This window comes from Mytilus galloprovincialis, chromosome 13 (assembly GCF_965363235.1).
Source record: "Mytilus galloprovincialis chromosome 13, xbMytGall1.hap1.1, whole genome shotgun sequence".
NCBI lineage: Eukaryota > Metazoa > Mollusca > Bivalvia > Mytilida > Mytilidae > Mytilus > Mytilus galloprovincialis.
In genome coordinates this window covers 34581779-34725957 of record NC_134850.1, presented here as the reverse complement: position 1 = coordinate 34725957, position 144179 = coordinate 34581779, and the positions used below count along the sequence as shown (strand labels likewise).

Here is a 144179-nt window from a genome sequence, read left to right as displayed (position 1 = left end):
GTGTCGTCTCTGTAACAAACAGAATCCAGTAATTGAGAAATTAAAAAAAAATTATTTTCAACCTATTTAAAGAGAGGCAAAAATACCAATGGGATATTCAAACTGATAAGCCGAAAATAAACTGACAATGCCGTGGCAAAAAAGTAAAACAAATAGACGTTAAGAGAAACAACAAAACACAAAACAAGATTTGGGTCCTTTTATAGCCGACTATGCTGTATGGGCTTTGCTCATAGTTGAAGGTTGTACGATGACCTATAGTTGTTATGTTAATCTCTTTCGGAGAGTTGTCTCATTGGCAATCATACCACATCCTATTTTTATATATTCTTTTATAATATATTATGTACGTTATTTGTTCACCAAGTTATTTCAACAAAAACTAATACACATACCCACAATTTTGCGATTAATTTTGAGTAAACATAATGATATGCGTAATGCAAATTAAAAGGTTTTGTGACTTTTCTGTTTATAGATGACAAACATTTTCATCAGCAATCCGGAATAAAAATGGGTTACGAAACACACGGTGGAGATGACGTTGCTATCTTTGCACGTGGTCCAATGTCACATTTGTTTCAGGGTGTTCATGAGCAGCATTATATTGCGCATGTCATGGCATTTGCTTCCTGTGTTGGCGAATATGCTAATGAGAATGATTGTGCAGCAGCAATTGTTAATCAACCAAAACAGAATCCAGTTAACACAAATGTATCTAACAGTGGGGAGCAAAATTCTCAATATAGATTTTTGTTGTTGTTATTAGTTTTTATAACTGTCTTTCCAATAGTATACTAGTATACAGTTATTTTTTGTTTTGTTATGTTTTTTCTTTGCTTTCGGTAGAAGTATTAAATGCATGGATGAATTTAAAATAAAAAGAAGTTAGCCTTTATTCTCCTCAACACCTGTTCATGTTCATATTTAACTCACCAAACATACATGATTTATAATGTTAGATACCAGACGTGTATTTTGTCTAAACAAGATTCACCATTGTGCTTTGACTGAAACAATTGGATATCCAAAATTAAATACGAAGTTGAATAACATTGAAACTTTTAAATATCATCCTCGATGTACGGTTCTGTGTATTACTAAAGATAACTCAAACATGCACACCAAATTTGAAAGGGATTTTGTAACTGGTATAAAATACTTTTTAAAAATAACAGTAATTCATGTAAAAATAAGAATGCAAGCTTACTAGTTTATGTGTATCAAAGCTTTTTAATGTCATTTGATAAAGTGTTCAAAATAAAGATGGTTTGATTTTTTAGTAAATACACGCTCTGATAAGATACCTGTGATATCAAAACAATACCGAACTCTAAGTAAAATTCAAAACGAAAAGTCCCTAATCAAATGACAAAAGCAAAAGCAAACACATCAATCAAATTGATAACAAACTGTCTTATTTCTGACTTGGATAAGGCATTTTCTTATGTAGAAAATGGTTGATTAGACCTGGATGCATACAGAGCAAACATCTCACTTGTATGACATTCACAAAAAGATCCTTATTTTGACAACGATGTATATTCAAAACATAACCATTCAATTAAACTAACCAACGTTTTAATCTATATAAAAACGATCAATAATTTCTGTTGAATGGTTTTACACTAATATTTTTGGGGACCCGCAAAGTTTTCTGTTCGACGTAAACCAAAACGTGTTGAAACCCGTACTTTGACTATAATGGTTTACTTTTACAAATTATGACATGGATGGAGAGTTGCCTCATTAGCACATCTTATTATACATAATATAACAGGTAAACATGTCAAAAATAGGGGTACAGCAGTCAGCATTGTGTTATAATCTTAATCAATATTTCACAAGTGTTGAAATGTTACACAAAAATTAACACAATAAAAACCCAACCAAATATGTCAACAAGAAACACCAAAAAGGCATATAAACGATGCACATTAGTAAACACGAAAGACAAAAAGTACAAAATTTACTATCGCACAAATTGTATAAGTACATCAGATAGATAGTTCCAAAAACAAACTATAAACCGTTAAAGTAATATTGACAAAGACAAACGAAAGAATGCAATAATACGTTATTTAAATGATAAACAACGTCAGTGCCTAGTATCTGTACATCAAAATCGTAGTGTATTATTTAAGAACTTGATATGCAAACTTCATCTACAAGGTTTTGGTATTTTCCGTTGTATTTTTTTTTAGAAAAAGGACGAGACATTCTTTGACATACCCTATTTCATTGACTTTTGGCTCAGACACTGGTGACGTAAAAGCAACTGCAAGCTCATGAATAACGAATTATTTGGTAAAAGTATATCCCAAATGCAGGTGAAGTTGGTATACTGCTATCTAATTGGGGGAAATTGATAATTTCAAAACTAAAATCATCTCGTGTGTCATAGATTCTGGTACTGCGATGACCGTTAATGAAAAATTTGAGGTATTATAGTCTCGAAATGCGACAGATGAAGCTATGAAAATATAGCAATTTAGAGATTCGTCGGAGTCAATTATTCACAACAGTCAATATGGCTTGTTGTAGCTACATGACTTCCTCACATGTTTTGTTCGAATAGTTTGGGTGCATTACTGCCAGAAAAGAGTTAAAATGACAAAATCACTGACCTCTGAAGAAAATTTAGAACGGATTTTCCGTAATCAAATGGCAAAATCAAACGCGCAAACAATCAAACAAATAGATAACTGTCATATTTCATGACTTGGTACAGACATTTTCGTATATAGAAATTGTGGATTTAACAGTGGTTTTAAAGCTAGCTAATCCTGTCGTTTGTATGAGAGTCGCGTACGATTTCATTATATTGACAACGATGTGTGTCCAAAACAAACAGACATTATAGGTAAATTGTAGGTACAGCAGTCAACGTTGTGTTATAATCTTAATCACTATAAAAGAAACAAATATATAACTTAAAGAATATTAATAAGGCATACTGTAAAGCACATTCAGCAAAAAATATAAAAAATACAATAGCACAATAACGGTATATATAATTACAGCGACACGTCAAATGGATATCATTAAAAACAGGCTAAATGGTGTTAGTAATACTCAAAAAGACAAAGAAAGAAAACCATAAGACATTATGAATATGACAAACGCCGTCAGTACCCAGAATCTATACTCCAAGACAATTGTGTATTATTTGAGAAGTTGATACGGAATATTTATCAACAAGGTCTTAGTACCTTCCGATGAACCTTTTTTGAAAAAAACCGTTGAGATGTTCTTTGACATACCCCTGGTTCATCAACTTTTTGTTCAGACACTGTTGACGTATTACAAAATCTGAGTAGCAAATCGAAGCTTTTGAATACCGAATAAGTTGGAAAATGCATATTCAATATGCAGGTGAATCTGATATATTGCTACTAAGATGGCGGAAATGGATAGTTTCAAAATCAAAATCTCGTATGTCATAGTTTTTCTGGTAGTGAGATGACCGTGTTTGTTAAATTCGAGGTATAAGTCTAAAATGTGGCAGATAAAGCCGTGTCTGTTATTTCTTTAATCTATAGTTCTGGAGGAAATATTAATGGAAACGTTTGGATTGATAATGGAAAGATCATCATCTTTATATCTGAAAGGGAAATTAAAAGACCTGTTTTTTTATGTTCTTGTTTTTGAGAAGTGTCTGAAATATATATGATATATAAGGCATGAAGATGTTATTGTTACAGATCAGCTAAAATAATTTTTCGAAAAAACTAAGGATTTTCTTACCCCAGGAGTAGATTACCTTAGCCATATTTGGCACAACTTTTTTGGAATTTTGGATCCTCAATGCTCTTCAACTTTGTATTTATTTGGCTTTTTAACTATTTTGATCTGAGCGTCACTGATGAGTCTTATGTAGACGAAACGCGCGTCTGGCGTATAAAATTATAATCCTGGTACTTTTGATAACTATTTACACCACTGGGTCGATGCCACTGCTGGTGGACGTTTCGTCCCCCTGGTTCATCAACTTTTTGTTCAGACACTGTTGACGTATTACAAAATCTGAGTAGCAAATCGAAGCTTTTGAATACCGAATAAGTTGGAAAATGCATATTCAATATGCAGGTGAATCTGATATATTGCTACTAAGATGGCGGAAATGGATAGTTTCAAAATCAAAATCTCGTATGTCATAGTTTTTCTGGTAGTGAGATGACCGTGTTTGTTAAATTCGAGGTATAAGTCTAAAATGTGGCAGATAAAGCCGTGTCTGTTATTTCTTTAATCTATAGTTCTGGAGGAAATATTAATGGAAACGTTTGGATTGATAATGGAAAGATCATCATCTTTATATCTGAAAGGGAAATTAAAAGACCTGTTTTTTTATGTTCTTGTTTTTGAGAAGTGTCTGAAATATATATGATATATAAGGCATGAAGATGTTATTGTTACAGATCAGCTAAAATAATTTTTCGAAAAAACTAAGGATTTTCTTACCCCAGGAGTAGATTACCTTAGCCATATTTGGCACAACTTTTTTGGAATTTTGGATCCTCAATGCTCTTCAACTTTGTATTTATTTGGCTTTTTAACTATTTTGATCTGAGCGTCACTGATGAGTCTTATGTAGACGAAACGCGCGTCTGGCGTATAAAATTATAATCCTGGTACTTTTGATAACTATTTACACCACTGGGTCGATGCCACTGCTGGTGGACGTTTCGTCCCCGAGGGTATCACCAGCCCAGTAGTCAGCACTTCGGTGTTGACATGAATAACAATTATATAGTAATTTTTATAAATTTTCTGTTTTCAAAACTTTGAATTTTTCGAAAAAACTAAGGATTTTCTTACCCCAGGAGTAGATTACCTTAGCCATATTTGGCACAACTTTTTTGGAATTTTGGATCCTCAATGCTCTTCAACTTTGTATTTATTTGGCTTTTTAACTATTTTGATCTGAGCGTCACTGATGAGTCTTATGTAGACGAAACGCGCGTCTGGCGTATAAAATTATAATCCTGGTACTTTTGATAACTATTTACACCACTGGGTCGATGCCACTGCTGGTGGACGTTTCGTCCCCGAGGGTATCACCAGCCCAGTAGTCAGCACTTCGGTGTTGACATGAATAACAATTATATAGTAATTTTTATAAATTTTCTGTTTTCAAAACTTTGAATTTTTCGAAAAAACTAAGGATTTTCTTACCCCAGGAGTAGATTACCTTAGCCATATTTGGCACAACTTTTTTGGAATTTTGGATCCTCAATGCTCTTCAACTTTGTATTTATTTGGCTTTTTAACTATTTTGATCTGAGCGTCACTGATGAGTCTTATGTAGACGAAACGCGCGTCTGGCGTATAAAATTATAATCCTGGTACTTTTGATAACTATTATCTATAGTAAACATCTTCATGCCTTATATATCATGTACTGCAGTACGCCGCTAGATTAAAACTGACGAGGAAAGGTAACACACGGCCAGCGAAAGCTCTTTTTAGTAAGAGCCCAGGTGGTCGTGTGGTCTAGCGGGACGGCTGCAGTGCAGGCGATTTGGTGTCACGATATCACAGTAGCATGGGTTCGAATCCCGGCGAAGGAAGAACCAAAAATTTGCGAAAGCAAATTTACAGATCTAACATTGTTGGGTTGATGTTTAGACGAGTTGTATATACATTATGTACACAGCCATGTATCACCATCATTGATGGCGATCCGATGGATACATCTGTTGTAGAGTTGTCACTGACTCAGACGTATATATAAATATATATATATATATGTATAAATACGTCTGAACCAGTGACAACTCTACACTAGATTTATACATCGGATCACCAGTATTGGTGGTGATAAATGGCTGTGTACATTCTGTATATACAACTCGTCTAAACATCAACCCAACAATACTAGATCTGTAAATTTGCTTTTGCAATTTTTTTGTTCTTCCCTCGCCGGGATTCGAACCCATGCTACTGAGATATCGTGACACCAAATCGCCTCCACTGTAACCGGCGCGCTAGACCACACGACCACCTGGGCTTCATAAAAATGAAGCTTTCGGTGGCCGGGTGTTACCTTTCAACACCAGTTTTAATCTAGCGTCGTACTACAGTACATGATATATAAGGCAAGACGATGTTATTTTTACAGATCAGCTAAATTGTTTATAGTAAAGGATCCTACAAATTAATGTAAGATACAGTCACAGAAATAATTATATTTATAAGTACGTCTGAACCAGTGACAACTCGATCGATCTGCAAACAGATTTATCTATCGGATCACCAGCAGTGATTGTGATACATGGCTGTGTACATTCTGCATATACAACTCGTCTTAACATCAACCCAACAATGTTAGATCTGTAAATTTGCTTTCGCAAATATTTTGTTCTTCCCTCGCCGGGATTCGAACCCATGCAACTGAGATATCGTGAAACCAAATCGCCTGCACTGTAATCGGCGCGCTAGACCACATACACATAAGACAATGTGGTATTAGTGCCAATGAGACAACTCCAAGTCACAATTTAAAAGTGAACCATTATAGGTCAAAGAACGGACTTCATCATGGAGCATAGGCTCACACTGAACAGCAAGCTTTAAAGGGCCCTAAAAATGACATGATTTACCTTTTGTTCACAATTAACAAAATATGACGTATGGTATCCCATAGTAATAAATGAATACCGTATACTACTATTTTCATGTTGAAAAGAATTGTGGATTATTACTTTAAGACGATTTTTCAATTTCAAATGGGGAAAGGTATTAAAATTCAAAATTTTAGAAAAAAGATCGTGTTAATTTAACGGCAGACATACATAAATATTAAATATTAAAGACAAAGGAATAACCATTTGATCTTTCGATCAAGACGTCATTTATTCAAAGTATCATACTAAAGCTTTTGTTTTTTTAGCGGCACTATACCACCACTAGTTGTAACCTATTTAATAACATGTACACAAGTATTACTATTGTAACGAGAATAATTACATTTTTACATTGCTTTTCAAATACCTTACAGATTTAATTGCTCATTGTTCCTAATTGATGTAGTCCAGTAGTTCTTTTTAATTTGTTTATATCGGTTTGATGGGGTTTTCATAATAGAGAATATAACGTAAAAAGAGTAAACAAGAACAGAATAGAAAATAAAATACTTGGGTGATGAAAGATAAAGAATGAAGTATAATGTGAAAAATTATATAAAGAATAGAGAAAATGGTCTAACAAATTTTAGAAAATTACGAACCTCCATCCAGACCCTAGTATGTATTGAGGAGGCTGTAATTCGGTGTTTGTCGTTTGTTGATGTGTTACATATTTGTTTTTCGTTCCTTTTTATGTACATAGATAACTTAAAAGTTATTAGTTTTGCCCATTGTTGAAAGCCATACGATGACCTATAGTTGTTAATTTCTGTGTCATTTGGTCTCTTATGGCGAGTTGACTCATTGGCAATCATAACACAACTTTTTTTATTTATATTAAACATCTTTACGTCCCATTTTCTCTCCAAATACACTTCTCCCTCTCCCCTCAAAGACACTTTTGAGGTCTTGGTGCCCTAATGGTCTAAGTAGTTACTACTGTAATTACTAGCCAGTCAACATTGAGGTTGTGAGTTCGAACCCTGCTCCTGCGGGTGCACTCGAATCTTAATTGACAAAAATTGTCTGTTTCACTATCGAAGGTCGGTGGTTTTCTCCGGGCACTCCGGCTTCCTACACCAATAAAAACTGGCCGCCACGGAAAAGCTCAAAAGCGGTGCTTAAAAAATCAAATCAAATCAAATCACCTGAGATCACTATCTGCTTTAATAAAGTTTCAAAACTTTGTATTGCTCAGTCTTTATTTTGTACATATATATTATATGGTTATGTGGACTTGATTGTCTTTCATAATTTTTTATTCCTTGTCATGAAATTGTGGGTCTGTTTTTGACCTTTGAACTTTCTTTTTGCCTTTAGTATCTTCTCAATCTGCCCCTTTTTGTATAACACCGTTATTTAATTCCTAAATCCATCAAAAATAAATTACAGTAATAAAGCAAATACAAAAACGAAAGAAAACACAAATGACAAAATATTAAACAAAATATGTTACTAGCTATTGGCTTAACATACTTAGTAAAAGCTTCATTCATATTGATCATATTGTTGATGGACAATTATCTTAGCTTTCCTCTTAGGTGTTATATTTAAGGTTAAACACAGGAAATGTGATTCTCTCATAAACACGTTTTTTTCTATAAATATAGTATGGCAGATAGATAATTTCATCTCTATAAACATTTCACTTAATTTTCACAATTATTATTTTATTGGACCACGTCTAGACTGATTAAGTGGTATCATCTTAATACTGTCATGAAGCAATTAACCGGTTTAAAAATAAACATGCTGTTTACATTTGTTTATTCATTTACTCAATATTTTATCCGTTTTTTCTTTATATTTTGGAATTCTATGCGACGAGGTTTAGCCAGCTATAAAAGAGGGACGAAAGATACCAGAGGGAAAGTCAAACTCATAAATCGAAAATAAACTGACAACTCCATGGCTAAAAATGAAAAGGACAAACAGACAAACAATAGTACACATGACACAACATAGAAAACAAAAGTCATATAAAATTCACCATTTCTGACATAAGGAAATGCCTGTAACAAGTCAGGAATATGACAGTTGTTATCTATTAATCTGATGTGTTTGAGCTTTGATTTTGACATTTGATCAGAGACTTTCCAGATCGAATTTTCCTCGGAGTTCGATATACTATTATTTTCCTTTTTGGTATGAGAGTTTAGATTGATTGATTACTGTTCGCTTAACGCCCACTGGTTGGAGATTAAAATAAACTATCCATACAAAGGAAACACAGCACAGAGCTGAAGGACACTTACTTCAAATTCAATTTGGAAAACGTACCAAAAGTAACTGGAACCGCTAAAAGATTTACCCAAATTTAAAAGTAAAAAAAATCTGCAATTGGCAAATGCTGAAATATAATAGGATGATTGTTGTTTCCATAATTATGCTCACACATACGTTTTGTACCTACACGTGTTAGATATGCTGTAGGTACAAATGGCTTAAACGACCTCTCAATTCCGATACGGTGCATATTGTTGGGGTCTAACCTTGTAGATACAATGTATAACCATGATAACTGATCAAGAGGTAACTCCCTACATTTTCGTATTTTTACATAATATTTATGTCAGTCTCTCTTCAATTCATGAGTTGTTTTTTAATTTCTACGGTTGGTATCTTTTGTCTCTATTTTGTACGTTATTCTTACTATAAATATACACAGAACATAAATCAGGCTATTAGTTTTCTCGTTTGAATAGTTTTACAATTGTAATTTCGGCACCTTTTCATAGTTTTCTATGTGGCATTGGCTTTGGTCATTGTTGAAAGGCCAGTGAATGACCTATAGTTGCTAACCTTTTGCTAAAGTTTTACATCATTTGGTCTTAAGTAAAGAGTTCAACTTATCTCATTGACATTCATACCACACCTTCTGCTTTTTGTATTATACTTTGAACCGCTTACTGAAATGTAGCAATTACATTAATGCATCCATGTTATTCCTTTTTTTCTAATATGATCATCTCCACGAAATAGTCAGTTCTTTATAAAAAGAGACTTGATTAAAAGCTTTCGATTAGACGCATTTAACTTAACAAAAAAGGAGAATAACTTGATACCAAAACTGTCAATTAACGTTAACACGCTTTCATAGATGATGGACTGTCTTGCTATTTTAGACATCATTGTAAATGAGAGCCATTTACCACATTACTTTTACTGCACTTCTGAAGTACAGTTAATTTTTTGTGCCGTTTTAGAATGTAATGCATTCTGGGTAATACGTTTAAAAGCGTACACTTAAACGTATTAATTGATTAAAAACGGCCAATTTAATGGCAATTCAGCCAATGACGTAACGCTATTTTCGTTTTTGTAAACGCACAATGTGAATTCCCATAGTCCTTTAGATTGTGAAAAAGCGAATTAGTTCATACATGTAGTATATCTAGTATGAAATGTCAAGGCCTAGCTAATATCTCATTTATTAGGATTATTCACATTGTTGGAAAGATTTAAGTTTTTCCACTGAAATAGTACATTATTCAGTACACACGTACTTTTTGCGGACCGTTAGCTAATACATGTACGCATGGAAAAATACAGGAACATATATATGTTGTGTACAAGATGTAAGTTTGTTCAAATTATAATTTGTACAGGGTTTTTGTACAAGCTATAAGTTTTTTGACACCTACCTTCTTGCCATAGGTGATACAGGTTTAACTTATAAAATGTACCATTGTAATGTTGTAAATTAAAAAAAAAATATACGTCAACATAACATTTAGTGCTATTCTCCTTGCCTTCAAACTGGAAATGAGGATACCTGAATGGTTTAAATTCTAATTTTATTTTTTTCCTTATACCATATTCATATCTATACAAAATCTTTGTGAGGTCTTATAATGTTTTTGTATCAATGCTCAGTATTAGACTGTATCATGAAGTTGTGAAAAATTTACAGAAATATGCAGAGCAAAAGACTGTGTGCTTGCATCATCTATTTTTGTTTAGCAGGTCATAACACACTGATAACTTGTACAAAAATTCTGTACAAATTATAATTTTACAACATTACAACTTGTACACAACATACATATAAAATGTTAAGGCAAGGGACGGGCAATTTATTTGTATTCTTCGCATACAGATCTCAAGTACAGTTCGTTTATACATGTAGCAGTTAGAAAATACATGTACATATGTGAAATGTCAAAACAAAGGAAGGACAATTATTAGTTTCCCCAAATCATGGTTAATCCACATTTTTTTTCCCCAAAGGAAATGCCTGTTCTAATTCAAGAATATGACGGTTGTTTTCCATTCGTTAGATGTGTTAGAGTTTTTAATTTTGCCATTTTATTAAAGACTTTCCGTTTTGAATTTCGCTTGGAGATTGGTATATTTTAGTTACTTTTCACATCGTTGAAAATTATGTGATTATATATAAAACAGCGATAGTTTTTAAAAGATATAATATGAAAATATTATTTATCCGTGCAGTGATGTTTAGCCTTGAAAACGTATACTTATCTGTGATTGTCTTTGATTTAAAATATTTATTCCACAATAATTGTTTTCTTTAAAAAAAAAAGTATATTATCCAGAGTTAACAAAAACCCACATAAATTGAATTTCAAATCAAATATGCAATTTTGGATTTCGATCTAGGAAATAACAAGAGTTATATACAAACTACTTTTAAAAAATTCCTGCAAGCGAAACTACTATGATGGCAGCATTTGTCTTTTCCATGAATGGCTTTATTGGAAAAAAACTTCAAAATCGATTACAACTATTTGGTCATTTCAACATATATATATAACACTATCTTTGAGATAAATACTAAAAAATGTCTAGACAATAAAAAAAAATAAAAAAACCAAACAGCAAATAACAACAAACAACAAATAACAACAAACAGCAATAAACAACAATACTAATAATAGTAATAAAAAAACATAAAATAGACACAACAAAAAACAACAAATAGAAAAACAAAAAATCAATAATATTTGTTTTTATTAACACGATGATACAGAAGACGCTGTTTGTCAACACACTGTGCACGGCAACGATACACTCTAAACCACAAAAACAAAAAACTAAGCGGTTTTATATTTATATATTTTAAGTATAAACTAACTGTTACAGTTTAAATTTCTTCTCTCTATTTCGTTTAAATATCTGTCTAAATTGTTGTTTTCTCTCTCTTTCATTAGATATCGTTACAATAGCTGTCTAAATTGTTCAGTATCTTCTCTCTCTTTCATTAGATATTTGTCTAAATTGATGTAAACATAAATCTCCGTTAAAAACAAATTCATTAAAGGACATTTATGTCACGAAATCATTTACATCAGTCAGGAAAAAATCCAGAGACAATTTTATTGACAGAAAGAGTCTTTATTGAGATTGATCAAATGTCTAAGCACTAGTAATATAGCTATACATTTTCTTCATAATTCCTTCAATATTTTTTCAACAACACGATTTGAAGCAATAAACGACACTTGTTTTGTCTGAGAACGTCACTTTGTTCTGAAAAAGATACATTTTCTTGGTCAAGTTGGAATTTGTTCTGAAAGTTGTATACGTATTGATGGAAATTATATTCCCAGTGATTACAACAGCTTGTGATCTGCTTTCCAATACATTGTGTTTCACAATTGAATGAAAAATATTAAAAGATCGTTTGGAAAACAAATTGATAGTTGCAATTCTAGGTAGGAACAGTTCCTGACAGAATTACGTTAATTTTAACACGATTATGCACACACCTTCACAAGAGAAGAATTATACAACCACGAAGAAATACTCTGTTATTCTGAATTAAAACTGTGAATACCAAGGTATTATGAAGTATTCAATTGCGACAACAACCTAACGATTCTGTTCATTGTTAAAGACCGTACTGTGACCTATTGTTGTAACCTTCTATACCTTTTGGACCCCGGTGGACAATTTTTCTCATTGGCAAGAATACCACATCTTCTTATATCTTTAAAAACAAATAATTATAAATGACATTTAAATCAAAATTGAAAATGGAAATCGGAAATGTGTCAAAACGACAACAACCCGACCAAAAAGCCGAAAACAGCCAAAGGCCACCAATAGGTCTTCAACACAACAACAACAAAAAAACCGCACCCAGAGGCGGACTTCAGCTGGCACCAAAACAAAATGTGAATTAGTTCAGTAAAAATGGACGTCATAATTAACTCCGAAACATAAAAAACCCATTTAATTTACATCTATTACAATGACAGAATTGTTGATATTGAGTACTGTTAGCACAATTGATTAGAGAACAAGCATTTAACTTGCTGGGGGATATGGTTTTCTCTCTAAAAATATTCCGAGACGTAACTTTATTTAGAATTTATGATAGTTCTTATTGGTTAATTTGACAATAAAGATAGAAAGCAAGACAGAATGAAGAAAAAACTATAAGACAAATCGATATCTTCTCCAAAAGCAAATTATAAAATATGATTATATGTTGAGTCTGTCACTTCATCTGAGCATTCAGCTATTAGACTTTATTTTTTCATTAAATTTTAAACAGACCGTTTGTCCTTGAGTTGGTCTTAATGGTAATAATGCATCTGTAAGTGGTATGTAATTTCTTACTAATATAGATATAGTTTACTAAACGCTGTCAGGGTTAACGGCTTTACATAGTTATTTTGTGCCAGATTTGGACTATTGCTGGCTGTTATTAAATATTGTATCACGGTGACCGTCTTTTCAAGGAGGATATGAGTGTTCATCTCAAATAAATATTCCGTATCCCACATTGCCTTTTTATTTCATTTACACATTATTAAGATATTTCATTTGTTTGTATCAACTTAGAAACTACAACATAAACAGTGTTTCCAAAAGGTTTTGATATTAGTTTCCGTGAAATTGTGTGTGAACTTGAAATACATGTAGGAGAGAATTTTCTTGCCAAAGGCCAAATTTTAACTAATCTTTTTTCAAAATATAATTTTTCTGTTAAAATTAATGTTAGTCCTGTATTATCAATAATTATTACAGGAACTACAAGGAGAACTACATTGCTCATTGTTGAAGGCCGTACAGTGACCAATAGTTGTTAATTTCTGTGCCATTTTGGTCTCTTGTGGAGAGTTGTCTCATTGGCAATCAGACCACATCTTCTTTATTATACAAATATGAGATGTCAAAATTGAAAGTGGAGGTGAAATCTAGGAAATAGAAAAAATATCTGTAAACATATGACATAGTTATAAAAGTTGATAAATAAAACGGAAGTAACTTACTCTTCATTCCAGATAGTTTTTCGATTGTTAATTTCAATGGTTGTGTAACATGTGAAGCATATCTGCTAACCCTTCCGAAATATCTGAGATCACTCCCGTATTTCGGTAGGGGTTAGAGTTGCTGTTTTGCTGTTTTGTGATTTTTGTAATTTTTGTAATGAAATTCTCATATAACATCAATTTATGAGTCTGAATATCCAATTGAAATATGCCGCCTCTATTTTATTGAGATAATTAAATGTCAGCGGCGTTTCCATACTGCCTGTACAATTTATTAAGGCAATAATAAATTATAAAAACAAAAACAAAAACAAAACAACAAGGTCACAAGTCACAATAAATTTAATAAACTCTCTATTGCACTTTAACCGTGCAGAAGAATCATTAAACACTCCTTCAATAAAAAGTATTTTCGAGATCATTACTCAATTTTGTAATAATTATCAAATTTCCAATTTTAATGTTTTGATTGATTTATTAAGTCACTGTAACATGTCAAGATAACTAATTGTTATTTCAAACTGAGCCATGTAGACTGAGTGCGCTCTCTCTGAAAATCAATTATAACATTTTTAGACTTCCGTCTTTTAAAAGTGCAAAATAATTTCTTAAGTGTCCGCCTAAATTCTCCGCTCATAGAGCAATAAAGAATAAAATTTATAGCATTGTTTATAAGAGCTAAAATATCCATCGCATCTCCGAGAGGAATGTACACGTTGTCGAAAAATCCCTTTAAAACTACACTGAGTATAATCAATATTCCTTGAGGAAACTCTGTCAGTAGGAAAAGAACAATGACTGTCAACAACATAGTTGTTGTTTTCGATGTGTCTCTTGGTTTGTTGGAAAACACCCCGCGTTTCACTTTGCGGGAAACTGCAAGCAATCGGCGATTTACTGTTTTAAGCAACATGGATCCATATATAATCATTAAAATACAAGGAAAGATTTTTGCGAGTGAACTATACAACATAAGATTCATCATAACCACTGCTCGGACATGAGGTGTCCCTAATTCGAGATCGCGTAAAATAAACATGGTCGTGTTTTGATATCTAACCAATTTATTTGACATGTAATTCGGAATCATCAATATCACAGACGCAATAATTATCACAAACACAACTAACCTTGCTCTGATAAGACGGCGCATGCGTGTTAACGACCCTTTTGCGGGCGAATGAATATGGCGGTATCGAAATATAGCCATTGAAACTCCTAGCCATATCGATATAGTATGAGCAGTTGCCGAGAAATTGACATGAAAGATCAAAAACATCATCCATCCATACGAGTTTTTCTCTTCTGATATATACCCAGACGGATACTGACAATAGAAATGAAGCGCGAACGGGACATACGAACACATTGTCAGAATGTCAAACACGGCCATTGACGTTAGAATGAAGTTGATTGGTGTTTGCATGTGCTTCCGGGTCAGCACAGTTATGTTTATGACATTGGTTGGAATCCCGAAGAAGCATACGAATAGACTAAGATAACCATGTACTCCCATGTACTTTAGACTTATCGATTGGAGAGCGGGGTTCCAAAAGGGTTCTTCGTTGTGTTGAAAGTATAAATGCTTGAAATGCGATGTGTTGAAAATACTAGTTGTTAATTCCATTATCAGTGTGCTGTTATACGTTAGTAAAAAATTCATTTCTCCACTTCAATTGTATCACTGTTAAACAAAAAGGAGGTATGTCCTTCTGCTTGAAATTATTCTCAAAGACAGATACACGCAGCTACCATCAAATTTGTCGTGAATAAAATAATGGTTAGACCTATAACTTCAATCTGGTTTGAATATCTTGAAAACTTCTCACTGAAAATAATAAAAATAAAATTGTCCTCAGAAAAATAATATGTCAGTACTATTTCATTCCATCTGATAAAATGACCACCACAGATGATTTACATCTTCTTTTATGTTAACACTTTCAAGTATACTCATGTATATATTTGATTAAAAACGACGGGAAAAGGAAAATTGATGATGTCACCCGAAGGTGTGAATATGTTATAAATGTGTCAGAACCTAAGAATGGATTAATATTAGATCGTTCTCTTCTTGAATATGCATGGAACATATGACCCTCAACATTCAACAAACAACAATAATTAATCAGAGATATAACATTGAGTCTAATTGAGTACATTGTCATTGAAACATTGAGTCTAATTGAGTATATTGTCATTGAAACATTGAGTCAAATTGAGTACATTGTCATTGAAACATTGAGTCAAATTGAGTACATTGTCATTGAAACATTGAGACTAATTGAGTACATTGTCATTGAAACATTGAGTCTAATTGAGTATATTGTCATTGAAACATTGAGTCAAATTGAGTACATTGTCATTGAAACATTGAGTCAAATTGAGTACATTGTCATTGAAACATTGAGACTAATTGAGTACATTGTCATTGAAACATTGAGTCTAATTGAGTACATTGTCATTGAAACATTGAGTCTAATTGAGTACATTGTCATTGAAACATTGAGTTTAATTGAGTATATTGTCATTGAAACATTGAGTCTAATTAAGTACATTGTTATTGAAACTATAACAGAATATACATCCAGAAACAAATTTTACACCTTTTCTTCACTTTCTAACTTTACAAATGGAGCCAAAACTAAATACCATTCTGGAACTCCTGACTTCATCCCATTTTTGACGGGTTCATTAGTGTTTTGTTGCTTGTCATTTTCAAGGGTTTTTCCTTTTGCACAGTCATGGTGTTGTTCTGAGGCAGTTCCAGGTATTTGAAAGGGTGCGTTACTCCACAAAAGGGTACATATAGTATATGATATTTATTTTCCGGACAAAATAATGTAAAAAAAAAATTTAGTCAAAGGGGGAGTATGTCTTCTATGCCCCCTGAATACGACACTGTTGTCTTTTTTTTTTTTTTATCAAACTTATGACTGACTAAGCGGTTTTGCCTTTGCTCATTGTTGAAGGCCGTACGGTGACCTATAGTTGATAAGTCGGTGTCATTTGGTATCTTGTGGAGAGTTTTCTCATTGCCAATCATACCACATCTTCTTTTTTATATTATGAATTGTGTTTGCCATTTTGTTATCTTTACTTCCTTTTTTATATTTCACATCCGTTATCATTGTGACTTTTTCTTGACCTATTTCTAAATGTACATGCTCTTCCCACATTTAATTGTGCCATTTCTTGGAAATAACGAAAACAACTTATTCTACAATCAAAATAATTTACTTTCAAAATTGAGGTTACTTACTAATTCTTCAATTTTCTAATGAAATATTCATTTAGTTTAGAAAACTCTTCAATGTTCAACTCTTTCCAATTATCATGTACAAATGTCACTTCATTTTCATCGCCAATTTTATTGAAATTGTCACTTTTATTGGGAAAAATTCTTCTAAATGAAAATATAAAATCACTCAAGGGGAAACTTCATTACAATATTCATCAGGCAGCAAGTTCTTAAAGGATTGTTGAGTCCGTTCTTTATCAAGAATGATCGATTCTACTGGAATGAGCTTTTTCAGTATTTCAGGAAAAAATTATTATGACAAATAATGACATTCATTGATAAATAATATTATTGAGGGAAAATATATTATCTTCAAGTTTACAAATTTTGAACGATTTCGTCTCGAAATCACGTGGGTAAACTATATGTTACTTATGAAAATAATGCCCGGCGGTAATCGAAATAAGACCTTGTTTCTTATGACATTTAGAAAAGCCTCTTTAACAGTTTTTCTAGCCGCAAAATATTCCTTTTTTCTTTTGAAAGAATATGATACAATTACTGTCTTTTGATGAGGTAAATATGGGGTTTTATTGACTTATGAAAAAATGATATTCACTGAGGCCGACGGCCGAAGTGAATATCAGTTTTTCAAAAGTCAATTAAACCCCATATTTACCGAAACAAAAGACAGTTATTGCTTTATTCCATATTCCGAGAGAAGAAAATGTATTTAATGACAAACATATACCAAAACAAATTGTACATGAAACATTTTACCATTACGTTGCATGTAAAAGCGCGTTACGTTTAGCGCGGTGAATAACACTTTCTCAGGTGAATATGCTTTTTTTTTTTTTTTTATTAAAAATCCACTTCATATAGAGAAACCTACTAAAATAATACCAATTTGGAATAATTAATTTTATCTAACACCTTTGCTTATTTTCAAAATAATATAAAATCTCGAAATCAACTTCTCCCTTTATTAAAGTCTTCAAAGAAGGGATTAATCAAGGATAAGAAATCGCACAAGAAGCGCACATAAAGGACGATTTGAATAATATCGAATCATTGGACAAGTATCTGCAATAACAAACACATATAAGCAAACCCTCCTCTAAAAAAATAAAAAGTAAAATATCAATAAACAACAACACACAAAAAACAGTAACACACATAAACAAAGCAATTGTAGTTCATATATTATATTAAAAAAAAGAAAACAAGAATGTGCCCATAGTGCACGGATGTCCCACTCACACTATCGTTCAGTTTGGGTAAAAACTGTAATTCGGCATTAAAATTTAAAAGATCATAATATCGTATGGAACATACATTGTATGTACTAAGTTTCAAGTTGATTGGACTTCATCGAATACAACTTTGACCCAAAATTTTATTCCGAAGCGGGACAGACGAACGAACGGACGGACGAACGGACGCACAGACCGAAAAATATTATGCTCCTAGGTTGGGCACAGAAAAGCAATGAGGTTACCTATAACACAATTTTGAGAAGCCCACCTATCAAAGAGAATTATTACATGTACGTGATCTGTAAGACATTTGATATGGTATGATATAAAATGATAATACATAATGTGTTGAGGCATTTTTTTCATGTGGCTTCAGCTTACAGATAATCTAAGCTGGACTACGTGAGTACTTTTTATTAAGGCCAAGGGGCGGTCAATTCCATGTACATGTACTTAAAATTTAGCATTGCACAATTCAATTCGTGAATTTCTCATAGATATAAGAAGAAATGTTATGCGTGCCAATGAGACAAATCTCCACCCAGGTCACAATTTTTAAACGAAAAACATTATAATTCAACACAGAGCCTTTGCTCACATCGAACAACAAGCTATAAAGGGCCACAAGTGTAAATCCATTCAAATTGGAAAACCAACGGTCAGACTGTTTGTGACTTCTTTAACTTAATCCGTTGGATTTGTAATAATTGATACGTTTTGCATAACTTTCAACCTCTGAAATTTTCAAAAAGGAAGATTTCCCAATCAACTGTAATGACCCCTCAGCTATATGAAAGGGAGATTTTGAGCAAACTACATTTGCAAGCTAGGTGTTTGTGTGCTCTTGCAAATTTAATCAGGCAAGCTGTTTCCAACCGAATCTTCACTTTGTTGTTATGTTTTGCTGCAACACCAGTGGGTGGTTGAGTGCTAACAAAAAAATAAACATATAATGTGCCGGTCCCAAGTCAGTAGCTTGCTACGGAGTGGTTATCATTGGTTCCTGTCTGTCATATTTGTTTGTCTTTTATTGTTTAATTATTAATATGCAGACCGTTGTTTATTTTGCGTTGGATTGATTGAGTTGTTTCATATTTTGTTATATAGATAAAGGCAGATGTGGTGTGAGTGCCAATGAGACAACTCTCCATCCAAATAACAATTTAAAAAAGTAAACCATTATAGGTTAAAGTACGGCCTTCAACACGGAGCCTTGGCTCACACCGAACAACAAGCTATATATTTTTTTCAAAAAAAAAAATGTAACAGACAGTAGTAGTGGATAACTATGTTTTCGAACTAATTAGTAAAAATACAAATTTGAAAAGTAAGTAAACTATACTGAACTGAAAATTGTGTTACCTCAATTGCTGAAAAGGTTACTTTTCTTATATTCTTGATTGACCAGATATCCACAGCTGTATAATTATCAAATGAACAGATTTTATTGACTGAGCTAAGTGAATTACTCTTTCGCGGATTAACATTGACGTAAACAGTGTAATATTTCCTTAACCAATAAATTTCATAACTGCATCAAGTCAAGTATCAACCAGACAATGTATTAAAGTCAGTTATCGTCTTACAAATCATTTGCAAGCGTCCTTTACTTGCCATCATCAAGAATTCATTTAAATGTACTTTAGGGTTACGTTTTGTTTAGAGTTATTATTTGGTTTTGTTTTATGTTAGATTAAGGGCTAGTGTAAGGGTAAATTAAGATTTTGTGATAGGGGTAGTTTATATGAAAAAAGAAGATGTAGTGTAATTGGCATGACAACTCTCCACAAGAGACCAAATGACACAGAAATTAACAACTATGGGTCACGAGACGGCCAACAACAACGAGCAAAGGCCATACCACATAATCAGCTATCAAAGGTTCCGAAATGACAATTGTAAAACAATTAAAACGAGAAAAACCTACGGCCTACTTTATCTACAAAATCATGAACGAAAAACAAATATGCAACACAGAAACAAACGACAACCACTTAATTACAGGCTCCTGACTTTGGACAGACACATACATAATGTAGTGGTGCTAAACATGTTGGCGGGTGCCCAAAACTTTCCTTAACCTGAGACAGTGGTGTAACAGAAGTGTGTTTGCGTCATTTCTTCTCCAACCTGGGATATTGGTGCAACGACACTACAAAAGATCAAACCATACAAAACAAGAAACGAAAATTGAAAAAACAATAATTAGGACCAGCAACAAAATTGCATTGGCTTAAATCATCATATGGGTACACATAGAAATACATCTAACAAAAACACAGAGTTGACGTGGACGGGTACTTGTACATCCCAACATCAGAAAGACACTAAGTACATATCTAGGAGTACTCGCAGTTACCGGAAGCTTGTTCAGAGTTAATAAGAAACTGAAAAAAAATCAACCATCTAAGCCTTAATTAACAACCAGTACCTACTCAACATCCATAAGCGCTACAGACGTCACAAACAGTCAGAGAAAAACATGACCTTGTGCAATCCGACAATTTGATGTACATCAAATTATACGTGGTTAGTACAATTGTAGTCTGGTTCCCGGCCGTTATTGAAATTCTTGACAATACCACGTCGCATTGGAATTGAAATATTTCCTCTAATTTTCGGGAGCCCAATCATGCACAGGTCAAGTGTTCTAATTAGTTCACCTACACTTAAACTAGTCTGTCAACCATGAGGATGCGATTTTGAGCTGCGCAATGGGAGCGCCGGATGTATGAACAAATAAAACTGCACGCGACGATTTAACGATGATAAATGAAATGGGGTTACTATCAATCCTTAATTTCTGTTTTCTTTTGTTTAAGGCTATTTCTTTTATATAGTGTTGTCAAATCGTACACTTTTGCCTAACCGGTTAACTTGCACGGAAGGACAGATGGCCAACAGGAAAGGTCAATTTTATGTAGATCATACTAACGAGTATTTCATATTATCGCCTTTTGAGATAATAAACCATAATCTATAATCCGGACACATTACTCACGCATTAAATCGATTTCGAAAAGAGATCGTGAAATGAATCATGATATCTTGTTATATTAAAGAGCATATCATATTGTTTTATTTTAGATAAGCTTAGTCTGGTCCTATTTATTGACGAATATAGCTGGTCCTATTTAGTGACCAATACAAACTATGATACAATTAGGTTCAAGGTAAATGCACAACAAGAACATGACGGTTCAATGTTGGTCTTTTTCTTTTTTGTCATGGCTTTGTTAGTTGTTTTTTTTTATCTATGAGTTTGAATGTCCCTCTCAGGGGCGGATGCAGGAATTTTCGAAAGGGGGGTGCTAACCCAGGGCAAAGGGGGGGAGGGGGTGCAGGGGGGTGCAAAACATATGTCCCGATACAAATGCATTGATCGGCAAAAATAAAGGGGGGTGCGCACCCCCGGAACCCCGCCCCCCCCTGGATCCGCCACTGCCTCTCGTATCGATTTTTCACCTCTCTTTTAAACAAGATTTTTCTTAGTTTTCTACTTGAAAATCGCTTGTGTTTTTTGTTGTTGTTCTTAAACGATTCTTTTAGATACAAGATTATTTTACAAAGAAAAAGAAATTATTCCATAATGACTCATTATTCCATGATAAATAAAGCCGATTTGTAAATAGTAATAATTATCACATAATTCATTACAATAACATTAATCTAATTAAAACGAGTTGTTGTTTTTAAACGAAAATAACACTTAATAAAAATCGTGCGTCAGAATCACTTTTCTGTATTATGATACTGCATTAAAAACGCTAAAATCCAAAATTTAAAGCCAGGGATTTATAAATAACTTTCAAAGCTATTCCATGTTTACAATTATGATCAACAAACTCAACATAAATAGCAGCCTTAAAAGTGTACACCAGACAAAAGATCCAGCAGTGACGCTAGAACAAAAATTGTTAAAAAGGCCAAAAAAGTACGAACAAAAAGTGACCTACAAGAAAAATCCAGGTTCTTTTTAGGTGCATGAAAACATTTCTTGCAAGACTAGAGGAAAATTTTCGCATTACACATACATGTATTGCAAGAATTTTTACAGAATAGGATGAACCATTGTATAGTATTGGTATGGTGTGTGTATATGCAGCCATAAACTAAAGCTGTTGACAAAGTTATCTGTAAAGCTGTGTATTGAAAGGCTTTGTCATCGCAATTATGGTACATAATGACTATCAGTTCACAACATAACACTATGGTATATATGTCTAATAAATACTCGTCACTATGCAAACAGTTCTACATTACTTATTATAACATATTTTTTCTGTGAAACACGAATATCACCGATGGATAATAGAGTTTTGTATGAAACAAGTTTATAATGTTCTTATGCAATCAAATCCTGTCAACACGTCCGGCCTTGGTCTTTTTAGAGTCGTGGTTCCACCAGTTTTCGGTTTAACGTAGATGTGTGTCTGCTCAATGGAATGAAATTTGAACATAGGTAAACTACATGTACTACTGCCTCATATCTATTAATCATAACCTGGCAAACGAAAAATTTAAGAAAAAAAAAAAATTATATAAAAAATATGGAGCTTTAGCGGAACTTGTTGTGGACTTTAACGATGTTTTTTAAGACTTCAACGGAAATCATTTTGTGGGTTTCAGCGGCGTTGTGTACTTTAACGGAAATTTGTTGTAGAACAATTCTTGTAACTATAGTCTTTAATGGATTGCAGTTTAAATTTCCAAACATTCACCCGATTCACGAATCATTAAAAATCTATGCCTTAAATGTCCAATCAATATTTGCCAATGAACATTTACCAACGCATATTTAACCATTCATATAGTTAAGTTTGATCTTTCAAAGTATATTCATGTAGATGATTTAAAGAATACAATAACAATCGTATTTAGTATTACATGTATAACATATGATATATTACATATGACATATAGCATCTATAATAGCAAAAAACATGATTTAAACCGAACGAAAAAGTTTAAACAGATTAACTATTCAATATACTTTACATAAACTAGTGGGTAAAATGATCTTAGGAGCTAGAATATTGACATACATTGATGTAAATTAAATTAAAAAAAACCATATCAGGTCTGATCATCGCACCTTAATAGCACTATTCCGGGTTTGCACTCTAAATGGCAGATACCGACCGTTTAATATGAAAACAGGAAACAACTTATAAGGAGTATACTTCTTGCACGAAGTTGACAATAAAAAATGTTTTCTAAACGTAATTATTATCGGATTAACCAGCACTAAATGACAATGGCCTGTCGTATGGTAGTTGAACATATCTTCACTATTATCATTGATTCAATGTTAACCATTAGAGATGTCATCTAAACGTATTTTTGACCAAATTAACGTCATCACTAATATATTCAGAATACAGCGTTATCGTTAATTGTCTTTAATTCGATCTACAACAATAGTTACTACGTTATTATTTTTGTTTGTAAATACAATTGTTGTTGTTGCAACATGATTCTGACTTTGTCAATTATAGTTTGAACTTTTCAACGCAGACGTGGTTAGAAAGATACAGCGATTTTAAGAGTACATCATTGCACAATGAGACTACATCCGACCGACATGAGTAACACAAGAGATATCTGGAGGTCAATATGTGGTCTGAATAAATAGAAAGTTGTAAATACAATTGGTCAAGGTCTAAATCGAGTCGAAAAAAACAAATGTGAATGATTAACAAGATTTACCATCGACATCAAACTAGGAAAAACAGTAAAATAAAAGAATGACGCATTTTAAACTATAGGTAGTTGAAATAGACACGACGAAAAATTATTAAACGCCCCTTTCATTAAAGTTTGAATCAGTGGTTTTTCAAAGTGTACGTGGAACAAAGAAAAAAAAAAACAAACCCGGGAACAATAATTCAAATACCCTCTTTTTTGTGCTTCTTTGTTAAATATTTGTTTGTTTTTGTTCCGATTAAGATTGTAAAACGGTGAGGATTGCTGTACCCATATTTTACCTATTATGCCTGTTTTGTTCACGCATCGTTATAAATATAATAGGATTTGGTGCGAGAGGTCTTGCGATATAAAATCATGTTCAATCGAACATTTTCTACATTTGAAAATTCCTGTACCAAGTCAGCAATATGACAGTTTACGTACATTCGTTTTTGATATGGTTTGTCATTTGATTTTGCCATTTGATTACGGACTTTCCGATTAAATTTTCCTCGGAGTTCAGTGTTTTTGTGATTTTACTTTACACTAGATCGTACAAAAAATATATATCGGAATGCTCTCAATTACTGATGGCAAACTCAATTACTTACCGTGGATATGAAATCATGCCCCTCTTACACTCTGATATTCGGATGGCTTCAATTTAGTACAGCATTGCCATATACAGTAAAAGAGAACACCGTTGTTTACAATTGCCCCAAAACAAACTTGTTTAAAATTTCATGTAGAAAGACGTAAATAACATGATAGTAAGTTTGGCTTTAAACTATTATTCATAAGCTCGAAACAGATAACAATTGTTCGTTTAAGCGGAAACAAACGAATTGAATGAACAACAACGGTATAATTTAGATATGTATCAATTGCTATATTAAGTCATAAAGGAATGCTAAGAAGACAAGTTCTTTACTTGTTATCTTAATAACAAACATTATTGTAAAATTCTGTGTTTTAAAATCTACTTCTCTTGATTTTACCAATCGTTTTAGTAGTTTGAATTACAGTACAATGTATTCCCAACGATTTAACTTCCGAGTATATCTTAGACCATTTAAAAAACACGCTACCACGAAACCTTCTTATTTTTTGTGTTTATAATAATTATATAATACATGATCAAAAACCTCTCAGAAGCGGATATCCCCAAACCCCCGCCCCCCCCAAAAAAAAAATAAGTATAAAAAACAATAAAATTAAAGGGGTCGTTGGATAATGAGTTTTGATACATTTGTCCTGATTTTATTTAGTGGCACAGGATGCTATATATTTCTATAATCACGTGATTTTTACACTAAGAAATAAAATTAAACGCTCTAGATATGTATATATCATGTAAAATTATTTGGCTTGCTGAGTACGGATAAAACACCCATTTGAATAATTGCTATACACACATTAGACGGACTTACTTTCGTGAGAAAAACGATTAAAGCAGTACAAAAGAAAAACTGCAACACTTAGGTGTAACACCACCAAATCATACATGTATTACGTCACATCAAGTGGCATAGTTCGTCACATCTGATTGCATAATGCGTCACGTCCGGTTACATACAAAAAGGGTCGAAAATAGATATTCCCATATACCTTACGTGTTTCAAAACACCACTGTTTTTGTTTCGTTTTTTTTTTATTTAATGTTTCTATAGAAAATTTTAGAAACTTAGGTTACATCATTGTTACTAAAGCATATACATTTAAACTTAGGTTACATCTTGGTTACTGAAGCATATATGTAGAAACTTAAGGTTACATCATAGTTACTAAAGCATGTGTACAGGGGGAAAATGATTGAAAATATTATTGGTCAACTTCCAGTGATGATTATTTTATATATGAAATCAAATATAATGTGCATTTAGTCTGTGGTATAAAAAAAAACTATTTTTGTTTTTGTTTTTAAAAGTGCAAATTTAACAAAGGCTTATAGGGCAATAGTAGTATTACACCTTTATGTTGACTTTAGATTTATTTTAGAGATAAACTGTGAATGTGATCACCTTTTCTGTTAAAAAAGCTGTTAACAGTGTCATAATATTTTGACCTAATTTTAATTTTATATAGATGTTGAACACAGAAACCAGACACAGAACGTGTTCGTTCTGCGCATTGCGTCTTAGGCGAGAGAAAAATGTAAAAAACAGAAGACAAAACTTTGAAAACTTTGAAAGATTAACAAATTTTGTTATTTCTGGATTTTGTTTTTATTTTTTTCGAAATTTATTATTCTTATAATAATAATTTAAATCAAAATTATGAGCTTACCTGCTTTCGAATGCATGTATACAACAACATGTAAAAAATCATCCGCCACTAATAGTAGTATATAATCATCCACTAAAATGCTTCCAATTAAGTGCAGGAAATTTTCAAGCAGTAATTAGTGGAGGTTTAGTATACAAAAATCCAGCTCGACAAAACTTGTTAAACGATCAGTAACCCTACAGACTCGATCAATGTGAATGAATAGCATGTCAGAATCAGTGCTGTGGAGAAAATACTATCATATCGGACAAAAATAGTGGTGATAATACTCCGAGAACTACTAGTAATAAACAAAGCGGGCATATACGATATATTAAGTTTTTTTTCATGTAGGAGCAAGCTTAGAAATGCTAGTATTAACACAAATAATATGTGCTAGGGTTATGAAATTCAGATTGTTCCCTTGTTAGCAAAATACCCGAAATATCTACTTTACGGCCATCACTTGGAAGAACCTCAGGTTATCGATAAATGCAACTGGGTACTTTGTAGAAAAATTGGTTAATCGCTAGCCAGATGAATCAGATGCTATCATATAATAAACAATTATCACATACAAAAATGTAATCAGTAATTACTCATATGATTGTAATCTGAAGGTAATCATAATTCTGAGTTGGCATTGTATACGGTTATATTTTGTAAAAAGCATAATGTAATAGATTACAACTGCATGATTACGAAAATTGAATACCATTACCCCCAGTCCTGCTCAGGAAACTACCATATATTTGGTGTAGAGGCTATTGGTGGTGTTTTAAATAATAATAAAAAAAAAAAAAAAAAAAAATGGACAATCGGCTTTTTTTTTAGGCTGGTCAGGTATAGACGAAATTTATTCAAATAATCACTTCACACATCAGAAAATTGAATTGCGTAAACAAAATCTTAATAAAGCATTTCAAAAATGAAATCTGAAATAATAAAGGTATAACATATATCTTGACTTCAAATTCTATTTTTGGAGATCAAACTGTGATGGTAATCAACTTTTCTGTGAAAACAAACTATTAATGGTGTCATGATATTTTGACCTATATTCGTTTTTATATGTTTGTTAAAAACAAAAATCAAACTAAGCACGTGTTTGTTCTGAGAATTTCGTCATTAGCTGAGAAGAAATATAAACAATGGAAAAAATGGAAATAACAAATATCATAATTTTTAAACTGTGCGAGACAAACAAGTGTTGTTATTTCACGATTTGTTTTTTTTTCGAAATCTTTAAAATTGTATATAATATTAATTAAATAATGATTAACAACATACCTTGGTTTAAATTCATGTATGATATTACAACGGATTAAACACCACCCGCTATTAACAGTAGTGTATAATCACTCATTAAAATGCCTCCAATTAAGTTCAGGAAATTTTCAAGCAGTAATTGGTGGAGGTTTAGTATACAAAAATCCAGCTTGACAAAACTTGTTAAACGACCAGTAACCCTACAGACTCGATCAATGTGAATGAACAGCATGTCAGAATCAGTGCTTTGGAGAAAACAAACTATCCTATCGGACAAAAATAGTGCTGATAATACTCCGAGATCTACTAGTAATTAACAAAGCGGGCATATACGATGTAGGAGCACAAGCTTAAAAATGCTTTTATAAGAACATTAATGTTGTCTATTAATATGCTGTGTATTAATAATTATGTTTTGTGTCGCTTAAAACGAAGGTCGCACAAATAATTCAATGTGTTGTTTCGTCGATGTACGATAGTTTCTAATGTAAATTTTTCTAGTTAGTCTTATGGAAATTTTTGGAGAGGTAAAGGGGATCTGCATCTTTCGTTATACGGGCCAATTAGTCTTTTGTTAGTTTTGTATCTTTGTCAAGAATGTACACATGGTGCAGGAACATTTTTTTTTAGAAACCTAATTTTGATTTGTTTTTTACCTATTTGTAAAGGAAACTGAAATATTTCATCTCTCTTTTCGGTAACATCTTTGTTAAAGTAATTTAAAATCAAACAATTTAAAGGGGCACTAGCTGTCAAACTCGTGGTCACCGATTTTACTCAAATTCTCATATTTGATTTACAATAATGTAAAACATTTATCCTAACTACCAAAAGTCTAAAATAAACAGTTTACAGAGCATTGGGTAGATAATATGAAGATTCGTTTCGTGTGTATTTTAGTCCAGACGCCATCTAATTAACTATCGATTTGATCTCAGATGACCATATAAGCGATGTAAACATAAAAAAAGATATGAATAAATTAAACCAACACGTGCAATAGGATTTTTTTTAGGTCTGTTTGAGTTTATTATATAGATTAAAAATACATGTTTCTCATTGTTTTTAACCGTATAAGAGTGATTTTATATGGATCGAATCAGTAATCAAATGATTTACCGTACTTTCACTTTCATTGTTGACATTCTTTACCTTTAAATAACCAGTACACGTACAATGCATGCGTTGTCAATCTCTAGCAAGGGGTTAAATTGAAGTTCACATGAATACGGATTTAATGAGGTCGACTAATTTACTTGCAAGTGAATGAGTAATTATCAATGTTTCTTCGCTTAATTTGACAAAATTGAAACATTTTGGATGCTAAAAGCGAATTATTATTTCACTATTTCACTTTCATTATTGCATTGTATTGATTAAAAAAAAAAAAAAAAAACTTACTTTAGTTTTTTATATATCTCGTAGCTAGTGCCCCTTTAATTAAACACACCCCATAGCCCCTACATCAGATGAATCATTGTTGTATGAGCAGGCAAGGTGGTAATCAGCTGTAATCGTTATATTTTGCAAAATAATAAGTAACTTTTCAATAGAAAAAAATAAACGTATACAATGCAAACCCAGAAAAATCATGATTTCTTTTCGATTAAAAATCATATGATTACTTATTGCTATCGTATAGTTTGTGTGTGTTGCATGTCGTTCGTTTTTTTGTTCAATTTAGTGTTTCTATTGCTTCGTTGTCAAAATGTACCAGAACATTGTATTGTTTATTTACGTATTTCTTCGTCCTGAATATTATTGCATTTGTACAGTATTCCTGTCATCTAATAGTGTCATTTTAGTGTTGAATTTAACATTGCCATAAAAGTGTGAGGTTTGGCTAGCCACAAAACCAGGTCGCACCCACCATTTTTTTTTAAAATGTCCTGTACCAAGTCAGGAAAATTGTCATTGTTACAATGTATATTATAGTTCTTTTCTGCGTGTGTTTGCATTTTAGTGTTGTGATTCTGTTGTGTCGTTGTTCTCCTCTTATATTTGATGTATTTCCCTCAGTTTTAGTTTTTAACCCGGATTTGTGTTTTTTTAATCGATTTATGAATTTCGAACAGAAGTATACTACTGTTGCTTTTATTTACTGATTACAAATTTTGTATATGAAAATGGTTTTTGATATATTGTACAAGAATCGACATGAAGCCATTTTCATACATTTTACCTAACTGCATTCATCGATAAATCAAAGTTGTTCCAGCAGCTGAATTGTATAGTTATAATTTTGTAGCATTAGACTAACAACAAAGTAGGAGTTTAAATCTTGTAGTTTACTAGGGTTGAAATCTGTATGTCATTATACCAGGACATATTATTCTTACTTTGTTCGAGTTAAACAGTTGTCTTGAATACTTAGGCAAAATGGAAACGTTTGTCATAGGATGGCGCGAGTTAAATGGACTTGGGTACGGATTCGAGGAAATAGGCTAACATGGAGACAGGTACGTTTTACCGATGAATCGAAATTGAACTTGAAATCTAACGACGGCACAGCCAGATTTATCAGAGGCGCAATGAACAATTTTTTGATGCGTGCGTACAGGAAACAGATCGGTTGTCGGTGGCGGAATTATGATATAGAAACGCACAGCCGATCTCACAATTATTGATGGTAACCTAAATGCATCAAGGAATAGGGACGAAGTTCTGGCTCAAGTCGTTCTCCTGTTTCTACGAAGACATCGTTTTAACCACGATTTTTAGCAGAACAACGATGAACTTTTTGGAGAATAATCACATTGGTGTGTTGCCATGTCTAACAATGTTTCCAGTTTATCGCAATCGAAAATATTTAGGACGAACGTTGACGATGTATCAGAAATAGCACAGATCCATCTGAAAGCCGACCCCGTCTCCGAATAGCACTTTTCAGATACAGTCGAGTCTGCCTCATATCTTGACTTACATGTAGAAATTGACAATGAGGGTCGATTGAAAACAAAACTTTACGACAAAATAGATGAGTTCAGCTTTCCAATTGTGAACTTTCCATTTCTAAGCATCAACATTCCAGCAGCACCTGCATACTGTGTATATATCCCTCAATTGATACGTCAAGCAAAAAGCAAACCCGAAACACAAATAATCAAAGATTTTCAATAGAAAAAAATGAGTTTTCAATACTGTTAACTTATTTTCGTGTTCACCAGTAGTCAGCCCTTCGGTGTTGACCTGAATATCAATTATATAGTCTTCTTTTTTTTTTTATAAATTTCCTGTAACAAAACTTTGAATTTTTCGAGAAAAAAAAAGAAGTATTTTTCTTATCCCAGGAATAGAAAACCTTAGCTTAATTTGGCACAACTTTTTTGAATTTTGGGTCCTCTTCAACTTTGTTATTGTTTGGCTTTATAACTATTTTGATCTGAGCGTAATTGATGAGTCTTATGTAGACGAAACGCATAGTATTACATTATTATCCTGGTACCTTTGTTAACAATTAGGACTTTCTAGTGCACTTCGTAGACGTTACTTTCTCGATATTTAAATTTACTTTATGTTGTTAAACAAGAAAAATTGAAAATGGCGAAAATGAGTGCGTTTACAGTATACCAAATATGCGCCGATTTGCAAAGTATGTTTCTAGATGAATTAAAAATGGAATTCAAAATCATAAATACGCACCGTTCCTAAATATCAAGCGGTTGTGTTTCCTAGTTTTATGTTTATAGATTCTGTGTTCGATATTTTCATTTAATTATGTATTAATAATAGAAATGTGGCCACCAATTTTGCACAGACCTTAAGATACTTTATATTGCAAATTATTGGTTAGATTATTATTTTATTCTTTATCGTTTATAACTTTTCTTATTGTAACACCATATCTTTCGTTCGTTCTCCTCTTTTTTTTTTATACTTCAACAACTGAGGATTGACACATATCAGGGTCAACTGTTTTGTAGCATTATCTGGAAAATCGGTTTAACCAATTTTTAAAAGAGAGACGAAAGATACCAGAGGGGCAGTCAAACTCATAAATGGAAAATAAACTGACAACGTCACGGCTAAAAATGAAAAGGACAAAAAGACAAACAATAGTACACACGACACAACAAAGAAAACTAAAGAATAAACAACACTAACCCCACCAAAAACTAGTGGTGATCTCAGGTGCTCCGGAAGGGTAAGCAGATCCTGTTCCACATGTGGCACCCATTGTGGTGCTTATGACATATCAAATCCGGTAAATAGTCTAATTCAGTAGGTCACATTAATGAAAGGGGAGGGGATTGTAGTTACGACGTATATGCTGCAATTAATTTTCTAAAATTTTGACAATGAATATACCATGTTGTATTTTTATGCAATTCTTTTTCAATATTTATTTTGAAATATAATTGGTAAATGTCACATGAAATCGTCAAAAATCAAATGCATCATTCTTATTTAAAAAAAAAACCCACAAAAATCTTGCTTGAGTTCTAGATACAATTTTGTAACTATTATCTAATTCTGTGTATCGTCTAGCTCTTATGCAAACCGCCGTAATGTCCGAACAAAAACCACAATAATGATATAATCATATTAATGGACAATTCGAGTACAAGGACAATTTATTAGTCGAGTTTCTTGACCTGATTAACACAGATAAGTAATTCCTGTTTCAGAATACTAATGACATAGGGGGAAAACATCTAATCAATGTTGGATGAGTATGTACTGCGGGAAAGTAAAAGTTCAAGTCTACGCAGCTTTGGCTGCTATATCCTTATTAAACATATAATGTCTGTTTTGGATTGTTCACCAATTTTGTCAATGAAAGGGAAATATAAACAATTGTCGAACAAGTGGGATGTCAAGCTATAAGGCAGCTTTGAAACAAGGTTGAACCCATCATTTTCTTCAGAAAACCAAGGCATGAATACAACAGTTTCATTTTATGTGCTGATGGTTGATAAAGTCTAAAGTTAGATTTTCAGTTTGTATAGACACCCCCTTTAAACTACGTTTACTTACGGTTTTGTGTTATACCTTTTGAATATTTCCTTACAATAAAAAGATTTATACGTTTACTGAAACGATTTTTAAATAAAGTAACTGATCACAAAGTTCATTTTATATTAATTCAACAAGTGTTTCATGTGCCACATAACCATGTTTAACCTACCATTTTTCTTAAAATGTCCTGTATCAAGTCATAGTTCGTTTCTGTGTATAATAAAATTAACGGTACCAATTTTCTTGCACCAGATGCGCATTTCGACAATACATGTATCTTCAGTGATGCTCGTGGCTAAAATATTTGAACTCCAAAGCTTATATAAAAGATGAAGAGCTATAATCCAAAAGGTTCAAAAAGAATAGCCAAATCTGTGGAAGGAATTAGAGCTTTGCATGAGGGAGATACATTCCTTAATTTATAATAATTTCTATCAGTTTGTAACAGCAAATTTTAATAACACAAAAAATCCGTATTTTCATGCCAGTACCGAAGTACTGGCTACTGGGCTGGTGATACCCTCGGGGACTATTAGTCCACCAGCAGAGGCATCGACCCAGTGGTAGTAATAAAATTAACGGTACCAATTTTCTTGCACCAGATGCGCATTTCGACAATACATGTCTCTTCAGTGATGCTCTTGGCCACAATATTTGAACTCCAAAGCTTATATAAAAGATGAAGAGCTATAATCCAAAAGGTTCAAAAAGTATATCCAAATCCGTGGAAGGAATCAGAGCTTTGCATGAGGGAGATACATTCTCAGCCTTTTAAAATTGTTAAACGATGATGACTGATGTACCCATATTTTGACTATTATATTTATTGTGTCTGTTTATTTAACGCATCAATGTAAAAATATCGGAAATTGAGGAGACTGTCATTAAAGTGAGAGGGTTAGCGCTATAGAACCAGGTTTAATCCACCATTTTCTACATTTGAAAATGCCTGCACCAAGTCAGGAATATGACAGTTTTTGTCCATTCGTTTTTGATGCGTTTTGTTATTTGATTTTGCCATGTGATTATGGACTTTCCCAATTGATCTTCCTCTAAGTTCAGTAATTTTATGATTTTACTTTTTCCTTAATTTATAATAATTTTCTATCATTTTGTAACAGCAAATTTTAATAACACAAACAATCCGTATTTTCATGCCAGTACCGAAGTACTGGCTACTGGGCTGGTGATACCTTCGGGGACTAATAGTCCACCAGCAGAGGCATCGACCCAGTGGTAGTAATAAAATTAATGGTACCAATTTTCTTGCACCAGATGCGCATTTCGACAATACTAGTACATGTCTCTTCAGTGATGCTCTTGGCCAAAATATTTGAACTCAAAAGCTTATATAAAAGATGAAGAGCTATAATAATCCAAAAGGTTCAAAAAGTATATCCAAATCCGTGGAAGGAATCAGAGCTTTGCATGAGGGAGATACATTCCTTAATTTATAATAATTTCTATCATTTTGTAACAGCAAATTTTAATAACACAAAAACTCCGTATTTTCATGCCAGTACCGAAGTACTGGCTACTGGGCTGGTTATACCCTCGGGGACTAATAGTCCACCAGCAGAGGCATCGACCCAGTGGTCGTAATAAAATTAACGGTACCAATTTTCTTGCACCAGATGCGCATTTCGACTATACATGTCTCTTCAGTGATGCTCTTGGCCAAAATATTTGAACTCCAAAGCTTATATAAAAGATGAAGAGCTATAATCCAAAAGGTTCAAAAACTATAGCCAAATCCGTGGAAGGAATCAGAGCTTTGCATGAGGGAGATACATTTCTTAATTTATTATAATTTCTATCATTTTGTAACAGCAAATTTTAATAACACAAACAATCCGTATTTTCATGCCAGTACCGTAGTACTGGCTACTGGGCTGGTGATACCCTCGGGGACTAATAGTCCACCAGCAGAGGCATCGACCCAGTGGTAGTAATAAAATCAACGGTACCAATTTTCTTGCACCCGATGCGCATTTCGACTATACATGTCTCTTCAGTGATGCTCGTGGCCAAAATATTTGAACTCCAAAGCTTATATAAAAGATGAAGAGCTATAATCCAAAAGGTTCAAAAAGTATAGCCAAATCCGTGGAAGGAATCAGAGCTTTGCATGAGGGAGATACATTCCTTAATTTATAATAATTTCTATCATTTTGTAACAGCAAATTTTAATAACACAAACAATCCGTGTTTTCATGCCAGTACCGAAGTACTGGCTACTGGGCTGGTGATACCTTCGGTGACTAATAGTCCACCAGCAGAGGCATCGACCCAGTGGTAGTAATAAAATTAACGGTACCAATTTTCTTGCACCAGATGCGCATTTCGACTATACATGTCTCTTCAGTGATGCTCGTGGCCAAAATATTTGAACTCCAAAGCTTATATAAAAGACGAGGAGCTATAATCCAAAAGGTTCAAAAAGTATAGCCAAATCCGTGGAAGGAATCAGAACTTTGCATGAGGGAGATACATTCCTTAATTTATAATAATTTCTATCATTTTGTAACAGCAAATTTTAATAACACAAAAAATCCGTATTTTCATGACAGTACCGAAGTACTGGCTACTGGGCTGGTGATAACCACGGGGACTAATAGTCCACCAGCAGAGGCATCGACCCAGTGGTAGTAATAAAATTAACGGTACCAATTTTCTTGCACCAGATGCGCATTTCGACTATACATGTCTCTTCAGTGATGCTCGTGGCCAAAATATTTGAACTCCAAAGCTTATATAAAAGATGAAGAGCTATAATCCAAAAGGTTCAAAAAGTATAGCCAAATCCGTGGAAGGAATCAGAACTTGCATGAGGGAGATACATTCCTTAATTTATAATAATTTCTATCATTTTGTAACAGCAAATTTTAATAACACAAAAAATCCGTATTTTCATCATGCCGGTACCGAAGTACTGGCTACGGGGCTGGTGATACCCTCGATGACTAATAGTCCACCAGCAGAGGCATCGACCAAGTGGTAGTCATAAAATTAACGGTACCAATTTTCTTGCACCAGATGCGCATTTCGACAATACATGTCTCTTCAGAGATGCTCGTGGCCAAAATATTTGAACTCCAAAGCTTATATAAAAGATGAAGAGCTATAATTTAAAAAGTTCAAAAAGTATAGCCAAATCCGTGGAAGGAATCAGAGCTTTGCATGAGGGAGAATGATTCCTTAATTTATAATAATTTCTATTATTTTGTGGCAGCAAATTTTAATAACACAAAAAAATCCGTATTTTTGTTCGGTACTGGCTACTGGGCTGGTGATGCCCTGTGTATGTTGTATTATCGTTTGTTTTGTGTTGCACTTCGTTGTTACGTTGTTGTGTTCTTATATATGGTTGATGTTTTTCCATCGGTTTTAGTTTGTAACCCGAATTCGTTTTCTGTGAATCGATTTATGACTTTCGAACAGCGGTATACTACTGTTGCCTTTATTTAATAACATATGTACTTTCTTGATAAGTCTAAGTTCTTGTAACAATTCTGCAATTGTTATATGCCAACCTTAAGAAATAAAAAAACTGGCACGAACTTTAACAGATTTTACAGCTGATAAAGAAACTGTAAGGGAAATATGTACACTTTCTTTGATATGCTAAATAGATTTTTTTGACACCCATCTTTTACGAAATAGTGTCATTCATAAAACAAACAAGTAAGATGATTGTCACTCAAGTTTTGTTTTGACTTTATATAGTTCTGACAGTATTTTTGTGATATAATGTACATGTTTTTGGGCTATTCATCATTTAAGGTAATATCAATTGCCTATTCTTTGGTTGAAACAAGACAGTTACTGTATTCGTTATCAAAATTTGCCTTGTGCATGATCGTGTAATTCTGTAAAAAAAACCAACATCGTATTCTTCAGTTCACTACAAGATCTGGAAAGCGATGGATCCGATCTAGTTCGTATAAATCATAATCCTCGATTTGAAGCCTAGCAGCATCTCATATTATAGACGTTTGAAGCTGGTGCGCAGAAGCCACATGCCGTTTGATATGATTATTTTAGTCAATCGAGGTATTTATAACGTCTTGAAGGCTTCTGAAGTTGTAACACATACACGATAGATACATGCAGTAACCAAAATCTAATTTCAAAATTATCTTGTCTGCAACTGAACATGATCTAATTTATTTATAACCATACTGTAAAACATCTTCAAATTCAGGGAAATGCCTGTACAAATGTATCAATTTATAATAGTCCTTGAAAGAGAGTCACTTGATAGCTATAGACTATCGTCCTACACTTTCTTACCATGAGTAGCTAAAAAGGCATGGATCGTGTTAAATTTCTAGGTTCAAATTATGCACACGAAATACGAGCTATATATAAAAAGAACATTTGGTATGATTGCTAATTTATAATTTGTTTTACGTTGTAAAAGGCACTAAAACTGCTTATATTCATTGAAATAATGGCGTTAAATTACAACTGGAAATTCTCAGTTTACATTAGTTTTAATCTTATATTTTCCTCAACTAGCGTTTTTTAACCACACGCTTTTAACATTCCACTTTTTAATAACAATTTAAATTTTCAAAGCAAATAAAGTTCTATGATCCATAAAAAATGTCACTAATTTGTAAAATAAATATTTACTTCCAAAGCACCTGACATCACACCAAGTTCTTGATAGGATTTGCTTCTAAGTCTTTAGTTTAGAGCATCTGAGATCACACCAAGTTCTTGATGGGATTTGTTTCTCAATCTTTAGTTAACACATCTGAGATCACACCAATTTATTGAAGGGGTTTGTTTATCGGTCTTAGTTAACACATCTGAGATCACACCAATTTATTGAAGGGGTTTGTTTATCGGTCTTAAGTCCAGAGCGTATGCGATCACATCAAGTACTTGATTAGGTTTGTTTCTCAATTTTTAGTTCAGTGAAAATGAAATTACACCAAGTCCTTGATGGTGGTTTTTTTCAGTGTTTTGGTAAGGACATGTGTGATCACACCAATACCTTGATGGGTTTTGCTTTTAAGTCTTTAATTAAAACATTTGAGACAGATCATACCAATATATTGATGGGATTTGTTTTTCTGTCGATATTTCAGAGCATATGAGATCACACCAAGTTCTTGATGGTTTTCCTTTTTTAGTTTTTAGATCAGTGAATGTGAAATCACACCACGTGCTTGAAGGGGTTTGTTTTTTTAGTCTTTAGTTCAGAACATCTGAGATCACACCAAATTCTAGATGGCAATATATTCCAGTTTTTAGTTCAGAGCACTTGCGATTACACCACGTTCTTGGTCGGATTTGTTGCTCAAACATTAGTTTAAAGCATCTGAGAGCAAACCAAGATCTTGTAGGGATTGTTGTTCTCATTTAAGTGTAGAACATCTAAAATCACACAAAATTCGGGATGTTTTTTTTTCGCAGTCTTAAGTTTAGAACATTCGAGCATTTTGAGGTCACATCTATTTATTGGATTTTTTGTCCAGTTTTTAGTTAAGAGCATCAGCGATCACAAAGTTTGTGATAGGGTTTGTTGCTCAGTCTTGTCTTTAGTTTTATTTGTAGTGTTCTAATGACTAAATAGTCATTTTCCTCGTCTTACCGTAACTCTATAACACTATTTGAACCTAACATTTACATTTTGATGTCTACAATGACGTTATTATCATTTGTTTCTTTTTACATTCTATATATATATCTTATCTTCTTATATTACACGGTTTGTTTTGTAATTATCACTATACATGTTGATGACGTTCAAGCATTTTGTTTAATGTTAGTGTGATTTTCCTGATTAAGGGTAAATGGATAAAGATAAGGGTAATTCATGGATTATTGCATGCTACTCGTTATCTACATCTACATCTACATCGTCTAAACATTTTTTATGTCTTTAGTTATAAGCCTTCAATGTCCAATTGGTATGTTCAAACTATTTTGTCTTCTTTAAACAAATATCGAATAGCGGGGCGGGTTATTTTCGCGGGATGTGAATGTTGCTTATTTTCCCAGATTTTACAAAATCGCCAAAATCAATTCCGCCAATGTAAAAGTGTACATGCGAAGGTAATTATAAAAGTTTTGAATCCGCCAAAATATTTCGTATACCTTATTGAAGAAAATTCGCGAAATTTTTCACCTGCAAAAATCACCCGCTATACGGTACCTTTTAATTGACAGTTCGGATTTGTTAATCGCATGAAGACAGGACGTCTACATTGACGTTATTAACACTTTCTTTTAACTCTACGGTTACTGAATTCTCGTACATACCATCATTTGTTTTAAATACCAACTTGAAGATACATGATTATGACGTTCAATTAATTTTTTTAAGTATTAGTGTGATTCCAGTTTTGACCGAACTTTTATCGAGAATCAAGATAATATTTTATTGATATTGAACTAGTTATCGACCTTTCTATTAACCAGCCATACAAAATAGGGCACGCTCTTGTAGCATGAGATTTTAACGTTTTTCATGAAATATAAGATGTTAATCCACGTTAAGCAAATGAGTGATTCAACTCATCCCCTTTGTTAAAAAACTAAGAAAAAATAGAAATCTTCTCGCTTCATTGAGCGCCACAATATTGTCTTCTTAATTCTGATATATTGAGTACTATACTACATATTTTTGAAAATTTCTGTAACAACTTTTTAATTATTGTTTTTATTGCTTTATTTGTCTTCAAAATTTTTCACGTATTTTACATGTTTAATCATAACCTTTTCGAAAAATAATGCTTATATATGTTTTTGGGGTCATGATTATCATTGTTTCGTTATTAAAATTATAATAGATAACATAAAGCTGAGAGGATTAGATAGCAGATTGTTACCCCGAGAAAATAATCAAATGAGCCGAAACAAAGGTTGACAATGTCTTTTCAAAGTGTAACAATATCCTCTATTACCCTTTCAGGCATTTTCTAAAGTCAGGCATTTTGGAAAATGTCTGAAAATTTTAGGCATCTTCTAAAATGCCTGGAATATTAAGTCATTATACATAATGATTATTTTTTTTAGGCATTTTGCAAAATGCCTGGAAAAATTGAAAGGCACTTTACAAAATGCCTGAAATTGTTTTAAAGAATAAAATGTTAAAGAAAAAATTGAAAGTTTTGAACATCCGAGCAGTATTATTTGTGATAATTACTGAATTAAAAAAGAAGAGTTGAAATAATCAAGAATAAATTTTAATCAATTATTCCAAAAACTCCAACAAACAATTATTCATTAATTCTCCAAATGTTTGGATGACAGAACTGATATACAATGTTTGTCCTGTTTATTTGTAAATACATTGTTTGTCGTAAAATCTGGTTTTAGCACTTCAACCAAAGTTTGAGAAAACTGAATCATAAAATATTTCTATTTCATATGAATAATACTGATATGTGTTATAATTTATATAAAATAAGGTTATCAATCGTAAGAAGTGTTCAGAAGACATACTATACTGATCGCAATAATAAACGCAAATATAAATTGACTTTTTATAATAAAATGTTGGTTTAGAATTTTGAAAAGTTTCTGAGAACGTTATAATCGGCTTAATAACAAACACATGTAAATGCCTTTGAAGCTAGGAACAACGGGCAAGTTAGTTATCATAATCACTTGGCGTCTAAGGTCCAAACATCCGTTTGTAGATACTGCCATTTTATTTAGTGTATGCTTATATCAATTAGTCGAGTCCGTTCTTTTGCAGAGGTCGTTTTGCTAAGTTCACATTATTTTATCATTGCTTTGTTAGTTTCTCGTCGACTTATACAGACGCCTTAGAATCTTCGGCCTTTTTTCAAACTAGAGGAGGGGCGAAATATACCAGAGGGACAGTTAAACTCGAAAATAAACTGACAACGCCATGGCTAAAAAGGAAAAAGACAAACAGACAAACAATACCCATTGGTGGATTTCGGCTGTTGTCCGCTCTATGGTCGGGTTGTTGCACATTCCCCATTTCCTTTCTCAATTTTAATAGTACAAATGATACAACATAGAAAACTAAAGCATACGCAACACGAACTCCACCATAACCTGGGGGTGATCTTCGGTGCTCCGGATGGTAAGCAGGTCCTGCTCCACATGTGGCACCTTCGTGTTGCTCATGTTAAAACAAATCTGGTAAATGGTATAATTCGATAGGTCACGTTCATGAAAGGGTAGGGGATTTTAGTTACGACGTAAGGAACATATCCGTTATCATCTGTGAAACGGTTATTCCATAACTGTCAACCAACGCGTGTTGGCGTCCGTAAAATTTACGAAGGAATGATTCAACTTCACTATTTGGAACTCTTGGTTTGATAGCTTCCTTGTGAGCAGCAACCCTCTATCAAGCAAACCATGATAGGAAATACAAGCACGGGAATTTCATATCAATTGGGAAATATATACTCCGTATGCAGGTGCCGCAAGGATGTTGCTACTGAGAAATTGAAAGTTCACAATTGAAAAGCTGAAATCATCTCTTTTGTCGTGAAGTTTTGTTTTCCACCGACCCTCATTGTGAATTTCTAGATGTAAGTCAAGATATGAGGCCGACTTAACTGTATCTGTAGTATCCTTTATCTCTAGTTCGATGAGAAAGATGCAGTCAACATACATATACATGGATCTACAATCTGTCGATACCTGTAACTTGGCATTGCACAAGGTCATGTTTGTTGTTGTTGTTTATGACGACGTCTTTACACTAAATCCATTGGATGTTGGATGTGTACGGATTAATAGTTTAGTCTTAGATGCATGATTTTTTTATTAGTTTTTAGTGGCTTTGAAATAGCTGTCAGATAACTGCAAGTACTCTCAAATCTGTTCATTGTGTCTTTTTGTGTCGGGATGTATAAGTACCCGACCACGTCCACTTGTATTTGCGTCCGTCATATGAGTTAAGCCGTTTTCAACTGATTTTTATAGTTCGTTCTTATGTTGTACTGTTATACCATTGTCCCAGGTTTGGGGAAGAGTTGGGATCCCGCTAACATATTTAACCCCGCAACATTATTTATGTATATGCCTGTCCCAAGTCAGGAGCCTGTAATTCAGTGGTTGTCGTTTGTTTATGTGGTACATATTTGTTTTTCGTTAATTTTTTTATATATAAATTAGACCGTTAGTTTTCTCGTTTGAATTGTTTTACATTGTCTTATCAGTGCCTTTTATAGCTGACTATGCGGTATGGGCTTTGCTCATTTTTGAAGGCCGTACGGTGACCCATAGTTGTTAATGTCTGTGTCATTTTGGTCTCTTGTGGACAGTTGTCTCATTGCCAATCCTACCAAATCTTCTTTTTTTATATTGTCACAAAACTTTGAATTATTTAGTGAGAGAACATATGATATCATCTTTATAGCGGAAAGTAAAGTTAAAGAATATTGCTAACTTTTTCTCCCTAAGAAGATCCTGTATGAAGTCAGTCTCATAATGATAAAGAAACAATTCGACAAGAAGAGGGGCACAATTGGTTTCATTTGGTATGACGAAAGTCTGTTGAAAAACACGTCCTCAGAACGTAACAAATATGTTGTCTATCAAGAAATCAAGCATCTTGATAATGTCAGTTTCAGAGAATTTTGGGTTTGAATCAGAGTGATCATCTACCAAGTAGGATTTATCCCTCCCCAAGACATGATAAATGTATCTACATTGGCCATTCTTTTGTATGAAACAAAGCAATACCAACTGTTTCAATTTAATACTTTAACTTACGTTTTTGAAAACTGTAAGAATGTTTTGTCGACCTCTATAAGGCAACACGTATACACTGCTTTATTTAGCAATATTAAATTTCCATTTGAATCCCATATTTAAACCTTTTCAGATTACGACGTTTTAAATTATGATTTATTGTTATATAAATACATGTAAATGACACCAACATGTTATATTTTGTAGCGTACGTGGTATTACAGTTTTTTCTACAATTGTCATCAACAATCACGAGCATGTCGTTTCTATATTGAAAGATGTCTATCGACGTCACTGTTATTGTGTCCTCATATGACTTACATTTAATCGGTAAACATTTGTACTTGTAACCAAATATTACACTTATTAAAATGCACGTTACGCTAGTTAAGGATTGCATTCATTTAAGAATTGAATGCTTCTTTTTGTAAATTTATTGGGGTGTAAAAGCGTTGACCGAAGTACATTTTGTATGAAGCGCGGAAGCGCTTCATTCTAAAAATGTACGCACGGTCAACGCTATTACAACCCTATAAAGTTACAAAAAGAAGCATTCAATACTTATAATTACATTTTTTTTAGCTATGATCATGAAAACACGAATTTTATATATTTTATTATTTAATTCACCTGTGCACTTTATTGTTGGAGCATGTGTTATTATGAGTGAAAAGTTGTATTGAGCAATGCAACTGCTTACATAATAACACGTGATGTGCAGTTAGTCAATCAGAATAAAATATTATAATGAAACATACATCTAATGTAATTATTTGCAGTTGAAACTTAAAAAGAAAAAAATGATAACTAGTTATTTTGTTGTGTCATTGAGTTCCACAATAGTTGATTTATATTGCAAATACCCTATAAGATGATTGACTTATTGAACATATATTTGTGTATTGTAATTATTGCAAACAGTACATACACTTTTGTTTTTATAGGTTTTGTACAAAAAGTTTTGTGAACTGATGTCTTTTCGTCATCTTACACTGTTTTACCATAGTTTTATTAATTTCTCTTCGACTTATCAATTTTCATTTTCTTAGAATCTTCAACTCCTTTCAAAATATGTAGACTTTAATTTACAATTTGGGAAATTGTTAGAATGTTTTTTCGACTTATTTTTACACAAAACGTATTCAATGCCTAGAAAAGCAATATCTTTTCTTCAATTGAATTCTATATTTGAACAACCTTTATAGATTACGAGATTTCAAAGTTTGCTCAAGTGTTATATAAATACATGTCATTTGCTGATATGTTATATATTTGTTTTTCCTTCATTTATTTTGTACACAAATTAAGCTGTTAGTTTTCTCTTCAGAATTGTGTCACAGTTGACATTTTGGGCCTTTCGTATGCGGTATGGGCTTTGCTCATTGTTGAAGGCCGTGACTATAGCTATTAATTTCTGTGACATGTGGTCTCTTTTGGAAAGTCGTCTCATTGGCAATCATGCCCTAGTTTCTCTTTTATATTGGTCAAACATTATTATCATTCCAACTGAAATTTGTAGAAAGCAGAAATTTTAAGGTACATGAGTGTAGTGGTCAATACTCTGAAACAGTACATGTCAAAGCTATAAAAATAAAACTTTGCCTGTATAGTATGATTCATGAAAATAAAATGATTTGGTTTCAAAATACCTGGTCAAACATTTCTATCAATGGAATCAGAAAAACAGTTTTTAAAGAAAATAAGGGGCAGTACAAATTGAACTTTTGACCAATACATGTTACAATCATAATTTTAAAATTTGACTAGTTTTTATTTGTCCATGATGTCGTTGATCATCTCAACGAGATTGGTTATCGCGCTTGAGCCGGTGCGATTAAGTTTAGATGACCAATGCTAATCTGTTAATCACTATTTCACCTGTCTTTCATGTCAATTTCGTTAGCAACGCCACGTGCCTCCTTAGTTTCTAGCGACAATTTTCCATCTCAAACGAGTAGCATGATTTCAAAAAATTATCACAAAAAAAAAGATCAAAGGAAAAATGCACAAAATGGCGATAGAATTATATATTTGTAAATTAAGGGCAATACTCCTGAACAGCACATATCAAAGCCATTAATATCCAACTTGACCTGTACTGTATGGTGCATGACACTTTATTTGTTTAGTTTCACAAATTTGGTAAGGCATTAATATCACTATCATCATAATCATGCTAATATACTAGTAGTCAGTTTGTCTACTGTACCGTCCAATTGTTATAACTAACAAAGGAAGATTTTTGTCACTGATGACGAATATAATGCAAATTTGAAAACAAATGCAGTTCATTTACTTATTAATAAGTAAATTACTTCACGAAAGAAGGTTTATAAAAAATTCAAATTGGTCGATGTTTTTTTAACTGGCCAAAATTACAATGGCCAATAAGAATACTTATGATAATACTATAAAGACAAAAAATATATATGTATATATATTGGCACTTCCTTTAAAATTTATGAAGCTATGATCCCTTAAAATAAATATTATGTTATAGTTATTGACCAAGCAAGTCGGTATATGCCATTTAATCTGCACAGGACGAGATGACCCAATAACCTGAACGACGTAGGAGTTCGGGTTATTGGGTCATCTCGTGCTGTGCAGATTAAATTACATATACCGATTTGATTGGCCAATAACTGTTTTAACACATGACGCAATCAATTTACGTGAACGTTTTAGAAATGTGGACGTTATTCCGCAATCCACTGATCCTAGGAAAGTTTCTTGTAGGGGAAATACGACTTTGGTAAGTTTAAAATTATTTTTTTTTTTGATATTTAGACTCATTCTAAAATTGCGATTTAATGGTGTATTTATTTTTATCGTTTCCGTTAAATTTTTTCCCAATTTTTATTTAATTGGTGACGATTAAGAATTTGACAAATTGTGTACTTTCAAATTGGTGTATGAAAAGAAAAATAACTGCAAGTGTTATTGAGTTTACATTAGATTAATTGCTTTTGAATTTCTTTCCCTCAATGATATGTTTAGAGAAAAAAAGAACCGAGGAAGATGTTATATTACCTACATTTTAAATGTTAAATAAACAGAAAATACATTTCTCTTTTAAAACATTTTTCTGAAACTTATCCAAATCAGATTTTTTTTATTCAGATATTCTAAGATACATTTCTTTTTTGGCAGAAATTACCAAAAATTGTTTGAACTATCTTTCTAACTTTAAAACACTGATTTAGATTTACGTTGTACCGATATATAATAAAATAGTTTATGTCCCAGCTTAGATAAAAAAAAAAAACGGAATGAGAAACCTTGCGTTTTCCTATTTTGAAACTACGATGTTTGTACGAAGTTCAACTTTGTCGTAATTTCAAGGCAGATAGCGGATTCGGGGTTGGGGCGAACAGGTCTTTAACCCTTGGATTGGACAAAGTATCGTGTTTTAGCTTAAAATCGTCAATTTTGTCTTTAGTCTCGCTACACTCGGTGATATTTTTTTTAATTTGATAGAATAACGCCCCTTTTAAAATCCAGGAACCGCCCCTTAAGATAAAAATAGATTTGAACTGTGCAGTATATCTGAGGTAGTTAATGCACACCTTTGCTGTGCATTATCCAGATTATAACACAGTAAGAACAAAGAGATTTAACTCTTGCCATGTGTTAATTGTATTTTAAGGTCATTTTTGATAATTTTTTTCCATAATTTCAATTGTTTTTGGCAAAATTACCCTTGGCCGCAATCCACGATCCAAAAGATTTTATATTTATAATTCTTTATCAAAATTGGAATATTAATGTTACAACACATGTTTGATCGTAGGCGATGGCCAAGGTTTGCCAAACGCTTTGAGGTATGAAAATGGCACAAAATCTTCATATATTGACAAAATGTCCAACATGGGCCTACACTGGATAATATTTTGTACTTTTATGAAAAAAATGATTTATTTCACATGAATGCTTTTGAAAAAGACCCATTTACAAATCAAATTAAAATATTTTTGGTGTTTTATTATTAAGTTGATAATTTAGGCCATTGTGTGACATAAGTGAACCTGAGTTTTAGTATCCGGCAATGATAGCTTATAAGCAAAACTTCTACGTATTTAAATATACCTACGGTAAAAGCAAAATTACTCCAACTGTGCTAGACATTTGGCTTGAGAATTTCATGAGAAGAACATCCACTGATTACGTTCATGTTTATTAATAAAGTTAAAGGTTTCATAGTATTCTGCAGCTACAGTATCAAAATAATAGATCGCATAAAGTTTCTTTATTGTATATAAATGTCCGACAATGAAGTTATACTGTTAAAGTAGAAGTACTTCCTTTCAAAGTTTTATTATGTAATTCAAAGATATAAAAAAAAAACATCTACGTATACATGAACTCTTTACATGTCTAGATCTGTTAAGTATATTTACATAACAGTACCTATTGATTCAATACGAGAAATGTTTAAGAGGATATAGATGTAATCAAATGACAGACTAGACATTAACTTAAGTCGTAAACTAATTTAGATTTCGTGTGTATGTTTACCTGGACTGACAAGACTTGGAACCATAATTACTTTCAAATTTTATTGTTATGCCCTCTTATGGGCATTATTTTTTCTTGTCTGTGTGTCCATCTGTCCGTCCTTTCGAACGTCTGTCCAGCTTCAGGTTAAAGTGTTTGGTCGATGTAGTTTTTAATGAATTTAAAGTTCAATCAACCTGAAACTTACTACATATGTTCCCTATGATATGATCTTTCTAATTTGAATGCCAAATTAGAGATTTCTTCTCCATTTTACGGTCCACTGAACATAAAAATGATAGTGTGGATAGGGCATCCTTGTTTTAAATAACTAAACAACATATGCGGAAAAAATGTTCCAGTTTAAGTTAGATAAATATTAAAATACAATTACCAAATTCTTTCATGCAAATGACGCCTTTTTATATATAATTTAAGGTGGATTTGTAAAGTGCTCTTGTGAGACCTAAACTTTCGCGATCAGCATATGCATTGTATAGCTTAATTGAGCGCTTGATACAGTTCAAGCGGTGTTTACACGATGTCTCGGATGCTGGGGTTACAATCCAAATTGCTTCGAGCATCACTCAAAAAACAAAAGTGGTCGAAAAGAGATATTTTCACCTAGTAAACACTTAATGCTTAGTATTATAGTTACGCCCATCTGCTCATTTTGTATGCTTTGGAGTACTGTTAATTCAGAAACTATTGTTATGTTTTTATTTATGCGAAATAACGACAGTGGTAAAACTGCAATAATTTAAACTAGCATTTAAAAAAACAAGATTGTTCTCAATATAGCAAAACTTAAAATCGCATTTTTGTCTAAAATTACAATAGTAACAATATAATGAAAGGTGTCAAAGTCGTCACAACTGCATTTAAACTTGATCTGTATTTCATTGTATTTCTTTTTCTTTTACAATTTTGTAAAGCTGAACTTTATTTATCATTTGGAAAATATCATGACTATTGTACGGTTAATGCCAATGCAATTTGAAATAAAACTTAAACTGTATTGAATGAGCAATATGACTATATTGAAAAGACTATCAAAAGACTTTGTCAGGCATTATTATAATTTTCACCAGGAATCTGAAGAAAGCAGAACTTTTAAGGTATATACTCTATATGGGTATTACTGTATAGCAGTACATTTCAAAGCCATAACATAAAACTTAGCCTATTGTATGATTCATGACACTTTATTGATTTAGTTTAAAAAAATACCTGCACATGCATTATCGTCATTATTAATGAATCGATAAATGAAACCCAGTGATTATGGTAAATAATGAGCAGTACTCTTGACCAGTACGTGTCAGAACCATTAAAATGAAACTTGACCTGTATTGCATGCTCCATGCCTCTATTTTTAGTCAGCTGCAAAATACTAGGCCAGACATTAAAATCATCGGGAAACGGAAAACAGTCTTTTTGCTAAGGTAAATAAGGGACAGTACTCGGGAACAGAACGTGTCAAAACTATTCATATCAAAATAGACCTTTATTGTATGGTGCATGACACTATATTTATTTAGTTTAAACACAAGGCATTTTCATCATAATCATGCTAATATACTAGTACTCAGTTTGTCAGCTGTGACATCCAATTGTTTATACTAACAAAGGAAGGTTTTCATCACTGATGATGAATATAATGTAAAGTCGCAAGCAGCTGCAAAGCAGATCATTTACTTGAGTAACAGACTACACGAAGAATTAACACTACGTATCAGTATACGGCAATGAAAGCTAAAAGCAATATTAGTTAATATATATATTTACAATTAAAGCGAAATCATTCCAACTGTGCTATACATTTAGCTTGTGAATTTTATGAGACATACATCCATTGATTACGTGTAGGGTTATTAATGAAGTTACAGGTTGCACACAATGTCCTGCAGCTACAGTATCAAAGTAACAAATTACATAAAGTTTATTTACTGTTTATAAATGTTCGACAATGAAATTGCAACATGAAAATAATAAAAGTACTTCCTTTCCAAGTTTAATTATGTAATTCTAAGATATAAAAAAGCTATCTACATGAACTCATTACATAACACTACCTATTGGTTTATTACGATGTTTAAGAGGATATAGATGTAATGGAATCACAGACTAGACAATAAGTCGTAAAACAATTTAGATTTCATTTGACAATGTATGTTTACCTGGACTAACAAGTCTTGGAACCACAATTACATTCAAATTTAATTGTTTTAAATAACCTACCAATACATGCTTTGTAGTGTTGTGTCATGTGTACTAATGTTTTTCTGTTTGTCTTTTTCATTTTTAGCCATGGCGTTGTCAGTTTGTTTTAGATTTATGAGTTTGACTGTCCCTTTGGTATCGTTCGTCCCTCTTTTTGTAGCTTCATGAAGAAATGGGACCGAAAAAGGATTGCCGTTAAAGTTAAATAAATATCGCAATACAATTACCAAAATTTTTCATGCAAACGATACATGTCTTTTTTTTTTTATAATTTTAGGGTGATTTGTAAAGTGCTTATATGAGACCTAACCTTTCGCGATCAACATATGCATTATATAGTTAGCTTAGTTGAGCACTGGATACAAAACAAGCGGTGTTTCCACAATGTCTTTGATGCAGGGGTTCAAGTCCCCTGAAGAAAAAAAAAAAGCAAAATCTAATAATGCAAATTTGCAAATTAACATCGTTGGGCTGAATTTGAGACGAAAGTATATACTGTAAATTCAGAAATTATTGCGTGCATAAAGTATTGCGAATTTGAACAATATCAATTAATAAGTTACAAGTTTTCTTCATTTTTATGCAATAGTCACAAATTTTACTTATAATTCTTGATTTGTTTGCATTTTCGTTTGTAATATACAAGTTTTAACAAATACCAAAACATTTGGTTGACAAAAATCGTACCTGGATAGCAATTAATTTTTTTGAAATATTTTTTATGACGCAAAAGAACACCTTTTTGTAGTCTGCTATAAAACTGAATTACGAAAATTCAACTGCATTTGTTCAAAAATTGAATGTCAATTGTCGATTGTTGCATGTAAATTCTTAACCTGGTATAAGAGAAAACATTACCGGGAAAAAAATAAAATAGATAACCGTCTCAAATTTGTTTTTTTCGCAATCAATTTATGAATTTCGAACAGCGGTGTACTACTGTTGCCTTTATGTAAATGACTTAACTTATTTTGATTTAGCTTCTGCGTGATTCTGTAATACTTAGCGTTATATAAGTCATAATAATAGCAGCTACTTATCATTTACATTAACTACTTCCTGTTATATAATAGTGATTGAGGACAACCGGAAATGAGGCTCAAGCACTAACTTTATATTCCAAATCAAGATGATTATCAATTATTGATTAGATTATAAGTGTATAGGACGAAAAGCTTTTTATTATAAATGATTGAACGTTTATCAGATTGATTTCCAGTTGTACTACTCGTTAATTCGTAATTTTGTTTTTGTTTTTATTTTGTAATTCATTTTTGAATCATCAGGAAACAAAAACTTTTTGATTAACACAAAAATGATGGTGGAAATCGACATTGAACGATAATACAGACAAAAGGAAGGAACCTATACTGTTGTTAATAAATTACCCCTCTCAGTTTATCGTAAACCAGATCTATTGAGTCTGATGTTTTCACTTCATCTCAATTGGGAAGTTATGGTTACCTTATATCTAAATAACATTTTATTCTGTGACTCACTTCATTTGAAATCTGGTAGAAACTTGTCTCATTGGCAATCATAACACATCTTCTTATATTGATATCAACCCATCGCTTCCATGTTAAAAGTAACTCTACCGAGTAAAGAGTATTACACTTAATCAAGACTTCTTAAAATGGTCATCAATTGAAGGATCCAAGCTGACATTTTAGTATACACATAAAAAAGACATTGTTATTTAAACAAGTGTGAAACAAAATATACCAACTCGGGAATATTGCAGCATATCATCACTTATTGAAAAAAAAATCGTTTAAAAAATCATCACTGACATTTTTCATTAAAAGCAATATACAGTTACTGCAATTCTGTCATACAGTTTTACGTTTGAAACAAGGGTTATTTCTAATTCCAAATGTTTTTTTTTTTATTGCAGCATCATTGAATTAACTTCGGTAAAAATAAAGGATTCTTACAGCATTTAAGCTGTTCATTTTAAAACTGGCGATTTGAACAGCTTAACATGATATCAGAATTATATTTTCCGACTTAACGTGATATTAGGAAGAAGAAAGACAACCGAAGGTTTGTAGAGATTATGATATCATTATACAGAGATCAGATGTAACAGAGGATAATCATCACTACTTCAAATTACACGAGAACAGTATTATTACTATCAGATACAATTTTACAAGCACCTTTTTTTTTTAAATTAAGACTCGAGAAGAAATATTTTGATGAAATATATCTATAAATCCGGCAATGTCAATCAGATATACATTTTAAATATGTCCTTAAAATCTACCCAAGAACTTCAGTTACAATTTCTACAACTTGCCTTAGTATCAACCCTTTGATTTTCTACGCGTTACACAACTTATCCCTATGCTTAATCGATTAAAGATTGACTACATCATCAGATTACACATAGCTTTTTTATATCTACATATAGAAACCATTGATACAAGTTCCTTGTTTTAGATCGTTAAAAACTTCATTTGAGATGAACGACACTGATTCCAACAACCAATACACCGAAGATGTTATCATTATAAAGCTGCATGATTGGTTTTGTCGATAACATACTTGTTCAGTACAAGCATTCATATTACAGTAGACAACAGATATTCAGATATTTAGATAGCACCTTATTGAGAGAAAAGGAGTAGGTTCACTAAGACCCCTTTTTGGCCCCAAAATATAGCAGTTTTCGAAAATTGTGAAAATGTAATCTTTAAGCTATATTTTGGAAAGTAAAATGCTTCTGCTACATAAATATGAGCTGCTTTTGACGATAAAATGCACAAATATCGCGTTCTAGCATCATTAAGTCATGCTAAATTACTGAAATCTTAAACTTTTTAGCATTTGGTCAATTTTTAGACGGTTTCCGTCTAAAATGAAAGTGGCCGCATTCGTGTTCATTCCTAATATTGAAATGTAAGTTGTATTTGATGATAATACAAAACATATATAAAGGTTGAGGATGAACACGGATGCAGCCACATTCATTTTTGACAAAAACCATCTAAAAAGTGACGTTTTTTGGCATATTTGATAGATTTTTCATATTTAAGCTTGAATCAGAGCGTTTTTAATGACTAAATCAGTTAAAATCTTTCACATTAACTAATCGAATCAATTGAAATACACACTTCAGTGTTTAAAAAGTGTCCAAAAACTTTCGTTAGATGAACCTGAAATTTGAGGCCAAAATTGGCCCTTACCGGACCTACTCCTTTTTGCCTTAGTGCAAAATCGTAGGCGAGGGATGCATGCGTAGAACTATGTGTCGAAGTTCTCGGTTTCAATCTGTTTGTAGATCATGTAGGTCCCACAGTTTTGTTAATTGCGTTGATTTGTGTCTTTTAAATTGATTTACGAAAATGGAAAATTGATGAACATTGGTCGCCTTTATTTAAATTGTAAACTTACAGAGGTTACTAACAAGGTATTCACTTTTTTAGAACATAAATGGTCCTGAAGATGTTGGAACAAATTTCACAGCCTCACAACAAACAATAATTCTTATATTAAAAAATACGAAAATAAAACTGAAAAATGTAATCAACATGATCAAAGGTACCAGGATTATAATTTAATACGCTAGACCGCTTTTCGTCTACATAAGACTCATCAGTGACGCTCAGATCAAAATAGTTATATGGGGACGAAGTCCCCTATTACAGTAGTAAATTCAATAAAAAAAAAAAAATAAAAAAAAAAAAAATCGGGAAAATTTCCCGAATTTTTCATTGTACTAATGAACTCAAAATCGTTCAATTTTTTTTTGTCGTGTTTTTGAATTTCCGGATCGGCGCAGTATCTTCTTCCGTTTCCGGTCTTGTTTACATGAGACTTTGAATAAATTGTATATTTATCAGTCTAAGAAAGGAACTAATACTAATTCATTTAAAAAAAAATGTTTATTATTATAAAAACGTTACCTAATGACAGCGTTTCTTTGTTTACATTGAATATGACGTCATAACTCAAATAACGTCACAACTTAAATCCCTAACAACAGAACCAAAATCGGAAACGTTACAGTATTTCCGTTTCTCTTTTTAACATTGCTGATTTTAAAAAAAATCATAGACTTCGTCCCCATTTACAGGTAATTCCTGCCTCATATTAAAGCCAAACAATTACAAAGTTGAAGAGCATTGAGGACACAAAATTCCAAAAAGTTTTGCCAAATACGGCTAAGGTAAACTATTCCTGGGATAAGAAAATCCTTAGTTTTTCGAAAAATTTGAAGTTTTGTAACTGGAAATAAGATATCGAATGGTATAAGACTTGCCCCCTTACAAATAATTAAATTAAGCAAATGGCTGACCATAATCTATGAAGTCTAGGTCGGTCATTTCACGGGTTTTTATGAACTGCGCTTCGACAACCCACAGCCCCATAGATATATAAAAGGCCGTTGCAATATCAGACTGTCTAAGTACTTTAAATACGTAGGGATTTTCAAAAAATAATTATGTTACCACAACTATCAATGGTATAGCAGAAAACAATAGCAGAAAATAATAACAACAAATATTAGTGAACCAAGTTGTTATGTTTGTTGCCATTGTATAAATTTAGGATTAAACCAATGCGTTAAAAACATTTTTTTGGCAACGTACAACATAATCATTCATACATTTTTAATCATTGTTTTTCTTTCCCACGGAAATAAACACCTATTGAAACGGAATGAAAAAGACAAAAATAGGTACATTTGAAATTGACACTTTACGATTTATAAAAGATGACATGGAAGTAGATATATTGTGTTACTAAACACTTTCAATTCAATAAGATAATTTTGTTATTTATTTCCTTGCATAATTAAGGCAAATTGTAAAAAGATTCAATCTTACTTAAACGGTTTTACTAAAGTATTCCTGTTGACTTAATCGTTTAAACTTAGCAGTATAAATATTAAACGTTTATTTGTATTTCTTTCGACGTTTGGTTGATTCCTTGCTGAATGAAGTCCAAATATTTCATGCATTTAACGGATAAAAACAAAATAACTATTTAGATACTTCAGATCTTTGCAGAGAGAAAATGACTCTCTTTACACAAAGTATCAGATTTAACATCACCATGTTTACCGGAAGTTACTGTTTACTGATACACCACGTCTATCCAAATAGACACACAACGTATTTCTATTCCCCAGTCACCATAATGGATGTCCGTCAATGAGAACAATTTTATTTCCTGCACGCGATACCCTTGTAGTTATAACAATATTGTCGTGTTCAAAAGAAACAATTATGAAATTTGTGACTGTGGTGCTCGGTTGTCTATCGTACGGTTTGTGTTCTCTCAATCGATTTATGATTTTCGAACAACGGTATACTACTGTTGCCTTTATTAAAGATGAAGAAAACGTTTTCTTTAAAATCAGTTGGTAGAATTTTATTCAATGTCACTGCTGATTTAAACAGATTGGTCTTTATACCAACAATGCAATATAGAATTATAGCAATACACAATCTATTACGAAGACTTGAAAAATATTCATAGAGCTCCCTAACTGTTTCATTCACGGGACTATTATTCGTCTAAGGATTACCGATAATCGAAAAAATACCAATTAATTGAATTTTAGCTTGAAAATGAAGTAACATATGCAACTATTCAAGTCATAATTACGTTTGATAACTCTGCATGTTACTGGTTTAATGAGGATTATGTAAAATTTACTGGTTACTTACCCGATCAATAATTTAAAGAAAAGTGAAACATAAAGTTATTTCAACTCGGTTAATATCCATTCGAGGTCTTCTTTTTATAAATATATAATAATATTGTAATGAATTTCAGTGAAAATCGGACAACTTTAATCTACATAGGTATTGTCAAAACTTAATGTCTACATCTAGGTATTGTAAAATTTTCGTCGTGATTAGGTACCATGTTTGTTTTCTTTGATCACGTTGTCAATTTCATATCTCCTTAATCTATGTCCTTGGCTATCATTATAGTGGCAATAACATGTCATATTTAATTGCATTATAAACATTGAAATTTAATTGTGTTATTTGCATGGACAAAATAAGTGTCGAACATCGTCTACGTTTGAAAATTGTTTGGTCGCTATTTTTTAAAAATCCGAAAGAGTAATCGTCAAAATGTAAATTAACCAGTAATCTAATATGCTTAACCTATTTAATTATTTTCAAATTGCTCTTTAAACCTTTTTTCTACAAGTATTTGAAAATTCATCTGAAAATAATGAAGTATAATTGGCGATTTAAAAAAAAAGATATTTGTAACTAAAGAATGTACATATGAGTTAACAATTTATATCATCAATCAGAAGAGCATCAGCTAAGGAATAAAATAAGCTTAAGATATTGATAGATTATTAAGTTTCTTTTCGAAATATTTAACTTTTAAAAATGACGGGATTAGGCTGCTTCATTATTTAGCATTATATTTGTAAAGATATCATGTTGGTGTCAAATTGAAAGAAAAGAAATCTACAATCAATTTAAATTTTGGAAAATTACCTTTTTATGAGCTATTGGTACTTATATGAAAAGAAAAATTGGTGTTGTGTGGCGAAGTATTTTACCCGGCAAAGAAGAAAAAATATAAGGAGTCTAAACGTCTGACAAAAAATTCCTCAATCTCACCTTAGTAAATCCTAAAGTGTGTTAATAACACTTACTAATTTAAACCTTCCTCTTTATCAGCAAGTCAAAACGAACAATTATTCTTGAACCAAACAAAAAATGCAAGGATTAAACAATGTCATACAAGAATGACTAGATACATCTTTACTACGTATAAATTGTATAAAAAAAAAGATGTGGTATGATTGCCAATGAAACAAATCTCCACAGGAGACCAAAATGACACAAAAATTACCAACTTTAGGTTTTTGTACGGCTTTCAACTATTAGCAAAGCCAATACCGCATAGTCAGCTATAAAAGGGCCTGAAATTATTGTCTATTATGTTACTTGTATCGTCCATCCTGTAATTTTCATTGTCTATTATCCATTTGTATTGTTTATTCTGTTACTTGTATTGTTTATCCTGTTTCTTGTATTGTTAATTCTGTTACTTGTATTGTTTATTATGTTACTTGTATTGTGTATCATGTTACTTGTATTGTTTATTCTGTCAGTTGTATTGTTTATTGTGTTACTTGTATTGTTTAACTTGTAACTGATAACAATGTACTTTGGGTGTGCTTAACTGCGAAGGTAAAGATTTGTTATGTTGAGATAAAAGAATCAAACATTTCATTTAGATTTAACAAAAAAACAAAAAAACTTTCAGTATTACTAGAAATTAACGACCATCAATGTGTTAATAGAGATTTGTAAGTTAACAATACCATGATTGTTAACAAGGCATTCGATTGTTATATGGATTAGGTAGATCAAATTATAATATTTCATAAACTGAGAATTTTTGAGATGTACATATTCTGAAATGTATGCATGTGCATTTAGTTTTATCCATTTATTTTTAGAAATATGAGTTATTCCGTATTTCAATAACGAAACAACAAGGTGTGTTCATTTTTCTATGATAAGCTTCTGTTTCGTGATCTGTATCGTAGATACCATAAGTAATATGTCAACTGTATTTAGTGCTTCTAATGATTATAAAATAATAATATCTTGGAGGATTCATTTGTCCTTGTCACTTTTGCCTGCTTTAGTAGTCAATGACTGGTTTGGCGAATACGATTACGTAGTGTAATGGATACTATGAACAGTCGGGTAGGGTTCATTTGACCATGACCTTATTTACATGGATATTTAATTATGGTAACGTGTATGCGATACTTGTATTTAAAACGTCAACTTTCAACATAAAATAAATCATTGTCCGTTTAGCACGCGAGTCATTTAAGCATATATACCCTTGTACGGAAAAATATTAAATCAACTAATAAAAAAGATACCATGCATATGTAAAGTTAGTACAAATGAATCATTAGATATTACCTCGACAAAAAGTAAAACACCTGTGTTTTTCAGCATAGGAGTCACATTGAATTTGCGGATCAAGAAAATAAAGATTGTTATTCCATATTTATAAGAATTTTTGATGGTTTTTCTATATGAATGGGATTTTGAATAAATAAGCATATTCACCTGCGAAAAAAGAATATTCATCGCACAAAACGTCGCGTGTTTTTACGTGCATAATTTTGGTAAACGTTTTTTGTACAATTAGTTTTGGTAAATAATTGCCATTACATACATTTCTCTCGGAATATGGAATACAATAATTACTGTCTTTTGTTTCGGTAAATATGTGGTTTAATTGACTTTTGAAAAACTGATATATACTTTCGGCCGTTGGCATCAGTGGATGTAACGTAATGTAATGTAAAAGAAAGAAATTACGTGTTTTTGCCGTTAATCAATGGTTTTGATAAGAACACATGTTTTGCAGTCTTGAACCGTTTGTTGAAATCATATATGGAAAATTCATTGTTGTGTATGGTTGACTACTTTATGTATGTTTGAAAATATAAAGTATAAGATCTCAAAATGTACTACATCATGTACATTTGTCCCTGGCTACGAGTTCGCACGTACACTATATACATGTATAGCATGTATACATGTACAAGTAAAATCAAGAAAACAAGTGAATTGTATTTTAATGTTAAATCAAACAGTCAACGGAAAGATAGCTGATCTACCAAGGCTGGGAATAAAGTATAATATATTTAAGATCGAATCATCATATAAGTATCCGTTCAGTGAAGTACTTTTCCAGAATCAAGTATTCATTTATTATTATGTATAAATTTCTCAGAAACATATGCAACATTTTATTTCATATTTAGCATGCTGGGATAAACATTTCATAGTGTGCACCTGTCGAGATGAGTGACTGTGGTAAGTATAAAAAATGGCATTATTACGTACTTTTATCATTTTATATATTTTTTTATAGTTACTACCATAAGGAAATTATGCTAATTAAAAAAATATTTAGAGCATTTGTAATTGCCTTATATTACACATTACATGTACGATTTGACATTGGTATTACAGTTTACAGATGTGTTTTATTCTTGTGGTGTATATGTAACGCCGTAACGGTAGTCAAGTATTGCGATCGATTTCAGAGAGTGTACGATCTGACATTACATCGCAAAAAAAAAAATGTCTAATAAGACACATTAAATCACTATTTTAATATGCTATTGAATTATAAAGACAGATTTGAAACTATATGTCATTAAAAGTACAATGTTTTGGCTGTATCACGATATCTTTTTATCGAACATACAAATTTCGATGGTTCACGTAACGGAAAAACCTTCAGCTTTAGCGTTTTCATTTGTAGGACGTCACGTTGAAAGGACAGCATGCGCCTAAAGAATTAATGGACTTTGTAGATTTCACCAAGCACATGTGCATTAATTCTTTTTGTTGTGCATCCGAATAAAATTAAAAGTTCTTCAGTCTTTTTTTTTTATTGCAATTTTAAAAACATAAAATCGGCATAGCGTTTTGCAAATAGGATCCGATACATTTGGATCAACGTGGGAGGTATATTGTAACATCCATTAGTATGTATATCTCTTAGTCTGCGCTAAATATAAAATATATCGAGAATTTTATAACGTTGTTGTGTACAAAACGAAAGAAACACGTCATATAAGAATTATTGTTTGAACACGACGTTAAATTGATAATTGATCAAACTGACACATTTTTCAAAGCATCAGAGAAAACGTTTGTTTTCTTCTATGCACTGAAATAGAAGTAAAACCTTTGAAAGCATCACATCACATTAGAACAGCATATAAATATTTATGCCTTATACCTAATGATATTTCTTTCAGGCATTTCACTGGAAAAAAGACTTAAATCTTTCCTCCGCGGTCCACGGCTGGTAAGTTTTTCATTATAATTTTAAAGTATTTCAATTCCCATCTGGTCATACCAATTAAACATCACACTATTCGACTTGCGTCATGCTATTATTGATACTCGTTTTCTAGACAGCCTGCACAAATTTATCGCAGGAACAAGATTGTATCTCAAAATGACCGGATATGATTTTCTGTTTGATCAATTTCCATTACATTGGATTGGTGACCTCCCAAATACTACAAAATGCATTTAATGGTTTGACAGTTTTTTGCTAAGGTATGTTATCAGCTAGTATCAGATTGTACTAGGGTAAATGTTCAGGCCTTATGGTGGTCTTGTTTATGTTTTAACTTTTCGGCTTTTGAGTTTTTAAATCTTAAAAAAATGTTTGCACCTGTCCTAAGTCAGGAATCTGATGTACAGTAGTTGTCGTTTGTTTATGTAATATATACGTGTTTCTCGTTTCTCGTTTTGTTTATATAGATTAAACCGTTGGTTTTCCCGTTTGAATGGTTTTACACTAGTAATTTTGGGGCCCTTTATAGCTTGTTGTTCGGTGTGAGCCAAGGCTCCGTGTTGAAGGCCGTACTTTAACCTATAATGGTTTACTTTTTAAATTGTTATTTGTATGGAGAGTTGTCTCATTGGCACTCACACCACATCTTCCTATATCTATTTTAATGGTATTCCTTTATGTTATGTTTTGTGAAGTCATATTTTTCAAACTTCTTAAACACTCTTGCATCTTGATCACTATTTAGATTAAATATAGTTAAAAATGCACAAATGACTTCCTCAAAATTCGAAACAGTTTTTCTTCTATACTCACGGTCTGTCTGTTTTTAAAGTAACACTTTAATATTACAGACTTATTATGAAGATAGTGAGGATGAAGAAATCGAAGATGGTGATAGTGATAAAGAGATAGACAACAAGGAAAAGGTAAAGTCTATTTCAACATCTTAAGTGTATATCCTGCAATTGGTTATTATGCTCTCCTGTTTATATGAATATATATGTATATATATATTTATTTGTTCCGGACCATATGAGTATTTGGCCATACGCGTATGGTCATGACCATATGGGTATATACTCATATGGGCCGACCATACGCGTATGGTCCTACCGTACGCGTATGGCCGGGGTAATTAACAGTTTGCTAGTTTAATTTTAATACTTCTAAATTCTTCATATGGTACGACCGTTCAATAAAAAGACAATATCACATAGTTCATTTTATTATTATATTATATTAAAAATATAAGCTAAATAAAAATAAGAAATTTAACATAGTTAATTTCACTTAATTGTCAAATTTAGAGTAAACACATTTTATACCGATGGTCATTACCGCCGGTCATTACCGATTTGTTATAACAAGTGAATGGCAATGTGTCGACTAAAACAAATAAATTCCTAAAATTTCTTAATGAACTGATACACTAGAAGTCACTGGAAAGTAACATAATTTATTATTATTATTATAAGTTTTCTTGTGAATATTGTGTATTGCAGTCATTTTACGATATTTGAGATCTAGAGCTAGCTTCTCAAAAACACCGTAGATATCAGAAGTCCTCGGTATCACTGTACGCAGCTGTAAAAAGGCTAGCTTTTCACTCGCAAACAACAGATTTAAATAAAAAGAATCGTGCACAAATTTCTTCCAAATGCAAAAAAGCTATGATCCTGTTTGAAAATGAATACCACACCAAGCCTACATGCAAGAATGTAACTAGCGATGAAAACTAACTATGCATGACATCAATACTTAATATTTACGTAGCTTTTGGATTATAAAATTAATAAATTGTCATGTAACCATCACAGTTTTTTTTTAGATAAAGTTAGTGTATTATTGAAACGTTTATAATGTAGTGTGAAAAAAAAATACCTATATGGTCATAATACTCATATGGTCCGGCCCGTTAATAACCAAACGAGTATTATATTCATATGGTCATGACCATACGCGTATGGTCCAAATACTCATATGGTCAGGAATATATTCATAGCTATAATAATATCCTTTTTTAATTATTTGAATTAATTGAAAATTTGAAAAACAATAATGACACATTAATGTGATCAAGCAATGTATTTGTTTTCTAGCACTAGAGTTATATCAAAGTTTAATTGACTATACACGACAGTATCATCTTGACGGTAGCTTTAATTTCGATACTGGTATGATATATATCGAAGCTTTCCAGATTAAATATTACTCAGAAACGTAGGTTTTATCTCATGGGAAGGACAATATATGAGTCATTGTGTGTACGGCATTGTAAATTGAAGATAAAAGTCATTTGTTATATTTGTTTTGAAATTGACATTTGAAATGGGGAATATGTTGAAGAGACAATAACCCTATTAAGGACCAGATAACAAAAAAATGCCAACAATGCGTCTTCAATGCAGCGAGGAAATACCACACCCGGGGTGGGCCTAAGCCGGCTCCTAAATAAAAGTATGTACTATTTCATTGAAATTCGACGTCTTTCTAAACTCCATAGCATATAAATGAACTAAACTATAAAAAACATACAAAAATGACAAAGACCGAATTCTCCTGACTTGGGACACGCGCAAAATGCGGCGAGGTTTAACATGTTTTGTGAGATCTCCACTTTTCACCTATACCTCTAGCCAGTGTTGAATAAAGAAACAAATACACAACAATACACACAGAAAACTCATGTTAAGAGAAGTCCGTGTTCGATGGCAGAATAGGTTACAAAAGAAAGCATAATGAACATGATAAAAGAAAACAACAGAACAGCAGAAAAATATATTCAACATTGCAACAAAACAAATGCAAACATACATGACACCTGATTTTATGGCGAGCTGTAATATTTATTTTTAGTTTTTGCTTTTCAAATATTTTAGCCTGGGGTATCATCATTTTATTTAACTGTCTTATTAACCAGGTGTAGAACAATCCTATATTGCTATAAATCGGGGGTTTTAAAGTTTTACCATTGAATACCGAAATCATGAATGAATGATACATAATATATATTATTAGAAACGTTTGTATCATATGGTTTCTCTAATTTCTTTGTTAATTTAACGTTTTACTGACACTTGTTTAAACAAACATAATCAAAGTGTGGTTACTGATAATCTCAGAAGATAATTGGCTACAGGGTGAACTTGTCATAGCCTTCATCATCTCCCAGAAGGATTCGAAATGTGCTCACATATTTGAGAGAAATTGGCAATTAGTGGAATGTGGAAGGCACTCGAACGGGATTTTTGTATCTGAAATAATACAATTTAATTAATAGTCGTTAGAGAAGCATCTTTAAAAAAATTACGTGTGGACTATCGGATTTATCTTATGTTGAAAGATATTTTATCAACTTTCAATTTTAACAATTTAACAACCTCGATTGGATAAATCCAATAATCATATGATACCAATGCAAAAATATATATGTATCGCTATGCAAAAAAAAAATCACTTACACTATAAACTATGCTTTAATATTGCACATGTATTAAATGAAATCATTTACGTACCAGAGCTTGCTTTTTTTTTTAGATTTTAGTATCTATATCATGTATATTTAGTATTGTCAAAACTGCTTATATGATTCTATTTATATTTTTTTTACCTTTAGGATATTCAAAAGGATCCATGTATAAAAGAGAGGTTTTCATTTTATTCAAACTTTCATGGATATAATATTCGTAAACATTATGGTGGAGGTATGTCATTAATAGAATATTTGAAAATTGGGAAATAACGCATTTTTTTATTTATCTCATTGTCGAACGAAATAAAAAAACCAACTTCCTGACCATACACTAAACAAATAATTTGACATATGACACAGTGAACATACAAACTCAATAACATAAGGGGTTATACTTATTTAGCCTTCTTTCCTACAGTTTTACTTATTATTGAGATTGTTATACAAATCAATTAGCAAAACAGTCTTTAAAGTCATATAAAACGAGTGATAAGTGAAAAATAATGTTTATCAAATTCTTAAACCAATGCATGTATATATCATTAACTTAGTCTTCTGTTCACGGTTGTATCATTTCTTACGCTGACATATCGTATGATCGTATTTTGTTGTTGTCTCTGTCTGTTATTATGTGAAAATATGGCAGCTAATCGATTACCGTGTTTTGAAGGCGAAGTTTACCGATTGTCTCCTTATAGTAAACAATCAACAAAGAAGCATTGATACTGAGCACGTGTATAACATGTAAAAGTGTATGTCAATGATAGATCCATGCGTATTGCGATCATCGGATTTTTTACGAGAGGGTCACTTGCATACTGTAAATATTTCGGCGAATTGCTTTCTGGAAGCGAGCAATTTAAAAAAAGTAAACTTCTTCTTAATGTGAATAAATTTAAAAAAAAATCTTCAGAAATTTTAAAAGTATACGTACATGTACATAAGTTTTATAATGAAAATTTTCCATAGAGTTATAAAAAACATTGGCATTTTTTTTTATTTGCGGTTTTATAAGACTTTAACAACATAGAATTATGTGTTCTTTTGAGCATGCTAGTAATACTACTGTAGCTTTTTTTGTACGGCTTGGCACATGTTTTTAAACTTTATAGTAATACTTGTTTGTTTTACTTAGAAAAAATCAAATCAGGACTTCGAGTAATACGATCACGATCATGGATTCCGCCAAAAGACTATATGCATGATAAGGAAGATCGTGAAATTGGTACTATTATCAATGTTGCAAAAGGTGGTGTTGTCAAGGTCCAATGGGACTCGTCGAATGGTATTGAAACATGTGAAAAAGGAGATAATGGTCAATATGATCTTCTTTTATTAGACAATGCGCAAATAGGTAAACCTACTTATTTCCATCGTATCATTTAAAAACAATCCAACACAATTTAATACTTTAATGAGTTATACAAAAAAAAAATATCAATGTAGGTCTGATATCATCTATTAGATCGCAAATACGCTTAGAGAATAAAGTGTGCAGGCGTGATTTGCAGTTATATCTACCACTGGCCTAGTATATACAATCTATACTTTTAAGGTGCGTAATTGCCATAACAATGCTTACGATATTTTAATCAATTATATAGTGCCCATGGTCAATAAAATGTAGAATTTCAGGTTTATAACTGGGGAAAAAGATATACGTGCTAAATATGATTCCCGTAAGAATTGCATTTCAATATAATTTAAGTCATGATGCAAAGCGTCTTCTGATTAGCTGACGTTGTTTAGTTAATCAGCTCATAGACATAGTTTCATCATGTGACCATGACTTCATCAACGTTTTTTCATGATTAAATCCAGCTAACAATATAATTTAGAATTAAATTATAAGGAATGACTGTAATATTTTTTCTGCCTATTCGAAATAACATAAATAATGTGGTGCACACTTAACAATAACCCGCTACACTGGTTATTCAGGGTGCACCACATTCTTGTTGTTATTTCTTCATAGACAGAAAAAAAATATATATAAAGCCTTCAAACAGTAAACAATGAAAGCATTCTTTATTTGTATTGCATGTGTACATGGTGTAGGCAAGGCGAAATTTACAAACATTCGGTAAATCTATTGTTCTGTGAGAAATTATTCAGTGTAAAATTTTTCATAAAAAATTTATATCATTTAGGTGTTATGCATTCTCATGTACAGTGTGATGGATGCAAAGAACATCCTTTAAGGGGAATAAGATGGAAATGTCGTAATTGTGAAAATTATGACCTATGCACGCGCTGTTATATGGACGATGAACATGACTTTAATGGTCATAGATTTAAAAGAATCCAAAGTGAAAATGCAAAGGGGTGAGTTTTTTCCAATAATTAAAGTAATCGTTTACAAAATTAACCAAAAAAACAACAAAATATATCTATCTTTATTTATCATATCATTTTGACAAGTCAACTACTAAAACATCTGATTTTCATGGTCAAGCTTAGAAAGTATTGGTTCTAATATAAACATGCCATAACCAAAAGTTAACAATGAACAACCAATTAGTAACGACAAATGTTATCAAATCTAACATTTTTGAACAAAATGTCAGTGGAAATTGTGATCATCAAGTGAAATCTCTTGAAAACTCCTATAACTGTTTTGCAAAACTGGTTTTCTAATCAAATTGTTAAACCTATATTTGATAAATAATGCAACCTCACATATTTTTTTATAGCGAGCAGATGATGTCAAGAACTGGTCTAGAGGATTATACTGCGGCAATTGGAATTGGAAAAGGTGCAACGGTTAAACTTCGAAGTGATGATAAACACGAGGGTGAGATAGACAGGCAGAATTTTAATTTTATATTAATAAAATTTTAAAATACCACTTTGAAAAGACAGTGTGGACATTTAGTAGCTCTTTGGCGGGATAATTTGAACATGGAACATCGCTTGTCTACCCATTTTTTCAAAACAATGATTCCTTTCAACCAACAAGACTAAGCAAACAAAATGTATCAATCACGGGAAATCTCCAATGATCGTCAAACATTGTCATTATCTATACACAAAGCTAAATGCGACAGCCAGTTCAGTAATGATGACTATAAGCGAACTTCCATTTTTGTCGGAAAAAATAAAGAAAAAATATTAACTTCTGGTTTTCAGTTTGGCGACTCTCTTTTTTTGTCATTGAAACAGAAAGGTTAGCATCAGACAAGTCGCTTGTATCAAAATGAATTGTAAACTAATAATTGAACAGCTTTGAACATTTTTTTAAACTTCTTACTTATTTCAAATAGGTTGCACTTGTTTGGCTTTATAACTTTTTTGATGATGAGTCTTATGTATACGAAACGAGCGTATGGCGTATTAAATTATAAGCCTGGTACCTTTTATAACTATTATACGAGTCTTTTCATTTATATGAATCCGTTATCTAATTGTGTTGCGTATTTTCACATGATTAAAATTTATTCAACACAAACAAATACGTTGTCATAGTCTCACTTTATTTGAAACAATGAAATAAAAGTTAGCAATCTGACACTTTAACCAAAACAAGATTAAGATTATGAATCCGTTGCCTAATTGTGTTGCGTATTTTCAAGTCTCTACCTGTTGCATGAATTTTAGACATTAAACCGAAATATGATAAAAAAAATTATTTGGGAATTCTCTGAAAAACACAAAAACAATAAGGTGAACATATTTGTTTGTGTATGATATAATATATATATGCTCTGCATGTGTATTACTGTTGAGCTGAGTGTTTCAAACGATATGATAAAGATGTACGGTGTACAATCATTATTTTACGCCGTCTCCTTAATTTATTTCTTCGCTTGACTCCTCGAGAATCCTTACATTCATGAATACATACATCGATTTACCCTCCCTTTATAAAACCATGTTAGAAATCAAAATGATGACCAATCAAAAAGGTGTTTTTTAATTGAATAAAGGTATCGTTCAAAAGCTTCTGGACAAGAAGATTGATGCATTTAGATCGGATGCAAAAGTGAAATGGAACGACAGTGAAGGACGATATGCTGTAGGCACGGACGGAAAATGTGACTTAAAATTTAAGAAAGAAGGCAAAGGTCCATTGTATTATGCGGATCACCTGCCTGTTGTTTCAAGTGGTAAGAGTACATATCATGGTTTAGTTAACATGATTAAGGGAGAAATACTACTAACTTTTTCACCTGTAGAAGAAAATATAATAAGTTACATAATTTAATATTATAATCTGTTTGCTTTATTCATATGTTAAAAAAAGACGCATTTGAAGGATTTTATCGTCCTTAGTGTTAGTCACCTACTACTAAATAGTAATACGTTGTTCATACAAATTTATTTAACAAACATATAGCTATTACAATTTCGTATATGCGCATGCATTTGTTCCATGTACTTTAAATAAAAGTAACATCAAACGATCTAACATGTTTTGCACAGACATCGCTACTTGAACAAACGTAGATGGAGCTGATATGTTGAAATGTTCAAATCTACACCTTTTGTTACATTTTAATGAATTCGTATAACAAAAGCTATAAGACGCTCTACTTTCGGTTAGTCATCAACGCCATTATATATCAGTTCAATACTACATTGGGTATTCTTTCTATTTTGTTTCTAATTTCATATCTACAAGTAGAGCAAATAATGAAATGTCCTGCATATGCAAGGACTTAAGGCTCTTTCTGTATTTTTGATGATTTTCCTTTAGAAATGCATGATATCAGCATTTGTCTAACGATTAATAAAGGACTCCAATAAAAAAACAAAATATAAAACTGATCAATATGATAAAAAAGAAAACAAACAGAATGGTACCTTTAGACGAATGAAACATGAAAGCATTATGTTTAGTATGTTTTCTCGTCACTTTTTTGTCAATCAAGTTTAAAAGCAAACTTAATATAAAAAGCACATTATTTAATACGATATCCTTTAAATATATAAATATTTTTTAAGGAATGTGTTGCACTGATATATAAATTTGCATATTTACATATCCATATCTATATATTTATCTTTTTGCAAGGCATTCAAATCGTTTATTGAAATTTATACAATTATGAAGATTGATTATCTAAACCCTGTTTTTGTAAGTATAATTTTGTTTTGGCTATAATTCAGACTCTGCTTTCAATGGACTACGAGTTGTACGAGGTCCAGCATGGAAGGAAAATGACAAAGACGATGGAGGATTGGGATATGTTGGAACAATTGTAAAGGTTCACAAGGTATAAAATGTACATATGGTCGTCGTCAGATATTGTCCTGTTAAGGAATTTTACTGCTGATAATTTCGTTTCTTTAAACCGTACGTTCCGGTACATTTTAATCGTCATTATGACGTCAATCTTTTTGATATCAACATGCTTATTCAATGTGAATTCCTTCACTGTATTTGCTGTGTATTGAATCTACATCGACATTCACGTCTTACATGTAGTTTAAAAAACTTATATATTGCAGCTTCGATTCGGTGATACATGTACATTATATCAGTATAGTATTTTGAATAATTTTTATTCTATTTCTGCAAACTAATAATTTATTTATTCACCATTTCCAACTGATAAATGAGGATTTTTCGTATCTTAATAAAGAAAGACAACAGTAGTATACCGCTGTTGAAAATTCATAAACCGATTAAGTGATAACAAATCCGGGTTACAAGCTATAGCCGAGGAAAACGCATCAACAATAAGAGGAAAACAACGGAACAACAGAAACACTGAAATCCAACAAAAACAAATTATAATTTAATCAGATTTTTTGTTTTATTATTTATATATTGCGCCGATTAAAACGCCTATTTAACATTGGCAAATACACCAATGATTTCATTATCAAGATAAGTCTTTGTACATCCATCTATCAAAGTATAACTTGAAATGAATTTATGCATACGATTCACAACTATATTGAAGTATTTGAATAGATCAATATAATTTAGAAATTTAATATAAATGGTTCTTGTATAGTTCGGACAATGTTTTCTGTCTTATCTGTAAGATACCCTGTATTTTAAAGATAAAGGAAATGAAAAGCTTAAGAAAAAAAAAACGAAATAATTTATTTGAAAATAAATAAAAAAATAAATGCGTCCCAGCTTTTTGATGTTTATATATCTAATTATCGAACATTTGACTTCTTCATCACTAGCCTTGAACACATAGGCGTTGCTTATGCAGGATATAATAACAGATGTGTTATACACATTGGCAGAATACTACACTCGAAATTAACAATTGTATGGTAATATGTTAGCTGAAGTTAAAGTCATATGAAACGAGTGACGGGCGAAAAATTATATTTATCCAATTATTTAAGCAATGCATGTATATATCATAAACTAAGTCTTCTGTGTACGATTTTTTCATTTCTTACGCAAACATATCGTATAAGCATCATTTTTTGTCTCTGTTATGATGTGTAAAATATGGCAGCTAATTACTTGCCTTGTTTTGAAGCCACAGTTTACCGATTGTCTCCTAATAGTAAACTATCAACAAAGAAGCATGAATGTTGAGCACGAGTATAAAATGTCCAATGCGATAGTATTTCATTTCAATGACAGATCCTTGCGATCACCGGATTTTACGAGAGGGTCACGCAAAGTTCACTTGCATACGGAAAATATTTCGACGATTTGCCTCCTGGAAGCAAGCAATTAAAAAAGTGAACTTCTTCTTTTGTGGAAAAATTAGAGAATTTTCTTCAAAAAAAAGTATATGTACATAAGTTTTATCATGTTTATGATGAAAACTATACATTTAGTTACAAAAACATGTGCAATTTTTTTTTTAATTTGTGGTTTCATATGACTTTAACAGTGTAAAACAGGTTGACTAGCATTAAAAAGCTGCAATGATTTCATATGGAGTAAATGATTTTTCAGTTGCTACAATTTTCTTGAACATGAGGTTCCTATCATGATCATGTGTTAATAGGAGGTTACTGCTTACAAGGGACATCAATTAAACCAAGGGTTCGTGAGTGGGAAAATAAGCCATCCTATGTTTTACGGACGCCATTACAAGTTCCTTGCTTGTAATGGCGTTTGGAGATTCCAAGGGAAAGGCAGAAAACACCAAATGGATGTCCCTACTCATAAGTCAGACACAAATTAGTAATACCATTGCAAAAAAACAAAAACGATAAAAAAAACAAAAACGGAAATAAAACGTAGCAAATTCAGTTAAAGACTGAGAAAACAATATTCTCAGGCGGAATATGGGAAACATTTTTCAAACAAACATATAATCTGAAATTGTTTTAAATGTATGTTTTTATTTGAATAATCTTCATCAAAGAGTAGGATGAAAGATACGAGAGGAACAGTAAAATTCGTAGATTGAAAATAAACTGTCAACGCCATGGCTTAAAATACAAAGACAAACAGACAAATGATAGTACAGGAGACGAAACATAGAAAATTAAAGACTAAACAACACGAACCCCACTAAAAACTGGGGGTGATCTCAGGTGCTCTCGAAGGGTAAGCAGATCCTGCGCTATATGTGGCACCCGTCGTGTTATCATCAGTTATATGGTTTACATTGTTGTAGAAACCATCAAGAAATACCACAATGGATGACAAACCAATACAAGATCAAGGAACATCTAGTGATCAGAAGAAAAAATCGCAGATCATAGATGTTCAATGGGATAATGGAAAAACATTTCAATATGATGTAATGAATGAATTGCTTCGAATTTTAGACAATGGACCTTTAGGTAATGGTTAATTAGGTTTATTGGTTATATTCAAGGATGATAACCCATTATTTTCATAGGGTTGAAACAACAACATCAAATGTTATCAAAATCAAAATATGTTTGACAGGTCTATTTGGCATTTAGGAACCTTGTAACCAGGACCACTTTACATCTATAGATAAACACAATTAAAATGTATTTGTTTCTTGATTTATACATACACAATGACGTATGCGCAATATCATTGTCCATAATTGCACCTTATCATAAATGATAAATGCCGGTTTCAAAGTGGTTGGTATACGGAAATTGTTTGACCACTTCAACAAAAGCATATAACATTTGCTTTGTATTACAAAACAATAAAATGCAGAATCAATTATCAGTAAATATGTGGACACAGGACAAATTGTATAATACAAATGAATACAAATTCGGTACACAATAACTAAAAAATGCTGCATTCATTTAGAATACCAACATCATGAACATCTACACTCTTTAATCCAAATACTTATACGTCTTTAAACATCAATAGTTTTGATATGTCATAGCTGTTCGTATAATACGACTTTTTATTGACCGAATCTACCAAAAACTGATCATAGTAATACACTATAACAAAACATCATATAGCGGTAAATAGCGTTATCATAATTTGTAACTCAAATGTTTTTTGACGGATGAATTTAGAATGTCAACATCTTCTCTGTTTATTCAAAATACTATGCCGTCACCAAATATCGATAGTTTACATAAATGCACCACAGTCATTTTCTATAATAGTTCTTTGAACACATTTTGATTTCTCAATACATTTATGACTATTGGTGTAACAGTATACAACTGTTGCCTCTATTTAGACACTCAGATGTCACTTTAAAACAGCATTTTTCATTCCTCAGGACGGTTAATTGAATAAATCTCTCTACTTGCATCAGACAAACGGACTATATCTAACACTCCATCATTGCAGTTTAATGTCGTTGTCATGAAATTATAAATGTTCTACTTTAAAGATTTGTATCATACAAATGACAGCAATATTGGTAAACAACTACACTCTGCCAAAAACGTATGCTCAGTAGTTTTCATATCCAAGGATGATTTATCCTCGTAAAAATTGAATTTTTTCCTGCTTGTGTCTTCTGTGTGTAAACTCATATGCTGATAAATGTTCTATTAAGCGACGCCATCAGAAAATTGGGGATATTTCCGTGTTGTTGAATGATTAGTAATTTCAGTTACATGCAATTAACATTATTACATGAAGTTATTTTCTGCTTCAATTATCCTTCTTTTACAGGCGTTGAACATGAAAGCTATTGTTGTGACATATGTAATAAACCAGGCGAATTCAACGAATGCATTAAAGGTTTCAGGTGGCAATGTTTAGATTGTGAGGATTATGATTTATGCAACAAGTGTTATATGGAAGATAAACATGACACAACGCACAAATTTCGAAGAGTTATTGCTTCAAACAAATGGTACTTTGTTACTATATAACTCTACACTATTATGAATGAGTACTGTTTTTTTATAGCTTTCCTTTATACAACATCACAAAAAAAAACTGTATTAGTACATTTATGAATAAAAGGGTAAACGATAGTCCTCATTTACGTTGCATATATATTTATCACAGTAAAACATCAATATCTTCCAAAAGTAAGGAGCTTTGGTACAATTGCTACATGTGCTAACTAGACAACTATCCACAAGATGCCAGATGACGGATATGTATGGTACTGTAGGTCACTGTGATGAGCAATGAGCATATACCAATAACGTATAATTAACTTTATCACATAGTTGTTACGAATACGTCTGGTTTTGCATATGCAATAACCTCAAAATTGCCCGGGGCAAAAAAGAGCATATTGATATTGTGCCCTGATTCTATATGACGTGACGTCACTGCGTCCTTAACGACACGTTTGTGATAAAATGTTTAAGATTTAACCTTTTATCTTTCATTAAATTGTTATAATTGACCTTTTTTTCTCTTTTCTGCAGAAATTAAATATGTGATAAAAAGATTATAACATGTCTTTTCCATATTGGCCCTGGTATCATCCCTCGACCCATATCGGCCCTCGTCTAAAGCCTCGAGGCCGATATGGGAGTCTCGGGATGATACCAGGGCCAATATGGAAACGGGCATGTTATAATCTATACATAAAAGACCCAGAAATAACTAAATGTAAAATAATTGACACTAAAAAAAAAAGAAGAAGACAACACTACCTGATGTATGCTTAAAACCATTAACAGAATACAAATACAATATACAGTAAACAGTTGAAACAGTAAATCAGTCATGATGATAAACAATACTAATATATTGTTGATTCAACTCTTACATTAAGTAAGGCCATAACATTGATAAATGTTTGGTTTTCTCGACACTTCGCTAAGAGCGTACCATAATAAGTATTTTCTGTAGACTTTCGACATTTGGCTTCCAGCTTCTCATTTTTTTTCGCGAACTTTATCATGTATGGACAAAAATACAAACAGTACGATTAAAATATAGTACGTACAAAAAGTAACAATATATAACCCCAATGACAAAATTCACAGAAAATAGCTACATTGCAACAAACTAATCGACTGTTGAATTGTCTTCAAACTAATATCAAATTACTCCCCCCTCCCTTTTCCAACGTAAAAAAAAACCAACAAAATACAGACACATTGCCAAGACTATTTTATAAATGGCGTAAGTAAAAGAAAACTGTAAACAGTTCTATTTTTCGAAAATCAGATGAAAATATATTTAGCATGCAACTAAGTCGAAATATCAGTGTTTTGTTTTATTTCCAAGATTCACAAAAACATTGGACCAATCATTTTATTTCAGATTTTGGAAACATTTTTTACCCTTAAAAAATGTGTATGCGTTTCAGTGATCAAGCTTAGGCTTTTGAGACTCATTTTGAAGCTTGAAATATACGAAATATGTGTGACAGCTGTATGATTGACGCAATGAATGTTGTTATTTTTTCATATTTTTCAGGGAACAAAATTCAGAATTTACCAGAGAAAATTCGAAGAGGGTTCAATCGTATGGAATTTTCAAGGGTGCACAGGTGGTTGAATATGATGATCAGAATTCTGGTAAATGCATTGCACACTCCTAATGAATTACAAAACGAAGTTTTATTTTTATTTCTCGTCTCGCAAAACAAAATGTATTCTTACATACTTTGTATATTGGTAGTTGATACAGAAACCGTCTTGTTTGGGCTAAGTCACTATTTTTTTCACATCGTAAATGTACTCGCTATTTTAAGTACAATGAAATCAAATACACTAAGAAAGTAACATTTGTTACTTTACGTATACCGGTGGTAGACAGGGCGTCTGGTGACTTACCAGGATTATTGTTAAAAGTAGATAAGATCACCGACAAGGACCACAGTTTATTTTAGTGGTCCTGTGAATATGATGTACTGCAGTCATGTTACGATATCGGAGATTTAGAGCTTCATATACCGTATTTTAGCGATAAAAACTAAAATCAACTGAATGTGGCATCTATATTTAATGTTTAGGTAGCCTTTCAATTGTAAAAACTCATACATTTCTATGCTATCATCATTGTTTTTATGCTCCACCTACAATAGTAGAGATCCATTATGTTTTCTGGTCTGTGCGTCCGTCTGTTCGTTCGTTCGCCCGTCCGTTAGTCTGTCCATCCGTTCGTGCGTCTGTCCCGCTTTAGGTTAAAGTTTTTGGTCAAGGTAGTTTTTGATTAAGCCGAAGTCCTACCAACTTGAAACTTAGTACACAATATGTTATGATCTTTCTATTTTTGAAACCAAATTAGACTTTTGTTATCAATTTCACGGTCCATTGAACATAGAACATTCTTGTTTTTAAGATCAAATTTATTGTATTATTGAACGTTTCAAATTGCATATTTGAAAACATACCTATATGGTTCAAATACTCATATGGTCCGGCCCGTTAATAACCGAACAAGTATATACTCATATGGTTCGACCATACGCGTACAGTCAGACCATATGCGTATGGTAGCACCATATGATTATACGCGTATGGTCTAAATATTCATGGTCCGGAACATATATATGATGTGACTCTGTACTTAAATATCCCGATACTGTGTTATTGTGTTATGTTAAACTTGTATATTGCTGTCTTTAAATTTTCATGGTTTAAGGTTTCATGAGATGGTAAAGATATCACAAAACATGTTTAAACCCGCCGACTTTTTGCCTCTGTCCAAAGTCAGGATCATCTGGTCTTTGTCTTGTACGTTTTTAAAATTTTAGTTCATTTATATGTTTGGAGTTTAGTATGATGTCCATTTTCACTGAACTATTACACATTTTTTAGGGGCCAGATGAGGCTGACACCCGGAAGCGAGATTATCTCGTTTGGTTAATACTCATTGGTGCCTTTGGCTGATATCTGCTCTGTAGTGGCGTTGTTGTCTCTTTGATATAAAAAAAGAATACTAAATCAATGTGTTTCATTTTAAAAGATAGTAAAGAATATGACTGTTCTGCATGAGAAACGATTTCTCAGTCCTTCCCTTTGATTATCCCTTTTATTTGTATGTATATTCTTAAGCAATCACTAGTAATATGCTGTGATACAAATGATCAATTGCAATTTTTTCAAGCTAATCTTCCTTCACAAGGGCCTATTTTTATAAAATATCTGAAAGGAGTCTTGCAAACACTTGTTTGGCCATAAAAGTACTCATTCAAATATCAATAAAAATAAACCTGCTTATTTACTATATTAGACGAATCAAAACCAAATGAAGAAACTGGAATAGTAACAGAAATTTGTAATTGCAAAATGAACAATGGACGAAGCGAGGTCGCAGTAAAGTGGTCAGTGAGAAATGCTAACCGGCATGAAACTACAAGCACACATGATATACTGGAATTACAAACCACAAGGGGGTTTGGGATTTATGTTTACCATGAGCATCTTCCAATCCTAGGAAAAGGTGAGACATATATTTAAATTATACATTCGCTTTCTTGTTGATATGTTTTCGAATTCCAATTAGGATATTTCAGTATTTCTAATCAATCCTTTCTAACATAAACGCGTAACTTTTTTAAATAAATCTGAACTAAAATTGAGAATGGACATGAGGAATGTGTCAAAGAGCCAACAACCCGACCAAAGAGCAGACAACAGCCAAATGCAACCAGTGGTTCTCCATACAGCGATGAAATTCCGCACCCGGAGACATACCTCAGCTAGTTTATTGATATTTACTGTCGATTTGTATCATTCAGTGATTTGTGTAATCCATTATGTTAGTTCTATCATATACTAGATTAGTTTCATAGAAGTTGGTTCATACATAACACACATAATACCAATACCAAAAATTAAATAATTAAAAATACAGAATTTCAAAGAAAATTCATTATTGTTCAGTAAAAAAAAGAATGCTGTTGTTCTAAACATGTATATAACATCAGCTGAAAAATTGTATCCATAGACTGAACAGGTATTTTTTGTCATCACGCGAAGTATCTGAGCAAAACTAACCGCAGAGGATAAGACTGAAAAATGACTTTTTATTATATTGTTCGGTCTTTTAAAAACTGTACAGATCAACATTAGCGTTTCAGACTTATATTGGTTTTCTTGTGTCTTGCAGCCAAAACAAATACTAGAAATTCAATTAAAAACCAGAAAATATAAATTTATTGCACATTATTAGATCAGCTTTTGTCATGTGTTCTTTTTTATTTAGATTTTCGTGGATATTTTGACGTTGACTTTGTATTTGATAACAGCAAAACAACGAAAAAGGTAAATGTGCATTATCTGGTCATTGCTTGCTTAATATATATTAAAATTGCCCGTAAGTAAAACCAGCTAAAAGATAGCAAGCATAAGTCATCGTGCAGCCTATAAAAAGCCTTGCCGATTAATCATAATCAATAGAGACAAAAAATAAAATAAAATAAAAAAATACGAAAGCAAACTTGGGAACAGTACGCAACGACAACCACAACATAGGAAAATCGTGACTTATTAATAGAAATTGATTCAAATGATAAATAGTCTTATTCGCAAAATCGGAATAAGTTTTACTAATTATTTGTATTTAAATCCCAATTTTCAGCATTATTTTGTATTACAGTCAGCAACCAGTTACTTTTTCAGATGAAAGAAAGAAAATGTATTCAAATATAAGCCAAGTCATTCTTCAATTCTTCTGTTAATAAGTGAATTGTCGAATATTTTCAGATAAAAGTAACAATTTGGCGAAATATCCAACAAGAAAAGAAAGGAACTTTTAAACCCAGCTTGTTTATTGTATTTGCTGATCACCCTGAATTTGAAAAAGGAGATGGAACCCGAACAAAAGAAGCCAATATGGAAAAACTGATTGAAGAAGTCATGGAATTTGCTAGTTTGTTTTTGACCATATACTATACAATTTAAATTGCAAGGTCAAATATGTTTGTTTTCGCACAATATTACATTTTTACTGTGCTTATATAGGTAACATTTTTTAGAATCAACTAAAACACTATTTTAACAAAATGAGTAACTACTTAACTCATTATCAACTACTAATCTATTGCTATTGTAATATTAACTCTTTGTTACTGTGAATGCCTTTCGACATATTACAATAATATGACATTATAAGTGAGGTTAGACTTTGTTTAAACTATGCTTATCCTTTTCTTTGGACCATTTACTTCTTTTTATGTTTTAGAAAAGACACGATTACCATGCCTTGTTGCAGGAAGAAAGGTTATGTTTTACGGTGGATCATCCAACTCTGTTTTTATTCACTACAAAACAGACAAGGATGTTATTCAGGTAATTTGAGCGTCTTATGTTGCATACAGTGCTAACACTACAAACCAGTAAAATATAAAAAAGAAGATGTGGTATGATTGCCAATGAGACAACTGTCCACAAGAGACAAAAATGACACAGATATTAACGCCTATCGGTCACCGTACGGCCTTCAAAGGATCTGAAAGTCTGAAATGGCCTATATCTGTACTCGACTGTACTAATTTTTACTCGACCAGTCTAAATTAGTCTGAATTAAATTTGACATTACTCGAACAAGTCTTTACCATGCTCGACTGTACTGATTTGTACTTTACCCATGTCTTTGTAATAAAAAATAGTCTGAATCAATTTAAAAAAATCTTAACCCATTTTGATCTGTACTCAGCCTATTTTTTCAGTCTTAACCAATCTGAACAATACTCGACTAGTCTGAATCACACTTAACCAAATAACCTCTACTCGTTTTTAATTTTAACTATTGAAATAAATTTCTTTTAAACTGACATGACAACAGCCACTGACAATGATTGGTAAAAAACACTATTACAAGAAATCACAACTACACTCAACAAAATCACATAAATAGTTAAACCTTATATAAGAAATATATTTGTTATTATAATTTAAGATATATTATATATAATATAGATCAAGTTGAGAATTTTTTTAAAAACATTTAAGAAATGAATAAAATTGTACTGATTAAAGGTATAAATTAATACCTCCTGCTTGAGGCAAGTTTATTAAACAAATAACACCTGATGAGAGAGTATTGAACTGTAAATAACATTCATCCAAAATTGCAACATCCTGTTAAACTTAAATTGCAAGGTCTTTTGAATTCACCAGATAATTAATACACAAGTTTAAGAAATATAGGGCTTTATTTTTACCTGTTAAACACACTTGTACTGAGGTTATTAAATCTGATCAAAGTGCATCTTGTATGGCGTGTCTTGAATTTAAACAAACATTATTAAAATTGAATTGAATTAGATATTTTACTGCAACTTTGGAACACATTACCTTTTTCAAAAGGTTTTCAAGAAAAGTTCTATTATGATCCTGATTATATTAAATTCTTGGTTTTACAAAACAAAAGTGTTATTTTTCAAAATTATTAAGTTGCTTTATGTATCAATTTATGTATATTTTTATCGAAACAAATATTCAGTGCATTATTGACCTAACTCAACTGACACCATAAATCTATACGTGGCTTAAGTTTAAATGATGAAAATTGTCCAGTAAGCATAAAATAAATCTGAAACATTAAAAAAAAAAAAAAAAAGATTTGCATTGAAAATATTTAGCACAATTAAGTTTTTAAGATATATAATTTGATCAGCATGTTTTCTCTTTTTTTTAAGGTGATAAGTTAGGTATATATATGTCTGAAAATTACACCAAACAGTGTTAGAGTTAGATTTTCTCGTTAGATATATATATATATATATATATATATATATGCAAGTATTAGCGAATACCGAGTTCAAGTAATATTATGTTTATTCTGAAACTTTGGTTTAAATCCCATATTGAATACATTTTGAATTTCAAATTTTTGTCCAATTTTTTACTTACGGGGGTAAGCTGTCATTGGACCAATTCCTAGATTGATAAAAAACAATAGATAGATACAAAAAAATAGGTCTAGTTTGATTAAGACTTACTCGAGTATGGTTCAGACCAAGTCGAGTATGGTGCAGACTAGGTCGAGTATGGTTCAGACTAGGTTGAGCATGGTTCAGACGCGTTTTGAATGGTTAAGTACTGGTCGAGGAGTAAAGGTCAAGTACAAGTTCAGACTATTAAGTATGGTTCAGACTACAGTCGAGTAGTATCAAGTAAATTTAAGACCAATTTAGACTGGTCGGGTAAAAATCAGTACGGTCGAGTACAGATATAGGCCATTTCAAACTTTTACTGGTTTGTAGTGTAACTTATCATGTCTTCCACTTTTTCGTATAAGGTCAATATAATTTTGTTCTGATTGTATTGTTTTATCTCGCCAGTTTGATATCAGAAATTTCGTTTTGATTTCTCAACATGTCGACAAATCATTTGGTATATGATTTCGAAATCTTTAAAAATATAAATTAAGAAAATGTTTGAAAACGCATCATCACTTTATAAAATTGTCCATATATAGATTTAGAAATTATTAAGAAACTAAGGTTTCAACTCCCTCAGGCAAAGTTGGTTTTAGATGAATTTGGCGATTTATTTTAGATATTTTTAACATATAGCTCTTCAACGGTTTCGGTATTTATACATCTTCAGATTTCAAATGTTTGGCTTTGATTTGAGCGTTCCTGATGAAGGTAAATCCAGAAAAGCTCTTCGGACGCAAGAAATTATTAAAGGTGTTTTTTTTTTTGTTTTTTTTTATAAAACTAGAATCGAACAGAACAAGAGAAACTAATCACGTACCTTTAAAAAAAAACAACAAGAAATCTTATTATATATTCTAACTAAATGCTCCTATTTGTTTCATTTTTAGGAACTTGTTAAAAAAGGATTCAAACTGTTTGAACGGGGGGATGTTGAAAAAGATGAGGACGATATTCAATATTTTCAACGAATGGCAGAATGTTAGTATTTTCATAAATGAAGGAAAATATCAACTTCATATATCATCACATTGGATGTATATCCTGTATTAAATACGGAATATGACAGTTGGTATCATATTGTCCGTTTCTATGTATGTGGACGTTTGTTTTTGTTGCAGTCCAGTGTTTTTGTTGTTCCGTTAATATCATGTTGTCATTGATGTGTGTCACTGGCTATCGGGTTTGTGAGCAAGATTTTATTTTCCGAATCAATTTATTACTTTTGAACATAAGTATACTACTGTTGCCTTTATTGATAAACAGTAGATGCATTTAATGGTCACATTATGTTGAGTGTAGAGCAAAATAGTAAAGTTGGGTTTCAACTTTGCTTAATATGGAAAACCCTTGAAAATGAATTACACTTCTATGTGTTTTTAAGCTTTTAATTCATTTTTTTGGTCACTCGATTTATGCACATACATATAATACTCTCAATATTACACAGATGTTTACGGAGAAACAGTTTTGCCAGTCATCATTTCACTAAGAAAAGGGGCATTTCGGAAACCAGTGATGAGCAGTGCTGCAAAATCTCATATACCGATAATTCGATTTAAGGTAACGAATATATATTGCTGATTAGATTTTTTCATGTTGTAATGACATTGTCAATTTATCTTCGATTTATGCTATTTGATTGACCCCTTCATATCATCAGCCTCTTTTTCAAAAGCCTTTATATTTCTGTTCATATACTGATGTAAAAAAAATTCAGCCGTATTTAATGATTAAATGTGTTTTGCTGTTTGTCCTCTTAAAACTAGTAGAGTAAATGTTTAATTTCTATACTTTATAAAAATGATATCATGTGTTTCATAGGTTTATCATTCTTATACTTTTTTTCTCACTAAATAGAAAACCGTAGAATCACTCTCGCCAAAAATTTCTGATCGTTGCCTTGATTTTTGCCTTTTCGAACGCAACGTAATAGAAAACCGTAGAACCACTTGCAAAAAATCCCACCACCCAATAATTTTCGATCGTTGCTGTAATATCTAATTGACGTTTTCCATAAGCAACGTCATAATTCGATTACAAATGTACATGATGCGTACGCGTGTATGTGTTGCACTTTACTAGATTTGTTGTGCCATTAAATCAACCGAGAAGTCTATTATTTTGAAGGATAACAACTGTTATCATGTAGATCAAGAAGTCTCAACGGGAATTTGAAAATATTTTATATCATTTTAGAAACATTCATTTGATGTGACTGTTTTGACACCCGTGAAGTTTACTAACTATGGTAGTTCAGTTGAGATGACAGAACATGTTACAAACGTAAAGAATCCATGGAGTGTCCAGAAATCGAAACCAAAGTGTTATGATATAGGACGCTATGATAAGGAGAATTATCCAGACGAAATAGCATTCATCTCAGAGGGTCCATCTGACTTCAAGGATAACTTCGATGCTATAATATGCTGTTTAATAATCGGGGGTATGCAAGATGATTTTAAAAGTCATGTGATAAAACGTTAAAAGTCTGAATATTCAAAATAACACCAATGTTCTTTTCTAGTGTTACATGGAAAATTAATGTTTGCATCGATATATCTGATGGTATCAGTTATCTATAATAAACGTCAAACTCAAATATTGTTTAAAATTGTGACGAATTTGAAATAGGTGGCATGGGTGTGTGTCTTTTTGAAAATAAAGAGATGTGGTATGATTGACAATGTTAGGATTATCCGCCAAACTTGAACTGCAATAGATGAAAGCAAATATAAGCAACCGTTTGAACCTTCAAAAATTAAAACAAACAAATCGTAAATTGGGGTATAGAAGGCTCGACATAAAAAATGTGAAACTATTCAATTATGAAACAAAAGGCATAATTTATAGCAAGCCAATTTATAGGAACACATATAACATATATCAACCAACTACAACTACTAAACTACAACCCTTGGACATCGGACGGACACATAGATAATCTGGTGGGGTAAAGCAAACTTGCTAGCGGTAACCCCCCTTTAACCTTGGACAGTGGTGTAACAGTACAACATAAGAACGTGTTCTAAATAAAACCAGTTGAAAAGAACTTAACTCATCAAATCGATACAACGTAAACGCCAAAAAACAAGTACTATACGTGTCAGGATATTTATACATCCCTCAAACATTTGAAACAGTAAAATGTACTAGGCACATCTTTATATTTATGAAAATATGGTATAGGTTGTAATAAACTTGTTAATGTAGTCTCTGATTTTCTAATTCATCCTATCTCCATAAATTAAATTCATTGAAATCTAAAACATGATTACTAACACATGCGTTGCGAACAAGTTGTGAAGTATTTACACCGTAAAGCCCAAGTCACACTAGACCACGATCGCACCACGCTCATCGCGATCTAAAATGAATTCAGATCAAGGTGAGCTCGAAGTATGAGCGGCATGAAATGTAAATGTTCGTGTCAATCACGTTGCTACGACGTCCTCGTTACGCTATTACAACGATCCCACTACGATTTTACCACGTTCTCACTACGCTTGTTCTGCGACCTCACTACGATTATCACGATTTTTCTAATCTCATCACGTACTCACTACGACCATACAACGATTTATCCGATTGCAACACGAGCTTACCACGCTTCTACTACGATTATAGCTCTTATCTCAACCCTACTACGATCATACCACGTTTACGTCGTCGCTATCTTTCTACGCTCCTAGCAATAATTTCAACATCGTGTTCCATATAAGTACTGTATCATTCCTTCTATTTCTCATTGATACGTTAATTATCACGGAGACAACGCATTCATACAACCAAAATCTACGTTAGGGTAGGGGTAGAGGTAGAGACATAAGGAGATCTGATATAAACGAATCGTGATCAAGTAGATATATGTCGCACCGACCAATCCACCCTCAATCACAACTTATTGGTCATGTGCGTGCTAAAGTCGTACTATGCTTTTGAACAGCGTGGTATTAGCGTGGTATACACGTGATATAGTCTTAGTGGAAGCTTGCTTTGGACGCGGTAAGAACGTGATGGTCGACGTAAAGTCACCGTGAGATCGTAGCGCAGTCTCCCCAGCTAGAATCGTGCTTTCGCTAAGCTGTTGCTACGGTGGTACAGCGACCTTTGCAATCTATCACCTTACTGTGCTCTCACAACGCATTTACTAGGACCTGATTTCGCCACGACCGCATCACGATTGTTTTAAACATGTTCAAAATTGGCCACGCTCATAAAGATCAGGAAAACCTCACAACGATCGTGCTACGACCTTACCGCGATCTGCACGATCGCACAACGATCGTCTATATTTTCATTTTTTCCAAAGATCGTAGTGCGATTGTGGTCTAGTAGGACTGCGGTATAAAAAATGCCAAATGGACATCATTCTGAAAAGTTTATTGACTTTTTCAGTTGAATAACTATTGCTGATAGCGCCTTTTTGATGAGTTAAACTCGTATATATTCAAAGTCACTCGTTTGATATCAATTTTCGTTTATGTCGTAGTTACGGGAAACGCTGGATATACAATGAAGTACAGTATGTCCTTATACATAATATCTTTTATGAAACTTTAGCATCGATATACTAACATACCACACCTTCTTATATCTATTTACCATTTGTTGTTTTGTTTTGGTATCGGATTTCACAACTTAACAACAAAGATTTCATTGATAGAAAACAGATTGTAAAGTAAAGAGTTATATATGATTTAACTCATTTGAATCACATATGTATGTACATATATACAAGCAAGCTAGTTGTTTTCAAACCCAATTTGCTGGTATTGTAATACGAATAGGAACAGGTAAGGCTTAATAAATTTAAATTTATCATTTCAGTGTCGATGGAAAGCAAGTCTCAGAAAAAGAGAATTTATGTAAGACAAACCATAGTCTCGAGTTTTGCATAATGTCATCTTAATTATAATGGAATAGAATAGAATATTTTTTTTTGTTCTGAATCACGAGCCCCATAAAGAGCACATACATCAGATAAACTGATTGGTTATTGAGACAAAAATAACATGAATAAGGTATCATAATATACTATAAATATCCCCGTAAGCTGCAGTCTGAATCACAGCCAAAACAAAATAAAAACATAAAAACAAAAACATTGATAATAAATAACAGTATCAAAACATGTTGTTATTTAAAAGTCAAAAGAACTAACACTTATTTTCGTACCAATAAATCTTCTTTTATTCGAGTGTCACGTCACTGATTAATGTTTTGTAGACGAAATGTTTGGAGCAAATATAAAATTTAGATCATGGCATCCATGATTAGTTTATTCGCATAGTCAACAAAAAGACTTAGCCTGAAGTTATTAAGTATTTAATTAGTATATAACAACTAACATCATCAGTAAGAACAAACAACAAAACTATGTTCGATTTAAAACAAAAGTATATGATTTTGTCCACGCCTCAGAATGTAAACTGAATTTGACAATCACTGATCATGAACTCACTGAATTTGACACTTTTGGTTGATTTGATGTGTTACACATGTACATACATGTATTCAAGTTTTGAACTTGAAAGTGCTGTACAAAAATATTATTAATTCTGCTGTCATTGATTGTCTTTAAGCAGAAAAAGGGTTTATTTCATATTTCTCTAAAGAAAAGCTCGAATACAAACAAGCAGAACGTTAATTAATTTATTGTTCACACAAGGTCAAGCATACACATTTATGAGGTCATGAAGGTTCATAAAACACTCATCAAAAGCCAAACATAAACGTAGATCGGTAGTTGGAGGAGCTTAAAGCATTGTATATATAGTATACAGATACAGGCTAGCGATATCTGTGGCGCTGTTAATGTATGATAAGACATCCAATTGTAGGAAACATTGCCTTAACATTACTTAGTTTCACATCTATGCCTGAAACATTTATTTTTGAAATTTATGCATACATATGGGTCATTTGTATGCATGCATTTGTTAATAGAATACAACTTTCCTGATAAATAATTTGTCAACTGATGAAATGTATACTCTGCATGAATCTATGTATATAAAAAGGCCTTTTTGAAATTAACAAAATGAACAGAATATTGAAATAAGAGTTTTCCTCTTTAAAATTGAATTTAGAATCAAACCATTTACAATTCAATCTCCCCTTATGTCATGGGTTATTCTCAAAAGTCTGAAAGGCTGCCTTTAGAAGTTCTGTATTATGATATTCATGCTTCATGAAATGCTTTAATTTTCTTTACCATTCGATGGCAAAGTTCATTTTGGAATTAACAAGATGAAGGTTTTCATCATCAATAACAGTCTAGAAATATGTGCATTTTAATAAAACACCCCAAAATATTAATATCTTTGACAAAATAAGTTTCTAGTATTCAGAATGACAGTTTACATCATGTACATTGACAATCAAATCATTTTTTATTTTAACACATTTAATTCTGAAGACAAAAGATACATTTATTATCAAAAGACAAATACCATAAAGGCATAAAAAAACAACATTAGACATAAATATAATAATTAGATATTCGAAGATGTGGTACCAATGAGATAAAACGTCATTCAAGTCACAATTTGTAAAAGTAAACACGTGGCAGCAAGAATCACTCAAGGGTCATTTATTGTCGAAATGCGCATCTGGTGCAGAAAATTTGGTACCACATATGATATCAATAAGTAAGGACAGTAATATGTAATTAAGTAACTTTTTAATTTGTCTCCTGTACCTACATTTGTAACATGTTTGTGTCATGTATAAAGAGCAATTTGGAATTGAAAGAACTAAACAAATTGCAACTTATTTGAACTTGATTTAAAAAACAACCATCATTTTGTATTTTATTAAATGTAAATGCGTTCATTTCAGGGGAAATACACTGATATGTATCCGAATGCATTATCAATGTACCTTTTAAAAGAAGGGAAATGGAAGATTCCAAAAGAACATATAACGAAGTCGTTTAATCAAAGATCAATCGAGTACATTTACGAGAAGGTATATACATATATACAACTTGAAAAAAAGTTACAAGAACATACAGACAACACAAAGAATTCACAATTTGTTTCGTTTGCACATTGCTCAATTCTAAGTTTATTTTAATTTAGAATACAACTGATTTGAATCCTAAATATTCAAATGGGATAGCTCAGTCTTTGCCTAAATGAAAATAGCTGAGGTAGCAAAATGACTGGTTAATGAAGAGTATGCAGGGAGCAAACCAATAATATTACTGAATATGTATTACATTTCCATTTCTCGTGCTTGTTTAACCTTTGGTTGATTGAATTGCATGATACACACACATGTAATGTGAATGTGATGCTTAAATGCTTTAAAACTGACAAATACAAGTAGGTACTGTTTCGAAGATTTACATTTTCTAATTACCAATGAGTTTCTACCTTCATTTCAATATCATACTTTATTTTGCCTTTTTTTCTATTTTTATTCGATCATCACTGTCGAATCGTTTATAGACGGATTGCACGACTGGTGTACAAAATTTTAATCTTGGTATATATCTATGAAGATTTATTATTTAAAATCATACAATAATGTAATGCACTAAAAATATATCAACAAGACAGAGTTCTGCTTAACTGTGTAATGCACGCATTTTTTTTTATTATGTTTTAAATACACAACTTTGTCTAATGTAATCACTTAAAAAACAACTTAGATTATCATAAGCATCTCTTGTCAAGATATATGCCCTTGTTATAAACTAATACTAATGCAAGCTATGTACTTTAAAAAAAACCCAAGTGTCGATCAGTTTACATTTTGAACATGTTTTCAATTTGTTATTGTTTCACAATAAAAAAAGTGTTGTTTTTCTTTTGGACAGGATATGGAAGCTGATTTTAAACATGGATTGTGGTTAGAATTGCAAAATGACACAAATATGGCCTTTAGATCTCCAAGAATGACTGGTATTATAAAATATTATTATAATAGGCATTCTAAAATTAACCAGATATGAACAATCACTCTACAGACAGAAATATTTTTGAAATTTGTCAACGAACTACTAAGAAAACACTTATGCATATTTTCACCATTGTGTTTAAACCTCAAACTTTCAAATCCAATCAGAAATATAGTTTATGACAAAATTGGTCAAAATTTAAATCATAAAAAAATTGGAACCTATTTTCTGTTATAATACATTTGATAATAAGTTGAACACTTTCATTATTTCGAATAAAAATCAGTTATATTGTGATAATAACTATTCAAAATTAATACATAATGATCAAAAAGCCATTATCTTTTTACATTAGGAAGATTGTAAACCAAAGGACCCTATCTATACAGAATAAAAAAATCTCAACATTTTATCGGAGAAGCGTAACCATAACAGTCATGCATGAATGCGTTTACAGTTATACAGAAAACATTGAAATATTAAGTTTAAATTAAAAAGTACCGGTATACGCAATCGTCACAAAGTTTATGGGCTCATATTTCCTGTTAGTGTTTCATAACTACTGAACTGCGAGGCACATGACATATAGCAAACGTACAGGTAATATGACCCCAATTACAATTATCTAATATTTGAGTGTCCTTATTTCAACAATCACCACCATTTTGATATCGCCTGTTTATCTAACTAAAAAACATTATAAAATTAAATGGGATATTTCACTCAAAGTATGATAAGAAATTAATTCATGTCTTTTTCAAACTACAATGTAGATCGTGGTGAAAAGGAAGAACGTCAAAGATTTGGTTATAGTCCTGGCACCGACAGTGATTCCGATGATGATAGTGATGTTGAAGATACTGCAGTTGATGAAATCGATCGCCAGACAGACATGCCAGAAGGAAGAAGAACTAGTGAGTTCTTTAGACATGACCGTTATACATGTTATTCAAGCACTTAGTATATAACATTTTCGACCGAATTGATGATTGATTACCTTTTGACAAGATCTAGAAATTTTGAGATATTGACAAAACAACTTTCGGTTTTTCTTTTCTGTGACGATCGTATGGCGGCCTATATGTACTATTATCCTCATCTGTTTATGTTTAATATTTGACTAGTATCCATACTAATTATATTAGTATTACTGATATATTGTAAACAATCTTGCATTATGTTTGACTTTTATGAACTTGATGCCATTTTGAGACTGTTTTGACAATGGAAACGGTACCATACCAACAAAACTTACAGTATTCTTACAGTAACCATCAACAGTTGGTTCTCAAAAAAAAAAAAAACACTCTTAAAAGATGAACAATTGACACCAAATTATACTTAGTCTTTTCGGAAGAAAACTGATTTTGCAGTTGTAGTTGTGCTTATAACATGTTTAATGAAGAAAAACATCCGATTTAGATAAACGAGGAGTTCAAAACGTAATTCAAAGTTTTCAACTGGTATCAACATGATCAACAGCCAACATTCTAATCCACACTTAGTGAAAATGTTAAAATCAGGTATTATAGGACATATTGGTTAACTTACAGATTAGATTATTGTTTTGGTGTATAAAGTTTTTAGACTGAAAAAACATGCCGCTATTGAGTTGAGACAAACATAACGTATTGACAACTGATTTATCATGTTTATGTCGATTACAGTCTTTTTTTCTAAACAAGTACAATTAATAATATAAACGGTACCATTTTTGTCTGTACCAGATGCGTATTTCGACAATCAATGACTCTTCAGTGATGCTCGAGGCCATTATATTTGAAAATCCTAAGCTTATTAAAAATTCGAAAAGCTATCAACCAAAAAAGGACCAAAAAGTGTTGCCGAAGCTAGACAGGGAATCAGAGCTTTGCATTTGCATGAGGGAGTCTACCAACCGTCGACCCAGTGGTAGTAATCAAATAAACGGTACCATAAAAGTATAATCGATATTGAATAAAAATGAGAATGGAAATGGGAAATGTGTCAAAGCAACAACAACCGAAGGCCACAAATGGGTCTTCAATGTAGCGAGAAACTCCCCTTTAGCTGGCCCCTAAATAAATATGCATACTAGTTTAGTGATAATTGACGTCATACTAAACTCCGAATTAAAGACAAGAAACTAGAATTAAAATAAATACCAGACTTACAAAGGCCAGAGGCTCCTGACTCCGGACAGGCGAACAATTGCAGCGGTTTTAAACTGTTTTTTTTTTAGATCACGACCCTCTCCCTATACCGCTAGCCAATGTAGAAAAACAAACGCACAACAATACGCACAGTAAAACTCAGTTAAAGAGAATTCCAAGTCCGATGTCAGAATATGAAACAAAAGAAAATAAATAAATTGACAATAATACATAAATAACAACAGACTTCTAGCAGTTACTGACATGCCAGCTCCAGACCTCAATTAAACTGATTGAAAGATTGTGTTTTCATCATATGAATACCAAGCATAATCCCTCTTGTTAGGGGTTTAGTATTATATCATCATAAAATATATGAGACTAACATAACACGTCTCATGCCAACAACTGGTCTTAGAATAAATGTATTTAACTCCGATGCAAAGATCCTTTAAGTGTATCAATATTTAAGCAAACTATGCAATCTTTAATGACCTGACAACACTATCGTAACTATATCCCTTCTTACTAAGTTTTTTAAAGGTTTGGTTAGCTTTTAGGGTAAATACTGACATTTTTGTGCCTTGTAAAGAATATTACCACAACATATTGGATGTGAAATACCAGAACGTATAAGATGTCTGCATGTTTAGTTATATTTACGAATTATTTCCCTGTACCGATAATAAAATTTGGTAAATGTTTTGACTAGTTTGTGCTATCGAAAACAATTGTGTAATAATTTTTCAGTAATACATAACTTTATCTCGCTAAAATCTAATACGTTGTTACATACACGAGCGAATCGTACAAGTTGAGATATATAAACACCATAAGATGGTGACAAGGGAATGAATAGAGAGGTGAATACATTTTGATCTATGTTAATTTCTTGTGAGTCAATATTTAAATTAAATATATCCTTTTGCAATAATTACGAAATCAAAATCTATGTAAAAATGTTATAAACAGTTATATGTATAATGAAGTCATTTATTTTGCAGCAAAGCAACTGAAGGTGTCAATATCGGAATTGTATGGCCTTATATTTTTGGCCCTTTTACAAAAACAGTATTGGAATGGAGCAAAACAGTTAATAGAAACTGGCTGCGTAAGTGATAAGTGTATGCGAATAATAAAAACTAGAACACACCCGCTATATCGCCTGTTCGTGACTGAAATAAAGTATATAACTATGCGTAAGCCTTATTTTAGTATTGGTATTGTCATCTGATAAAGTCATGCCGATTATATGATGCACAGTTTTATCTGCTTTCAAAATCTTTCTGTTTGAAACCGTCGACTTGGAATTTATCAATCATTGGTTATATTAATTACTTGGAAATCAAGTCCTGGAATGGAGTATTTTTTTATCAACAGCATTGTCCTATGTTAGTTATAAATAAAGTTGAATTCATTGATTCGCTGTTTTGCGTCATGCCCGATAACAAATTGAAAACTGTACCTATACGCCTTATTTTAAGTTCAGATTTTTAGTATGCGTATGGTAATCTTAGAAAGTTTTACCTATCAAAATACTACAATAGGGAACAATTTGACAATGATTGAATTTAGTAGTGTGAACCCTGTGATAATGACCAGTGTATATAGCAAAATCCTAAATACACCGTTTAGTGGTGCGCCTGTCAGATGCAGAACGTACAGATAAGGTAATAGATAACAGGTGAATATAGTATTGGTATCGGTATCGGATAAGACCCGGAACTTGTTAATTATTGGCAATATTAATTATGAGGAAAACAAAAGGGTCTGGAGTGGTGTAATTTTTAATCAAGACCATTTCTATATTAGCTATATATAAATTTGAATGCTTTGATTTGTCGTTTTTAACCCATGACGGATGACAAATTTGACCTCGTTATTTTCGTATTACAGATACTAGTTTTGTCTTCGAACGGCGGTCTGAAATGAAAGTTGCTGAAAGCCAAAGTCAATGAATAATAAAAAAATCATGCAATAGAGACTAAAAACATTCTTACTGCTACAGTTTTGGTGTTAGTTTTTCTAATTGATAAAGATTATAGGATAACCTTCAACCGTTCTTATAATTGCCTTTTAATTAGTAGTCTTATCTTTAATCATACCAGGGGCTTCAGAGGCCGAGTGGTCTACTGCGGGTGCACTCGACTCGAATCGTAATTGATTAGGATTGTCAGGTTTCCTATCGAAGGTCGGTGGTTTTCTCCGAGTGCTTAAAAGTGACGTTAAAATAACAAAAATCAAATCAAATCTAATTTAATCATACCACGATTCTCTGTTTTTATACATATGCGTATAGAATATTATAATTGTTTCTGTTTTATTTTGTATAATATATGTTATTTTACTTTTTGGTTGATAAAACTGCATCAAAGTTATCCTGGTATTGTCACTCAAGAATTTGCCAATACTTTGGATATATGCTGCGTAGATAAAAATTGTGTTTGTTTATTTGACGTCATTACCAATATTGTTACAAATATAGGATTTGAATAAATTTCAATGACAGTGGAGTCCCTGGTATCTGCCCGTCTGGTGATGTCGTGCATTACGTGATTTCGTCATATTGGCAATGTTACACAAATAGAAACGTTCTTTCGATTATTTTAGTATTTTGAAGGGACAGAAAAGATTCCAATTGATTTGGTTCAAGAGTACATTTAAAACTACAATCACATGATTAACCATATTTAGCCAATTTCCATCAAAAACGCATTATCTTAACTAATTTGTTTCATTGATATCAAAAGTAATCAGATTAATTACTTTTGCTCTGCATCCTCGGCAGTCTATTTGGTTCAAATTCAACTACATTTTGTAGCACACAATCTGTTCTTTATTCAAAATATGTTTTTTTAGAAGGCATGCGCAATACCACCGAACATTGATAGAACTCTCGTAGCAGGTGTTTCCCTAATTTTAAACACTTCTAATACAAAACTTTTAGATTAAAAATAATACATACAGGAGATATTTTGAAAAAAAGTATGATATGAATTTCGTCACACAATGTTATCCGATTATTTGTTTTATGAGTTTAATAAAGTGATGTCAAAGGTCTGTGCGTGGATACACCGAACTGCACCGTGATGAACGTTCCATAAAACTGCACATCGATCCTTCACAGAACTATTAAACCTATTAACCTAGTGTTGTTCTATAATAAGCTAGATGCTTCATTGAATCGTCTTCCATTGTTTCTACTGATGTGTGTTTTTTTATTTGATTGTAGATTCGAATTCATCATATTCTTGTTGGATGCGTTATATTAGAAAATACTGCTAACAGCTGGCAAACTGCTCCACTAGTGCAAGACAGGCTTAGAAGATTGAATAAGTAATAACTTAATATAATAATATAACTAGTTTCGAAACCTTATATATTTATTTTGTTAGCTTTCATAATGTTTCAACCGAAATTCAAACACAATTCAGAAAATATATTTGCTTTGGCACTTAGAAGTTTGTAAATGAGTTCAACCTCAATTTTTTTCCTATAAATATTTCCGATCTTAATATATATATATTGATGACAAAATTCTTGGATTTGATAAACAAATATGTTAAATATTTGAAAAGGAAACTTTTGATATTCTAGATTATCATTTGCTTACCTCATTGCTAACTATTTACAGAAATGTTCTGAACTTTTTTATGTCATTCCGTTCGTATATTTTCCTTTTAACTCGGTCTAGAAAAAAACCCATAATTATGCTTAATACAGGCAATAGTAGTACACCGCAGTTCACTAGTCATAAATAGGTTTAACTGAACTAAGTCCGGGTTACTAGCCAAAACCGAGGACAACAGCAGAACAACAGAACCACTGCTTCACAAAATCTGAACGCACACATGAACACGGACTATTTGATAACAAGTGCCAAATTCTTGATTTGGTACTGGACATTTTAAGAGATAAGCGGCGGTTTGAAACTTTTTTTCTGACTAGCAAACCTCCCACGTGTATCTAGTCGTTTCTGTAATCAATATATTTTTCCAAGGCAAGGTGATTACTACGCTTAACCCCCTGTGCCCGGAGAACCGGCAGCTTTTCTGTAGGGGTTTCCATCCCTTAGACGATTGCTGTTGCTATCGAGTTCCATCTACCTGGATTTTCTGTCTGGATTTACTTCCATAGCCTTTGATTCAAGAATCCAATCACAAGGCAGTGATACTATATGACCAATAGCTGAGGCAAGGACGATGAGTGCTAGGGCGTGTCCACACGCTGGAGGGCCTATACACTGCATCTCCGAGATCCTCTACAGATGACGCCTAGGATAATAAAACCTAGTTACCGTGTGCTGTCGCGAGGTGGCACTGTAGAAGTCTTGGATAGTATAGAGGCTTTGTACTGGCAGGAAAGATTTACACATTCGACTTTCTTTTCACCCACAAGTGAGTTAGCCAGCGGCAGTGATAGAGTATTAACTCTACCACTGCACTAGACGCATACACAACCCCTGTGGTAAAAACCACCAGCACACCTGTATAGTCCTTTTTAAATCAAAAGCTAAAACACATCAAACAAATATAATACAAATGTCTCATTCCTGAATTGGTACATGCAATACTCTATGTAGAAAATTGCAGACAACAGCTGGTCATAAAGCCAGCGAAATTGTTAATTGGTACTACATTATACTGCCAATAATGACAGCATATCAAACAGACATAGTAGATTAAAATGTCAAAATTTGGGTACAGCAGGCAACATTTTCGATATTATCTATTTTATGTCCTCATCTTGTCATGTTTTTTTTTCAAATCATTGTTTTTAGGGCCTTCACGCAGAGGGCATCTCGCATTTTAGAGTCTATATATGAGACTGACAAGAAAACTGAAAACGATAAACAGAAACGGAACATGCGGAACATGCGGAATAACCCTACTGGAAAAGAGGTCGAGTCGAATAGTAAGGAGGACAGGGAATTGGGTGAACATATCAACCATGCCGGCAGACTGTTACTAAATCATGGATACATCGAAGATGCTATAAAGACACAGAACAGAACGTTTCTGGACAACAAAGAAGTGCGGAATATCATAAACAAAATGTGGTATGGATTAGAACACAGAGATCTAAAAACGGTAAGAAAGTATATATTGAAAATATGATGTTTTGCAATGCGTATAACCATAGGCTAAATAACGAACATCTAATTAAAAGTTATCGTTTTGTGCATAATTTTATTGTTTTACCATTTTTATAATTATAATCCCCTTATTTTTGTATATGCTAAATTCCACAAATTATGAAAAGGTATTAATATTTAGAAATGCGCATTATTCCATATAGTGTAAAATGTTGTTCATAGGTGATTTGTACCTATGTCTAATTAATTGTGTGATTGTCCTTTTTCCTGGCCGAGTTAAAATGTTGTTTTAAATTTTTGTACCTTATATTTTTTTTTACATTGTAGTGAGTGCTTTAATTTCATATACATAGTATGGTAGTTACCTATTTAATAAGGGTATCATAAAAAGTAAATTATCGACTTCAAATCGTCTTATCCAATTGGTTCTTAACGGTTTTATATAAGGGATATTTTTTTATTAATCTTAAATGAAATCTTATAATCAACTGTATTGACACTCGAATGAGCTTACTCTGATCGAAATAACTGTACTTTGAAATAGAAACGGATCAATATGAAAACAGACAATTTAATGACACCGTTTACGCACATCGAGTAGAAGATGCTGTCTTGTTGACAGACCTGTTCTTATTCTGTTAAAAATTAATATCAACATGTTTGTTTTTCGTCCCTTGTCTGTCGATTTGTTCAATAAGGTACAATAGCTCAACAATTTTATAACTATTCAACGTTTTAGATTGTTGGTTACATTGTTCTCGCAGCCTGTCACATGATATTGTTACCTTTGCTGATGGTAACTATGGAAACACGTCCGACGCTATGGTAAGTTACTAGTAGTTAGATAAAAGAATAAAAAACTAATATCATTTTGGAGGAAAACAAAATGTGAGGTGTTTAGTGTGTACAAATGTTAACAGTTATTATATACCACGAATCTGCCAGACGCTAGTTAAGTAATTTTAGAAAGTCCAAAGCCCGCAAGATGATCCAAGTTATATATGACGAAGGTTTAAATCTTTAACAAGTGACTGAGCTTAACTTTTTGTGTTGATCTGGAAAGTATAGGACCTTAGAATAAATGTGTAAAAACTATGCAGTTATTATATGTATTCAAAGTATTAAATTTTCAAAGAAATTATTGTGTGGAAAAAGGCACTTTTTGCCATGAAGAGCCGCATCACGAAAAGATCGGGGTATGCTAATTTACGGAAAAATGAATCAAACTTCGTACCTGGAAAATTTAACCACATATGTAAAAATATCTCAGCTTCGAAACAAGCCATCATACATATAAACGTTTACGATATGGGCTGAGCTACAGAAAAAAAACGTTACCATTACCGCCTATGGAGTAACAATAACGCATATTGCCCCGTCTGCATAAGACTCCTCGCTTATTTACGAATTGAAATAGTTGGCAGCAAAGCAACCGCGACTTTGAAGAGTTTTTGCAACCGAAATACACCCGAAGACAAAAGCAATCAAAACTAAGAAGTAAACAAAGACTCACAAAACCAAAGGACATTTACATCAACAGTTAAAAATAATAAATAAGAAACAACACGAACTCCACTTAAAACCGGGAGTGAAATCAAGTGATCCGGAAGGGTAAGCATTATACAGTACATTTCGTAGCTGGAAATGAACTGTTTAACACAAATACAGAAATATTGGAACACATTGACTAAACAATTGTATCTTATTATATTAAGAGTACCAATTATGATTTTCTTGATAGAAGGTTGCTGTTCACAAGAAAGCTATTATACCAAGACTTACAAATGGTGAAGTTGAAATCATCCCTTCGTTAATTTTACGGACGCCATCACGAGTTAGTTGACCGTTATGGAATAACCGTTTCACAGATGATATCGGATCTATTCCTTATCATGTTATGTCGTAACTACAATCTCGTTCTCTTTCATGAATGTGACATACCGAATTAGGCTATTTACCGGATTTATTATAACATGAGCAACACGACGGGTGCTATATGTGGAGCAGGATCTGCTTACGCTTCTGGAGCGCCTGAGATAAGCCCTAGGTTTTGGTGGGGTTAGTGTTGCTTATTCTTTAGTATTCTATGTTGCGTCATGTGTACTATTGTATGTCTGTTTGTCCTTTTCATTTGCGTTGTCAGTTTTTTTTTTTTGAATTATGAGTTTGACTGTTCCTCTTGTACCTTTCGTCCCTCTTCTATGAATAAGTGATTCCATACCGTTCAACCAACATTTTCGAAAGTAATAATCCAATTTCACAACTTAATTTAGCTAAATTATACACAGCAACCTTGTTCAAGAAAATCATGAAAGAAAACCCATAACATCAAATTATATATTTTCAGGTTATATAAGCAATACAAACTGCCATTCATGAAAGTTTGCATTCATTTGGTAAGTTATGTTATATTAAACGGTCGTGGTGTAACATGTTTACGAAAACTTAATATTTCGTTATATAGATTAAGACAATTTTTTAAAACCTGTTGCATGACCGTTTAATTTGTTCGGAATGATTTTGACAGAAACACGTGTTGATTGGATCAGGTTTGTTTGTTAGAGAAGTGTTGAACATTTGTCAATCAAAATAAATTTGATACTTATACATAAACATTTAGACCGAACAGATAAGGGGGAGTGCTTTCAAATGTATACCAATAAGTGTGTTAGAATTAGAAAACAAGTTCATGAATTGATTACAAATCTGTTATGTTTTTTTCGACATCAGCATGTTTTGCTTTGTCAATAAAAACATTAACCTTTACGTTAATATAATCAATTTTTATGACTCATGTTTTATTCAATATATGTTTTCACAGATTGGATTCTTGTGGCTTCTTTTTGCTTATGCATACATGCTGTTATTTGACTACAGAGTGAATGGAATTTCACACACAGACTTTTTCATAATCACTTGGATGGTGAGCTTTTTCGTGGACGAAACCAAACAGGTACTCAATTATCCTTACAGCTCAACGATTGTGTTTTCTAAATATAAGAAGATGTGATATGAATTGTAAGAAAAAAGTAAAATCACAAAAATACTGAACTTAGAGGAAGATCAATTGGGAAAGTCCATAATCACATGGCAAAATCAAATAACAAAACGCATCAAAAACGAAAAGTACTCCATCTAAGTCACATTTACAAAAAAACCATTATAGGTCAATGTACGTCCTTAAACGCAGATCTTTGGTCTTGTTTGTTTTTGATATGAAAGTAGAGTTAACGCCGAATTTACAAAAAGTATAATCAATAAGATGTCTGTATGTGTATTTGAGGCTTTCATAAAGTCCACCCGATGGAGAGAATTAGTCTTTTTTTATGTTCCAACTAGTTTGTGATGTGTATACAACGGATTGACAAACAACGCAGATTATAGATTACTTGTTTTATGAATATAGAAACATAGATTTACCACCGTCATTTCAGCGGGAATATGAACAATTTTCAGCAATTTTGAGTAATCTTAAAATATGGACTAAACCGAAATGGTTATACTACGTGACGAATTATTCACTATTATTCTGTCTTCACATTTTGTTTCCCTTATTTTAGAAATAATAAAATTCGATAGTCTCTTTTTCGTGACATGCAATCATGACATTGAAGATATTATATCATCCGTTCCGTAAACTACTGTTATCTTTTATTTATAGTGATTAACGAAATAGACAAATGCACAAACATGTGCTGCTGACTAAGTAAATTGACATGTTCTAATAACTTTTTCAAGAACACTAATAATTTACGCACATTACTAAACGCTAAGCTTTATCAATTGTGAAGGTTAATGCTTGTGGACAATTCTACAAATTGTACATAATGCAACATAAAAAAGGCAAAGGTATTCAGTTTTTGGAGTTAACAGTAGTGTAGCACCGCTTAATTTTTTTCTAAAATGCTGACTCAGTTGTTATACATATAGATTAATGCACTTTATTATATGGTTAGCAATACAATACAATACAAAACAATACAATAGGCTTTATTTTAAAAACACTCCTAAAAGCAATCGTAGACGGGGGAGAACATGTCTTCAGCATAAACGATTTTCTTTATGAGTTATGAGTTATAAGAGCAAATGTCGAACACAATATCAATCCCAATGCATATATAGGTATTTAAACCATTTATTTGATAATTAGTTAATTTGAGAAAGGAAATGGGGAATGTGTCAAAACGACAACAACCCGACCATAGAGCAGACAACAGTCGAAGGCCACCAATGGGTCTTCGATGTAGCGAGAATTCTTGCACCCGTAGGTGTCCTTCAGCTGGCCCCTAAAATATGTATACTAGTACAGTGATAGTGGACGTCATACTAAACTCCGAATTATACACAAGAAACTAAAATCAAAAATCATACAAGACTAACAAAGGCCAGAGGCTCCTGACTTGGGACAGGAGCAAAATTGCGGCGGGGTTAAACATGTTGATGAGATCCCAACCCTCCTCCTATACATCTAGCTAATGTAGAAAAGTAAACGCATAACAGTACGCACATTAAAATTCAGTTCAAGAGAAGTCCGAGTCCGATGTCAAAAGATGTAACGAAAGAAAATAAATAAAATGACAATAATACATAAATAACAACAGACTACTAGCAGTTAACTGACATGCCAGCTCCAGACCTCAATTTGACTGATTGAAAGATTATGTCTTCATCATATGAATATCAGGCACAATCCCTCCCGTTAGGGGTTTAGTATCATACTATCATAAAATATATGAGAAGAACAGAACCCGTGTCATGCCAATAACTGTTTTTAAAAAAATAAATGTGTTTAGTTCCGATGCAAAGACCCTATAAGTGAATCAATATTAAAGTCAAAATATGCAATCTTTAATGACCTGACAACAGTATCGTAACTATATCCCTTCTTAATAAGTCTGTTTAAAGGTTTTGTAAGCTTTTGAGGTGAATACTGACATTTTTGTGCTTTGTAAAGAATATTACCATAAAAGATTGGATGTGAAATACATGAACGTATAAGATGTCTGCATGTTGAGTTATATTTACGAATTATTTCCTTATACCGGTGATAAAATTAAGTAAATGTTTTGACCAGTTTGTGATATCAAAAACCCTGGTGTAATAATTTTTCAGTAATACATAAATTTCTCTCACTAAAATCTAATACGTTGCTACATACACGAGCTAATCGTACAAGTTGAGATATATAAACACCATAAGATGGTGACAAGGGAACGTCACCATCTAAAAATGGATAATTAACGATAGGAAATGAAAAATCATCTCTTTTATAATAAATTTTGGTATTAAGCTTCCCGTTAATGATATAGATATCAAGATCGAGGAAAGGGCAGTGGTCATTGTTAGTATAAACTTTATTTAAAGTAAGTTCAACAGAATAAATTTCTTTAGTATACATACTGAAGTCGTCATTATTGAGAGCCAATATATCATCCAAATATCTAAGAGTATTGTTTAATTTTTTTTATCAGATATTGTTTTGATGGGTCTTTGTGAATTTTAGTCATAAATTGTAACTCATAATAATAAAAAAAAGGTCCGCAATAAGTGATGCACAGTTAGTCCCCATTGGAATTCCAATAACTTGACGATATATGTGTGTATTCAAAGAAATTCATTTCTTAAAACAAAAAAAACTAATTTCATTTCCAAAACCGTCAGAATAAATGTCATGAATATTTGTACCAAAGACTGGAAAAAAAATTGAGAATGAACATTGGGAATATGTCAAAGAGACAACAACCCGACGAAAGAGCAGATAACAGCTGAAGGCCAACAATGGGTCTTTGATGCATCGAGAAAATCACATACACGGAGGAGTACTTCTGCTTGCCTTTAAGCAAAAATGTATACTAGTTCAGTGATAATGTATGTCATACTAAACTCCGAAATATATAAAAGAAACTAAAATTAAAATTATACATGACTTACAAAAGCCAGAGGCTCCTGACTTCGGACATGCGCAAAAATGCAGCGGGATTAAACATGTTTTCTTTATATCTCAGCCCTCCCCTATACCTCTAGTCAATGTAGAAAAAGCAAACATACAACAATACGCATAGTAATGCTTAGTTTAGGAGAAGTCCGAGTCCGATGTCAGATAATTTCTGTGCATTTTGTGCATACTTAGTTTTCTGATGTCCTTAATTTGTGCCATATGTCTCTCAGATTTCCTACAGACATTGTCCAGTCCTTTGCAGCAGATTTTTGTATGGTTGCTGTAACTATAAAAAAGAAGATGCAGTATGATTGCAAATGAGACAACTGTCAACAAGAGACAATTCAAACAAAAAAACTAACTTATTAGTTTGTTATACTTTATAACCTTATTTGTATAAAATTTTGAACGAAAAAATAAATGACAATCAATGAATTACAGGCTCCTGACGTTGTTTTAATAATCCCGAGCCATTTAGGTTTCCTTATTAAAATGGCATAACAAAAAAGGTCAACACATCAAAAGAAGGGATGTTCATATTCCTGACCTGGTACATCCATTTTTTTATGTAGAAAATTGTGTATTAGACATACATGTAGCTTTAAAATGTTTTTGCACAGGTTACTACTGCATGTACTGTATCTACAAGTTCTTGATTAATACCCGTCTTATTATATTTTAAGCATATTGTATCAATTATACGAAGGAAATGGAAAAGTTACGTTAGTGACTGGTGGAATCGGTTAGATTGGTGTTCAATATTGGTATATACCGTTGGAATGTGTCTGAAGTTTGGCGAAAAACGAATTTATCAAGATGCATCGAAGGTCTCATTAGTATTTGCTTTTATACTTTTGTGCATACGGATCCTAAATCTGTTCTGTATGTCGGAGATTCTTGGTCCCAAGTTAGTCATGATTCGCAAAATGGTATGTATAAATTTGGTAACAATTTACGTGTATTTCGTTTGTATTTCTCTCAGTACAACAACGATACAGGCGAAATTATTAACCATGTCAATACATAGTTATTTTCTATAGATTTATTGTAGAAACTTTATATAATTAGAAAAGATGTAATTTTCAAACCAAAAATGCAAACAAAAACAAATGAAGCGCTATTTCCACAAGTATGAAGACGATCAACCAATGCCTATCATGTCAATGTATTTATTATTCAGTCTGTTACCAAAGACAATTGCTAAAACAATAGGGTATACTCTTAATCTCTTAAGGCTCCTGGGTATAAATCAATTTTTTTTTCTAATATAAGATTTCGCTATATTTTTTTATAAATGAACTTTATCATATACTAAAAAGAAAAATGAAATAAAAAGATGGGGTCACCGTTCATTTAAGCTCACAATCTGCCTCTGGAAGAAGCATACATTTTTGTTAATGTCCTTTTTTTCTGTTGAACTAATAGTAGAAATAGGTGTAATATCAAAATAAAAAATAACCTAATTGCAGAAATCGCTTAAATTTTACAATTATTTAGTTTATGTACAGCTTATTTGAAAACAAAAATAAAAAATATAGGTCACCGATAAGTTAAAAAAGATATTTCAAATTTAATGCCAAAAAATGGCATTTTTGCACCAAAGGGAGATAATTTGGAGCTTTTTCAATAATATAAACATTTTAAAAGTCATCTGGGGCCAAACCGACTCAATTTTGTGGGTTGATTTTTGTACCATATCATAAAGTAATAACTAGCAGTGTAATAAATAAACCTTGTAATGAAAAAATAAAGGTTTAAATTTCTGCTGAAATTTTTGTACTCAGGAGCCACCTTAACTAATAGAATGTGCTAAAATTGTTCAGCTGATTTTCAAAATGTTAACCCCCTTATGAATATATTCTATACAATCTTTTAATTGTAGGAATTAAACTATACTGTACATAAGAATTGAATTAAATGAACATGTTTTATGTACATCACTAGACATCGTAAATATGGTTTCGTTTTTTTCAGTTTTCAGATACAGGTGCCTTTATGGCTATCATGGCAGTGATTATGATGTGTTATAATATATCTTTTCACGCTCTTTTATATACTAACTCTGAGTTTACATGGTCAGAGCTGGAAAAGATTACAAAAAATGGATACTGGATGTTATTTGGTGAACTTAATTTAGATGGGGAAAAAGGTAAACAAATATGGTTCTAGTGCAAGCTTAAACTTATCATTTTCAATTGTGAGGCCGTGGTTAGAACATCGCACAACGTCTCTTTTTATTTATTTGCTATGTAATAAAAATTAAATTATTTTTAAATTTTATAATTTTACATCAGATCAGAAACTCTTATCATTCATTTCTTCGTAATACTTGTATATGTTATATAAATTATAAGCATTGAAGTAAATTATTAGAGTACATGACTTAAACATAGAAAAAATACATGTTATGTATAAATAATAATAATAAACATAACAGAAAATAAGGCATTATAGAATTATAGAATTGTAGTCTGATGGAATGTATAATTGTTTGACTTTATATACAAAAAAACCGAGTAATTAATACATTACAATCACTACAGTACAATTCATATATACTTAGGTAAAGGTCAAGGCATTCGGATTATAAAAACAGTCTTAATGAATAGAAAAAAGATCATACAGTTTCTGCAAATAGTTGACCTAGAACTGAATTTACCAGTAATATGTCATTGTATAGAAATGAAAAAAGTGTATATTTATGCAAGATAAACGATCACTTTACCATGTTTACCACTAAATAATGCATAAGTATTTCAAATATAATACAGAATAATGTCTATCAACTTGCCATTGTAAATTTATATTACAAAATTCCAGTAACTGTACCAGACTGTACATTCAACAGAGCTTTGTTTAGTTCTGGGGCCTTGCAACAATGTCCCTCAACGTTTGGGTTACATCTAGTGCCTTACTTGAAAGCTTTCTATGGATTGATAGCTGTAATATTATTGCTAAACCTGCTAATAGCAATGTACAGGTAAAATATGACATTACTAACACTATGAGGTATTTGTATGAAACATGTCATAACACTTTCCGATCTGTTAATAACATATTCTTTCAAGCTTTTGACAATATACATATTAGTTTAATAATTGTCTATGATTATGCTGGCAATAATTTATTGAGTTCTTGCAAAGTATCAACATTTTAACTACTGAAGTCTATGTGTGTGGTTTATGAATTAACGCTTTAAAGTGTATTCATTTTGCGGTTGTGTTTATGATATATGTTCTACATCTCATGCTTTTGTTGTTTTCCAAGTCTTTGGTGCCACTATGCAAGACATTCTGTCGGTCTCTGAAATATTTTTTTAAGAAATTGATTTGATTGAATATAAAATTTACAAATTGTCAACACAATGTTTTAAATACCTATATATGCATTGCTTATAACTCTAAGAAAATAATTTATACTCAAGACATATTCTCCCAATGTTAAGATTTCTATAAACAATATAATTAAGTGCCTCAATCGATATGAATATCAACTGATTCAGTATTTAGAAAAAGATTCGAACTACTTTTTGCTACAAAAAACTGACAAATCCTTGCATGTTATATTGCCTTAAGTATATTGCCCAGTTTGTAGCAGTTTCCACAACCATTAACAACAGCACTTGATAAAGCTTAGCGTTTAGTAATGTCCGTACATTATCAGTGTTCTTGAAAAAGTTGTTAGTACATATCCATTAACTTAGTCTGAAGAACATGCATCTTCATTTGTCCATTTCGTTTAATACTATATATAAAAGATAACAGTATTGAGGGATGATATACATGTATTATTTTTAGCGAATTAAAATGTCATTATTGCATACTAAGAAAAAGAGACTTTTGAATTTGTATCATTTCTACAATAATGGAAACCAGTTGCGAACACAGAATAAGGCTGCATAATTCGTCATGTGATATAACCAATTCGGTTTAGTCCATTGCCTCGGCAAACTAATTCGTAATGGTAACAGTTAAACGTTATTTATGTTTTTTTTCTCTGTTGATTATATTTTTTTTCTCTTTCATTCAGAGCAAACGACTAATGACGACGTCCGATTTTTTTTTTATCAAGCAAGCCAATTACGTATCTACTGTAAACCGGGATATATGCGCCGTTTTTAATTCGCGACGTTTTGAATTCACGATTTCTCTTTAGCCGATATAAATATTTGTTTATAAGGGATATACAAAGTGAACAGCTTTACATGTATGATAAATCAAGTGATAAAATCAATCAGAAATCTTTTGTTTTCGGTTAATTTTCTGGAAAAATATTTTAAAAGTTTTGTCTTGTCTGCTTCCAGAAACACATGCACAACAACAGAAATAAACTAATTAAGAGTGAATTAAATGCTGTCAGTATTAATGGTAATTAGTCTTTCGTTTGATCTGTTTAATATGTGTAGCAGATTCAACTAGGTTATACTTTTGTAACTGATTGGCATGTGTCATTAAAATATTTGTAACGAGTGTTGTTTACATAACAATATCCGTAATGTCCGCTTGTTTGATATGTCTTTAATGCTGATAAGATTACCTCAGTCAAGATTTCTAACATTACTTTTCATTTAGTAATACAGTTATGATTTGAGGTATCGATCAGTCGTCTGCAAAATCCTTGTTAAGCAATGGTCATCTACATATCCTATTCAAATACTTATATCGTCTTCATGTTATGAAAAGAGTTTCCTTGAAAATTTCGCTGTCGTTTCATTTTGGTGTTTGAAGTATTACCGCAAAATTAGAGAAAATTAATTAGCCGCAAAAATTCCCTTGTTTACAGTATTGAAATACTCAAACACAGTTAAATGAAACAGAAAGTATGTCAATGTTGAGAAATGGAAGGTTTACATCTGGAAAGCTAAAATCATCTCGTTTGTTTGTAATTTACAAATGATCTATCTGTGTAAATACAAGAAACATATTAATAAATAGATCATACTCCAAATGTCGATAGTATCCTTAAGTTCAGGTTAACTGTGATATATAAGTTAAAACCATTCACCAAAAATTTTGAATTAAAAAAAAAAAAGCAAGATGATATGTTTTTTGTTTGGATAAAGTTTGTAAACAAAATCTGCTTTATATTGGTACTAAACAAGTCGGTCTGGATGTATGTACATGTCGTATCCATTGAAAAACATACTTTCAGTTAAAAAGTAAGATACATATCTGTATAACCCAACGAGTTAAGATTCGGAATTATTCATATTCATTACATTTTTCTTGCTGTATTTAATTGTGTTGCTCTATCTCATTAAACACAATAGCGTTAAAAAAAGATAGATAAACACGAGCGGTCGCTGTTACATAACTGCCTTCGATAATTACCTTGGTCAATTAACAAACCTAAAAAGTAGTTATATAACATACATGTACTTGTTATTATATCATAAATGTTTTTGCATATGGCAATAGACTTGCGGAGAAGTAAATTGTTGTCGTAAACACATTTTTGTGAAGTTGTATATTGAATTTCTTTCAAGTAATACATTTAAAGTAGTCCACGAAGAAGCAGAATTTTATTGGTCACAACTACAGAACGACTTTCTGGAAGAATACAGTGTAAAAACGATATTTCCAATACATGTCCAGTTACTTGTTTTACCGGTGATCATCATACATGCCTTCATATGGTTTTGTTGTCTTTATCCTGGTGGAAAACTGTATGACATATGTCGCTGTGATGCAGATGTTAATAATGGCCGGAAAGATGACGTTGACGACGGAACAACTCTAAATCGTGGTCCTATGTTTGTTAGAGGTAAACATTTACCTATTATAATGTCTAAGTACTATTGTATCATATCTGTCAAAATTAAAATGTAGATTACACGGTTGTAAGAGTTTGAGGAGGCAAAACAAAGTGCTCTTCTTCGTGTTCTTTTTTTATTTTTGATAACATTGATACTGCATGGTTAACGAAATTCAACAAATTTAATTCATAATAGTTCAAGAGATCACAACGCTTTAAAGGCTTTAGCGTCAATAAAAGGTTTTTAGTTTTTTCTTCAGTATACATGATCAGCAAATGATTCATTTCAGAAAACATGATTTTTTAATTTTGATTTTCTGCGTGCGATATTGAAAATGATGTATTAATATGAACAACATATATAATATTCAAACTTCAAAACAAGAAAAATGACACGGTGCACTCATCATCTGAATTCAATCATAACGTCAAAACTCATACCGACGCATCAATTTTGAAATATGATTGACATACTGTACTTGTCATTTCTGATGCAGAATATTGAATGTGTATCACATAATGGAGTGCTTGTGCTTTGTCTGTATTCTTTTATGTAATGATGGCTAGCGTATTTTCATTTCGAGTGTACATCGGTAAACCTAAAAAACTATTATATTGTTGTGTATGAACGTTTGTGATGTACAATGTCGATAGCTGTAACTTCATGGTTAAGATGATAAAGATATTCAAGACAACCAAGATGTGGAAGATATTCCATCCATGCGACTTTTATGAATTCGTCATACGATGCAATGCTACAACCTTATATATGGTGTTAGAGAAGATGCATAACTAGAATAACAAAAGTTTTGTTTTTAATACTGTAAAGGAGAAGCGAAAGATACTAGACGAATAATCAAACGTATAAGTCGAAAATAAATTGACAACGTCTTGGCTAAATAAGACATAAGACCAAAAGACAAACAATGGTACACAACACACAACACAAAACACAGAAAACTTAGACTGAGCAACACTAACCTCGCCAAAAACTGGGGGTGATACCAGGTGTTCCGGAAGGGTAGGCAGATTCTGCTTCACATGTAGCATTATTGGTTCGAGTGTTTCTCATGTCAGTACAAACCTGATAGACCTTTTCATCTGTTTTGCTAGTCAGAGTTAAATTGTCACCAAAACATGGATTCACATTTTGCAAAAGGAAAATGAGGTCAAGATGAAACAAAGTATATAGGTTATAGATCTAGTCACCCATGTGGATTACAGTTAAATCGATAAGGAACGTATGTTTACGTTTATATACACACATATTATCTATTTTTTATTTTAGTGTTCCTGTACAATACAAATTTTGATTTAAAGCTAAAATCGACGAATGAGGCCGAAGGAAATGGTGCTATGAAGGCAAAAGGGTAAAATCTTTACAGCTATATTTGTTTATGGTTCTAATCTAGTTAATTCATTACTTCTTCGTTCGTATTATTTAACTCAAATATATGTCAATATTATAAAGAAGCATTAGCAACTAATAACCGTCTTGTCGAATAAAATACAGCCTCACTAGAATTTGAAAAAAAACGTGCTGTGAGTTAAAACATTTCAGTGCTCCAAGTTCAATTACATGATTCTGATTTGACAACATATGTGATAACGTCTTGGAGAAGAGCCAAGGTCAATTTAAATGCATAACTGTTCTTATTTATCTTAAACTGTATATTTGAAATACATATACTCTTTAAGTTTAGACTGCCACATTTGACTCATTTAAAGATTTTGTTAATTACTTTGAATATATTAACCAAAGAAGTAAGCACATGTTTTCTGCAAGATAAAACCAAGTACTAGTATGAAGGTCATTTCATTTAGGTGATCTCATTTCTCTGCGATTGTAAGTAATACAATTAACGGTATCAATTTTCTTGCACCAGATGCGCATTTCGACAATACATGTCTCTTCAGTGATGCTCGTGGCAAAATATTTGAAATCTAAAGCTTATATAAAAGATGAAGAGCTATAATCCAAAAGGTCCAAAAAGTATAGCCAATTACGTGAAAGGAATCAGAGCTTTGCATTAGGGAGATGCATTCCTTAATTTATAATAATTTCTATCATTTTGTAACAGCAAATTTTAATAACACAAAAAAATCCGTATTTTCATGCCAGTACCGAAGTACTGGCTACTGGGCTGGTGATACCCTCGGGGACTAATAGTCCACCAGCAGAGGCATCGACCCAGTGATAGTAATAAAATTAACGGTATCAATTTTCTTGCACCAGATGCGCATTTCGACAATAAATGTCTCTTCAGTGATGCTCGTGGCCAAAATATTTAAGTAAATTATTTGACACCTGTAGCAATGCGGTAGCATGCAAATCCAGGAAATCTATTTTTGTCTATTTCGAAAATTTCTACTAAATTCAAATCGATTTTGGTTACATTTTGACACTGATTCTATTTACTAATTGTTATTTTGGTTTATAACACACTTTTTTCCGCAATGTGTAAATTTAATTTTGAAGTCAGTTTCCTTTACTGCTTCTGCATATATTTTGTTCATTGGTTTTCCTCGTGGATGGGTTTGAAACTTTGTTTAATCTACCATTTCCTACATCAGGAAATAACTGTACCAAGTCAGTAATATGACAGTTGTTTCCATTTGTTTAGCATGTTTAATGTGTTTGAGCTTTTAATTTTGCCATTTGATAAAGGACTTTTCGAATTTTCTTTGGAGATTCATATTTATTTATTTAACTTGTCATAATTCATGTGATAAGTATTCCTGTGTGTTTTTATTATTATAATCACGGATTCAATGTACACTTTTATATAAACTTATATGTCTGTATATCTAGTTATTGCTTTTAATTCCAGAGAAATAGACATCATGGAAACTGACAGAATTACGGTAAATCTTAGTGTTAATATATAATTTATATAGTGTCAGAATTCACTAAATTAAACATAACTGTAGCGTGTTATTTTCATAAATTAACAAAAAATCCACATAAAATCGAGAAAGAGAGAGAGATGCGTAACATATAAAAAAAAATGAGCACAAATCAACAAACGTAGCATACTACATTGTACTAGTATAGTTGTCTCTAAGGTATCTCATTAAAGCCAAATTTTTCAACGATTGATGTGTATTTATGCTTTTTGCATTTCAGCCGTACAGTCAAACAGCATGACTAGCTTGTTCGAATTCGGAGAAATCTCTTTTTTTCGGTTTGTTTTTAGCATGTGTTTTTCATGTAAAAGAACTATTTCGTGTATTTCCGGCGCGTATTGAATTGATATTTGACTAGAAAATGTTGAATTGTTTCAATGCTTTTGTTTCCATCCAGTAAAGTGTTTGGAACATTGTTGTCATAATTAGCATTTACTTATTTATATCATACCTTAAACACAGCACAAATTGCGTACTTGACGATATATTGATGTACTTTATGTTTAACAGAAGCTTCAAACGCAATTAGATTCAAATAGCTCAAAGCTCGAACAACTTAACGAGAGAAACGATAAACGGAATCAAAAGGTTAGTAAGCGAAAAAATTATAAAAAAAAACATAATCATAATTCATAGCTATAGTGATTGGTTACAAACATCCAAAATTATAAAATAACTGATGATTGATATGTGTTTTACGCCACTTTCAGCACATTAGTGATAGTTGTTCGTTCCTATAAATATATATGGTTGAAAGAAGCAAGAGTGATCGAAGAGAACCAACAAGTTTGGCAGGAAAACTAATAATCCCAACAAATTAAGATTAGTGTCAAGCGCACCTGGTATTTGTGGGAATCTTACTCACAACCTCAATGTTGACATGATAGCTAATGGTACAATAGTTCGACTACTTTTTTTAACTACTTAGAGCACACATTTACCGTTGCTCCACTCTCTCTAATAAAATTAAATAGCTTTTCGATAATTACTTCATCACAATATTCTTCGATGATATATATAACATGATTTACAATTTATATGATATGACCCTTGGTTTAGTTCCAAAACATAACATGAACAAGCTTCAGATCCTTAACATACTGAAATAATTTACAAGAAATTTGCGCATGTTTATGATACTACATCAGTTGGTCTCTGATTGATAGTTGTCTTATTGACAATCATGCCATAAAGTGTTTATGCATTTGTCGTTTTAGTTATTGAGCAAACAGAAAGATATGGACAAATATTTGAGAGAGATGAAGAAAGTGGTTAGTAATCATTGTTATATGTATAAGTAAAAATCAGTTATTCATATTGTAGTCACCACATGTATATACGCATCATAATAGTTAAAATGTAAAATAAAAAAAAAGAACAAAACATCAGATCTCCGAAAAGTTGACCCTGAAACATATACAGCTTAGACAATCTTTACCTAAGTGTTTCGAAAAATTCAGTATTTCATAAACAGTATATTCACAGAAAACAAACAGAAAAAGGATTGGTATGCTAAAATAAAAATGCAGAACTGCCCATTGTTACATTTAGCAACTAGCAGTTATTTGATCAAACATTAATAAAATTCTTCTAGTCTTGTACAAGGATGCACTGTTCACTGTGTCGTATTAACATGAGGTTTTGTTGTTCTTCTGTTATCATATGAAACCTTAAATTTAATTGAAAGAGAGACGTGTCATATGGTTTTCAAACCAATAAAAACTGATTAAAACAAATATTGTAAGACATTATGAAGCAATTTTCATATGCTATTAGAACGTAAAAATATTGGAAATTGTTCGTTGAGGATATAAAGAAATACTTCTGAGCTAAATCAACACTCATTATACTGTCGAATCTCATAACAAAACCTTGCTATAGTCGATCATTTGATTTTTCCTGTTCCTATTTTCTAAAAGATACTAGTTAAAAAAACACTTCAAGAAAACACATGCGCAACTAGATGTAATTTTTATTTCTTTAATTTAACTTGTTCAATTTTGTAAGTTTTTACCATATCAGATCATGAAAAGGCTTAAAGATATGCATGGCAGTTTTGGAAGAATAGAGAAGGAGGTTTGTAATAATGTATACTTGATTATAAACAAAATAAGTAGTTACCTGCAATCCATCATTCACACATGCAATCAGTCATAGTCTATGACATTTTGTATTAATCTGTGTTCTTCATGCATGTCAACGTTTGACTCAATGCATTTCATATGAAAATATTCACAGAAATTTTCACGATTTCCATTGGCGCGGAAAATAGCATTCTGTTGAAATCTAAATTCATTTAAATCAGCTGGTCGCTTTGACGTCAAATATGTTAATTATGATATCAAATTGATGTAACTTAATCCTTTAAATGATATAATAATGACCTTTTAAAAAGATATGATATTTTCCCCTTATTGCCTAATTAATTATCTATTTCACCATAAATCAAATACACTTGTGTATGTTCACCCAATACTACAATCATATGGGTATCTTAATGCACAAACAATTTCAGACCGAGTAATGAAGAACTATGACTATAGCTACAGTCGACACTTCAAAAGTCTGACGGACACCCTTATTAGTCTTTATGAGTCTACACGTTTCAATTCACTAGCGACATGTGTTGCGTCTAAAATCTTTGTATACAAATAGTTTAAGATCCAGATAAAACTTTGTATTGTAATATTAAGCATTCGTCGTTAGAGTTGTATTATGTGCATAATCCAACTTACGATTTTGTTTAATTTATTTTACAGATTATTTGATGCGATAAGACAAACAATCTTCCCTTCCTTTAATTGAGATATATTAACTGAAATATTTTTTTTATTATCAGTGCCTTAGAAACAAGTGTCAAAAAATTAACACACAGATAATACATATTGCCCTTTAAGATGAAATAAACATTTCCATAATCATAACAAAACATATCATGTGACCAATGACTTAAATCGTAAAGTAAGTAGAAACAAATCAGTAATGGTGTTGCAGTTTTATTAATACCCTTCTGGCTTGATTGTAAGTTTAAAAATAAATGAATATGTATTCACTTCTCATTTTATTGAATTTGTATCTATATTGTGCCATATATTATATGTATTCGCTCATTATATATGCACGTGTAGTAGTATGTCTTTTAATTGATATAAGTCATTTTAATTGATATTTTATAGTTTGTCATTGTATGTTGTGATGTAAAACTACTGTTTCAGGTCAGGTTGATGGTTGTTATCTATTAAAACGTTTTAACCCATTGAATTGGTTTGCACCTGTCCTAAATCAGGAACCTGATGTCCAGTAGTGGTCGTTTGTTGATGTAGTGCATACGTGTTTCTCGTGTTTTATTTTTTTTATATATATTAGACCGTTAGTTTTCCCGTTTGAATTGATTAACACTGGTCATAATAGGGCCCTTTATAGCTTGCTTTTTGATGTGAGCCAAGGTTCCGTGTTGAAGACAGTGCCTTAACATATAATGTTTTTACTTTTAGAAATTGTGACTTGGATGGAGAGTCGTCCCTGGCAATCCTATCATATCTTTTTATATCTATCTAAATTTCCATAAATAAACGGAATATCGAATGTCAATTGATCTTGGTTTATGTTTCATATTGATGTCGTTTGCCTTAATTAGTCATCAATACTTGTTACGATAAGTAAAAAATGACACAAAGTGAAAATTTGTACAAAAAGAAAATTTAAGTACTATTTTCCCCCTTAAAACCGCCAAATTATCCCGATCTACGGTCTATATATATAAAGTGTCTAGAAAATCAACCTAACTGTATATATATGCATAATTATTTGATGCAACACTATGATACAACACAAAATCATTTAATCAGAGTTATTCTTCATTCAAAATATTCAAAAATGTTTTCTATGATCTGTCTAATATCAAAACATGCAATGATTTATTTATTGATGATAGTCTGTTAAGGTACAATGTGTAGATTTGATTTTTTGCATTTCCGACGATATTTCGTATGAATTCAAGTTGTCTGAAAACAAAACTGTCTATCATAAATTTTGTTATTGAAATGGTTTGCTAATTATTGCATATGCTAACAATAAGTGCTGATACCATTTATTTTCATGCAAAATAGAATTGCCTGTTCTGTAACCTGCAGACATTCAAAGTTGTATCAGTTATGGACAATATATTGATTACGTGTTCAATTTAAGCAATGTTTAGTCGTTGAAAGCTATTTTGTGGGATACACACAGGAGTGTTTCATGAACACATTTTCAGGAAAACTCAAATTAGATTTGACAAAAGAAACTAAAGCATTTTCATTGATTTTTATAATGTAATAAGTAACTGAAAAATATTTATTAAAATATACATGTAGTTCGTGTAAATCAAATCGATCGAATGGTCTCTTATGCATATATATCGGTAGGGAAAACTTATTAAGGTGACTTATTTTATAAAAAAAATTATCAAAACAAAAAGGTAATATAACTGAATACCTTCATATAACTACACTTGGTTAAATGCCTATTTTTCTTTATCAGTTACAATGCTTTGGGTCATCAACGCAAAATAGCGGAAACAATTTAAATGGGTTTCATAACGTCAATTTTTCTTGTCATATTCAAGATTTGAAAATATTTATTTTTTCTTCTTCTACATATATAACAAATGATTAAACATAACTTCAAGTAGGTAAATTAAATTGAGATACTTATTTCTAAAAATGTAGTGATAACGCAATTAACAATTACAACATATTAAACATTTATTGTGTATTATTAGGTATCAAAAACCGCCAAAATTATACAAGATGCAGATTTCACTTCGGACGAAGAGGAAGAGGAACAGAAAAGTGATTCCTCAATGTCAGATGAAGAGGATTCCGATGAACTGTCAAGTTCTATTGATTTAGAAACATCAAGTAAGAATAATCGTCCTAACATTTGAATAAACAATAAAAAAAAATAGTTAGTTTAACACTTCTTTGTTAAATATTGTGCACTATTAGGATAAATAAAGGAAACAGTAGTGTATACATATCGCTTACATCTACTCATCGTTATTTTTTTTCAAATTAATTACTCATTTCAGCCATGAGGACATTATGAAAGCGACTGATATATTTGCATTCTGTATCGCATGCGGCAACGGTGACATAGTTCTTTTTTGTTAGGTTTGCATTATCAAAGTTTGAGTTCCTTTGCATCTGAATTCTATTTTGATCAGCGTTTCAGAGTTTTCATTAGATTTTGGTTTTTAAATATTTAGGAACTTTGAGTCCTCAATGCTCTGTAACTTTATACTTTTTTGGCTTTCTGACTTTTTTTTATCTGCGTCAATGATTAGTCTTGCGTAGACGAAACGCGCGTCTGGTGTATAACATCACAAGCCTGGTATTCGTGATAACTGTTGGCTTTGAAATATGCATCTAGGGCTTTAACATTGGTACATGGAATGTGTTCAATGCGTAAATTCTTTTACACATAGAACGCGAACAGTTCATGCATATATCTATATATTGTGGTAAAATATATTTGCCGCAGGTTTATTGTTGTCTACTTGGTATTAAATTATTAAAGAGATCCATTTTATTCGATGTACTAGTCAAATGCGTTTTGTTAAAATATATTTTTTTCTCTCATTTAGTCTTTTGGAAAATGTTGTTTGTGCTGTATACAAAAGATTCTTTTATTTTACAGATGATCCAGATTGTAGAATGCAATAATCAGATGATAAAAAAATTGTTTGAATGTTTGAACCAAAATTGTTTTTTGAAACAGCAAGATGACCATTTGTACTATAGCATATTGTGTGAACTTGATGTCCGGAATAAAACTCGATTCATTGTCGAATCTATACCTTAAATAATCCATATTGATGTCACTTATGTATTTACATTTGTGTATATTAATGTATGAATATAAATTAGATTTTTGTGTGGTAAGTTCGATGTATTTCTTACTTTTTTCCAATGAAGTTTAAAAAAAGAGCAGCGGGTAGCTTTTTTCTGTTGATTGTAATATCTTAAATACTTGCATTTAGTTTGCAAAACTTTGAATTTCACGATAACAATGATTTTGATTCAATTAGATTCACATTTGTTCTGTTATTACAAGAAACGCATAGTAACAGTTTGCCCAAAATAAATGCTTACGATCCCAGCAACGTACTTAAACAAAAAACGAATAAAAGTCCTATATCACATATATTTTCATTATAATATTGCTCGTTTTCCCGTTAATTTTAGATGGTTGCTTCAACTAAAGAAAACTTCCCGTTAAACGATTTTGTAATTAATAATAATGTTCGTATACGAATCATGCTAATTGAGTTATACTATAATCCACGCTTTATTTTTTTTTATATCAATTCAATTTTTTTGCGAATCTTACTGTTAAATGAATGTTTCCAATAAATTTAGTGTTCTTAATTTTTTTTCTACGTTCCGGTTTGGTTTAAGTTTTTTAGTATTTTATTATCTAGCAATTCGTGAGTAATGGATTTGTATGCCCGAAAGTTTGAGGCGTACTGTGAATGGTTAACTTTATTACATCAATATCATCACATCATCCTTTAATTTGGTAGATTGGGTAAGTATATAAACGTTTTGAAAATAAAGTTGACACATCTAAATTTTATTACACTGTGATTTTTGGTAAAACGTTTTGTTTACAGATTGTTATATTATACTATTCATACGAGTTATTTTCTGTACAGTTTAACTGGTAACAATTGTTAACAAGCCAATGGCATCATAATACAGGTTGCTGATGTGAGCTTAATAATACCATCATTTTTTTTTTCAGAAAGACTATTTGTAATACTTTTTATTCTATCAGCGTTATAACAAGACTTGATTTACCTTTACATCATTAACTGTTTTGACATATATACACTTTTAAAAATAGTGTTTTGTCGTCAAAGATTTGATTCGTGCAAACTAAACGATACTTATGATGTGAGCAATATTGCAATTAACAAAATAATAAAAACGCTCGTCAATGTTTGTGTTGGACAAGGTCGTTTTAATTTTGTATTTTTATCAAGTTGTTAAAACTTGTGCAAAATGCTCTTTATTTTATAATTGATAAATATACTAGTAAAATTTTTTCAGAGAAATTATATTTGATGTTGGTCTGTCACCACTTAATATTGATTGTGTGACTTTTATAATAGATTCTAAGACATTTTGTGAATTATTTAATTTCAAATTAATGAAATAAAATAAACACATAAGTGAAGAGTTCCCACTGAGTATGTTGGAAGAGAGCTTTTTGTGAGTTATTGGCACGTTATGGGAAAGCTGGTACATTCTACTAATACATTAAATAATGGTTAAATAATATAAAGATTAAAAAGAAACATTGGTTTAATTCTATACAACTAAGTTATTGTATAGTATGCAATTGGCGTTTATGTATAACAGCTGTTATTCCAATATATGTTTTTTTTGTTTTTAGCTCACCTGGCTCGAAGGGCAAAGTGAGCTTTTCTCATCACTTTGCGTCCGTCGTCCGTCGTCCGTCGTCGTCGTCGTCGTCCGTCGTTAGCTTTTACCAAAATCTTCTCCTCTGAAACAACTGGGCCAAATTAAACCAAACTTGACTACAATCATCATTAGGGTATATATCTAGTTTAAAAAATGTGCCCGGTGACCCGGCCAACCAACCAAGATGGCCGCCATTGCGAAAATAGAACATAGGCCTGGGTAAAATGTAGATTTGGTTGATAACTCTGAAACCAAAGTATTTAGAGCAAATCTAACGTGGGGTAAAATTGTTAATCAGGTTAAGATCTATCTGCCCCTGAAATTTTCAGACGAATCTGACAAATGGTTGTTGGGTTGCTGCCCCTAAATTGGAAATTTTTAATTATCATGATTATAGATAGAGATAAACTGTAAACAGCAATAATGTTCAGCAAAGTAAGATCTACAAGTTAGTCAACATGACCAAAATGGTCAGTTGACCCTTAGGGATTTATTGCCCTTGATAGTCAATTTTAAACATATTCATTATTTGGTAAATTTTTGTAAATTTTTACAAAATAATTTCCTCTGTTACTAATGGGCAAACATCTTAATAGATAGAGATAATTGTAAGTAGCAAGAACGTTCAGTAAAGTAAGAACTTCAAACACATCACCATCATCAAAATACAATTGTGTCATGAATCCATCTGTGTCCATTGCACATAGACCAAGGTGAGCGACACATGCTCTTAAGAGCCTCTAGTTTTATGTTGTTGTAACATGTCTACAAAACAATATAACTCCATATGTTCGTAACTTAATCATGTGGTTGATGTTGAAGGTTTAAAGTTCCGTATAACCTGCTCCAACTGATTTGTTGACCTAAGATTGATTTTTGATATTTGAAGAAATATTCATATTTTATGTTTTCTTTATATGTTTTTGTACACCTTAAAGAGATAAGCAACCTTGATTTTGTTTTCTCTTTCTAAATAAAGCAAAAATAAATGTATAGCGCTTTGAATATAAAATTATGAGCAGTTAAGATTGTATTTTATATCTTTTTATTGAGTTAATTCGTTTATTTGCAAATGATTTCATAGTGTGTTCTTATTTTTGGTTAAGTGGCGGTTTGAGGAATGGCATAAAATAATTAACTCCAAGGCTGGAGATTGAAATTGAGTGGATATCAATGGTTTATGGCTTACTCATTTGGTTTTCATAATTGGTCCTGCTATAAATAAGCCGTTATTGTTCTCGTTTGAATTTTGTAGAAACACGTTTTGTTATTTCGAAACATATTTTACAAGTCTGTCCGTTTTGTGTTTTTGTTCCTTTTTAAAGGCATACTGTGACCAACATGTATTGCAGTAACAATACTTCTGTGCAGTGCGTCTGAAACGTTAATGAAAAAGATTATAACATACCCATTAATATGTATCACACACATTAAAAATGTTAAGTGTGATTTGTTACCCACAAATACAAAAAAAGTATGCCAAAAATGAATATGAGGTAGAATTTATTTTATTTATATTTATATTTTATCATTTTATCTTTATCTATTTGTCGTGTCGAATACAATCAATTATTGGACGATACATTTCATTTTCAGTCATTAATTTGGACATTTAGACTTTTTTGGATTTGAGCGTCACTGATGAGTCTTTTGGAGACGAAGCGCGCGTCTGGCGCAAATACAAAATTGTATCCTAGTATCTATGATGAGTTTCTATATTGCATGTTCATTTTTATTATTTTTCATTTTTTATTTGTATACTGTACTATTTTTAGTTCACCTGGCCCGAAGGGTCAAGTGAGCTTTTATCATCACTTTGCGTCCGGCGTACGTCGTCGTCCGTCGTTAGATTTTACAAAAATCTTCTACTCCTAAACTACTGGGCCAAATTAAACCAAACCTGACCACAATTATCATGGGGGTATCTAGTTTAAAAAATGTGTGGCGTGACCCGGCTATTCAAACCAAGATGGCCGCCATGGCTAAAAATAGAACATAGGGGTAAAATGTAGATTTTGGCTTATAACTCTGAAACCAAAGCATTTAGAGCAAATCTGAAGTGGAGTAAAATTGTTTATCAGGTAAAGATCTAACTGCCTAGAAATTTTCAGACGAATCGGACAATAGGTTGTTTGGTTGCTGCCCCTGAATTAAGGAAATTATACCGTTTTTTTGCCATTATCTTGAATATTATTATAGATCAAGATACACTGTAAACAGCAATAATGTTCAGCAAAGTAAGATCTACAAATAAGATAATATAACTAAAATGGTCATTTGATTTTTTTAAGGAGTTTTTGCCCTATATAGTCATTTTTTACCAATTTTTTGTAATTTTTTCTTATCTTTTACAAAAATCTTCTCTAAAACCACTGGTCCAAATTTAACCATACTTGGCCATAATTATCATTGAGGTATCCAGTTTAAAAAATATGTGCTGTGACCCTACCAACCAACCAAGATGGCCACCATAGCTAAAAATAGAACATAGGGGTAAAATAAGGATTTTGGCTTATAACTCTGAAACCAAAGCATAAAGAGCAAATCAGACATGGGGTTAAATTAGATAGTCAAGATCTATCTGCCCTGAAATTTTCAGATGAATCGGACAAATGGTTGTTGGGTTACTGCCCCTGAATTGGAAATTTTTTAGGAAATTTTGCTGATTTTATACGAAATTGAAATGTTTTTGGTCGTATATTGGTATCACGTTGGCGTCGTGGTCGTCCGTAGTCGTCCTCATCGTCGTCGGCGTCCAAAGACTTTTGGTTTTCGCACTATAACTTAAGTATAAGTGAATAGAAATCTATGAAATTTAAACACAGGGTTAATGACCATAAAAGGAAGGCTGGGATTGATTTTGGAAGTTTTGGTCCCAACAGTTTGGGAATTAAGGGCCAAAAAAGGGTCCAAATAAGCATTATTCTTTGTTTTCGCACTAAAATTTTAGTTTAAGTAAACAAAAATCAATGAAATTTAAACACAAGGTTTATGAACACAAAAGAAAGGTAGGGATTGATTTTGGGAGTTGAGGTCCCAACAGTTTAGGAATTAGGGGCCAAAAGGGGCCCAAATAAGCATTTTTCTTGGTTTTCGCACAATAACTTAAGTATATGTAAATAGAAATTTATGAAATTTAAACACAAGGTTTATGACCATAAAAGGAAGGTTGGGATTGATTTTGGGAGTTTTGGTGCCAACAGTTTAGGAATTAGGGCCCAAAGGGTTCAAAAGTAAATTTGTTTGAATTCATCAAAAATTGAATTATTGGGGTTCTTTGATATGCCGAATCTAACTGTGTATGTAGATTCTTAATTTTTGGTCCCACTTTCAAGTTGGTCTACGTTAAGGTCCAAAGGGTCCAAAATTAAACTAAGTTTAAACTAAGTTTAATTTTAACAAAAATTGAATTCTTGGGGTTCTTTGATATGCTGAATCTAAACATGTACTTAGATTTTTGATTATTGGTCCAGTTTTCAAGTTAGTCCAAATTGGGGTCCAAAAATAAACTTTGTGTGATTTCAACAAAAATTGAATTCTTTTGGTTTTTTGATATGCTGAATCTAAACATGTACTTACAAAAATTGTATATATGGGGTTCTTTGATATATGCTTAATCTAACCATGTATTTAGATTTTTGATGTTACGGCCTGGTTATCAGATTGGTCCACATTGAGGTCTAAAGGGTCGAAAATTGAAATTTATTTGATTGCATCAAAAATTGAATTCTTGGGGTTCTTTGGTATGCTGAATCTAACCATGTATTTAGATTTTGGATATTGGACCATAATAGGTAATGTCAAATTTAAAATTTAAAGTTTTTAAGTTTAAGTTCCTAGACTACATTCATTATGTGTCAGAAACCTGTGCTGTGTCAACTATTTAATCACAATCCAAATTCAGAGCTGTATCAAGCTTGAATGTTGTGTCCATTCTTGCCCCAATGTTCAGGGTTCTAACTCTGTGGTCGTGTAAAGCAGCGCCCTGGAGCATCTGGTTGGTTACTATCTTGAATATTATTATAGATAGAGATAAACTGTAAACAGCAATATTGTTCAGCAAAGTAAGATCCACAAACAAGTCAACATGACCAAAAAGGTCAGTTGACCCCTTAAGGATATATTGCCCTTTATAGTAAATTTTTAACAAAATATTTTCCTCTGTAACTAATGGGACAAGTTCATTATAAATTGAGATAATTGTAAGAAGCAAGAATTTTCAGTAAAGTAAGATCTACAAACACATCACCCAGGGTTTCCGCTGGCGGTCGCCATTTTCGCAATTTGCGAAAAAATAATAATTGTGGCGATAAGAATTCGTCATTTACGAAAGAATTTGGCGATAAAAATATATACAACGATTCATTTTCCTCTAACTTGTTTATTTACTTTTTTTCTCGGACTTTACTTGATCAGACAATACTCGGAATTTATCTTGACCTCATTAAGATTTTGACAGAAAATCAATAATCAGCTGATTGCATTTTATAGTTATCGACAACAAAAGATTAATTAATAAAGGTGTTGATTGAATTGTTTGACAAAATGGTATTGTTAAATGGCTTCCACTAAATGTCACATACAGAATTTATTTACCACTTTGCGACGCACGTGTTTGCAGCAAACTTTTGACGTCTCCTCTCCTCTTAAAATAGTTCAGAAAAGAAAGATGGTGGGACGAAAAATGTTCAAAAGCAAGAAAAATCTCTGATTTAAAACTTTAATTATCCTTTGACTTTAATATACGTAATTGATTAGGGAGAATACTTTAAAGTCGTTTGAGTGACACACGTGTTTCAAGCATAATGTTACGTCTCAACTTTTTCATTACGATGGTCAATGAAAGAAAACTGTCGTTATGAAGAAATCTATCCAAAAGGTTGGGAACAACCCCTCGAATGAGAGTAACCCTTTAATGTAATGACTACAAATGAAATGAGGCCTCAATTTCATATGATAAAAGCTTTTGTTTTGTTGTAAAAACCACTTCTTAGTATAAAAGGGCACATGAGTATTTTTCTTTTAAAGAAACTTTCCCTACGAACTATAGTGGTATTATATGACCAAAACATGCCCATTAATCTTGTTATATTCCAGGACTTATATCATCCTTATTATTAAAGTTTAGTGGGCCCCTCTTTAGAAAAGTTGTTTAAAATACAATGAATATTTTTCCCTTTTAAGTTAAAAAACATTCTGTTGTTTTAAAGTAAATGTTACGTGTTTATTCATTAAAATGTAGATTCTAAAATAAGTTTGAGAGAATAGTCATAAAAACAATGGGGTAAAATCTTCTTATTTAAGGGAAAAGGTGGGGGGGGGGGGGTGTAGATAAAAGGTAAATTTTAAACAAAAAATATATTTATGTTACTTGGCGAAAAAAATAATAAAGTGACGAAAAATATATTGTTTTGGCGAAAGAGGTGGCGAAAAAAATAATTGACCCAGGGGAAACCCTGACATCACCATCACCAAAACAGAATTTTGTCATGAATCCATCTGCCATGTCTATGTCCTTTGTTTAATATGCACATAGACCAAGGTGAGTGACACAGGCTCTTAAGAGCCTCTAGTTTTTATACCGCTTTTTTGATTCAATAAAGATGCTTCAAAATCATTTTGTCAGTTTATTTACATACTTTTAATAGATATTAAGAAGATGTGAAATGAATATACGCAATACAAACTTAACTATATAACATATGTTAGGTATACAACACGAAGTACTCAACATTGCGTTAACTTTTAAACTAGACTGTGTTTAAATATATTGACGAGTTTACACCAGTGAATTTCTTTTTTTATGACCCCGCAACGAAGGTGTTGGCGCCATCTAATTTAACCCTTGTCCGTCATTGCGTCATTCTGTCATTCCTTCTTTCTGTCATTCCGTCATTTTGTTATTCCGTCATTCTGTCATTCCGTCAATATGTCAATCCGTCATTCCGTCATTCGGCAACAAACCATTATACAGAGTCTTTTTTCTAAATTTTTGAAAATCACAGTTCTCTTGTAACAACCTTCATGCTGTATTAAACTTCACTACATAATACTAGTCTCATGTACGTCACCCCATGATAATGTATACCTTTGAAAAACCTTTACTGTGAAATTATAAAGAATACAAAACTCATTATTAAAGTGCAAAGCTACACGACAACGCTGGTGCTATGTTTATTAAATATGTTAAACATAAACATTCATAAACAGATATGTATATACATGTATATATATAGTATACACAACTATATTCTCCACACAATATAATACCAAAAAGAAAAACAACCCTCCAGTCCTACCAATCCTATATATTTTATAAATAATTAGAATTGAATAAATTAACATTTACCAGGTGTTTAAACATTTTAAAAGAGAACCGATCGCTTTGGCGCTGTAGTGCTGAATGACCGAACCCCCCGTTTCGGCGGGAACTTAAACTGACCACACGATAGGTACGACACCAATATAAATCAGGAAAAGACAAGAGAAAATAATTTCACTCTAATTCACTATGAAATTGTATTTATACGGACCTTTTTTTTGAACGCTTTCAGATATTGGGCTGATTTTTGGTACTAGTATGAGAGTTAACCATGATGAGTTACAAAACAATTAAGTTTCGTTACACTCCGCTCATTTTTGTCGCAATAAATTGCTTTTGACTTTGATAAATTGTTGAAAATCACAGTTAAACGGACATGTTTTACTAAACGCTTTCAGATATTGGGCTGATTTTGGGTAGGGGAGTTAACCATGATGAGTTACAGATCATTATTATTGAAAATCATAGTTAGATTTTTTTCCAAACACCTTCAGATATTGGTCTGATTGTTGGTAACCACGATGAGTTACAGATCAAGTTTAAGTTTAGTTCCACGTCGCTGATTTTTGCCAAAATTAAGGGTTGACGACTTTGAAAATTGTTGAAAATCACAGTTTTACGGACTTTTTTTCTATACACCTTTAGATTTTAAGCTGATTGTTGATATGTGAGACTACCATCATGTTTGTGTCCACATGTGTCATTGAAATTGCAGAACTTTTTAGACGAGGCCATTCGTGTCAATTCGACACATCTAGTTTCGAACAAACTTAACAAAATATATTGTGAACATCTAGTATTATATCTTTCTTATATGTTTAGTACTGACATTATGTTATATTAATTACAGATGGTTATCGATAGTAAATGAAAATCATTTGTAATTTCAATATGATCCGCTCTATTAGGATGCCAAAAAAAAAGAAGAAAAACATCTCTTATAACGAAAGATCATTCCTTTTCTGCCAAGCTCGTGTAAGTTTCTTTTTCAAGAGTGTAAGTTTAAATTTTCCTTGACATCCTGTCTTAAAAAGATATTGGTAAGTGTTTGTAGAATTCATTTACAACGCGTCTAGACTATGGATGATTTGGAACTTGGAGATAAATGTTAATATTATTGGTGTAATGGAAAAACATCTTCTCGTTCCTTTTCTCATCTAATTGAGTATATAGCGGTCCTCGCAGGTGACTTTTAATGAGGAAAATATTTGCTCAAATTAAACATCTGGTGTTAACAAACAACTGTTATTTGTACAAACCTTTATGTAGCAGCTATTTTCAAATCTGTCTGCTTTGCATTTAATATTCTTTGATATCTTCATTCTTCTATTTTATGAGAGAAAACTTAAAACATTACGAAAGTACTAGTAGTTGATATTCATGATATATATGAGAACAACATGGCGTTCCTATATATACATATTATATGGTCATAGTCAGGTGTGTAAAGCTCATTAGAGCTTCTTTTGTCTCTGTTTGTATACCTTGTAGATTTTAAATAACGCTTATTTATTTATTTATTTATTTATTTATTTACAAGATTGATCGTTTATATAAATATACAGTGTTATTTTCCATTGTTTAACGCAAGCGTACATTTTAGATGAATGAATTGAATGAAAACTACGGTACCGTTCCTTGTTTGTGCATTGTGATTTTAAAATCTGTATGTTACTTTGTATCATTACTTTCATTTGTATTGTTCTGGTCGTACTATTGCAAATATTCAATTTCATGACTTTCTCATTAGGTTAGAAATTAATGGAAAACCCTAGTTTTAAGTGTTTTAATGTCTAATTTTACCGTTTTAATTTATTGACATAACTGCACTACTCGATTCTCAATAAACAATGGTAAGATAATCGTTGCAAAGAATCCTGCTCAAACTTTTGTGAAAGACGGTTTTAACTTTGCAGTGTTTCGAGAGTTCATGTTCTATGTTGAAAGCAATTGTAGTGACCTGCAATACAAGTACCGTTCCATTGAGTTTTGTTGTATGTCTGTCTCTGACCTAGGTTTTCTTTATTTGGCATGTGTAGTGCATCAAAACATAATACATTGTTACGTGTACCATGAGGCACTTTGAGTGCAACATATGTTCTACGAGAGACAATATTCCCAAATATTCATGCAATAACTCTTTTATTGTATAGCAATATAATATTTGAAAGTAAAAATTGGTTTAAACTAAGATTTTGTCGTTGATGACGTCATGAATTATTGCACGTTAACTTTTGGTTCTTTCTGTTAGAAATATAAATTATATTGCTTTGCAATAAAGTGTGTTCCTTGGTATATTACTTTTACATCAAAATATAAATTTCAATTTACCTTGCTTCTGAATATGTGGTATTAAGATATATTGCCAAAAGATGGTGAGTCTAGTGGCAGGAATACTTCATGTGAGCTTGACCTTTGCCCCCAATGTACAACTTGCATATTTTGTATGAATTAAATGGAGAATTGTCTGATTGACACTCTTACTACATTTTCTTATATCTTTGTATAAATATATATATGTTTTTTTTTGTGTATCGCAATGACCCTTTCAATAAAATTTGCTTTGTGCTTTTTGTTTACAAGGAACTCTTGACCAGATTATGATTTTTTTACTCTTGAACTATGCATATTTGGTGTGTCTCATGGTATGATTACCTTGACGTTTAGTCAGGAGTCTCTGGTTTTTGTTAGTCTTATATGTTTTTAAATTTAACTAATACGTACGCGTATTTTGTTTAGGGGCCATCTGAAGCCCACCTCCGGGTGATGGATTTTCTCGCTTTGTTGAAGACCCATTGGTGACCTTCGATTGCTTTCTGTTTTTTAGCCATGTTACTGTCTCTTTTGCACATTCCACATTTCGTCCCGAGGGTATCACCAGCCCAGTAGTCAGGACTTCGGTGTTGACATGAATATCAATTATATGGTCATTTTTATATATTTGGTTTTGATGTTATATTTCTTATTCTCGTGGGATTTTGTCTGATGCTTGGTCCGTTTCTGTGTGTGTTACATTGTAGTGGTGTGTCGTTGTTCTCCTCTAATACTTAATGCGTTTCCCTCAGTTTTAGTTCGTTATCCCGATTTTGTTTTTTGTCCATGGATTTATGAGTTTGAACAGTGGTATACTACTGTTGCCTTTATTTATAAATTTCCTGTTCACAAAACTTTGAATTTTTCGAAATACTTAGGATTTTTTTATCACAGATATAGATTGCCTTAGCCGTATTTGGCACATTTTTTTTGAATTTTGGGTCCTCAATCCTCTTCAACTTTGTACTTGTTTGGCTTTATAACTATTTTGATCTGAGCGTCACTGATGAGTCTTATGTACACGAAAAGCGCGTCTGACGTATCAAATTATAACCCTGGTACCTTTGATAACTATTCCATTCTCAATTTCTAAGAATAATTGGTTCAAATGAAAATTAAATCCTTTAATTTCCATGAAAAATTAGACAGAATATTTACTGCTTCAGTAGTACCATGTCCTATCAGTTGTGATAAATAATTAGATAATGTAAAATGTTTCAATCGTTTTACCTTAAATTTCATTTCATTGACATGCAGATATAAATAGTCTGTTTCTACATCTTTAAAATTCACACAGAAGGTATACGCATATCAATAAACCGAACTCAGTGCAAAGAACCTTTAAAGTACACTTAGACAGAGAGCTCAATCTAGTGAAACACTTTGTTATGCTGGTAACATGTAACTTGAAATCTCACTGTCTGTTGCCAAACTGCACCGATATCCTGAAAAAAAATATGTAAGCTAATTCTATTAGACGTAGAATTCCATAAAAGTAAATAAGCTGTTTGCTTAAATAAATGTTGAATATGTCTATGAGCCAAAGATTGCTTTTGAAAAAAACCCATGAGAACACTTTCCAATATAGATGCAAATTCACGTAATTTTGACCATTTCGTGAAAATAAGCATTGAGCATAAGTTCCAAATTAAGGCTCCGTGTTGACATTTGTATCAGTGGTACTCGTACCACTTCTTTTTACATCCAATAACTCATGAACAGTGATGCCATCCATAATCGAACTTGACAAATCTGTGTGTTGGGGTAATACGCATTGCGTATTAGTTTTATAACATTTGATTGAGTCAAACTTATTTAAGAGAACAGAAACGAAAAATTCAGCATTTATCAATGTTTTTAAAGGGACATGATAACTCATGAACGGTAAAAGTCACGCTGACAAATTTCAAATTTAATTTTGTTTTTTGTGGTAATAAGCGTTGTCAAACGTTAGGGGGGTGTTAACATGTTCAACCACAAGCCTTATCGGTATGTATGTGCCTGTCGCAAGTCAGGAACCTGCAATTCAGTGGTGTCGTTTGTTTATGTGTTACATATTTGTTTTTCGCTCATTTTTTGTACATCAATTTGTCCGTTTCTTTTCTCGTTAGAATTGTTTTACATTGTCATTTCGGTGCCTTTTATAGCTGACTGCGGTTCATTGTTGAAGGCCGTGTGGTGACCTATAGTTGTTGATTTCTGTGTCATCTGGTCTCTTGTGGAGAGTTCTCATTGACACTCATGCCACATTAGGTGGAAGGTGGGGATCTCGCTAACATGTTTAACCCCGCCTTATTCTGTATGAATGTGCCTGTCCCAAGTCAGTGACCTATAGTTGTTGATTTCTTTATCATCTGGTCTTGTTGATATTTCTCATTGGCACTCATGACACATCTTCTTCTTAATATTTTGTATAAGTGTTGTAGTATTTGGTTGAGGCAAACTAAAGTTAAGAGAACGGAACCCATTTGTTCGGGACGTTCGGGACGGACGGACTTAGCTAACACTTTATGCCCCTCAACTATGGCGCCAACACAGAAGTTCTGATTATTGTGTTGGTGATACTCATCCCACTAGCACTGTCATTAACACACACACAATTTTATTATAAAAATATTCAATCGTAATTTTGATTTCTTTATTTTTGGCCGAATGATTATATGCATGCCCTTCACAAGGGGTATCAATTTGACAAATGCATTGCACATTTTTGTAATATTTTGTAGCTAATTTTTCCACTATTTAAAGCTTACAAAATTAAATTGATCTTCAATTTCTTTTTATATGCCTTTAAACATTCTGTTTTGAACAAAACGATGTGTTACATATACTTCACATGAATTTCTATCAAATCTGACATTATTACAAATTGTCAATTAAATAAAATTCAGTCGAACTTGAAAATAAATGTGCAATCAAATATAATATACGTATGTCGTCAACTGGTCAAGTGGCTCTGTGATATAGATACAATGTATAAGCGTTGATTCATGATCAACGCTTATCCATTGTATTTATAACTTAAACTATTGTGTTTATGTCATTCAAAAATTAACGCCTATTTTAAATAACCATTTAATCGTGTCAAACGATTCATAACAATAAATTGAAAATCACAATTAAATGGTTAAAACATAAAATACAAATATATCATAACACAACACGTCTTTCCTTAAAGATCTTCATACTATCTGGCATCTTAATATTGTCTGTTTTTACAAAATAGGATATATTTCAACTTATTTCTATAAAAATTGAAAATGGAAATGGAGAATGTGTTGAGGGGATACAACCCGACAAAGAACATATATATAGTGCATATAATAAGTATGTTTTCGAAAGCAGTAGGTCCAGTAAGACCCCCTTTTGGCCCCAAAATATAGCAGTTTTACAAAATTGTTACAGTGAGTTGCTTATAGGTGTTACTGTAAAACTTTACCTATAGCTCAACCTGTTTTTAAAATTGACAACACAATAGGGACATTTAAATTGACCAGTTGGTATTGCTAGATTTAAATCTACCATGATGCTACCTGTAAAGATTTTTATTCACCTAACCCAAAGTTTCAGCATGCTTTTTTCCTGAACCTTTTCTTACCTAGGATTATTCTAACAAAAAATTGATAGGGAAGAAAATAGTTTTGGTTTTCATTGTTTTAAATCCCTGATATATATAATTTATCTATTTTTTACCTAAAATTCTAAATCAGTAAAAGATTAAATTAAATATGTATTACTATGTTTGAAAATTAAACTGTTTTTACACACTAAATGCTTCTTTAAAATTCTAACCCTTATATATAGTATTGTCCAGCTGCCAGTGAAACAAGAAATAGCTGTTCAGGTGTTACAGTTTAAATTTTCAGAGGGATATGTTGTTCATTTCTTCACATGTCCCTTCAAGATTCTCATTTTGGATTATTATTTGCAATGTTTGAAATCTTTTGGTGTCATTGTGCATACAATATTGAATTTATTTTATTTGAATTCACTTCTTAGATTTTTTATAGCAATTTTGTTTACTGTGGATATAGAAAAATCAAGTGATATATAGTAAAAATATAAATAAAATATTACAAAATATTTGTAAAGTGAGGATAACTATTTGGAATATAGTAATGGAAATGATAATTTTTTTTTACAAGATTCTGAATTATGTATAGATTCTGCACCTGTTAAATTAGGATGTATATCATTGGAAGTTAATCAGAATTTATACTATGGTTTAAGAAAAAAATCTAGTGAAGTAGTGAAAAATGAATAAAATTGGGAATTCTTTAAAAACTTTGGAATTCTGGATGAGATGTCAAATATCAGTGTAAAAAAATAAATGAAATTGTTTATTCAAATATGATTTTGATGTTTCATAAAGTGAGTGAAATATTACGACTGGATTATTTAGGGTATTAAACACTGCTAGTAGTGGCTATGCAAACATTAAGATGAAATGTAGTGCATTTTAGGCCATGCAATTTTAAATAAACTGCAAGAAAAAAACATATATGATATAGTCATTCTTGTTTGGCTTGATAACTCCTAATATTTTGAATGACAGTAAAATAAAAATCTCTCAATAGAATAATCCTAGGTAAGAAAAAGTTCAGGAAAAAAGCATGCTGAAACTTTGGGTTAGGTGAATAAAATTTTTTACAGGTAGTATCAAGGTAGATTTAAATCTAACAAGACCAACTTGTCAATTTAAATGTCCCTATTGTATTGTCAATTTTAAAAACAGGTTGAGCTATAGGTAAAGTTTTACAGTAACACCTATAAGCAACTCACTGCAAAATGTAAACTTTTAGTTATTTATTGGACAGAAGCAGGATTCTGCTACATAAATATGGGCTGTTTTTGACAATACAATGCACATATATCGGGTACTAGCACCATAAAGTCATGCTTAATTACTGAAATCTGCACAATTCTAGCATTTTAGTTAAATTTTAGACGGTTTTCGTTTAAAACGAAAGTGGCCGCATTCGTGTTCATTCTTAATATTAAAATGTAAGTTGTATTTTATGATAATACAGAACATATATAAAGGTTGAGGATGAACACGGATGCGGCCACTTTCATTTTTGACAAAAAACATCTGAAAAGTTACTTTTTTTGGCTTATTTGGTAGATTTTTCATATTTGAGCTTGACTCGGGTCGTTTTTAATGACTAAATCAGTTAAAATCTTTAACATAAACTAATTGATTCAAATGAAATAGACACTTAAATGTTTAAAAAGTGGTGAAAATCTTTCTTCAGATGAACCTGAAATTTGAGGCCAAAATCGGTTCTTACCGGACCTACTCCTTTCTAACAAATAGCTTTTTTCTAAGCACATCACGATTTTCTAGCATAGGAATTAACGAATTCACAGTTATAAAATTATGTAGTTAAACAGATGAAATCATATTATATTAATTTATAAAACAAAAATGGACAAATCATGAGAATAGATTACCTTAGCCGTATTTGGCACAACTTTTTGGAATTTTGGATGCTCAATGCCCTTCAACTTTTTACTTGTTTGGCTTTATAAATATTTTGATTTGAGCGTCACTGATGAGTCTCATGTATACGAAAAGCGCGTCTGGCGTACTAAATTATAATCCTGGTACCTTTGATAACTATTATTACACAAAATATCCACAATAACATTCAAAACAAGAACAAAAACTGGAAAAGTAGAGAATAGGGACAACAAAGAGAATTCAGGGATTCGAACCTAAAAATACAAGTCCGTACCTTAAACTCATTTATCTTAACCATGAAACCTCGTGGCTACCAATTCATACTATTCGTTTGCCTATTATGTGTATATAAAGGTAGAAGCCCTGTGTATCTTTTGTACCGATGTATATCATATATTCATTTCTATATATAAGATAGACTTTTAAATCGCAACCGATTGATAGCTAAGAGGTTTTGTCGATATGTTGATATTAGTAACACGTATCAAAATTCATGGACGGGTTCGAATCCCAGTGAAGGCATATCGAAATCACAAAAATTAAAGGTAAGTTTTTCAAACAATTCCATTCGAGAACAGAAATCAGTTAATTAGTCAATTCAAACTTAATGAAATTAGGCACACAAAAGAACCAAAATAATCTAATATGGTGAGCCCATTTCAGCGACAGGTTTTGAAGCGTTGATTCTAATAAAAGAATCCACGGTAAATGAATAGGCTGACGTCACCACAATGGTTTAAATACACATATCGCTGGCCAATTGAACGACATGTCTTAATTGGGGGGTTTTAAAACTTCTAGAAATATTAACGGAAATAAGGGATGAGTTAGGAAAATAAATAAAAACAGAACAACTGAATTAGATAAAAGGATGTTCGATATACTGTATATTTCGGTTTATTTTTAAAATCAAGATACGATGCTTTATTTTGTATCTAGTTGTCTAATCAAAATATTCAAAATGAGAAGATAGATACCTTACAGCTTCCTTTACCGTCGATGCTGAAATGTTTAATGTTATAAAACAATTTTAGCGTCTTTGACCTACTTTATCTTTTTATTCGGATACTTACGCATGTTACGGTTATCCTTTCCAAGTTCAACGGCAACATTAGAAATATCTAGAAAAGAACGTAGATGGAACCAAGCAGTTAGGTTGCTATAACCAAACAACCCAGATATTGAACCAGTTACCATGGTATCAAACCACATAACCCGGATAAAACCAAGGTTCAGAACCAAAAAAAAACTAGATGGAACCAAGGTTTCGAACCAGAGTGCCCGGATAGAACCTAATTGCATTCGGAATTGTCATAACTTTTTATACCTTCAACGTATTTTCCAAATCATTTATTTATTTAGTATATTTATATATAATTATTTAATATATTTAGTACTCGTGCTCATGAAGGTAACTCTCGTCGCACTATTTTCTCTGAAGGCTGTCTACTGTTAAATTTAGCACCGTTTCATGTTTTGTATAATTAAAATCTTGGCTGAGGATATTTTTTGGAGACTTTTGTTTTTTGAGTCTTTGTTTACTCCTTGGTTTTGATTGTTATTGTCTTATATATAAATAGTATTAACTGTTTAACTGTTTTAGCACTATAATTACATTTATCATCCATCATCAATCAGTATAAAGCTGTTTTTGTCTGTGATTCGAATCCACAGCTATTTGAAACTGCTAAAAATTTGGAAAGTGCAGTGTCCAAACTTTCTAACTGGTTTTAAATGTGTTTTATCGTAGTTTTATCTCGAGACATACATATTGTTTCAATCTTAAAGATATCATATATTTCAATTTCGTATAATGGCTATAATTTTGGTTGCATTTTCTACCAAAAAAGACGTAGTTTTATATCCCACTTTATTCAAATTAGAGTCCGTTCAATGTTGACGTGATACATACATACGTATCATTTGTTAATGTATGTATCATTGTCATCTTGCTTATAAGTTACCCTTGTTAACTATTCTGACATCGGACTCGGACTTCTTTTAAACTATTTTTGTCTGTGCGTATTACTAAGTGTATCTTTATGATACATTGGCTAGAGTTATAGGGGGAGCTGGTATCTTATTTTTGCGTCTGTCCGAAGTCGAATCCGTGTACATTCTCCGAAAAACACGTTCTAGCCCATCTCGTTCCACCCAAAGTCTGTTCGCGTTCTTCTTGTTTGCACCCGTTCTGACACGGATTTGTATAGTAAGACGTTTTGTGTTAAATAATTTTGTAATTGAGTTATAAATAAATCGTAACCATGTTTTGGTAAGTGAACGTATTGATATACGTTTTTTCCATTGTTTCAAAATAAAGTAAGATTCTGACTTTGGATTTTGTTAAATAAATCTCAGTAATTATTTTTGGGTAGTATATAGATATAAGTAACTTTTTTTTATTGTTTCAAAAATAAAGTTACATTAATCAGCATTGTTTTGTATTGAATAAATCTTAATCATAACTTGGTTAGTGTATTGTTTACTCATACCAAGCTAAGTACATGCAGTATTTATATACTATATTAAGTAAGTTAAAACAACAATCTTGATTTTCAAACACAACATTTTATAGGTAATCATCAAATGAATAAAACAAAGTCATTTATTAATTCCTCAAAATTGTATTAAACTCGTTAGGTTTTACGTTGAGTTGTTTTACATGTCATTTCCGATTCCGTACTATCTGCGGTAAAGATTGTGTCCCCTTTCCTATTTGTCTTTAGCTAGTGGATTCCTTCCCGTACACTTCGTACATGATTCTACATAGAGACTAGCTAAGAACAGGAAAGGTTTTATTTGAAGTAAGAAAACCTGTTTTATCCTAACAAGTATACACCTCCATGAATTGTTATGAAACCTGTATAGGCGTCAATTTTCTAGATCAAGATAAAGCAGCTGAAGAAAAAACTTTTATTCAAATTTTGTATGTTACAGAAAAAGTGAACTTTTTAAAGTCAACATTACAATTTTACACTGACAACAACAATCTTATGCGAGATAGAGGTTTCCGTGGAATCCACGAATTTATTATGATACTGCTTCTGTTTGAAAACTAAGAAAAACAAACGGCGTGAGTGGTGTGTGTATGTTCCGGACCATATAAGTATTTGTACCATACGCGTATGGTCATGACCATATGGGTATATACTCATATTGTCGGGGCTATTAACACTTTTAATTTAAATGCTTTTAAACTCTTCAAAAGGTATGACCCTTCTAGTTGTCACGTCATTAAACAGGTCATTATATTATATTCTAATAATAAAAAGAGATTAGTTTAATACAAATAAGCAATTTCACACAGTAAGTTTTACTCACTATTTGAAAGTATAATAAAAGATGTCAAAATCATATGCTGATATTGTAAATCGAAGTATTGAAATATCACGTATACCGGTGGTTGACAGGGCGTCGGTGATTTACCGTCAAGTTTATTGTGTAAAGCAGATGAATTCACCGACAAGGACCATACTTTATTATTTTTTATGTGAATATGGTGTACTGCAGTCATGTTACGATATTAGACATCTAGAACTTCTCAAACACATCGTAGACACATCGGAACGACCCCTATTTCACAGGAACTACAAAGAATGCTAGCTTGTCACTCGCAAACAATAGGTATTAATGAAAATTAAGGTTCGTGCACAACCAAGACGTACAAATGAAGAAAAATTATGGTACCATGAGGAAGTAAATGTCATCATAAGCATAAGTGCAAGGCTACAATAATGGGATGAAAACTAAGACCAACTTACTGTGGCATCTATATTTGATGTTTATGCAGCCTAAGGCCCTTTGAGTTATAAGATTAGTACATTTTAATGTATCCATTTTTCTTTTGATATTATTAAACGTTTCTAATGCATATTAAAAATATACCTATATGTACCAAATACTTGTATGGTCCGGCCCGTTAATAACCAAACGAGAATATACTCAACCTGTATTTTTGTCCATCTGACGAGTTACACTTTTTTCAACTTATTTCTTTATACTACTGTCATGTGTCTCTTAAAATTCATAGAAGTAATCATAATTCCATCTACTCTTCATACAATAGCAAACTTAAGAAATGTAAAATTTTTTTTTACCCCACCCATCTTTTAGTCACTATGCCAAAATGCCACCCTGGTATTGTGCAAATATGATTCTGCACCCCTCATGATGCAGACCCATACCAAGAAAAATATAAAGTTTCGGTAGGACAGTTTAATGGGGGAGAAAAAGAAAAATAAGAATAATAATAAGAAACGGGACAAAAACATAAAGTCTCCAAAAGTCCGTTTTGGTGACTTAATAATTCCGATTAATTTGCAACAAAAAAACTTTAAAAGGGATGTACCACATGCGCTTTCATAGTATACCTTACAACAAAATTATTTATTTTGCGGCATTTTGTTCGAGATTATGGTTCTTAAATTATTTATTAGTGCTGAAACAATGGATGTGCATCGATAACTGCAATCGCAATTACCATCAGACTGACGTGCACTTTTGACCGAGGCGAGAGTCCATTGAGCCAGAAAAAACACTATGTTTCCATTCTGAGTTTCACTTGGTTAATTTAAGTCGGAAAATACAGTGTCGCAATCATAAGGGTCGGAAGAAGAAAGTTGGAATCTCAAAGTTTAATGTTAATGATTCCAAAATTAAATTTGATAATTCCAAGATTAAAGTTGACAATTCCAAGATAAATATTTCTCAGATTCAAGTTGATTCTTTCAAGATAAAATTAAAGTAGATAGGGTCCGTATAAAAGTTGATAAGTCCAAGGTTCTGTTGAAAAATTGAAGTCGACAAATCAAAAAAAATAATAATAAAAAGGATGGCCCTCAGACGCTTTCGTACTAATCAATTGGCAAAATCAAACGCGCAATACACGTTTTACAGGGTCAGTTATAATAACTGCAAGAAAGTATATGAATAAGAAAAAAGTTGGATTTGAAACTTTTTAAAACTGCGATATTTTTCCATTGTATGTCCAAATAAGGACAATTTCTGTAATTAGCTGTTGCTGTTTGTGAATGTGTACTCACTTTTGTGATACAAGTGTTTGGTTACAATTTGTTGGATAAGTTTACAGCTTTTACAAACTTTCACGAATCTCTAACTGTTGAGATATTCAACTCAGTTTGACCAGCAAGTGACAAACTATAGATGTAGTTGGTGTTTATGCAACAATTACAAGTTTTGTTTAATGGATGGATCCTCAATGCTCTTCATCTTTGTACCTGTTTTGATTTATAAATATTTTGATATGAGCGTCACTGATGAGTCTTATTTAGACGAAACGAGTGTCTGGCGTACTAAGTTATAAGCCTTTGAAAACTACATATATGTAGAGAAACCTGTTTATAATGTATAAAATAATTTCATATTTATGGTAATTGTATTAAATTTTAATTATGAATATAGGATTTAAACAAATTGTTAAAAAAACAAGAATAAAAATTAGTAGATATACAAAATGCTTCTTATACTGATAGTCCTTAATAAAAATATATAAATCAGCTAGAAAGGCAATTATATACATACAAGTATAAAAGTAAATTGTTGTTGAAAAAATACTGCACAGAAATAACTTTGTTTATACTTGTCTTTTTTGAAATCAAGATGGGAACAACATAAAATTTTATTTAAAAGATGAATTAACCAATAAAAACACATGCATTATTATAGTTTTTTTTGAAAATATCAATGTAAGAAATAATAATAAATACATTGTAAATGCTATTATTTTTATCAGATTATAACTTGCAAAATGAAAGTAATAACAATGATTGTTATGATCAATAAAACACCTACTTGTTGATTTAGTTTGCGTTCTTAATTCAATACTAGACGTGATTGATTGATTGTTGGTTGCCTAACGTCAAGTGGCAATACTACACGTGAAAAATACACATTATATGCAGAAAATAAAAAAAAACGTCAAACACTTATATGCATATTATTAAATATATATTCCCGCTACGAACCTAAAATCTACTTCTGCAATGATCAGGTGAGCTATCAAAGTATGTACATTACTCATAATCGACTTAAACATATGTAAAACAAGTTTGATTATAAGCAATAATGACATAAGAATATAACTAGCAAAACACCATTATTATAATATTATAGCGTAATCATCTATATAATACCAATCAACACTGTTTAAAACATTTTTAATAAAACTAAAAGAAAACTATCAATTATGCAATGCAGGGCTTTTATATTTTTTAATATTTAATTTTTATCGTTTGTGTTGCAGAAAACCAAACCCATCATTAACCAACTATATATTATTCGCTCTTATATTTGAAAGTCCTAGCGCGATGAGGACACTTGATTCCCTTATAGTGTGGGCCATGTATGAAAAGAAATCAACCATTAATCTATCAATAAACCAATTATTTAATGCAATCGTGAGTGTTAAATTTAGAATATCTTGTTCGTATACAAAACACGTTTAACCAAGAATCATTCTTGGTCTCTTTATTCAGTATCCAACAATCGGAAAAGGAATATATAAATGCACATGTTATTCTTTGTTAATTAAAACAATCAAGTCATTTATAGACATTAGTTGTTCTATAACACTAACTCATTAAAACCTTTATAAATAATGTGTCCCACTTTGATAAAAGATTATTTAACGATACATTCCAACACAGTTTAATGTAACTATTTTGCAGGTTTTCATTTTAATTGCTATGTATTGGCATTGGCAGGGCGCATGATGTGCTATTTATGAGTGTAGCTCCTCTTTTGATGGGTAAACATCCGTAAATGTATATCATCTAACTTGACATTTCTCATTCGTTTCCTGATTAATGATATACGAATACAATAAATGAAAGTATCTGTATCATATAAGAAAATGAGGAAACAAGAGACAAGTATTACACTAAGTACAAGATGTAGTTACAATAACTGCTTTGCCTGTTTTGTTTCAATTTACAATAAAGCAAAATTTATTTACAACTATCGTACGGTTACAACCGTTATTACAATATAATAAATCATTTAATGTCTCCGACCTGTAACTGCCACTAGGTCACTGCATTTTACATTCCGGATCTTCTATAAAAATGAAGCAAAGATATTAACTGATGCAAGTCGTTAATATTAAGTTTCAGTTAAGGTTTGTAATTATATAAATTTCTGATCCGCATCTGTATTGTGCAGAAAATAAAAGGTTAAAATTATTTTTTGATATTCATTTAGTAGTTTTTGTAAGCTTAATGTGATCTTCTAACTGTTTTTTTTTATAAATACGTGAAATGCAGACATTAAGTTAGACTGCCGTTCTACATTATGAATTTGATAACTCGGTCGATTTCGTAATTTAAAACTCGTTTCTGACCATCAATGCCTTACACAATCACTATTTGTTTGGTCACATACCTTTTGTTCTGACTATGTTTGACGAAGAAATATGTACATTCGAGCGAATAAAAAAAGTGTGTAAAAAAGCGAACATAAGCCGTGTTTAGTATATAACATAGGCATCACTTTTGTACTTAGAATAGAGGGGCGAAAGATACCAAAGGGACAGTCAACTATTATTAACATGTTGTTAGGTTAACTACTGTATATTTAGTGATCGATACACCATAGAGTCGTCATGAATGTAAATCAAACGTGTAATTAAACACTTTGCTCGACTTTGACACCTAGCCAAGACAATTTGTGGTCATAGAGTCACTCATGAATTTAGTGAGTTGACAGGCAATTTAACCTACAGACAGGGCCCAAATTACTGTTTTTTTTTTTATGAATTAAATTAAAAGAAAAATGTTCCAAAATTGATAAATGAAAAAAAAAGATCTCAGAATAAACTGACTGCCAAGGTGACTGTATCCATTGAACATGTCCATGGACAATTTTTGTCTTGGTTTATGTTGTAGAAGAAAAAAGGAATCTTCCGAGTTAATAAAATTTGGATGTCCGGAAAATTGCCTATTTTGACTTCCTTGTCAATGAATTTGTTGAAATTGATTTGTTATAGCACAAAATTAGTCTCAGCGTCAAATGGACTATGATCGCTCATTTGATATCTTGGATTGCTATATGGAAAGATCTTGTGTCACGTGGTCAATCAGTGGGTCAAACCGAATATCTAAAGTATGAACTCCAATACGCACTGAAACATTATATTTTCCAAATAAGTGGATTCAAACTTTCAAAATGAGACATTAATTATTTTTCATTAAATATTTTGTACTCCAGATGAATCAAAAGAACAAGTTTTTTTTCAAAGTTTTATAACATTTCATCATTTATGTTTACGATTGTCTGATTTCCATTTCCTTGTTTATTAGCATACCTCAATTTCTTTATTTCTTTATATTAAATGTGTTATTCATTTTGTTGTCGTTAATGTTTTGTCGCTTGCTTTCTTTTGTTTGTGCGTATGTCTGTCTAGTTTAAACCCTTTGAGATGAGGGTTATACATTTGTAGCGGCAAAGGTGCTGTGACAGAACGGCAATTCCCACTCTGATTCACAAATAAGGGCGGGGAAAACCAAAGTACGTTTCGCCCAAAGCAAACATGTACTGGCATTTTCAAAAATATTCTAAAAACTAGTATATGTTTTGTAAAGAGGTCATTCACTATCTTCTGGACTATCAGACTATATATAGTTTACCAGAAAAGATTTTGTTTTGCTGTTAACTTCTCGGACACGGCTTACATATATTACAGAAATAAGAAGACCGTTTTGATAGATACGAATTATCCCTAAACATCATATAACATTACATATACTGGTATAAAAATATTACTGTGTTTGATCTTTTTGACTATGGTTCATCTTCATATGCAAAATGTTGAACTTTCTAAATAAACTAATAAAAAACTTCAAACAAGTCACAAAAAATCATAAAGTTATCAAAACAAACGAATTGGTTACAACCGTTCGTATAGATTTTTTACGAGGTACATGTATATCGCTACTGACATTAAAGTGATTATTCATGCAGAAAACGTAACGACAATGGTTGATACTGTGCTATTTTATTGTAACTTTTCTTCTGTATCTAATACTTATTCATAATATAAGTAAAATGTTTTCTATAACGCCACGCTTACTCAACAATTTTCTGTATAAGCAAATGCCTGTCCTAGGTCAGAAATATGACAGTTGTTATCCGTTCATTTGATGTATTTGGGATTTTTATTTTGCCATTTGAATACAGACTTTCAGTTCTGAAATATCCTCTGAGTTTGGTATTTTTTTATTACTTTTCCTGGGTTAGATATATTAGTCAGGGGCATTACTTAAACAAATTACAATTAAAATTACCTATTCAAGTAATGTTGAAAACGAGGCTATTTTAAATATTACTTATTAATAACTTTTCTGAATATTATTTTTATAGGTGTCCAATAATACAGATTTTACTAGGTTTAACAATTTTTCACAGTCATCTGGTTATTTTCCCCCTGACATATTAAATCTAATCCTTCTTAAACACTCATTAAATTTCTGACGCACTTATCTTTCATACCGACGCTTCTTGGTCAAAGATTGGTATCTTGGGACATTTAAATTTTGATTTTCCTCCAAAATCTTGAAGGTAGACTGATATAAATAGATAGATACTTGTGAATTGATTATTTATAATTTGTAACCCAAACAAAGTACACATGTTCCTTAAAACAAGTTTTAATACTAATTTTATTAAAAATGTATCAAATAACTTATTCGAGTAATATTTTTGTCATAACTTTAAAGTAACCCTTCCTCTCTATTATCCTTTCAAATATAATAAATTCTTAATTTTATGATATGAAATTATGTAAAAACTCATCAAAGCTACATTTAGTCTATGTTTTATTGAAATTTAAAATAACTCTATTAAGTAATTATTTTATTTTCAAAAACAAAAATTAGTGAGTGCCAATGAGGCAACTTTCCATCCAAATAACAATTTATAAAAGTAAACTATCATAGGTCAACTGTACGGCCTTCATATATATATATATATATATAAATGGGTCCATTTGTAAATGCTTGAAATATGTATACACGTTTTACGAGGTTGGAATCAAAACCAAAATCTTTCTTTAAGTTTTAGTGCTAATATAAGTGTTTAAACACTTGACTTAAATGAATGACAATCGTTAAGGGTTACAAAAAAAAAAGTCTAGTATTTGGACATGAAATTGCCTAAGTACAAATGTTTGTAAATAAAACGTTTGTCATAAAATATCATCAAACTAAAAAATATAATGATGTTCACGTATTACGTTTTTGTATGTAAAAGTAATTTATTACATATTATGAATTATTTTTCGTTAGTTAACGTAACAACCTTATCTGAATATAATCTGACTCTATGCTTTGACGCATGATTCATTTGTTCTATAAATATTTGCTTGACTCTATAAACATTGCTCAATATAAAAGTTATTTTTTAATTGCAACATTTTTTAAAATAATAGTAATAAATTTTGTTTAAATAACATGTCATAGAAAAAGTTTTAACCAACGCAAAATAAAAGATCTTTTAAAATTATTTACACAAATACCTTACCTTGAAAAGTAAATCAGAAAAATTTAAAGAGTTCAACAAGGGGAAATAAATAAGTGATAATTAATTCACAATATCTTCAGTTAAGTTCCTTAACATTTTATATGTCGAATAAATGGAGTATATAAAAAAGTGTAAAAACATCTTTAATCTTGTCTTTCATCTTTGTTTTTGCTAGTGGTATCCCAAATATTATCATGGTAGACCCAATATAGCAGAATCTTCATAGTGTTTGTTCTGGTTTTTTTTAATACTTTTAACATGCATGCGATTGTTGCCATTATACGTTAAGCACCAGTATATTGAGTATATGACTGCGTTCACACTAAATTATATGTACAGTAAACATGTTAACCATTAGTTTAATGTAATGAACGCTGGTTTCACATTCTATTTGTTCACACCTATACACCTGGTTTAATTACCTGTACACAAGATTTGTTCACATTTGTAAACTATATGTCATTTAAATGCTCATTACATAAAATTTAATTTATTTTTTTATAACAATTTTTTTAGCAGTTAGTAAAGTAACTTTGATTTTTTTTAGTACTTTAAAGATAATAAATATGTCTCGATTACGCAATACAACGTTGGTTGCAGCAACGTGCTAACAGACAATTTGCCATGTGCAGGAATTCCAATTTCAAACTGTCCTTCATATCCTCTTTGTTTCTAACTGTGTTGATTTGTCTTCCCAACTATGCTTCTTTCTGATCATCTGCTGTATATGGTTCTGTTAGGCTTAGCAAAGCACATGTCTCTGTGTACGTCCAGATGAATCGGGAAGACGTTTTCAAATGAATTATGGCTGGAGGTATAGCATGTATAGCCAAAGTGTTGATATCTCAAAAAAAAAAATACTTAACCCCGCTGCATTTTTGCGCCTTTTCCAAGTCAGGAGCCTATTGCCTTTATTAGTCTTGAATGCATTTAAAATTTAGTTTCTTTTATCACTGAACCATTTTATCCAGTTACCATCTGAAGCGGGAGTTTTTTGCTTCATTTAAAACTCAACGATGGCTTTCGGCTGATGTCTTTGGTCGAATCGTTGTCTTATAAACACATTTCCAATTTCCATTCTGAATTCTATGTGCTTTGCAATGATGATGCTTTAAGTAGAAAAAAAAAACATTATCTGTAAAAATATTCACTTCATTATTATAAAAAAAACATTTACCTTTTGTGATTTGTTGTTTCTTCGCCACACTGATAAAATGGCATTATTTTTTATAAATAAATGTTATTCCTTCTAGCTAAAACATATAATCATGCTAATAGTGGCATATGCCTATAAATCAACTGAGAAATGGCATTGCTACAAGTGTTATGAAGGTTTAAGTTATATGTAAATTATATACATTTAAAAGATAATCATTTAATGTGTGATGCGTTTATATGTTTTGCATGCTTGAGCATACATATACTTAATTTCTCTTTATATTTTTGAAATGTTGAGACATGAAAGAAAGTTGACAGTTTGTGTGATTTATTCATTGCATGAGTTGAGCTGTAAAGACCTACCCTCACTCATATGTGTTGTATATTTTCAGATGTTGACAAAAGAAACTACATGGATTGAACACACTGTGATCTGTATATATTTGACATTGCCGAATGACTGAAATTATAACAATTAGCGTTTGGTTGATCAGTTGCCGTCTTGAAAAATATATATGCTGAATACCTATATATTTTTTTTTCATCTTAGACATTAATGATGAATTGTAACTGAGAGCAATGTTATGAGTGATTTGAATGATTACACAACACGCTCAGTGTGAGTGATGGAAGTCAGCAATCCACATCATTGAATAATGTATTGCAATAGTTTCGACAGGAAGATGTTTATGTGTCGTAACATCCCATGACAACTCATTGTGAACTTTCTATGTAGTAATATATCTGCATCCCTTGCATAAGGTTATATACATGTATCACCGATATGATTATATAGTCTAAAGCTTACATTTACTATCATGATTCCATTGACAAGACACGACAAAACAATTTACCACATCTTATGCAAACGGTGCTACAAGAGAATAACAATTATACATTAACAATTACATACATATACATTTAAAAGCAAAACACACAATAAAAAAAAATAGTGATATCATATTATTGAACTGAAATCTAAACCTATACCATAATAAATTTAATTTGTTTGCAATAATGTTTATTGCAACTTGATGAAAGATGTTATTTTATACTACATTGTAACATGATATGAATTATAAAAATATGTTTTGCTTAATTTCTAAATGACAGGGGGTTACTATTGAATAATGAATACCGAGTGACTATGGTGACATCATCTCTTCGAAAATTATAAGAACGTTATCACACTGTTATGGAATTTACACACTGCTATTACACAGATGATGACGTATAATTTGTAGTTACTGCCATCCTTTCCTTTTTTCCGCGCGAAGTGAATTAGCTGCATGACCAGTGTTACCGATGTAATGACACAAGCAACACTACAGGTACCACATATTATTCATGCCTTCTTTTTTCGATGTTGTGTTTTGTCGACTGTTGTTTAAATTTCGTTATTGTTTCCTTGTTCATGTTGTTGTTGCCATACCGTTGTGATTTGGTTTCGACTACAAAGTTTGAAAGACATGCGTGCGCATTAATTACTCATTATTATAAGGATAAATATTGCAAATGCACATTTAAGCAACATTTGTAAGATCACTATGTCATTTGCTCAATCTACAACAACAAAAATCACGTCATACACGTACATATACTAATGAATCTGCGTTGCTTTAAGAAAATTATGTTACTCTTACAAAAAAGAGCGTGCATCAACATAAATACATTGTATGCTGGAAGATATTTGTCAAAGAAATTAAATAATGAAATATAATATATAGAAATAAAAATATGTGGATTGAGTGCTAATGAGACAACTTTCCGAGGGTACCACCAGCCTAGTAGTCAGCACAAAAGTGCTGACATGAACTATCATTGATATGGTTACATTTATAAATTAACTGTTTACAAAATATTGAATTTTTGAAATACTTAGGCTTTTCTAACTCAGGCATAGATTACCTTAGCTAAATTTGGCAAAACTTTTAGGAAATTTGGTCCTCAATGCTCTTCAACTTCGTACTTTAATTGACCTTTGTAACTTTTTTGGATTCGAGCGTCACTGATGAGTCTTCTGTAGACGAAACGCGCGTCTTGCGTATATACAAAATTTAGTCCTGGTATCTATGATGAGTTTATTCCATCTTAGTCGCAATGTATAAAAAAGTTAATCCTTATAGGTAAAATTACGACCTTCAACCCGGAAGCTTGGCCAAAAAATGACAAGTATAAAACAATTCATACAGGAACAACAAAATGGTATCCCCGTTGTCACAAATAGTTGAATTTAGATCAGACATAACAATAAGAGGAATAACTCTTAGTAATACTCGGGTTGACAATTTTGGATTATCACCTACTCAATTGACCATAGTTGTTTTATTATACTGAACGAACAGTTTCAAAAGAAAGTAAAATATTGTTAAAGATTGTCAACACCATTACGTTAGAAAACTATGTTTGTCATTGATTGCAGTCACTGTTGGGAAGGTTATATCAAACCCCTAATCTGTATATTGTCATGTTATACATGTACCTATAATCTGTATGACGTCATTTCCAATTGCCTTATATGTATGACGTCAGTTCACATAGAAAAACATCTTTGCAAGGTATATGTATATAATAAATAAAATTGAGAATGGAAATGATCCGACTGAAAGACAGACAACCACTAAAGGCCAACAGTGGATGTTCAATGCAGCCAGAAACTCCCGCATATGGAGGTGTGCTTCGGCTTGTCCCTAATCAAATATGTATACTAGTATGTATATGATAAGGTTTGTTTCAATTTCAGACATCGTATCAGCCTTAACCA

The 144179-nt window shown here is 31.8% G+C and overlaps 4 protein-coding genes and 2 long non-coding RNA genes across 6 annotated transcripts in view; 5 read left to right on the top strand and 1 right to left on the bottom strand.

Annotated features, from left to right (window-relative positions):
* The window catches only part of LOC143057574 (alkaline phosphatase-like), a 15667-nt gene extending 14759 nt beyond the window's left edge, over positions 1–908 (top strand). The window contains exon 10 of the mRNA XM_076230890.1: positions 479–908. Coding sequence (XP_076087005.1) covers positions 479–801 — 323 coding nt within the window. The 3' untranslated portion in view covers positions 802–908. The remainder of the gene's footprint in view (positions 1–478) is intronic.
* Positions 909–14205: 13297 nt separating this feature from the next.
* LOC143056782 (G-protein coupled receptor dmsr-1-like) lies at positions 14206–15686 on the bottom strand. Its single transcript, XM_076229945.1, has one exon. It carries the CDS (start codon positions 15528–15530, stop codon positions 14379–14381), a length of 1152 nt encoding a protein of 383 aa, XP_076086060.1. The 5' UTR covers positions 15531–15686; the 3' UTR covers positions 14206–14378.
* A 46749-nt stretch (positions 15687–62435) lies between these two features.
* On the top strand, positions 62436–76294 carry LOC143057483 (uncharacterized). Its single transcript, XM_076230791.1, has 11 exons — positions 62436–62514; positions 63418–63636; positions 64433–64607; positions 64976–65076; positions 66209–66388; positions 67392–67498; positions 69833–70001; positions 71290–71473; positions 73006–73106; positions 74767–74976; positions 76242–76294. The coding sequence occupies exons 2-11, from the start codon at positions 63480–63482 to the stop codon at positions 76292–76294; spliced, it is 1437 nt and encodes a 478-aa protein (XP_076086906.1). The 5' UTR covers positions 62436–62514; positions 63418–63479.
* Positions 76295–76719: 425 nt separating this feature from the next.
* On the top strand, positions 76720–79954 carry LOC143057228 (uncharacterized). The gene is made up of 3 exons (XR_012972676.1): positions 76720–76826; positions 79312–79402; positions 79872–79954. It is a non-coding gene; the product is annotated as an uncharacterized LOC143057228 (long non-coding RNA).
* A 9517-nt stretch (positions 79955–89471) lies between these two features.
* On the top strand, positions 89472–93347 carry LOC143056532 (uncharacterized). The gene is made up of 3 exons (XR_012972392.1): positions 89472–89573; positions 91695–91798; positions 93243–93347. It is a non-coding gene; the product is annotated as an uncharacterized LOC143056532 (long non-coding RNA).
* An 8974-nt stretch (positions 93348–102321) lies between these two features.
* On the top strand, positions 102322–113861 carry LOC143057482 (uncharacterized). The gene is made up of 9 exons (XM_076230790.1): positions 102322–102475; positions 104981–105258; positions 106538–106619; positions 108081–108114; positions 108667–108744; positions 109374–109427; positions 110179–110232; positions 112919–113057; positions 113836–113861. The coding sequence occupies exons 1-9, from the start codon at positions 102468–102470 to the stop codon at positions 113859–113861; spliced, it is 753 nt and encodes a 250-aa protein (XP_076086905.1). The 5' UTR covers positions 102322–102467.
* Positions 113862–144179: the final 30318 nt, after the last annotated feature.

Coding starts and splice junctions, on each gene's coding strand:
- LOC143057482 (XM_076230790.1), top strand. Junction 108,745..109,373: donor ACGATAAACGGAATCAAAAG/GTTAGTAAGCGA, acceptor TTGTCGTTTTAG/TTATTGAGCAAACAGAAAGA. Junction 113,058..113,835: donor TATTGATTTAGAAACATCAA/GTAAGAATAATC, acceptor TTTATTTTACAG/ATGATCCAGATTGTAGAATG.
- LOC143056782 (XM_076229945.1), bottom strand. CDS start 15,530: ATGAATTTTTTACTAACGTATAACAGCACACTGATAATGGAATTAACA.
- LOC143057483 (XM_076230791.1), top strand. CDS start 63,480: ATGCATGATAAGGAAGATCGTGAAATTGGTACTATTATCAATGTTGCA. Junction 71,474..73,005: donor GTTATTGCTTCAAACAAATG/GTACTTTGTTAC, acceptor CATATTTTTCAG/GGAACAAAATTCAGAATTTA. Junction 74,977..76,241: donor TCTTCCAATCCTAGGAAAAG/GTGAGACATATA, acceptor GAATATTTTCAG/ATAAAAGTAACAATTTGGCG.